Raw genomic sequence first — 144,179 nt, 5'->3', positions numbered from 1 at the left:
ATATTGACAACTGGTACACATTGTGTCTCTACCATACTTCTGGTATAAAAGAGACTGCCCATATTATCAATGTTCTTCTTAATTATGAAGAGAACAGGTCATAGTAAATCGACTGTAGTTGCTTGATATGTTAGATTAGCAGGGACATAGCAACTCCAATGATCTTATACTGGCCATGAATAATAATTATAACAATTATAAGACAAGATATTCTATTTACTACTCATTTATTATTATATTTTTATTTTTTATTGATTTCAGAGGGGAAGGGAGAGGGAAAGAGATAGAAACATCAATGATGAGAGAGAATCATTGATAGGCTGCCTCCTGCACATCCCCTACTGGGGATTGAGCCTGCAACCCAGGCATGTGCCCTTGACCAGAATCGAACCTGGGACCCTTCAGTCTGCAGGCCAAAGTTCTATCCACTGAGCCAAACCAGCAAGGGCTATTTACTACTCATTTAGATGAGTGCATTTTTCTAGTCTTTCATATTTAATATACTAATATCTTTAGTTTTTTATACTTACTTTTATGCCACTATAATAGAATCTGATATAATGCTTATGGATTTATGAAGATTCAAAATGAACTACTACCACAGCTATAAAACAGACATATCTGCTCTCACAAGAGTATACTTTTGGCACATATTAGATTTGTTATAAAGTTTTTAAACCATTTCCCCCTGCATATAATAAATTTTAAAAAGCAGTTTAGAAATTACTCATAGAAAAGTGAATTGCCTAGCAATCCCATGAGTTAAAATTATGTCCTTGTGAAATCATTTAAAATAAAACAGACTTCATTAAATGAGAAAAATAAATTCCTCTATGAACATAGCACCCAAACTCAACAATACAAATGACAAGTCGCTAGAGGCCTCAAATCATAGATTTCTAACCAAGGTTAATTTCTTTAATATTTTGAACACTGAGAAATTGTAGTCTGGAGGAAAGAATACGTAAAATCACTAAGTTATCAAAATATCGTGGGAAAATAACAGATTTAAGTTTTTACTATCCTGATAAAGCCCCCATGAGTTGGCAATAAATGACTAAGCTGAAGAAGAACACTTGGTGGATATGTTTGGAAATCTTGGGAGTATAGTGACTAAGTCCCTGCAGTCTTTTCCTTGAAGGCAGAGAGTAGCCATTCATCCAGAGATTTCAGAAAAAAAGAAAGAAATATTTTCTTATAAAGAAGCGATTTTCTTTATTGCTCTTTGAAGAGTATATAATGGATTCTAAATAATTTATTTCCAAAAAGAAGTGTGTCTTCAGAAAAATTCATATTAATCTAACTTTAATTTACTCCTAGTCAACAAATATCTATGAGACATTTGTAAGTTATAAAACTCTATGCTATAAATTCCAAAGGGATAGATAAAGAGGAGTTAGACATATTCTTGTTTGGGGGAGTAAATCTAGGAAGGGAAGCCTAATTACTTTAGAAACAAATTTAGAAACGAATCCTGTTCTTTAGCTACTACAGCAGGTATCTTCCCACTGCACCATGCTGTCTTTCATATTGCATTTGGATTATATTGGATGAGTTCTATTTCTCAAGCAAAATATAAGGGAAGAAGCTGAACGGTGTGCAGTTAGGAGAAATGCCATGCCTCAAGTAATTTGCATGAAACTAATTATCCAATTAACAAATAACTGAAACATTGTCCTTAGTTAAGTTTCAGCTACTTAGAGTCACATTGAATAAACTTGGGGTAGAGGAGAAAGCAAGCAAATTTCGAATTGCAAGGTCCCTGAGAGAAAACTTTCAACAATGGGGAGGAAGACTTCTGGAATACAGTCAACCTTAGTCACGGAGCCTAAATGTGGCAAAGTAGCTGTGATTTGGGTTTTCAAACAAATAACCTTTAAGTTATTTCTATGTCAAAGTGAGGAGACCCTCAGTTAAAAGGAATTTGGAGAAATGAAGAAAATTTTTTAAAAAATCAGTTAAATTTTCTTTTATAAATGTTTCAGTAATTTTCCAGACCTACTAAACTTAAAATTGAGAATCCACTTCTAATATTCATCATGTTATTTAATAAGTCAATGCTTTCACTAATAAAAACATATTTTCATTTCAAATTTTCTAATGAGCAAATCTCCAATACTAAGCTGCGGAAAGTAGAAATAGTTTATTACTACCTTTGAATTATGGTCTTTCTGATATAACAGCTAACCATTGCTGTAGTGTACTTTTTTGATTAAAGCAACTGTTTGTTCCTAGAGCAAGAAGCTTAAACTATTACAGACTTACTAACATACTGCATATGTCACTATGCAGAAATCTTGAAATCTTTTCAAATAGATTACAGACAAGAAAAGAAAATGTCTAATTTACAGTTGGAGAAACTGGCTTAATGCCCAAGATTTGCTCCCCAGCATACAAAGTACCATATGCCATTGTTCTTGGTAGCACTTATTTTTTTTCATGCATTATGTATTTAAATAATCACTAACTTTGTCAAGAAATTAAATTTTGGGGTTTGAATTCTTAATTTTAACAAATTGTGGAAAAGAGATTCAGGCAGATCTCTTTCTCCTCTCATTTTCAACCAAATACTCATATATTCTTTCTTGGAAATTTCATTTCTTTCTATGTTTTTCTCCCTCTTCCTTTTCAGATTTAATTATTTGTTTTTAGTTTGATATAACTTCAGAGGTATAGAAAATGTGAAAAAAATAATATACCACCCACGTCCAGCTGGTGTGGCTCAGTGGTTGAATGTCAAACTATGAACCAGGACTTCACAGTTCAATTCCCAGTCAGAGCACATACCCAGGTTTGGGCTCCATCTCCAGTAGGGCACATAGGAGGCAGCGGATAGACAATTCTCTCTCATAATTGATGTTTCTATTTCTCTCGACCTCTCTTTCCTCTATGAAATCAATAAGATCATATACTAACATTTAATGTTCCCCTATGATTTTCAGACCTATCTCCTCTTTCTCAGTACATCTTCCACTGTCTTTGTTTAAAACTTTGTAATTTTATAATACATTATGCTTTCTAACTGACCCCTGTCCTTCTTCAATATATTCTCATATAGCTGTCTCTGCCATAGAAAATGTAAGCAAAGAAACTGAAATCATTTAAAATAAAACAGACCACTTATACACCACTATGCTAGGAAATAGTTAGTGTTCTATAAATTTTGGTTGAAAAAAAGAACAGCATGTAAGTTTGAAAATCAAACTTCTGAACCAAAATCACCCTATTGTTTCTCACAGATTTATAGACATTCTTCAAACACTTTGGCTTAGCAAACAAAATGCAGGCTTACCATTCCAAAGTTACCATCCACTGTCTTTTAATATAACCTATTCTCCAGTGATGCAAAATTAGTGTTTATCAGTTAACCCCTCAATCAATTTTATAACAACACACTTTCATATGTGCCTTTTCACTTTTTTTCTGAGCCAGCTATAAACTTCCTTATATTTTAAAAATGCAGTTGAATTCTTGCTTGATCACCACACACCCCCTGTTGTCATGCAGATGTATTTTTTCTGTGCTCCAATAACATACATCATCAGAACACTTAGTTCACTCAACTGTGATTACGGTCCTAATTTTATGTCTCCTCTTAGGCATGAACCATTTATTATTTATATTTTCATCTGCAGTTTGTAACTTAGTACCTGTTATAGGTAGACAGCCCTATATAATAGCCGATATAATAAAGAGGGAGTATGCAAATTGACCGTCACTCCACCACAAAGATGGCTGTACCCACAGCAGAGGTGGTGTTTTTATAACACAAGATGGCTGCACCTACCGCAGAGGCTGAGTTCCCCTAACGAGCCTTAACAAGCATTCAGCAGGGACCTGTGGCTGCGCCCCTCACCCCACCCCCATAGCGCTTGACAGGGGACCTCGGGCTGCGCCTTCCACCCTGGTGCCAGGCTGGGGGACCTCTGGCCGTACCCCCCCAACGGCAGGGCTTGACGGGGACCTCAGGCTGTGCCCCCTGTCCTGGTGCCTGGCCAGGGGACCTGAGGCTGCACCCCCCACACCCAGCAGGGCTTGACAAGGGTAGGACTGGCTGGGTCTGGATAGCCCAATGCAGGGGGGTCAGCCAGGTCTGGGTCTCGTGTGATTTTGAGGTCCACGTTGGATGGGCAGGGACTTGACTCTGGGTCCTGTAGTGCGCCCCAGACTCTGACAGGAGGAAGATTTTCATATACATTTTACTAATTTTCTTTCATCTCTGACACTTCTATTATAGAGAAAGGGCAAATAGCAATATTAAAATTTTTCCTCTAATTAATCCCCTTTTTAATGTGCACACATTTTGTGCACCAGGCCACTAGTCAATATATATTTATTTAAAAAGTGGAAGCTGAAACCTACATATCTAATAACCTATCACACCTTATCTACTTTCTTTATTCCTGTTGACCCTTGTTATCCACAGGGTTTTGGTTCCAGGATGTTCAAGTCCTGAGTCCAGCATATAAAAGTGTATAATATTTGCATATAACTTATGTACATCCTCCTGTATACCTTTTTATTTTTATTTTTCAATTGAATTTATTGGGATGACATTGGTTAATAAAATTATACAGGTTTCAGGTATTCAATTCTACAACACATCATCTGTATATTGTATTGTGTGTTTACCACCCCAAGTCAAATCTCCTCCCATCACCATTTATCCCCTTTTTACCTTATATCTTCCACCACCCCTCTTTCCCTCTGGCAATCACATACTGTGGTCTGTGCCAGGAGTCTTTTTTTCTTTTGCTTTTGCTTAATCCCTTCTGCCTTCCACTATAATATCCAATACAATATAAATGCTATGTAAATTGTTATTATGCGGTATTGCTCAGGGAATAATGACAAGGAAAAAAAGTGTGTACATCTTTAGTTCAGATGAAACCATTATAAGCCTAACTACATAGTACATGTCAGCAACCACATGTGTTTTTGTAGATTGTTGAATCCACAGATATGGATGGTTGACTGTATAACCATCCTTAAAAACTCAGTTTTTGTCTTCTCCAGGAGAAATGGTCTAATTTCCCTTTTAGAGTACAATAATGTGTCTTCACTCTCATCATTTTTAATGTTTGTCATTATTAAAACATTTAAATCAGTGTGATTTGTAGTATAAATGACTATTTGTTTTTCTATCTTCTCAAGTGAACTATAAACCCAGTGACAATAAAATGTATGTCTTAGTTCTCACTAGTTATCCTATAATCAATATGTTAACAATAATTCCTTAAGGAAAAGCAGCATTACATTGAATAATTGTCAGAGCATTATTACAGAAACAAACCACTGGAGTCAATCAAGAAACTGAACTCTTTAGGGAAAGGGTTTTTATAGAGAATGAAAAAAAACCATTATATTATGTAACCAGCTAGGAATTGGCTGCTTTATAAAAAGTGCTATGCAGACATAACTTGATTGGACCTAATCTTCATTGTCAGACAATAAAGTATGTTCATTCTACACATACTTTTCCTTTTGAGAATTGTTAGTTAAGTACAAATTGTGAAAGATTATTAGTATTGCTTGTAAAATTTTTCTCACATTTTAATAATGATTCACCCTGTAAATTTCATTTACATTCATTACCTCATGTCCATACTTAATATTGTTTTGTAAAGCAGGTATGAAAGAAAACTGAAATTCAGCAGATTCAAGTTATTTTCCTAAGCTCTGTCATATCTTCAGTTACTACAGAAATGTGCAATTGTATAATTGTAGTAATATAGGCAGAGAGAAAAAAAGAAGTAGTGAATTGAGATCTGTTCTAAGCCTTTTCTTTTTTTAAATTTGTGTGGCAGCTGCTAGGAAAGCTTATCCTGATTTAGAAGCTAACTGTGTGTGAGTCTGAAGCATATTCCAAAATATTAGAAGGAAGTGAAGCAAGTTTCAAACATCAAAGAAGTTTCTATTTCTTGCCTATAAAAATAGCAAATATTTAAAAAATAGTTAATAAAAAGATGACATAGGTTCAGTAAGTGAATAAATTACAAAATGTAAAGGAACCTGTTATTTCCATCACCCTATTTTTTTCTTAATTTAGAAAAATAATGAAGTCATCAGATGCCCCATACTTTGTCTGTTTCAAAGATTGGGATTTGGTAAACTCTAACTTGAAAGCAGATTTCCTGGCTATGGACCCAAATTAGGATATAGTCAGTTGACTTAAAATAGGGTTCTCAGAGCAAGGGTAAAGAAAGGTAGTTCAGGTAACTATGATAAATGATTGCTCATGTGGGAGAGTCTCAAATATAATTTGGAGTAAAGGGTAATGGTAGTAAACTTAGCAATAAAGAGTAAACTGTAATGATTGTTGAGCCTTCCTTTAGTATTTTTGTCATGCCAGGTGCAATGCTGATTCAATTCTGTCCAGTCACTACCTTAGACATTCACTAAGTATTAATTGTTAAATTATATAAAACCTAGAAAAATATCATGTTCTTCTCATAATATATCCATTTTTCTATTCAATATTTTGAAACATTGACATCCTTTATAAATAAATGAGGCTATATTTTAAGTCACCAGCTCTAGTTATGAGGCATTTTATATATAAATACTATCTCTTGAATTTTCCATTCAACTCAGTATCATGAATTATATAATCTTTCATTTTCATTGTGATAACTATAGTTCAGGCCCTCAGCATTGCATTCCTGATCAATAGCAGTGACATTTTAAATAATCTTCCTGTTCTAAACTAACATATATCCCAAATGTCATGTTTTGATCAGACTTTTTATAACACTATGTTGATCATAAAATTTCCCTGCTAGGACAACTTTAATGATGCCATATTGAGAATGAAAAAAGTACCAAAAAGTACTTTATAAAGATTTTATTTTTACTATTTTTAATAGGTTATTAGGGTAGTAATAATTGGGTATACTTGTTGGCTTCTAAAAATGTCAGATATGATTTAGAATTTCAAGAAGGAAAAAAAGAAAAAGACTTGAAAAAGAAAAATAAGGAGGGGCCGAAAGAGAATAAAAGACAGAAAATTACTTAAGAGCTCCTCTTAATTCACACTATTTTATCCTAATTTTTCAAGTCCTCAGTCTGATTCCTGTTAGGGTATAAACACTGCACCAAAGAAAATGATTCTCCTAACTAATTATTTATCTCATTTACACCACATGTGCAAGTTGCAAAATCAACCTATATAATAAAAGCCTAATATGCAAATTGACCAAACTGTGGAACGACCAGTTGCTATGACATGCATTGACCATTAGGTGGCAGACACTCAACAGGCCAGCCAAGGTGAGTGCCAGCGGCAACATCCCCCCCATAACCCCCCCCCCCCGATTGCCCTGCCAGTCACCTTCCACAGAAGGAGGTGACCGGCAGCAGCGGTGGGGGCAAGGCTGGTGAGCGGGCAGCACCAGGCAGGCCAAGGCAGGTGCCAGTGGGGGCCCCCAAATTGCCCCGCCAGTTGCCCCACAGATGATTGGCCCTGATCGCTGTCCAGGCCTAGGGACCCCACCCATGCACGAATTTTGTGCATCGGGCCTCTAGTATATCATAGTTCAGTTAGACTTATGACTCCCACTATTTCTTCGCTTCACCATGCCAATCCATAGAAAATAGATTGCCAATTAGTTGATATAAACTTTAATATAAAAGTAATTTCACAAAAAACAAAGTACACCAAAGTTGAAATGGGTTTATTTCAGGAGATGTTCCAAATGATGGTTATTAATGCTCAAAAATTCCGTTTTATATAGTTTTGAAGAGATCAGAAATATCTCTATAGAATTCCTAACTAAAGTTTGGTTCACTTATTGAGCCAATAAAAACTTTCAGATCAACATATAGCCTGAAATGTACTATTTTATGAGACTGAATTATGAATGTGCATAAATTTGTTTAGAACATAAAAAAAAATCTTGGGATGGAATTTCAGCCACAGCAAAGATCTGAGTCATAGCAACCAATTTTAATTTTTGTACTGTTAATTTTTAAGCATTCCTGCAAGAGAACTAGAATGAATCACATTTCTAAAAATAATAGTTACATTTTTTTGTTGTCATTTTCTTCCAGTAACTCAAATTAAGTCTGGACTATTTGGATAATTTAGAGAATAAAATGAAAGAGTAATCTAATGACCAGTGAAGTTCAGTAAATGTCCTGATGCATCGCTTTGCTACCAGTAAGTAATAAATAGTAAGTTCATTTCCATTACAGTTAATTTTTAGTATGAATAAAACATTAATGTAATAATGTATTTCTATCTGAATAAGGAATGTTTTTCTGTTGCCCCAAAGTGTAAAGTGTTTTTAAATTACAGAGGTTATTTTTAAAGATCAACTTAAAAGTTTCAAGTTAAACTAAATATTTGAGGAGTAAATTATAACCTAATAAAAAGTTAATAAAACACAATGATAGTTCATTCCAAAAGGCCATGTAGAATCTTAAAAGTATATTAAGATTAGTTCCATTTGCTTTCAATATGGAACTAATTAATATGAAGTGACTGTATTTATTAATAAATAAATGAGTTTTTTCAAAATATGCTTAATTAAATTGAAGTGACATATTTTTTAAATAAAACTGTATTTTTCATATTGTTATTCTTAAGGCAGTTATACCTTTACCTGTCCAGTTCAATATTTTTAAAAAATTATACAGCTCATTAGATGAAGAAAATTAATTTTGTAATTACCTTCATAATTACAAAACAACTCCAAGCAGGAGTCTGTCACTAAATGTTTGTTTTGTGTCTTTTGAGGGTTTTTTGAGAGAAAAGGAAAGCTGAGGGACCTAAAGAATTCCCACAGAATTCCTGAACATAACGAATTCACATTTATCTTCTAACATCATCATGATGTCCATGTCCTTTTCTAAATATTCAGCATTGGTAAAATTGTATGATTACCCCTGCCCACATAATAAAATTCAACCTCCTTGCACAGCAATTTATGAATGGCCTCAGCTTACTCTTCCAGTCTAATCTTCAGCCTACTCTCCATTTATTGAACTCTTAAAAAAGAAACAAGACTGACGTGAAACAGTTGGCAAAACACATAACAATACAAAATATACTTACTAACAGCATTGTAAGGTAGTATCCAACAGTGACTACGCTAATACATAGTCAATAGGCTAGAATAATCAGAAGGTTCTTGGGAAAAATATTAAAGTTTTGAAAGTAAACTTGATAGAAATTGGTTTATGGGTGAAAGAACATTTCTGTGAGGACACATTTTAAAAGGTGCAGTTATTTGTAAAATATTAATATCAACCTGAATAAATAAATTGTATTAATATTTAAAAGTAACTGGAATTAGAATTTGATGAGTAGGGAGATACCGGATAATGGAAGACTATAAAATTAATTAGAAGAGTCTTGCTTGATTTCAGAAGTAGGAATAGGAACAAGAAATTATATGTAGTTATTTTCTGAAGTCTAATTGCAGTGTATAATTTGTTCCATCTTCATTTGAAATTATGTGTTGAATTTCTGAACTTCTTTGTTAAATATCTGGCAGAGTTAAAGCATTAACCGATTTGGGCGAAATAAAATTAATGGGTCACAAACACAGATGTCTTAAGGGAAGGAAGTATCAATCATTTCTTCAACAAATGTTTATTGAGCAACTTCCACATTCTGGGTGCTGTTCTCAGCAGTGTGAGATGTAAAACATGAAGTAGGGAGGAATAAGGCAAAGTGGAGAATTCCTGACTTGCTTAAATGACCTTAGTTTATTTATTTATTTTAATCAAGAAAGTCAAACAAGAAAATCTGGAAACTCTCCCTGTGACCTACACTGACTCTGACCTAAATAAATATCTGAGCTGAGTCTTTGTATCCCAGGCTGACCTGAGTTTTCCAGAGATTCTGAGGAAATCTCAGGCCACATAGAAAACACAGTCATTATCTGGGTTTGTTTCTTCCAGAGCACTCTCAGGATTAGAGGGCATCAGTATTGGCTGCTGGAAATCCAGCATGGGGGAAGGTTCAAAGCACAAACAGTTAATCCTTTTGCTATTTTATCTTCTCCCAAATCTTGCCCATCTGTCAGTTGCATAATGAAAATCAAAGCTAATTTACACCTTTGAAATTTCTTCAATGTCCACAGTTGTCTTTTCAAACAACTGTTGGGATCCTGCCTTAGCTATGGATACATTGAGTTTTTAAAAAGCGATCAGAGGAGTTCAGTTAGTTGTACTTTCTGTGGAAATAAGAGGCCAGTAAGATGAGAAGAGTATAAATAAAATAAAAAGGTTATGATAAAATTTCCCTTTTGTATGTGTTTGTTTATAAAATAGTTTTAAATAATCAAAGGCATCAAAACATAACTTATTATTAGAAAATATCAATTGTTATATTAGAAATCTACAAAAGTTATTTCACCCTAAATGGAGCAAAAACACATGATTATATTTTGTTTCATTATGATAAGGTGATGCTAGCTCCATGTGTAAGATCTGTTGTGACTGTTTTATCAGGAAAAGAATATCTAAAACTCCTAATCAAAATGCTACTATACATATATACAAATATTCATTGTGTAATAAGCTCGTGTGTAATATTATATGTGGGAAATATACATACATTGAGTCAACATTTTACCTAAATATGTCATGGATTTTTTTACAATAATAGTTAATTTACTAAATTTCAATACCATACCCCCAAATCCGATGATATTAAAGAGGTGTAGGGCAATATAATTTTCTGGTTAATGAATATTATATATATATATAAGATCGAATAATTAAGGATAAAAAATATACTAACAAAGAGTTCCCTACTTTTATTTTCTCATTTAAACAAACAGAATGACATATTGCTAGTTTGTAGCACATGTGGAAATAAAACCATTGTTCTTGTATCTTAGTGCATACAAGGTTTAGTATTTCTTAATTTGTTATACCAGGTAGGTTAAGTGACATGCTCAAGTTCTGATGATTGTTTCATATCATGGTAGCAATGGAATGAATCTTATCCACCTGCTATGAACCTCAACCTAATGCTTTTCTATTATACATGATGATTGATATTCAAGCTTATCATACTATCTTAATGTGTTAGGCATGTTCTAACATACTTAACATATTTTTCTTCATACTTGTCATAAATTATTTCACCATTAGGTGGAAAATATACTAAGGATCAGAAAACGAGTTATGGTAGCTGAATCTCTGTGTTTCCTTTGGCCAATAGAGTAATCAGTTGAGATGTATCTAAAAATAACATTTTATTAATTTGTTCTGTAACTAACTTCCAAAAGTTTGAATATTCTCTTTCAAAGATTAGAGAATTCCTTTTTATATCAACCATTTAAATTATGTATGTTTCATTATTATTCTAAAAATATCTTCTCTTATTTCATGGTAGTTCTATGTCATTTGTAAGTTCTCTAAAAATTTTCCCAATGCCCTTTTATTTTATATTTTTAATTATAATTATTTTTCCAGATAACATATTTGTTAGTTACTAATTTCTTGGGTTATTTTCTGAAAGTATCCTTTCATAATTCTAATTTGCATTGGCAATTTTTTCAATATCAATAAAATTAAAATCTGGAATTAAACTGTTCAGAGCATAGAAAGTCAGATGCTTTCCAAATCTGATAATTATAAAGTTAAAATTCTTCGATTTAAAAGTAGTAATAAATCTGCCCTGGGCCGGTGGCTCATTTGGTTGAAGCATCATCCTGTGCACCAAAGGTTGCCCGCCAGTTCCATTCCTGGTCAGGGCACATACCTAGGATGCAGGTTCAATTCCAGTGTGGGTATATACAGGAGGCAATCAATCAAGGTTTCTCTCTCTCTAAAAAAATTAAATGAAATCAAGAAAAACATATCCTCAGGTGAGGATTAAAATAATTAATAATAAAAGATAAAGAACAGTAATACATCTGAGTGCCAGTGAGAATATCATTATTGAACAGCATAGACATAATTAATAAAGCATGTGTGGTATATTTATAATTTACATGCCTATGCAAATTCACTTAGATTAAAGAGGAACATAGAGTTTGTGATTGTACCCCCAATACTAATTATGTGAACTTCTATATCACTTAAACTTTCTAGACCCTATTTGCTTCCCCACCCCCATCTGAATAAAAAATGGGCATCCCAACAGTGCCCCATCTCTAAAATATTTTCTTTGTGCAAATCCCTTGGAATTTATTATGTTTAAAAAGAGTCGCATGTAAATACATTTGCAAAGAGAGGGCTTATCAAGGTGAAATGTTCTTTGCCACAAGGTTCTATGAAGCTACTCACATTTCTAACAGAAAATTTAAAAGAAAATTAATAGAATAAACTAAATATTAACTAAAGTTTGCATCAAGCATGTCAAACTCGTGGCCCATGGGCTGCATGTGGCCCACAACAAATATTTTTATAGCCCAACCAATATAATGGTATGTAAGAAAACATTAATTTTATTATTGCCCTTGTTCTATTTTGTACTATACTTTTTGAAATAAACCTACGTTTCTATGAAAATTGAAGCTTGTGTTTTTTTTTTGTGACCCACAAAAACTTAAACCTTGTTTATTTGGCCCATGTTAGCCTTTGAGTTTGACATGCTTGGTTTACATCGTCTAACTCACATATCCTTAATTTATGCATTATCAAATGCTCAGGAATGTGAATACTAGAACAAACATTCAACAAATACGTAACAGTCACTCTCTTTGTATTTCCTATGAGATCCTATTGGGCACATTAATTATAAATTAATTCCCCAAATACAATACTTCTCATTAGTAACTACTGTAATATTTATAACTGTTTACTTTCTGATAGAATTTTTCTTAATAATTTAGTTTATCATGCTTCAATGATTTTTGTCATGCCAGAAAATCCAGTGAACAATTACTCTAAGTAACATCTTTAAATACAGATGACAAACACTTATAAATAGCTTCTAAATTCTGTTTACTTATTTAATATCAGATACAGTGACCTTCACACAATCTCACACACACACACACACACCACTGTGGCTTGTAAGACATAGAAATAACAATTAAAATATTAATCATGATATATAGAATTGACTTCAAAACATAGCTATTATTAGTCTCTTTACAGAAATAGAAAAATGTATATTTTTCTATTAATTGCAAAAACATTAAATTCTAATATGCTTACAGGGAGATAGGAATTTTGGAAGAGAATTATGATTAGTTATTAATTAAGCTGTAAATAAGGCTAAATTATGTAAAATATCCTATTTCATTTATCCAGCAAATAGTATATCCTATTCCCTAAAACTCATATAGCGTATATTTACTCTAGGCAACATATACTAATCTATACTTTATGTAATAAGGAACTTACTTAGTAAATTTTAAATACAGTAAGTCAGGAATATATTAGAGTAATAAACCAATAGTATCTCGAGTCCATTTATTCTTTAGTTTCACTAGTTCTGCAACCCATGGATTCTACCACATTTTCATTGTCTTTCACTATATGGATATCTTCCCTTCCTTCCTTAACTAGCTTAAATTTCATTGTCAGTCATTATAATTATTCCTTTGCATACACCATCAAATCTTTTGTCCTTTTCTTATCTTCATTCTGTAATAAATTCAAATGCATGCTGACTGCATTCTTTTAGACCCATGCAGCTGAATTTATGTAAAGTAACACTTCCCCAAATGCTCGGTGATATTCCTTTAAATTCATGCTTACTAGCCTCAAGCAAGACATCTATGCTTCACTAAAATTATCCTATACTAGAGGCCTGATGCACGAAATTCATGCAAGGGGCTCAGCCCTCACAATCCCAGCTGCCTCAGTCCTCACAGCCCCAGCTTCATCTGGAAGGTCATCCAGAAGGTCGTCTGGACAGTCGTTCTGCTGTTCAGTCTAATTAGCAAATTAGCTCTTTATTATATAGGATTCTCTTTGTCCAGTACTCCTAAATGACTATTTTGCACATTCCACAACTTCTCATTTCTAGCTGAACTTATTTGCTTAGCTGACCAAGTCATATAAGGTCTTCCACAGACTCCCACCATCAGAATGTGCAAACTGCCAATACCACTCTGCATTGCATAACTCCACAGGCCACAATTCACTTTTTATTTTATGAGGATGTTACTCATTAGAGAAACACACCACAAAATAAACTGCTGGAGTGGTGCAATTGACAGACTTGCATATCGGTTTCTGTGCTAATATACTCTGATCATTACTTATAATGTCTTTCTTTAAATCCAATCCCATCATGTCTTGCATACGCAAAAAAAAAAAAAAAAAAAAAAAAAAGGAGGGGGTTGAATCAATTTCTCTTTCTCCCTTATCAAGTTTGTACTCTCTACAGGATTGTCCATTTTCATGGGGAGATACTATTTTTGTAAAATATATATATATTTTTATTTCAGAGAGGAAGGGAGAGGGAGAGAGACAGAGAGATAGAAACATCAATGATGAGAGAGAATCATTGATCAGCTGCTTCCTGCACACCCCCTACTGGAGATGGAGCCCACATCCTGGGCATGTGCCCTTGAGAGGAATTGAACCTGGCACCCTTCAGTCCACAGGCCGACACTCTATCCACTGAGCCAAACCAGCAAGGTCATAAGATACTAATTTTTTATTTGTGTGGGAAAAGGAAAATAAACTTCTCATGATCCCCGCCTCCCCTGTCATGTACTACTCCATTTCTTTAATCCTCTTTGCAGAAAATTCCTTTAAAAATCCTCTGTACATGAATTTTCTAATTTTCTTGTAAAACTTTTTCTCACTAGAATTTTCCCCACTGCTCAATCCAAAACTGTTCTTTTTTTTTTTTAATATATTTTATTGATTTTTTACAGAGAGGAAGGGAGAGAGATAGAGAGTTAGAAACATCGACGAGAGAGAAACATCGACCAGCCGCCTCCTGCACATCTCCCACTGGGGATATGCCCGCAACCCAGGCACATGCCCTTGACCGGAATCGAACCTGGGACCCCTCAGTCCGCAGGCCGACGCTCCATCCACTGAGCCAAACCGGCTTCGGCCCAAAACTGTTCTTGTCAAAGCTACATGTTGCTGTATTTTTACCTTACCTATAACAATTTGACAAAGATAAATTCTTTTTCCTTCTTGAAATATATAAGTTGGATCCCAAATCACCACATTCTGTTAGTTTCCTACTGCCTCATCGATTGGTCCTCCTCTGGCCTTTCTCCTTTCCTGGCTTTTCTTCTTCCGTCTCATTTATGAAAGTTGAAGGACCAGGGCTCAGTTCTTGATTCCCTCCTCATTTCTATCCATATTCATTCATTTGATTATCTTTTTCAGGTTCTTGCCTTTAAATTCCACTTAGGAATATGTAAATGACTACCACATGTGTGCTGCCTGTGAAGGAGAAAAATCCCCTCTGCTACCCTTCTTTACTTCTTACAGGTGGATCAATAACACACAAGGCTAGATTAACAAGAGAAAAAAAAATACACAATTTAATACGTGTGCATGGGAGAATCATAAGTATCATAGTGTAAAATCCTCAGATCATAAAATGAGGCTCAATGAATGATCAAGTTAGCCACCCTTTTATGTTTTTTAGAAAAAGAAAGAATACATTTGTGAGAAATTGACAGGGCAAAGAAAGTTAGTGCTCATTGGAACGGAATCAAAGCAAAGTTTGGGTTTAGGTAGTAAGTTGGTAAGGGCTTTGCAAGGCTCTCTGCGCTCTGGATTTTATAACTCCTGTGATGCAGTTGTCTCTCAGCCCCAGGAGCAGAGAGGCCGCCTAGCACCTGGAGAGCTATTTCTTGCATATAGAGAGACAGACTCTAGTTACAGACAACAGTACCTCTCATTTCTGCTGCTTCTCAAGTGATTTTAATTCAAAACAATCAACATGCTATTTGGGATCTTGGGATGGCCTGCCCTGAACCCCGACAGTGCTTTCAGCTCAGAGTCTTCCACTGTATTTCAAACTCCATACTCAACTCCATACTCATTTTCCCACTTGAGAAATATAGTTAAATTTTTTATATCTGAATATGAGCCACGAATTATATATTCCTCATTTTATCACTCACAAAAATACAAATCCCTGATTCCCGATTAAAGCCACTGAAAGATATGCCAAACATGTTCTAATTTGGTAAAGATTATTTCAAATCTATAGCTATTATTATATTTAACATATGCTATTTCTACTACAAGGCATTTCAAATTTAAAATACCATAAACTCAAGCTCTAAAATGTGCTATTCCTTCAGTCTTTGCCACCTCAGGCAACTTGATCCTTCCAGATGCTCAAGACAATAACTTGGGAAACGTGCTTCATTCCTTTCCTTTTCTCAGAGCATGCTTATAATGTGTCAGTAAATCTTGCTAACTCTACCTTCAAATTATATTCAGAAACTAATTACTATTCATTCTTTCTACTCGGTTCTGTTCACTTCAACGTGCTCCAAGATGCTAATACCTGCCCCCCAAATTATTGCATTAGTATCTTAACTTGTCACTTTCTCCTACATTTTTTTAAAGCCCATAGCTGCAGTGATTATGTTACTCCTCAGCTTTAAAATCTTTCATTTTCTTTCTATATTACATAAAATAACACTACTTAAAAATAACTAACAGATTTATATAAGAATTGAGTGTTAGATAGAAAATTATACAGTGACATTCAGTTTATTTTAAAATGCTAACGTAAATCTTAACATGAGGCTAAAATGTAAAAAAAAACATAAAATCTAACTATAAATTATAGGTACAAAATACTATAAAGTGGTATCATACCAGCCCTAAATTAAAAACTCTTATTATTAACACTTAAAATGAGTAATAACAGTATAACTGACAGTTCCAATGATCAAGTTCCCAAGATACAATTCATCCTTATGATAATTCTGTATTCACTCAGGTTACCTTAAAACTAAGCTTTAGTACATTAAATTTTAAAGACTGAGACTTATTTACAAAAAAACAAATAAATTGATGCCAATGTAAAAAATGAAATATTAACACATGAAATTCTAAATTACATGTGAAGAAAACATATCCTATCTAATAAAAGAGAAACATGGTAATTAGCCGTACATCCGCTACCCTTCCCATTGGCTAATCAGGGCGATATGCAAATTAACTGCCAGCCAAGATGGCGGCCGGCAGCCAGGCAGCTAGAAGCGAACATGAGGCTTGCTTGCTTCAGTGACGGAGGAAGCCAACGTTACCCACCTGCTGCTGCCGGCCTCTGAGCTTGCAGTTTGAAACATTGTTACAAATATAGAAGCTAACCAAAAGCCCAGAAACCTGCTTTCAGCCAGCCGGGATCTAAGAGCTGGAGTTGAAACAGTGTTTCGATTATAGAACCCAAACAAACCAGATACCTGCTTTCAGCAGCCGAGGCCTAAGAGCTGGAGCCAGCCTCAGAGCTAAAGCTGGCCCAGAATAAAAAAGAAAAAGAAAAAAAGGAGGGGTTGGGAGCTTCAGTCACCCGCCAGCCTGAAAACAGCCCTCAGCCCCTCACCCAGACTGGCCAGGCACCCCAGTGGGGACTCCCACCCTGAAGGGTGTGTGACCAGCTGCAAACAGCCATCATCCCCTCATCCAGGCTGGCCAGGCACCCCAGTGGGGATCCCCACCCTGATCCAGGACACCCTTCAGGGCAAACCAGCCAGCCCCCACCCATGCACCAGGCCTCTATGCTATATAGTAAAAGGGTAATATGCCTCCCAGCACTGGGATCAGCGGAGCCGCGAGGCCTCCTGGCACCAGGATCAGCGTGACAGGGGGCAGCACCCAAAGCCCCGGATCGCCCTGCGGCTCTGTGTGTGACGGGGCGGGGCCACAACCTGCCTATCCGCCCTGCTCTGTTCGTGACGGGAAGGCGCCCCAACCCCCTGATCAGCCCTGCTCTGTGCCTGATATTGGGGAGCTCCCCAACCCCCTGATCGCTCTGTGGCTCTGTGTGTGACAGGGTGTGGCACCCCAACCCCCCCCCCCATGGGCCTTGCTATGTGTGTGACGGGGTAGAGCCATAACCTCCCCATCGGCCCTGCCCTGAGTGTGACAGGGGGGAGTGCCCCAACCCCCTGATCAGCCCTGCTTTGTGGGTGATAGAGGGCGGCGCCCCAACCCCCTCCCCACGGGCCCTGCTCTGTGTGTGACGGAGTAGAGCCATAACCGCCCCATCGGCCCTGCTCTGAGTGTGACAGGGTGTGGCGCCCCAACCCCTTTATCCGCCCTGCTCTGTGTGTGACAGGAGGTGGTGCTCCAACTCCCCTATTGGCCATACTCTGTGAGTGACGGGTGGAGCTCTTCAACCCCCTGATTGGCCCTGCTCTGTGCGTGACAGGGGGGAGCTCCCCAACCCCCTGATCGACCCTGCTCTGTGTGTGACAGGGGGCAGCGCCCCAACCCCCTGATTGGCCCTGCTCTGTGTATGACAGGGGGTGGCGCCGCAACCTCCCATCAACCCTGCCTTGAGTGTGACAGGGGGCAGTGCCCCAACCCCCCAATCAGCCCTACCCTGAGCATGACTGAGGGTGGCATCGCAACCTCCCTATCCGCCTTGCTCTGTGCATGACAGGGGGCAGCGCCCCAACTCCCCAATCAGCCCTGCTCTGAGCCCGACTATGGGCTGCACCTACGGATTGGGCCTGCCCTCTGCCACCCGGGAGCAGGCCTAAGCCAGCAGGTCATTATCTCCCAAGGGGTCCCAGACTGCGAGAGGGCACAGGCTGGGCTGAGGGACACCCCCCCCCCCCGAGTGCACAAATTTTTGTGCACCGGGCCTCTAGTCATATATAAAAAGGTATGATTCCATGCAAATCTGTTTATATGTGACATAGGATGGCCCCAAACAAAATATCTAAATAGAAATAACAAAGACATTTGAAAATATAAATTACATTTTTTACTAAGTATTTGGATGTTAAAATATATTTTAACAAAATTTAAATTATGTCAAACTGACAGCCATCATTCTATTTTATAGGAGCAGTTAAAAATGAAAAGTCCAATTAAAAATACTCACATTGTTTATATTAACATGGAATGAGGCATATTTATAATGTAAACTATGATATAAACTCAGTGGCTTCATAGAGTACGAATATAGCTATTTTAAAAGTAAAAGAACTTGCCAAAACCGGTTTGGCTCAGTGGATAGAGCGTCGGCCTGCGGACTGAAGGGTCCTGGGTTCGATTCCGGTCAGGGGCATGTACCTAGGTTGCGGGCATATCCCCAGTGGGAGATGTGCAGGAGGCAGCTGATCGATGTTTCTCTCTCATCAATGTTTCTAACTCTCTATCTCTCTCCCTTCCTCTCTGTAAAAAATCAATAAAATATATTTAAAAAAAAAAAGTAAAAGTACTTGGTTAATAAAATTAATGAATAAATGAATGAATAAACTAGAAAGGTGTATATCAAATTGTTATTTGCTGTTAGTATTTGGTGATGGAGAAAAATGTGATTTATAAAACATAATTTTCTCTTTCTTTCACTTATTCCTTGGCCTTATACTTTATATTTCTAATACTACTAATAAGAAAATACTAAAAAATATGTATTAAAAAAGCTAGACATTCTCAAAGATACTTTCTTCAGACATTCTGTGCTTTTATTCTTCATATCAATGAATTTCCTCTTTTTTGGACATGCATAGTTAAGAAATATAAAATTCTCCTTGAATACATTGTGTTTCACTTCTAGTCAAAATAATGTGCTTATACATGTCAAAGTTGTTTTTTTAATAATACAATGAAAATATATCTGTAAAAGAAATTAAATATGTAGAACCAATCCCAAGTTTACTATTAGAGCACAGTAAGAATACAATAGACATAAAAAAATATAAATTTATGTCATCTACCATGCCTTGGAGATTTGGGTGCTTCACATATTTTATGTGCTATGTGACTAAATGATAATAAATTATTCAAGATGAAAACAGATGGTTACAACTCAGAAGTAACTAAATTATATTTTGAAAACCATTAGATATCATTTATTATATTTTTATAAGGATTTAGAAAAATATCTCAAAACAGATTATCTAAGTCAGGGGTCCTCAAACTACAGCCCGCGGGCCACATGCAAAAACAAATATTGTATTTGTTCCTGTTTTGTTTTTTTACTTCAAAATAAGATATGTGCAGTGTGCATAGGAATTTGTTCATAGTTTTTTTTAAAACTATAGTCTGGCCCTCCAACGGTCTGAGGGACAGTGAACTGGCCCCCTGTTTAAAAAGTTTGAGGACCCTTGATCTAAGTTATTAAACTTAAATTTCTATAAGCAAGACTTTGGAATATTTATTCCTAATATATACATATAGAAAATGCTTTCATACAAACATAACTTTTTAAAACTTCTTATGCTACTAATTTATATATATATATATATATATATATATATATATATATATATATATATATATATAATTTCAGAGAGAAAGAGGGAAAGAGAGATAGAAACAGCAATGTTGAGAGAGAATTATTGATCGGCTGCCTCTTGCACACCCCACACTAGGGATGGAGCCAGCAACCCAGGCATGTGCCCTAACCAGGAATCAAACCTGTGACCTCCTGGTTCATAGGTCAATACTCAACTACTCAGCCACACCAGCTGGGCATGCTACTGATACTTTTTACCCTCAAGTTTACTTCTGATTATATCAGCCTGTGTCCAGGAGAGCACAGAATCAATTAATCCTTACATGTTTTCTCTAATTAAAAAAGTAATAAAAGTTACAGTAATTTTATTTTATATAAAACATATTTCAAATATATCTCCTGAAGTGGTTTTAAAGGTTTTTTTTTCCTTCTTATAAGGTTAAAACTTTATTTAAGAGGGACACAATTTTGAGAGGCACATAGGTCCATGATGCCATAGTTGTGTATAGATTCAACTACTCTATTTTTCCTTGGAGAAATTCCCTTTCTAAATGTATATCTAAATATCAAATATCTACTGCCTATCCTATCTCCTTGTTACCTCTAATAATCTGATGATGTCTCAAGGTTCCCAAGTTGAAAATGTGAAAATGCTCTCAACAGTGAAATCATACATTTTGATAAAAGTTTGTTAGAAGTAGATTTTGAGGGTTAGTTTTAAATATATAGAAAGTTAAAGATAACTGACAAAAAAGAACAGAAATAAGATAAGTAGCCTTAGTACATTCACATTTATTTCTATAGGTAAAATTATTAAAAATATTTAAAATCTCTTTTATGAAGCCTTTTTTGAAAAACCTGTATTTATCATAATATGATACTGTGGGTAGATACAGAGCAGAAATGGGCATAATCAAGAGAAGATTAAAGCACTATAAGTTTGTTCATAATTTTGTTTTCTTGTGTTCCTTCCTTTATATTCAGTACTACCTCCATAATCCTTCATACAGAATATATAAATGTTTAAGTAGACTCCTCAACTTAACACTTACATTACTTTGAATCATTCTCTCTTTTAGAAATTCAGGTTTGGTAATGCTTTTTCACTCTTTTAAATTCTTCAAAAATGCCTTCATGCATTAAGTATTTATTTGCAAGTCATGAAGCAGTATTCTGGGAAAGTTTAACAACTAGTAAGCTGAGGGAAAGAAAAAGTTTTGATTTAGTTTCTCTATTTTCAGTGTGTAATTATTCCCATAATGCAGTAGTTCTCAACCTTGGCTGCACATTCAAATCACCTGGGAATCTTTTTAAAATCCTGATTTCTGGGCCTCATCTTCCAGAAATTCTGTTTCTTTGTTATGGGGTTCTGCAACATTAGTAACAAAGAAACAGAATTTCCAGAGGATGAGGCCCAGAAATCAGGATTTTAAAAAGATTTCCAGGTGATTCTAATGTGCAGCCATGGTTGAGAACCACTGCCATATGTCTGATTTGAAGCTACCAACGGTGACATAACTGAACTCAGGCTATGGAGGAGATACTGTATGTATAGCTGCACATGAAGCCCAACCCAGCCTATCACTGATGGAAATGTGCAATGATGTTTGGTGTCTGTTCTACTGCCTATCCTATCTCATACTGCATTGCCACCCAAAGTTTAGAGAATCCATGACACTAAGGAGGCTTCTCATGTAATAATCCTTGTCATGTCTCCATTTATTTTTTTATGCAACTTCCTATGCCCACAGTTGCTTCTCTCAATAGCCATCACACCCCCACAGATACCCAGAAACATACAAAAACATATACACATATACACGAGCACATGCGTATAGGCACACAGACCATTCATTCATTCATCATTACATAAATATTTATTGAATCCCTTCTCAAAAGCATTTCCTGTTTTGTGTTGGACAGAGATATGCCTAACCAAAATTTCATATTGTAAAAATAAAAAAATACTATAAGCGTTTTTTAAGAAGTGGTCTAAAAGAGAGGAAGAATTTAATTACATTGAGAAGTCAAATGAATCATAAGAGGCAATTATATTTGTTAGCCAATCACTATTAGTACTGTAAATTATAAACCAAGTACAGAGTGATTAATATGAGACCTTGAAATTTTGATAATTTTATGTTATAATTACAAGTTCACAAGATTTTTTTTTCCTGCTACTGAAAATATGTTGACAATTTTACATCTTAGGCTATTTAAATGTATAAAGTTGGTTGACATAGTTAGTTAATAATTAATAAGTAAAAATCATATTTATAGCTATGACCCAATTATAAATCACTATGCAAAATGTTGAAAGATATAAATGTTTTTTTTCCTGACACTTCCGTTGACTGCTTGACATTACAAATGCACATTATTTTCTTCATTTATACAATAAATGAAGAATGTAACATTTGTCTTTTGAAATCAACACATGTAGGATAAAATAACAAATGAAAACACACAAAAATTTATTAAATTGGGGGGCAAGAATAATAACCAAATAGTGTTAAGAACTTTATAGATCAAATAAATTTGATGAAAAAAATTCTGGTAATTTTTCTGACAATACAGGTTAGTGCATTGTAGTAATATAATAAATAATCTACTCTTGCAATAGATATTGCCATTTGCTATGGTCAATAATACTTAGTAAGAACATAAGAGCTCTCTTACTTTTGGATGGCATGCAGTATATTTGTTGAATTCCTTTCGGACAACATTTGCAGAAGTTGATGGAGTTCTTGAAGTCATTTAGTGCCAGTTGATGCTTTACATTGCAGTACTGCAGAATAAATGTGCTATTCATTTTCTCTCATCCACTACTAAAGTGGTAATTCAATGTTTCCTATATTACATTCAAACTTTGGCATGGGATATAACTTCACATATTAGGTAATGCTGCTGGAGGCTTTACCACTTGATAAATTGAACACAAATATAGACAAACCTAGTTTACATGAGACATATGTTACTTTCATTCATCGGAGCTACAAATATCCCATTTTTTTTCCCACCAAGAGACAAACACTGCACTTTCCTGAAAGTACAGGAATGAAGAAAAGAGTCATCAGTCAGCTCTGTCCTCTTGATGGTGTCAAGCTATCTCAGGAAAAATGCATTATACCAAAAATTATGGTAAAAGAGGATATTCACTTTCAGGGAAATACAAAAATTTATAGACAGAGAACAGGGGAACTTAAGCTATTCTGTGAATCAGTAAACGTTTCACTAAATCATGCAGGTAAAGCACAGGCCCTAGGAATTTTACTCTGATGATGTGTAAAGGATATTAGAGAAAGAAGCTGAACATGGGAAAGGACCTGCTCAAAGGCAGCCATGTGGGTAGGAAAGGATTAAAAGTAAGCATGGCTCAAAAAAATTTCAAAAAATTGACCAGTGCTGCTCCTAGATAGGAAATGAGGAAAATATACATTGGAATAAAACCACTGTAAACAATGTAATAGAAGGCCTTAATAATAAGAATGACCTGCTAAGTTTAAGTGGAGGGAAGACGGATATTGTATTGAGATTTAGCAAAACTAGACTGAGAATAAAAGAATATGATAACAGCCCAGCCGGTGTGGCTCAGCAGTTGAGCATCGACCTATGAATCAGGAGGTCACAGTTCAATTCCCAGTCAGTGCATAAGCCCAGGTTGTGGCTCAGTCCTCAGTGAGGGGCGGGCAGGAGGCAGCCGAACAATGATTCTCTCTCATCGTTGATGTTTCTCTCTCTCCCTCTCCCTTCCTCTCTGAAATGACTAACAATATATTTAAAACATGTAAGAGATCAACCAAAGGACTTGTATGCATGCACATAAGCATAACCAATGGACATAGACACTGGGGCTGGGGGAGGAGTGAGTGCATGCGCTGGGGGTTGGGGATGACCTAGAAGAGGTCAATGGGGGACAAAGGAGACATATGTAATACTATATTACAATAAACAATTAAACAGTAAAGAATTAAAAAATAGTTACAAAAAAGAATATGAAAACAAAAAGAATATGGAAGGATCTATACATTTTCATTCTTACTATACTATGCCGTAGCCTTTGTACACAAAATTGTAGGATTGTACGTAATATTCTGATTTAAGCATTTAATAAGTATTGATGCAGTGATATCTATGAAGTGAAACTCTTCTTTTCTTCTTTGTACTAACCAAGGTGTTGGTTGGGTGACTTAAAACTATGTCAACACAAAGAGAAATATGGTCACAGATTAATTCTTCAGACATTATATATTTACAATATTATCTGATACTTATTGAAATATTGCAAATAAACACACTAATATTTTGTGTCAAATATCCATCACAACCTAACAATGTTAACCATTTTTATGGATTTAAACTGAGCTAAGTAATTGAAATAAGCCAGCTGTGCTTATATGTTTTATATATCATTTAGAAATTTCTGTATGTAAACTATGTACTGACTGAGAATTGTGAGGATTACATGACTTAATACATATGAAACAGTGTTTTGCACATTGTAAGCATTCAGTTAGCTTGTTAGAAGTGCATACTGGTTTGGCCTATAGAACTAAATTTTCCATTACTAAATATATAGTGAATATTTGGAACTGTAATATTGTGGTGGAATTGTTTCTTGAAAAATTATTATTGCTCATATTTTGGTGTTGTTTCAAGGTAGCCCTACCTTAATTCCCAAGGTAGCCCTATCTTAATTTAGACTCCCTCTGAAAACAAATTTAGGAATAATAACAGTGGGATGGATCATCCTCATATATTTATGGAAACTTTTTCTGAACGTGACCAAATGGTATTTTCCCCAGGTGAATGCTTGTGTAGTTATACTACTATAATAAAAATAAAGAGGTGACAATTTTGCTTTATTTTAATGTCTACAGAAAATAGAGCTTGAGAAGTGGGGGAAGTAATGAAACTGAAAGCAAGTAATGAACGGGCAAAGAAAACAGAAATCTGTTTAATAACTTTATCCAAAATTATTCAATTTTTCACATTTGTATAACTGCACAATCTAAATCTTACAAACAGGCCTCATTCAAGACTAGGAGAAGCAATGTAGGAGGAATAATGTTTCATAATGAGAAAGTTCCTATTAAGCAGAACCTATGCTGGTAATAACTTTCTGCTGAAAAACTTAGATCTTTTTTAAAAAATATATTTTATTGACTTTTTACAGAGAGGGCGGGAGAGGGATAGAGAGTTAGAAACATCAGTGAGAGAGAAACATCGATCAGCTGCCTCCTGCACACCTTCTACTGGGGATGTGCCCGCAACCAAGGTACATGCCCCTGACCAGAATTGAACCTGGGACTTTTTAGTCCGCAGGCCGACGCTCTATTAACTGAGCCAAACCAGTTAGGGCAAAAACTTAGATTTTATATTCAAATTCTTTTGGGAAGAACGCACTGCCTCCATTTGAAACAGGAATATCCTTAATATAATGACTGACAGTAATATATTTGAAATATGCTGCTTATTTATGCTGCACAGTCCTGAATCTGTTATGGTAGAACAGCTCAAAACCTTTATACCCAAATATTTATTGACTTGTAGAACCCTGAAGACATTCAGTATAGATAGTGCACTATTGTTTTCTTTTCTTTGCGGATTAACAGTGTGACTTATTAATTCTAGTATATATAGCAGTGACATGCAAATAAATTGTACATTTAACAGGAACTGTTGTGCCACAGAGAGCAAGCTGGAGTTCAAAATGGAGGACTGTATCCTCTGCTGGGTAGAAACAAAATGCTTCCTCTGGCCAGTCGCTGTTCACATGGACTGACCTGTCCAGTATCTAATTACCTCCCTGCCCTGATTGTCAGCTTTTCAGGGGAATGACAAGGGGCCAGAGCTTATCACATGTCAGTGAGCTGAAATCATCTGTCATGCATCCACCAGGAACCTAAAAGGAACAAGTTCTTCTAAATAAACTAAAGAAAGAATTCAGCCAGGGGTTCCAATCTGGGCATGAGTCATAATCCTGGTCCCCAGCCTTCAGAAGTGTTACTGGCTGTTTAGGATTGCACAGTACTTCGCTTTGCAAAAAATCACAACTTTCTTGATTAGAATCTAAAAGTACTTCATCCTTTCAATTGGGAAGAGATGACTGAAAGATGGAGAGTGATGGTGATCTAAACTCGGACTTCACACAACGGAATCCAGACTCAACGGTATGCAGTGCACTGCCTTGCCGGTCTCAGGAGTCTTCAGCTGTCCACAGGGATCAGGACCCACTTTAAAAAAAGCAGATTCCACAACACTCATCTCCACACACAGTGTTTAGTTGTGAATCACACTCAGTTGTCATACGACCATTCTCTCTGCCAAATCCTGACTTCTTATACCCACTGCAGGGCAACTCCACTGGGCTGACGTTATCATTGTTGATAAGCCCCTTCCAGGCTGGATCTCGGCCACCACTCTGTGAGCACCCGGGGTGTCCCTGGTGAAGACACCAGCGATTAAAAAGGGTGTTGTTGGCTCTTTCCAGAACCTCAGCTTCCATATCAAGTAAGAGAAGGGACATAACTAGCCCGAAGATCTCTTCTTTCACACAGGTCCTGTCCTCTCTGCAGTCAGTCAATACGTAAGGTCTCCTGTAATATGCATCCTTTAATTGGGGATCTTCAGGTCAGTATAGGTCTCACACACACAACACAGCCCCCTGCTCCTTTGCCAGTTTAACAAACCCAAAGACTCGCTCCAGGTGTGGTCGGTTGATGAGGAGGCCCATCCTGAGACCTTCCAGAAGTGGATCTCCAATTTTTGAACTTTGGGTCTGTGAATTTATCAAGAATTTCCTTTTGCACAAATACCCTTGTGCCATTTCAGCAAACATAGCCTCATGTGAGGAAGTTGGACAACAGCGCCCCCTTACGGCGCTCTTCAGGCCGCAGTCTGAGAAGATGATCCGTGGAGAGTTGCCTAAGAGTTCCAAGGTGACAGGTTTGATTGCTTTTGCTGACATCTCCATGATCTCCATGCCTGTGAGCACACTTCCGGTGAAGGAGACCTTGGCCACGTCCCAAGGTTGACACAAAACTGGCCCGTGGAGGCCCCTCCTTGCACCACGTTGAAGAAGCCAGAGGCACCCCAGTCTCACTGTGCATCTCAGCCAGTGATAGCACAGAGGCAGGTGTGAAAGGGGACAGTTTAAAGACCATGGCTTTTGCATAAGCTAAAGCTGAGGCCAACTTCTAAGAGGCGATCAGAAACGGGTAGTTCCAGGGCTCTCCTCTGGTGAAACCGAAGGACCCACCTGGGAGCTGGATGTGCTGGCTGGCCAAGCCTGCCTAGTGCTCCAGGCACTGCCAGGAGGGGCCAATGTCCACGCCGTCTGGAAGATGGACTCGCCCTTGTTGATGGTCCCCACGTTGGTGATTTCATTCTTCCCTTACGATCCTGGAAGCCTCCAAACGGATTCCACCACACCCCAAGCCAAATTTTTTACTCCATGTTTTGCAGGCAGCATTTGCATCTTGAACAGCCTAATTTACCTCCTTTTACCCTGAGCATGTGAAAGTAGTTATCACCTGGCCGGTGGCCGGCTCCAATGCGACCTCAGTGCCAGAGGCATCTGCCAGCTGCACGGGGACCCCACAGCTATGAAACAAGGAAGGTGTCAGTGCTGCTGCTGGTGCTCCTGAGCAGCGACTGGAGCAGCCTGAGATTGCAGAACAGCCCTGGGGGAGGGGGGTGGGGGGGCTTGGGCAAGGCAAGGCCAGGCCAGTCTGCGCAACATGCAGTCGCTATGTTCTTTTTAAAGAAAACAGTAACCATGTTATCAACAATGATAGTCATAACAGAAGATAACAATAGCTGTTATAATTGTTATGGGCTGAATTGTGACTTTTCATTGGCTGAGCTCCTGCAGTCTCCCACTGGCTGAGCTGTTGCTGGGTGAGGAGGGATAGTTTTCTCCTCTGGATGAGGTTGTAAAGTAGGATCACTTCCTGTTGGAGGTACAGGTACAGCTCTTCTTGTTTGGGTCAGTAGTGTGCACTGGGTGAGGGTTTGCTCTTCCAGCTTCAATTGGATTGCAAGGACAGCTTCCTTGAAAATGATGCCACAGTGCTAGGTAAGCGCTAAAGAAATATCACTTCGTATAGTTATTTATAGAAATGGCACTTGAATAGTAAAAGCTTCCAGTCACTTGGAACTTATATAAGCATCTATACTAATAATAGCCTAGGTGGCGTCAGCCCTCACGTTGTCACAAGATGGCCATCACAAGATGGGCGCATGCACAGCAGAGGCTGAGCCTGGCAGCCGCTCGGGGTCCCGTGGCTCTGCACAAGCACAGAGGAGGCTGGCCCCAGCGTCTATGCTGCCTCACATGGAGGTGGCGGGTCCCGGTGGAGGAGGCGGGTCGCGGCAGGGGAGGGCAGTTGTGGACGATCAGTCCAGGAGGGGAGGGTGGCTGGTGATCAGGCCAGCAGGGGAGGGCAGTTGGGGACAATCAGGCTAGCAGGGGAGGGCAGTTGTGAGCGATCAGGCTGGCAGGGGAGCAGTTAGGCATCAATCAGGCAGACAGGCAGGCGACCAGTTAGGAGCAAGCAGTCCCAGATTGTGAGAGGGATGTCCGACTGCTGGTTTAGGCTCGAATCCCGCAGGACAGCCTAGAGCAATTGGGGCCGGTGCCAGCAGTAGGTGTGAGCAGGGCCAGTCTTGTTAGTGGGTGTGAGTGGGAGCTGCTGCCCTGATTGCCCCTTAGGAGCAGGGGAAGGTGGAGAAGCACTCAGGGGCGATCGGGCGGCAGCCACTGCTTGCACCCGCTGATGGCGCGAAGCAATTGGGACTGGTGCCAGGCTCTGGCAGTGGGTGCAAGTGGGGCCAGCGCCAGCAGCAGGTGTGAGCACCAGCCAAGACCACAGTGCACAGGAGCAAAGAATTTTCAGTAACTACCAGAGGCTCACCCCGATAACAGTGACTGGCACCCCACCTTGGTCTGGCACCCCTGCTCACTTGCTCCGCCATCCTGCCGCAGCTGATGCCCGCCATGTTCCATGCTCTGCTGCCTGCTGCCAACACCCGCCATGGTCTGTGCGCACCCCCTGGTGGTCAGCACACATCATAGCAACTGGTTCAGTTCTGCCATTTGGTCTATTTGCATATTAGCCTTTTATTATATAGGATATGATCTTTTAAATTTTAAAATCAATGACATTTTAACTATAATTTAATCCTTTTTGTATTTTTAGAGATATTCTATTTTGGAAATTGATATGTTTTTATTTTTTCCCTAAATATTTTATTATATTTAGTGTAGAAAACATTGTTATGATTTTGTTTTTGAATAATTTAGGGATTAGTTTCTTTTCATTTAACTGATTGTTTATTAACATTAGACAATATATTATTTGATTAAGGTTATTTAAAAACTGTTTCATTAGATATACAAAGAGAATATCATTGAACTCCTATTCAGCCTTCCATTCTTAAAATTCCTATATCTATAAATATTTTTAAGAAGTTTAGTTCAACTTATTATAAAAGCACACTCATGATAAAATGCAAATAGTACATTACAATCAAAAGTAAAGAATAAAAGCTTCCTTTCTTTATCTGATTTCCATTTCCACTCCAGAATAATGGTATGAAACTATAGCTCAAATATTGAATCTGCCAGCAGTCAGTTCTCATGAGATCTGATTATTTCACTCACTAGCTTACAGGGACATGTTTCTCAAAAACATATTTCTTGTAGAAATATCACAGTGACACCTGACATACTTGACCCCTGATACTCTTAAGTCTATCAGGTTGATATTAAATATATCTTATTTTAAAATTTTTGCTAAAATGTGAGCATTACCTATTGAATGATCTTTTTGAAGTGATTTTAAACTATACTCAATATTATATTAATTTTATGTTAGACACTAGGTGATGAAAACATTTAGCTTTTGCCCAATTTAGTTTAGAAGCTTGACACATCTCTAAATAAGTCAGGCCATCATAACGTAAAAGACTGCTAAGAATGGCACAAATAAGTAGACAGACAGACAGATTGATAGATAGATAAAACCAGGATAGAAAAATGAAGGGAATAAAGGCTGAAACATATTTGTACACTTGGACTGTGATAAACATGACTGCCCAAACAGAGGAGTGAATTTTTTAGCTGGGAGAAATCTGGAAAGTTTCCACTTAAGTTATGATACTTGAGCGACAGTTGACCTGTCATTGATGTATGTTGTTGCTTCCCCATTTTCACCCAGGGGTACCCTGATTAAGAATTATAATTATTTATCTCTTTACATTCATGTTCCATGAGATTAGCTTTCATCATAATATAAAGATCAAAAGTCAAAGACACATATTGAAAGCCCTTGGGGCATCATTATTTTAATGTATTTAATCAACCTAAAAGGCTAATGTAATCTTGAATGGGTGATTTGTGTGTTTTTTTAGTTAATCCTCATCCAAGGATATTTTTCCATTGATTTTTAGGGAGAGTGGGAGAGAGAGGGAAAGACACAGAGAAACGTAGATTTGAGAGAAACACATCGATTGGTTGCCTCCTGCTGGTGCCCCCACCAGGGTGCCCTTGACAGGAATTGAACCTGGGACTCATTAGTCTGCAGGCCTACACTCTGTCCAATGACCCAAATTGGCCAGGGTGAATTTACCAGAACCTGGAAAATTTTCTTTTCTCTGTTTCTCCCCACCATTTTCTTGAACTTAGATTAGGACCCTCTCATTGCTGATTAAACATCCTGATATTAGAAGAAACTTTCTGTCCTTTAGAAAGAACTCATCACTGGATTTCATAAGTGTCTTCAGAAATATAGTTTCTCTGCTATCAACAAACAAATCACACAAATAAAACAAAAAACAGAATTCACATTCTACTTTTCCTGAGCCTGAGAACTTCTAATATTAGCAGGGCCCTTTGCACAGTTGAGGTCCCAAAACGTATTTCTGTCTGTAGTTCAGTCTTATACTCGATCTACAGACAAAACTCAAAATTGTATTTTTGTTATGGCTACTATCAAATTAATTGAACACTTACAAATAAAATCTAACTTATTTTGGTAATTCAAATTGATAAATTCTGTCAGTATTTAATTATTTCTTATTAATAATTTACAACCCATGAAAAAATAAACTGATTTTATACAAGTGCAGCAGATTTAAAACTGTCACTGACTTCCACAGACATATAAAGCATTATAAAGTCCCTGAAGACAAAAGTGGAATCATTTACTTTCAGATACTACTTAACTCAGATTAAAAAATAAAGAATGACAGGAAAAATAAGCATTTTATATGTCAGTATTTCAAATATATACTTAATTCAAAAGAGCAGGTATCAGCATATTTGTGTTGATCTAACATTTTATAAGAATAAGTAATTTACTGAAATACATTAGGTAGAAAAGATAAGAGAAATAAAAGAAGAATCATTGTTTAACTTACACTTCTTATACTGTTGCCTTTGTGATACTTAAACTTATGACTAAATATATTGAGTTCTAAGTACATCTTATTAAAATACATTTACAAATATGCTGTCTCATTTCTTTAACTCCAAAATTTGCATTGGTTATGTAGAACTGTCTTTATCCTTGACCTAAATTAAAAATAATTAAAAATAATGTTGGGAAAGATAAATTATAAAGAAAGAAGGGATAGCTTTGACACTAATGATGTTTCTGTGGATATTTCAAGGGCATAGATCAGAAATGTTTTGCATTAGAAATAGAATAAAACCAGCTCCAAGAAATAAGAACAAAGCTATTTTCACTGTCTCTTACATGTTTATATATTTCAGTATCAAATTAAATTGGAAAATCACCCTGAGAGCAGTCTTAGTGAATAGTAGCATGAAGAGATAATATTATTTAACAATTCTGAGAAAATGAATATTATAAAAACATATGGCTTTTTACTTTCACTATTCCATCCATTTTACATTAAGTAAAACAAGCTCAAATTATATAACTCGCATGCAATGATTTAATCTGTTATTAGTTAGGCCTGGATTTTATAAAACATTGTTGTAATATTAAATGGAAAGACATTTTTTACTCTAAATGCATTTCTCTTGCTTAACACTGCCTATATTTTATTCTTTTGTGTTTTAACAGTAGTATTGATGAAGTAAGAATTATTATTGTGTTTAAAATTATGGCCCTAACCAGTTTGGCTCAGTGGATAGAGCGTCAGCCTGCAGACTCAAGGGTCCCAGGTTCAATTCCAGTCAAGGACATGTACCTTGGTTGCGGGCACATCCCCAGTAGGGAGTGTGCAGGAGGCAGCTGATCGACGTTTTTCTCTAATCGATGTTTCTAACTCTCTATCCCTCTCCCCTCCTCTCTGTAGAAAGTCAATAAAGTATACTTTTAAAAAATTATGTAAGATTACATACAGTTAAATACTGTTTAGTGCATGATTGAAAGAGATTTGGGGATTAACTTGTAGATCTCATTGGCTTGTTTGTGTATCCACTTTTTACTGTGCTGTGTAATTGAAATATTTTTGTTTTTCCTTGCAATATTCAGAGGTACAGGGTAAACACAGGACAAAAAAAAAAATGCAGTAAAAAATACAGGTAGCTAGTACTGATTATAAAATGTTCTTATCTTCTTTTATGCTGCTACTTCAGTCAAACTCATTATTTCATGATTCCCCTGAACATTCCTTCTAACTTCCCTCCTTTAGGTCATGTCATTTTTGTCATTACAATGTTCTTCTTGAAAGACCTTGTCTCTATTTATCGAACTCTTCTCCTACTGAATAGGTCATGTCAAATGCCACTGTTCATGACCTTCTTAAAGAATTTAAAATTTTATAACTTTTTCCCTATATTTCCACACTTTACTACCATGTAATTTTTAGTGTTCAAGTAGGCCAACTAAATATTACCTCTTGCTGTAACCGGTTTGGCTCAGTGGATAGAGTGTCAGACTGCGGACTGAAAGGTCCCAGGTTCGATTCCGGTCAAGGGCATGTACCTTGGTTGTGGGCACATATCCAGTAGGGAGTGTGCAGGAGGCAGCTGATCGATGTTTCTCTCTCATCAATGTTTCTAACTCTCTACCTCTCTCCCTTCCTCTCTGTAAAAAAAATCAATAGAATATATTTTAAAAAATAAATAAATATTACCTCTTATCTTGTGCCCTTTTCCCACCAGGTTGTTTCTCTATAGTCACTAGGAAGAAGAGAATTTTGAATCAGTCTTTATGGCCTAAAATGTCTCCATGCTCTTTAAATAGTCACTTCATAATACACAGAGAAAAGGAAAACCACAAATATGAAACTCCCTACAGATCTACAAATTCACCTGCATGTACAGTCATTTTTTTCACCACCCTCATCTGATGATTCAGTTACCATGGATATAATGAGACCTCAGTTCTTGTCTTCTTAAAGGAAATATTTCAGTCAAGAGACAAAGTGTAGCAAAGTAAGTAAAAATTTATTGGCTACAAAGAAAATATACTTAGGACAGTGAAATGAGGAAGGGTATAAAAGTGGTAACAGGAGAGCCTAGGCCCATGGTCGGCAAACCACGGCTCGCGAGCCACATGCGGCTCTTTGGCCCCTTCGGTGTGGCTCTTCCACAAAATACCACCTGCGGGCACGCACTACAGTGCGATTGAAACTTTGTAGCCCATGCGCAGAAGTTGGCATTTTGTGGGAGAGCCACACTCAAGGGGCCAAAGAGCCGCATGTGGCTCGCGAGCCGTGGTTTGCCGACCATGGGCCTAGGCTGAGCTGCTTTGGCTTACCGAGAAGTCAGAGAAAGGGGGGCCTGGGAGACAGGGCGTTGGCCTGGGACAAGCTGCTGCCCCTTGCTCCCCTGGTTGCGAATCTTATAGGGTCACTTAAGTCTTAGAGGGAAGAAGGTGGGAAGGGATTGGCAAGGGAGTGCTCCCATGGGGAGAGTGTGCCTTGGGGGTTCATCCTGGGTGGATTTATCTCTCTTGCAGGTGGAAGTCTCAGGGGAGGTCTTAGCGGGTATTCAATAGAATATTCATTAGTATACTCAATAGAATATTCATCAGCTTTCCAGGTGTCTCTTTAAGTGTCGTGCTCTCCACTGATTGATTGGTGCCAAGGCAGGGGGGTTCTCAGTTAGTATAGCTGGTGCTGAGGCAGCCATGGCAACCACAGCACTTGTCTGGTTTTGCTGCTCTTCTGGGCCTGGAGCTGAAATACAATTGAGGCCTAGATGTTATCTTCGGGGAGGAAAAGGTCAGGAGGTCTAAACCGCATGACGAGGGCTATGAAAACACAGGATCCAAACTGCATGACCAGCGATATGCCAGGGAGGATAGGTTACCCTGGCGGTGAGGCTCTTGCTTTGCCAGGTTTGCCCTTGCTAGGCATCTGGGGCTTTTTGCCCTCATGAGTTTCTGTACCTGGCACATCGTCTTTGCTCTGCTCATGTCTGTCCAACTACCTGTAATACTTCTATTTTCTCTTTATAAATTTTTAATCAGCTTTATTAAAGAACCATTTAGCCTTTTTTATACCACTACATTCTTCTAAAATTCCTCTTCTATACACACAAGCAATATTTAATTATTCATTAATAACTTTTTTTTAACATTCTAGACATCTTAGAAAATATGAATTAAGCACTAAAGGAAAAGTAAAAAATATAGAGATAACTAAATATTCTGAGTATCTGTGGACTTAGCTTTCCAGTCCATTTTCTATACAAACATACAGACATTTTTATTAAACTGTTAATATGCCATAAAAACATTCCACGCATTGATTAAAAACAAAACAAGACATCAGACCCAAAATAAAGTTGCTTATGCTAAGACCCTTGTCACCAAACCAAGAAACTATGTCATTAACCACTGTTTTACTCAGGGTTATCCGGGGGCACATAACCAATAAATATATTGATAGATCAATAGATGATAGCTCTGGCTCGTTTGCTCAGTGGTTGGAGCTTTGGCCTGTGGACCCAAGGGTGGAGGGTTTGCTTCCCAGTCAAGGGAACATACCTCCATTGTAGGTTCTCCAGCCCCAGTGGGCCATGTGAGGGAGCCAACCAATCGATGTGTCTCTTTCACATCCTTGGTATTTCTCTCTCTCCTTCCCTTTCACTCCCTCAATGAAAAAAATATCCTCAGGTGAGGATTAAAAAAAAATGTGATAGATATAGGGATAGATGTAGAGATCCTTGTCAATACATTGAGATCTATTATGAGATTCAAGAAGCAGAAGTCTTTACTCTTAAGATTTACAACTGATTGCATGAATCCCACACATATTACGGAAGGCAATCTGCTTTATTTAAAGCCTGCTGGTTATAAATGTTAATTACATCTAAAAAATACCTTCACTGCAACATGTAGGCTGATGTTTAACAAATCAGTGGATCACCAGAGTCTTGTCAAGATAACACATAAAATTAATCATCATGGCCACTAATAGATTTTGTCTTCTACCTTTATAAATATATTTTTCATTGGTTCTGATTATTTTTCTCTTTAATATTCTTATCAATGTGTTCCTAACTCTTCCTCTCCTTTTTCCCCTAATTGTTATCTCTAGAAAAATATTGAACTTACATTGAAGTATCATCATACAACTGTATAAACTGTTTTTTTAACTATAACTAGTTTTTAAAACTTTATATATATATATATATATATATATATATATATATATATATATATATAACTGACTATTAGAAAGATCTATGTGAAAGTCTTACAAACCCTCATGAAATAAATAGTTCTAATTTATATATTATCCATATATTATTAAGCAGTATCCTACTGTTTTTCCTGGTTCTAGTAACTCAAAAGATAAATTTGAAAATGTAATTTTCAAATCCTCCTTTAAGTTATTAATCAATTGGAGACTAGAGACTCTACTACTTGTCCTCATCTGACTTTCAGTTATGTCTGCAGACCTTCCATCACTGAGTCTCATTCCCAGAATTCACTGTGTAATTTTGGATATTGCTCTTTTACCCAAATTATTTGGTATGTTACTCATTCAAAACAATATAATTGAGCAAATACTAAGTCATTTTGCGGTTCCCCTACCATTTTGCCAATTAATGGGGTTAGTCATGCAGTATAACATATTACCAGTTCTAATATATAAACCAAGACAAAATAGAAGTTAGTAAATGCTGAAATCTATAATATTTAGATATCTTTAGAGATGTTTTTTATAATGTTAAATAATAGGAAGTATTCAATAGTGAAGAAGCTATGATTAAAGTCTGTTCTTTTTTTTTTTTTTATTGATTTTAGAGAGGAAGGAAGAGGGAGAGAGAATTAGAAACATCAATGATGAGAGAGAATCATTGATCGGCTGCCTCCTGCACACCCCCCACTTGGGATGGAGCCCGCAACCCAGGCATGTGCCCTTGACCAGAATCAAACCTGGGACCCTTCAGTCCGCAGGCCGATGCTCTATCCATTGAGCAAAACTGGCTAGGGCAAAGTCTGTTCTTTTTTTTTTTTTTTTTTTTTGGAATAAAATATTAGCCTGAGAAATGCTGGTCTGAGATTTAGTGGGAAATAGCAAAATGTTTAGCTTACATGTCACACAAATTAATGGCTTTATATCTCTTTTGGAACATGAAATAAAATTATATTTTTAGTTCATCCACATGGAATCCCACCCACTGAGTTAATTAGAATTAACCAATTTTCAAAGAAAGGAGGACACAAATCAGAAGAGTAGAATACATTTTAAAAGTTGTTTTGTCAGAAAATCTTCACTCTGTATGTTAAATTAAGATGTTCAAATCAAATAGCCGAGTAAAGGAATTTTAGTGTAAAGAAGTACAAAAGGAGAAAAAATAGTTATATACCAATATTTATAAAGATCTTCTTAAAATGTAGACCTGTAAAATATGAGATTATCAGATGTTAACAAGGTAAATGCTTTTGTTATTTTAATGAACGTAAGGGTGCATACATCTTTGCACATAATATTTTGCTCAAATTCTCATTAAGAAATTATGTCTCCAGATATATCTTGACTATTGATTTTTATATTTACATACTGAGAATTTTTGCCAATTTTTTAAATGTTGAAGTTAATTTAAATATTTTAATTTAATAATAACCCACTAATGGGGATGAAAGGAAAAGGCTCTTGCAAAATTAAACTAAATTGGTGTTTTAACAGAATTTAAGTCATAGCAAATAAACCCAAATATTTTATTAGATAAAATTATATTAAATTTTAGCCATGAAGCCATTAACATGTACCTGTAAATATGTATGTTTTTGTGGCCACTGAGTTTGTTTATTATTACAGCCTACTTCTAGTTGGAAAATATAAAAAATTAAACCACTCCTAAATTTGAATAATTAGTTAAATAATTTATACTTAGGAAGTTACTGCATTTCAAATTCAAGCTTACTGGCAAAGAGTTACATTATTAATATTTTTTCCTCTTTGTTAAAAACCTACTCTCATCTTAGATTCAAAGCTATCCAGTGACTAATTTAAATTGGTTGAAACATTTATATGATGCATATTTCTAATTAAGCTTCACCTACTTCAATATATAAATACAATGAAATAGCTGTGGAGTATATACCCAGTCTGTAATTGACTAGTGCAGAGTACAATCTTATGGTTTTCTTATGGAAAAAAAAGTTATAAATAATTTTACACTACTACAAATAAATGGTATAATATAATCATTGGGAATTGCTTGCTGCAGAAGGATTATTATTTCTTTAAAAAGATGATTTTAATGAACATAAGGGTGCATATATCTTTGCACATGCATGATTTTGAGTTTTTTGGGTATATACCCAAGATTGCTGGGTTGTATGGTAGCTCTATTCTTAATTTTTTGAGGACTTACCAGACTGCTTTCCATAGTGGTTGTACCAGTCTATAGTCCCACTGGCAGTGAGTGAGGGTTCCCTTTTTTTCCACAACCTTTCTAACATTTATTATTGCTTGTCTTGTCGATAAAGGCTACTCTAACAGGTGTGAGATGGTATCTCATTGTAGTTTTGACTTGCACTTCCCTACACAGTGCAATATACAGATCTTGTAACATAGAAGCCTACATCTGAAACCTATATGATATTGTTGACCAATGTCACCCCAATAAATTTAATGTCTTTCTTCTCCAAGATAGATGCAATAGGAAAGAGAATGAACAATGTAGGTGGATTTTGAAATTTATTTATTTATTTTCAGTTGAGCTAGCTTGATGAATTTTCAGTGATACTGTACAGTAAATGAGAATACTGGACAATAAATGAGAAATCCTTTGCAAACCATCCTGTTCTTCTCCTGGAAAAGATAGCAAGTGCATGTTATTGATCGTTATCTTCCTACAGATTGTTAGGACAGCTTCAGAGGGACTTCATTTTCTCTTGAGAAAAATTTATTTTACCTGACACGTAGACCTCTCTTTGGATTGAGATAGTGAATAATCTAACTATGAAATTTATTAAAGCGTTAAATTTATAGGAGCTAGCCTGAATGTTGGGGATTCTTTTAAAATCTTCTGGTGTCTTTTTTCTTTACAAGTACAATAAAATGTTAATATTTTCTACCAGAGAGAAAAAAAAATATAAAGAGGTTCTCGTTAGGCTTGGTACAGAAAAGCCAAAAGTGCTTTCTCTTAGTAATTAAGCAACAAAAAATGTTCTTTGACCATCATGCTATATACTTAGAAGCCTGTGGGCCAAGCATAGGCGTAAATCTTCTAGGCCTAGAAATACCTTTTATGCTTTTTCAATTGTGAATTCTCTACCTGTTCTCCTTTTGTTTCTTCTTGTCTCCTTCCAAAAAAATCACTTCATCAGTCATCTACCCACCAGCCAGTCCTCATTATCTGTAGTTTCTTATTTCTACCCTTTCCATTACTTTTGCTCAAATAATGTCCTGTTCTCATTGACACTATTTTTTTTAATCAAGTACACCTGAAGTTATATTTATATTTTTATTCAAACTTGTTGTTTCCTTTAATTGTTTGACTTCTTAAAAGATGATCACAGACTCTATTTTTCCCATATTCTCACATCCATTCTAATAAAAATGTCTTGCAATTTGCTTCTGAACCATTACTTTACTATGCTAATAAAACTGCACTTTCTTGGTTTACAAGCATCTCATAAATACCTTTTCCTTTACTACACAGTATTTAATAGTGAGAAATATTACATATATTTCAACTTATATATGTTTTCTTTTGGGCATCATTAAAAATGACATTCTAGATTATTCTCAGTCCTCCCTGCTTTCTTCCTCCCCCATTTTTCCTCTCATTCCCCCCCCCATTTTCCCCTTTGATCTTTCCCTTTTCCTTATAAATAATCTCTCCTTCTAAAATCACATTATTTTTAGGTCTTGTCATCTTTACAAGGATAATGCTCATGTATACATGTCCAGAGCTGAAATATTTCCTCATCTCCAGTCCCATAAATACCTGTTAGACATTTGATTTAGATATTCTGCCATCATCATAAAATTTAAAATTTGAATTTATCATGTCCTCATTACATGATGAGTCCTTCATCTTGTCTTTCCTCCTTTCCTCTTGTTCCTGCTCACTCTTTTCTCATTTCTTCCCTTTGCTCTTTATTACTATTCATTATTCCTTTTTCATATCTTTCTTTTTTTCATTTTCTCTTGCTATTCTTCCTATTTATCCCATTTTTCTATGCTTTCCTACTAGCTCTTAATGACATCACATTTATTCCTATTGTCCATTGTCACAGTTATTATTTCTCCTCATTTTGGAATATAAGAAATAGAGATTTAAAGAGGTTATTTGCCCATATTTACTCCAAAATCATAATTTTCTTCATGTGCTATGATTGTTGAAAAACCTCAGTGGCTTTTCCATGATCATAAAATCCAAACCTATTCTGCTATCGAATATTTTCTATTCAATGTCTACATAATTTTCTCCTCAATATTTTTTGGGGGGGGATTGTTATCATGAGACCTCATTACCTATTTATGGCCTTCAAAGGAATTTTCCTTTTACCCAAATCAAAATTTAACAAACAGAAAGCCACAACAATATCATAAGTACAAACAACAATAAACTTCCACAGTTGCTCATTGTTGTACCTTTCTATAATGAATTGGTACTTCTACTTATTCAAACCCTCTCTTCTCTTTACCAGCAAACCTGCCCCATCACCCGTGCAGCAATATTCAAAGCACTGTCATGGAGATTATTTTTACTTTATATAGGTTAGCAGTTGGAGGGATGTGATATTCCTTTGTAGATGGCCTGTAAACTGTTGGTTATGTAGCTCTGTGAGAGTGATCAATATTTGGGGGTCATCAGATGGTGTGAATTTTGAAAGGCTTGATGGTATATGTTATTGCTTAATTAAAGACTATAATATAATATATTTATTACTATTTCCTTAGCTAGGACTTTGTGTTTCTGTCACTAAGGTCATGAAATAGTCTCATATATTATTGCATTGTATATAATATATGCTATTGTTAATATATTTTCATTTCTTTTCAAAGATTTATAATCACCTATTCACCCCTCCCCTCAACGCTTCCTTAACCCATAGCAACTATAGATCTTTTTACTGTATCCATAGTTTTATCTTTTTAAGAATGTCATATAATTGATTTCATATAATATGTAGCTTTTTCAGATGGCTTCTTTCACTTAATAATATGCATTTAAGCTTCCTCCATATTTTTCATGACTTGATACTTTATTTCTTTTTAGCACTGCATAATAGTCCATTGTCTGGATGTACCACAATTTATTTATCCATTTACCTACTTAAGGACATTTTGGTTTATTCCAACTTTTGGCAATTGTGAAAAAACTGATATTGATATCCATGTACAGGTTTTTGAACTGATGTAAGCTTGTAATTTTGTGAGTAATTACCAAGAATTTACCTAATGAATCATGTAGTAAGTGTATGTTCAATTTCCTACGGAATTTCCAAATTGTCTTTCAAACATAACAGTTGCAAAATACTAAAATGATGGAATTGACAAAGAAATGATATTTTATTGCCCAATATTTAAGAGTTATTCAAAACTGAAAAAAGTATGTGTTCCTAGATTTAAAAAAATATATAAATCTGTGTATCTGTATATATGTATGTGTGTATGCCTTTCTGCTATGAAGTATAAATAAATATGTAACTTTTTGTAGACATGTAATAATTGAAACTTCACCATATGAACCATAAAGTAAAATGAAATATAACATGTACCAGAGTTAAAAGATAGATTAAAATGAATGATTGAAGTCTCTCATAAATATCAATAAAAACTAGTAGAAAGAAAATAATTAAATATATTCAATGTAGTGAAGACAAAATATCATACTCATATTATTTACCATAAAACAACGTTGCTATTTGTTATTTTAAGGTGTCATTGACTAAAATTTCACATATACTAAATATATAAAAGTATATTAGAATGCATTCAATACAATATTTAAAATGTATATACTATGTGTATAGTGTAAGTATGCATATATTTGTAATTTTGGAATAATAGTATAAAGACATGCACATGTCTTTCTAGCTTGAGATTTTTTTGATACCCCAAATAGATGGAGAAAAACAACTTGAAATATATCAGACAGGCATACTAGAAAGAAATATTTAAATTTATCTTTGTTTTTTATTGTTAGATGCACTTAAAAATATTAGTATTTAACATATCTTATTCTTTGACCCTTTAGCATCCTATAAATAATTCACAATTCAATTTTTAATGATATTTTCATATAATTTAGTGTTTTTCTTATTAATTATAAAGTATATTATAAATATAGTAACACAAAATATAGAAACATTCCATATTAAATATGCACACTGAATGTTTGATATTCAAATTTCAGAAAGACTAAACTATTTTAAAAAAGGTTAGAATGTTAGAAATATACTAATTTGCTAACATGACTGCATTTGTTCTAGTTCTAGTGGATGAGGCCTTTTTTTTACCTAATGGTAATTACAGAATAATCTACTGTTTTTCATATCAAAGTATTTTCCATTGTCTTCTCCCTCAGGAATATTTATATGTTTAACTGTTTTGCCAGCTATCTCTATAGAAATCTTTTAATCTTACCTCTCAATAATAGCTTATATTTGCATCATCCAACTTCCTCATTTCCTTGTATGAATAAACAAGCTTAGCATTCTTAGTTCAATTTTGGAATTTGTTTATCTTAGCAAAGAAAAAATCAATCACTAAGCAACTCCTTGGAGTCACCTATGGTTTTACAGGTAAACATTATTAACTAAGAAATGATTCCACAAGTGAACCAACAGACAGGGGGAGTCCTTGACCTATTAAACATAGCTATGGGATTCCTCAGATAATGTATTCCAGCAGTAGCAGCCCCAGGTAAATTCAAGAGACTAATTTGGTTCCTCTTCAAATTGTGTTCAATCAATGACTCAGTCCATTTGGAAAATCAATATCCACAACTATCATCTTTGAAGAACCACATTATTCAGCAAAACCTAATTATCATAAATACTTGCTCTATTATAACAGCTCTCCACCACCGTGTTAAAATTTTGAAATAAGATTGTCCTGACATTTTTAGTGAGTGAATCTGCAACAGCAACAGGAAATTAGCTTTCTGTACTATAATATGCTATTACTTTTTTTTTTTTTTTTTGGTATTGTGATGCTTTTTCTAGTTTAGAGTTGACTGTTCAAAATTAATCTGGAGCTGTAATAATCATCAACTCTGCTAACTTTCTGAATTCATTTTAAAAATAAGAACTGAAAATACCCTCACTGGTCTCAAAAATACTCAGAGATACAACTATAAATTTAAAAGTAATTTAAAGCAAAATTACATATATAGCTATTTATAAGATCAATACAACTCTAAATGGGATAAGCCTGCATCAAAGACCTAAATAAACTAGAAAACAGAACTTACATGAACTAAAACAAAATTAATTACAATGGTAAATATCCTCCACATATATTTTCAGTGGTGAGCACTTCAACAGACTTCCTTATATTGCTGTCTCAAGTTAACTATGCCCAGGATAGTCAAAGAAGCTGTAGGTTCTCTGAAGCACATAGGAGTTACTGTTTGACAATGACTTTGCTTCAATATACTCAGTGTGGTGTAGCGATTGATTCGGAATTAAGGAAACTGGCTGCCAGGGCTCTGGAGATTGCAGTGATATAGCGCCCATGACTGGAGAGTTTAATATATTTTACATAGAAAACACAACTAACAAATGAGATAGTAGCTGAAGAAAGATAAGGGATCAAAAGAGGATTTGTATTATTGCTGTTGTTTGTTTTTATTGTGAATAATATTTATATATTATTACCTCTAATTATTTTTCAGAAATTTTCTCAAAATTGAACCTATTGGTTCTTTCTTTGTTTTCCAGCTGAATAAGTTGAAATATTTCACATTTGTCAATTTTGGCAAATATGGATAAAACATTTAAGAAAAGAGAAACGGGAAATATTTCTGGTCTAACATTGACTCTCCCCATCACCTTTTACATCTGTGTTAAATATGAGTGTATTTATTTTATTTTTTAAATATTTAAAAAAATATTGGGGTGACATTATTTAGTAAGATTATATAAGTTTCAAGTGTACATTTCCATGATACATGGTCTACATATTGTCTTATGTGCCCACCACTGAAAGTCACGTTGAGTCGGGTGGTTTTTCCTGAACAGGATGCAAGGGTGATTTCTTTCCCGGGTTCTTGTCCAGATGGATTCGAAGAATACAGCTCCGGATAAAAGGTGGTAGATGAAAAGGGTGGAAATTTATTTGAAACAGTACAGACTCCCATGTAGGGAGGTGGTCCAAGGGTAACCCCCTAAGCTCCTTTTCTAAGGTTTATAAGGCTGCAGCTGTCTCTTCATACTGCCTTCCAATTGGTAGAATATGAGCCTCAAAGCTCAAAATCCACGAGGTGCCCCCCTCTTCCTCTCCCCCTTCAGTGGTAGAATTCTCTATCTCTTGTGAAAAATCTGTTTTCCTCTTTCTCCCATTTGTGGGCATTTCTCTATGGTCTTTGAAAGTTTGTTTCCTTTTCCTCCCCATACCCTGTGGTTTTTCCCTATCTTCTGTGAATGGATGTCTTCTACTCCCCTTATCCTGTGGCACCTTTTTTTTTTCTTCTCTGTAAATGTATGCTTTTGGCAGCTCCAAGCCCTCACCTATGCAGTCCTCCCCCATGGGCCCTCTTTATTCCTAAATCTCCCTAAACCTGCCTATTTTATCCCTAAAACTCCTTTCAAAGTCATCTTCCATCACCACATATTTGACCCCCTTGGCCCTTTACTACTCCCTTACTCCACTTCCCGCTGGTAACCATCGTAATGTCTGTGTCTATGAGTTTCAATTCTGTATCCCAGGTCTGAGTGCTGCCATATTGTCAAATAGTTTCCAACTTGGTAAAAACTAAAGTGAAGAAAATTCTTTGTGACTTGTCATGTATATCAGAATCAGAAAATATTCTACAGGTTCCCAGAGGTTGACATTGGGGTGAAGGTGCTGTTGTTGGGAGAGGGGGGAAAGGGGATAAAATGGGAGGTAGATGTACTACTAACAACAATAACAATATATTTAAAAAATGAAAAAAAAATCTTCTCAAAATCAAACTCAATTCAGAAATAAACTTTGGTAAATGAGAACTGATGATTAAAGAAAGAAAGAAACAAGATCTGGGGCAATCGGAGAGGCTGGAATGGCTGAGGACCTGAGATCTGTAAATTGAATTTCTTTGGGAATTGTTATTTATATTAATACAAAGGTGAAACAGCCACCCTCTTTGCTTTAGTCCAGTGGTTCTCAACCTTCTGGCCCTTTAAATACAGTTCCTCATGTTGTGACCCAACCACAAAATTATTTTCATTACTACTTCATAACTGTAATGTTGCTACTGTTATGAATCGTAATGTAAATATCTGATATGCAGGTTGGTCTTTGGCGACCCCTGTGAAAGTGTCGTTCGACCGCCAAAGGGGTCGCAACCCACAGGTTGAGAGCTGCTGCTTTAGTCAGAGGTAAACCCTCCAAATATTTAACTGTGACTTCTCTGTACAGGCATGTATGTGAGTATGGATACATGAGTATATGATTAACTCACCTACTGAACAGCTATATTTTGTAAGAAGCCTAAAATCTCAAAATTTAAGAAAAATATCTCCTCATTCTAAGACCTATAATAAATGACAAATTCTTTCTAAAAAAAAAAATAGACTGATTCTTAAGATATTTTGACATGAAGAAAATAAGTAATGTATGTTTTCACCTATAGCATTATATCAATAAGTCTTTTAAACATTAAGAACAGTTTATATTTAATTTTGGTGCTTGTGTCTAATTGTTTATTTTATTAAATTTATTGAGGTGACATTGGTTAATAAAATTATACAGGTTTCAACTGTACAATTCTATAGTACATCATTTGCATATTACATTGTGTGCTCACCAGTTAAAGTCAAATCTCCTCGGTTACAATATATTCAATACCATTTATCCTTTATTACTTCCACCTACGGTACCCCCTTTCCCTCTGGTAACCCTTGATTTCCCTTCTATGTGGAGTATAAAATTGCAAGTAACACATGAACAAACAAGACAAAAACATAAACAAAAATTCATAAACTTAAACAACGATGTGATCACTTGTCCTTATTTTTACATTTCTTTTTTTTTAATATATTTTATTGATTTTTTTTTTTTTTTTTACAGAGAGGAAGGGAGAGAGATAGAGAGTTAGAAACATCGATGAGAGAGAAACATCGATCAGCTACCTCCTGCACACCCCCTACTGGGGATGTGACCGCAACCAAGGTACATGCCCTTGACCACAATCAAACCTGGGACCCTTCAGTCCGCAGGCCGACGTTCTATCCACTGAGCCAAACCAGTTACAGCTTTACATTTCTTTTTGAATTATCATTTGTGATATTTGCTTTGAGCATGTTTGGTTGCTATGACTTTCTCATGTCTCATATACCAACTTCAACTAGCCTGGGCCTAGTTATTCATAGTTATCTTCTGATTAGTAATATATATATATGCATATGTATATGTATCTGTATATGGATTATCTATCTATATCTATAGCTATATATGGATATCAATGTATGTATTTGTGTGATTATCTATCTAATTTTATATACTTTATTTTACATACATCATTGACAAAGTATTATCTTTATAGAATTCAAATCACACTTGGGGCATTCCTTAAGAAATCATTTGTTGATAGAAACATTCAAATCGAGGAGATAGAAATAACTGAACATAATATAATATGACTATATTGCCATTATGCAGATCGTTCCAGAACACATAATAATGCTTTATTTGTAACATGCTGTAATTGGCACTTATGCATTCCTTTCTCTGAGAGCCCATTAGAAATGCAATTATGCCAAACCATGATGATATATTTCAGCACATGGAATTAAACCTCTGCCTTTGGCAACAGTCCCATGAGGTAAACACAAGCTCTCTGAGCAAAAAAAAAAAAATTAACAAAGAAAAAAGAAAAAGCTTATTTTAATGTTGCTGTGTGTAGTATTTGCTTCGCACCTTAGGATCTGTTAAAACAAAAGAGAGAGAGAGAGCGCGCCCTGATACTCCTCCCTAGAAAGTGATTAGTCAGTGACTGATAAGATCATATTAGCAGCAAGGACAGGCCTGTGATATTAACCGGCTTGTGATCTTATCTGCTGCAGATACTTATTTTGCCATCACTGGAAAGCAAGCAGTGAACAATAACATCAGCTCATACTAGGAAGAGGTTGTATACTCTTCAGTTATGCTCAGCATTCTCCTTTGTGTTGTTTTAGGCTCAGAGACAATCCTGATGCCATGCATTTTGAAACACTTCATAATACTAGCTGATTCATGTATTTAATAAGGGCTCATAAAGCCACCACCAAAATTATTACAAATGTGAAAAATTGGTATTTGAAAAAATATTTAGTGACTTTGGCTTCTATAATCAGATGTTGATGAAAGTCAACCACATGTTTGTGAATGTACTCTGTAACTTATATGTGCACCTTTTTAAGTCTGTACCACAGCAATTCCTGAAACGAAATATGCTCAGACATTTGTAAAGTGGTTTAATTTAGTTTGAGGAAAGGACAGAGGCTATTATCTTCATGTCATAGGAGGATACTGAGAATTGGAAAGGCTGAAGATTTCTGCAGGGTCATATAGCTAAATTAGAACCCAGGTATTTAGTATCACATGAAAAATAAATTCCAACTAAACAAAGTATAAACAGCTTACACTGGAAATCCACAATTTGTGCATTTTCATGTTATGTGATAATATAACATAAGGAGGAAATTGGGAACATCGAGTTTGAGAAAAATAAACAACGTTAGTATGTAAAAACTACAAAAGATGTCTGGTGAGAAGATTCTTAGTGATATGAAAGATGATTTAATATGTTTTATGATGAATACAGACATTTTTAACCACCACCAAGAAAAGATCCTGAAGTAAGGGCCATAATGCTTTAGGTTAGATGTACAGAAGTCCTTTGTGTCTGTGGATTAGATCTCATTCTAGCAGGTGTTCAAGAGGAAGTGAAATGTGCTTCCAGGAATCTTTAATGCATTTCTCTCTGGTTGGTGTGGGTTGCATTATTAAAAACACGGAATCACAAGCGTAAAAAATGGATTTCAAAAGTGCCTGTTGGCCTGCTGCAAAACAGGTTGTAAACAAACCTTGTATTGATAGGAAATGAAAAGTAAATTTAGATATTTGGACTGTTCTTTTCATAGCCAATTTATAATGAATTTATACATATGATACAGAAATTAATATTGAAAAGCAATGTAATTACTTTTGATTAAAACAATGAATAAGTTTAAGTGTAGATTTCAAACAATTCTGGTCTGCTATATATAATTCTTTCTCAAGATTACCCCTCTTTTTCTTCTTACATAGAAACAAACTATTTGCATTAATTTTAATGGTTCAACTGCTTGATTTTTTCCCTGCATGAAATTGCATGCTTCAGTACCTAATACCTGCTGATATAATAATTCATATAATCTCAAGAGGTGTCAAGAAGAAACTTAAAGTAGAAGATAAAAAATATGAGCTAAAATTAATGATGATCCCCTACCACTTCCTGGTGAATAGGAAAGCAAGGTCATCCATTTCAACACCAAGGGTCTGCCGTTTCTCTGGGTCTTCTCTGCCACCTGCTGTGGGGGTGTGATACAAGCTCCTTTGGCAAGGCTGGGCAGCACTGAGTACAATAATACTAAGCCCATCCATTAAGAAGTAACAAGGCTATACTATGAAATAAAATAGTACATTGTTGTATTGTATTACGCAATGTTACCCACAGATACTGAAATAATTCACACCACATTCAAAAATGTACCATTCATAGAAAAGAAAACTTGTATTTATTAGGGAAATGCATGTACCAGACAAGACTTACTATCTCACATGAAGAACAAGATTTTAGCATATTTTTAAATATTCCAGGATTTAACAAAATACATTGCTTTTATTTCTCCTCACTGAACCTTTTCCCACTGTAATTACCCACCTAAAAATGAATGCAGATGTGTAGAGTGAGTTTTTTAAAAACTAATTTCAGAACAAGCAGTTTCTTTGAATCTCATAAGAACAGTTCTGCCTACATGTGTTAGATGCTTCTTATTATTTATGGAGATATGTCAAAGACTGCCAAGTAATCTCTTGAATCAGTTGTTCCATTCTGTTCCCCTAGGGGAAGGTGCGTAGGAAACAGGATCAATCCTCACTTTGTGAATACTACTGCTTCTTTTTTGAGTAATTTTATCAAAAAGTAGAAGATGGAGTATCACTGTTAAAATTATATAAATTGTGACCATATTTGAAAAATAAAAGGCATGTACATGTTGACACATTGTTCCCTGTACTTATTACGAGAATATTTGAATTTTTGAAGGAACAGGTTGTCAAATTTGTGAGCACTAAAATCACTTGAAAAATTGAAAATCATGAAAAATCATTATTTAAACACTGGAGAAATACTTCAACTGATCAAGAATTTGGGCATTATGCCATGATGACATATGGATGGAAGTGTCACCCCCTAAATGACACGTATATGTCAAGTGTGAATTCTGATGTCAGAATTTAAGAAAAGAATAATTCACTGGTGTCCTGTTATGAAATGACAAGTATAAGGGGTCCAAACATGCCATAGACTATTGTCAACCTATCAAATTGACTTTGAAGTATTAAGTGGTCCTTGAGACTATGCAAATGAAAGTATATTCATTTCTCTTTGAATAGTTGACTTAGCAGATAACATGAAATCATATATTAAAAAAATCCATACCTCTCTTTTTATTTTAAATCTCTAGAAACCCCTATTTTGACAGATTCCTCATTCTCAATTAATTTGTAAGTTGAGTAGTTAGTAGATATTCCAAAATGTCACTGGTAAAATCTTTAGACAAAATATGTCTACCTGCCAGCTTTCTCATTAAGTGGACTCAGGATGATATTAAACATGTTATTTTTTCACTTTTGATCTAAGCACAATTCAACTGGCAACATTATTGCAACTCACATTTTCTTTATCACATGCAAATGTATTCATCGTGCATTTTTGCGAAGTGAAAAAGAAAAAAAGAATAGAATGACATATAATTGTCAGTATAATAAAATGAATCTCCTTAGCCAATTACTATTTTCTTTTGTTTCACATTTCAAATATAAATTTATTTGGCACCTTGTGTCCAAGCATATATATCTCACTACTGAATCATGACAAGGTCCACAATTGAACTGGCTCACACCCCATCATAAATTCTTATCAAGTCAGTTTCTATGTGTTCATTTTTTTATGTCTGTAATTTGCTGAAAGCTCATGGGCCTTGCACATTTCCAAATCTGGTAGAAGGCAATTAAACCTAGTTTTGAGCCCAACTATAAGAATTACTTTTAAATCGTGACATCAGCCCTCACTTGCACCATGGGATCTATTCATATAGCTCCACAAATTCAACATGCTCATCAGCCAGATGGAGTTAGATTGTACCAGCTTCCAGCACCTTATTTCACTGTCCAGTGTTAGTGCAGCCCTTGATCACATCTGTTTTGAAAAACAGTATTGTGACAATACTGGTATATGCGCTAAGAAACCTGTTAATTGTTCATATCTCTATAAGCATTTCTTTGTTTTGATTTTTTCAGTTGTTCTTAAGTACATAATTCAATTTCAAATATCATTTTCTTAATTTTTTCTTTTAATTTTTGAAATTTCTCAATTATAGTTGACATTCAATATTATATTAGTTTCAGGTGTACAGCACAGTAGTTTGACATTATATATATATACTAGAGGCCCGGTGCACAAAAATTTGTGCAGTTATGAGGGTCCCTCAGCCCAGGCTATGCGCTCTTGCAGTGTGGGATTCCTCGGGGGATGTCCACCTGCTGGCTTAGGCCTGCTCCCCAGGGGATTGGGCTGGAAGTCAGATATCAACTGGCAGCCCAGGAGCCCTCGGGAGATGTCCACTTGCCAGCGGGGAGAAGGCCTAAGCTGCAGTCAGACATCTTCAGCGCTGCTGAGGAGGCAGGAGAGGCTCCTGCTACCACTGCTGTGCTGGCAGCCATCAGCCTGGCTTGTGGCTGAGCAGAGCTCCCTCTGTGGGAGCACACTGACCACCAGGGGGCATCTTCTGCATTGAGCATCTGCCCCCTGTTGGTCAGTGTGTGTCATAGTGACCAGTCATTCCCAGTCTTTCTGCTGTTAGGGTCAATTTGCATATTACCCTTTATTACATAGGATAATGTCAAGTTTTTTTTTAATTTTCACCCAAGGATATTTGTCCATTGCATTTTAGAGAGAGTAAAAGAGAAAGGGAAAAAGGGAGAAGGAGAGAAATATAAATGTGAGAGAAACATATATATATATATATATATATATATATATATATATATATATGTTATATATATACAACTTATGAAGTGATCTTATGTCTTGCACCCACCTAACACTATATATAGTTATCACAATATTACTGTCTATATTCTCTATGCTGTACTTTTACACCCCTGTGACTATTTTTTGAATGCTAATTTGTACTTCTTAATTCCTTAATGTTAATATCAGGTAATATTTATTTTATCATGTTAAGTGATTAGCCTACCAGGCTATTATTTTTAAGGAAAATGGAAGTTGACATTATTATATGTTAGTTCAATATCAATGAAAGCTTCATTTTTGATTCATCATTGTAGTTGATTTTATTCAATTTTGTATAATTATAACTGATGTAATATAGCAAAATAATAGAGCATCAGATACATTCAGGTTGTCTGCCCAGGGTTGGCATGGTTTATCTGAAGTCATCAAGAACTGCGACTCTTTCATCTTGTTTTGTGGTACTCAACTTGTAACTTCTTTTTTTTTTTTTTTAAATTTTCACCCAAGGATATTTGTCCATTGCATTTTAGAGAGAGTAAAAGAGAAAGGGAAAGAGGGAGAGGGAGAGAAATATCAATGTGAGAGAAACACATCCATTGGTTCCCTCCTTCCCCCTCCCCTGCCCCCACACCAGGGCCTGGAAGTGGGAGGAGCCTGCAACCAAACTTAGGTACATGACCTTGACTGGAATCAAACCCAGGATCCTTGGTCCGGTCTGCAGGCCAATGCTCTATTCACTGAGCCAACCGGCTAGGGCATAAATTATTATTATTATTATTATTATTATTATTATTATATTTTTACTGTTACATGTTTGTCCTCAATCATGCTGTTGGGCCTGAATTTGTACTCTAATATTCAAATTGTTATGTATGTTTTTTAATATATTTTTATTGATTTCAGAGAGGAAGGGAGAGGGAAAGAGATAGAAATATCAGTAATGAGAATCATTGATAGGCTGCCTCTTGCAGGCCCCCCACTGGGGACTGAGGCTGCCAACTGGACATGTGCCCTGACCAAGAATCCATGCTCATCCACTGAGCCACACCAGCTGGATTTGTTATGTTTTCTATCTGTGATTATTTTCCTGGTATTCTTTTGTATTTTGTATATTTAAACTTTTCACTTTCTTATTACAGGTTTTGTTGGCAAATAAAGTCCTATTTACTTGATTGTGTTTTACATGGTGGTTTGCTTTTAAATTCTGGAATGCACTTTTTAGTACTATACGTGTTTCATTGTATAATTCATTACTAGAAAAAGTAGTCCTAAAATTAGCTTCAGTACTAATACTGTAATGTTTGGCTTGGAAAAGGGTATAGTACAAAATATATATTTCACTTTTTAACTCTGTCATAAATTTAATATTGTTTGATAATAATAGGATATATTGGGTGTATAGATATTTAGGGCATATTTGACTGTCATACACATCTGTGAAATGTCTTTCTAACCAACTCAATTTTTTTACTTATGTCTTATTTTGCTCATGTTTACTTGAGCTGATGTTTATTACTATTAACTCTGTTTTGAGCAAGGATTATTTTCTTTTTTTGAGGCCTTAGGACAAATCTGTATTTCTACAATACTGTATTTTTGCAGACTCTTTTCCCTTCTAATTTGTCAAGCTTATACATTCACTATTAGAATTTTTTCTGAGAAATTTTTTTCTTAACATTTTTTATATATTATATAATATTTTAATTACCTATGTAATTTGTAAAAGAAATCTATGAACATGAGTTTCATCTAATGTCTGACAAAAAATTTGAGTGTAAATTCTTCTCTGTGCTGTCTTATTGATAATATGTTGGATTTACAAAACAGGCACCTTGTATTATATAGCTTAAAAATACCAGGACAGCCCCTGCCCCCTTCCGGGTGTGACCAGAAGGTCATAGTTTGATTCCCAGTCAGGACACATGCCAGGGTTGTGGGCTCAGTCCCCAGTAGGGGTGTATGCAGGAGGCAGATGATCAATGATTCTCTATCATCATTGTTTCTCTCTCTTTCTCTCCCTTCCTCTTTGGAATTAATAACAATATATTTTAAAAAATACCAGGACAGATATCTAATGATTAGTAAAATTTGAACTTATCATGGACACAAAAACATACGTCCAGATCACTGCTAGTACTAAAAACTGCTAGTTTCCAGCTACTTAGTTTATGATGACTTCTTTTTTTGTGTGGCTGTTTTTAACTTTATTTCATTCTAATTAGGAAAAAACAACTGTAAGAGAATTCACTGACCTTAGAAAACCATGATACTTGTCAAACCATGTAGGTTTTAGGAGCACAATTATTATCTGGTTATAGATTTCAACATTTATTTTATGAAATCTAGAAAAATAGTATCAAATCATGTTGTGCTAATTTCATTATAATAACTTCAGAGTTGATACCTGCACTACAAGTTATTTTTTCTCAAAATTAGTCAGTAAATTAATCTTTGGCTATGAAGGTTACAGAAGTTCATTTATAGGTTCTCTGCCCATCTCCCAAATACTCAATGATGGAAACCAAATTATTATTTTCTGCATTTATACTTAACTGTTTTAAAACTCACCATGTAATTAAGTGAACAATAGGCATTTTAAAAGTTGGGTTTGGACTTGTGTCATTTCTCTTCAAAGATCTAAATGTTTTCAGAAATTTAACATGTCAGTGTTCCCTGCCTTGAAACTCAATGATAAAATTTCCAGCAAATTGAGCACTCAAGAATATAATATTTTACTTTGGTCATCACAGTTTCACAATGTATTAAACTTTTGGATTCCATTTCACTAGGGACTGATCACAAATAGTATCAGCCAAATATATTTTTGTAAATCTCAGCTTATGATTTATGTTTTAAAATTTTAAATATATGTATTTATAGACAAGCTACAATTTAATATCTCCAGCTTCTATTTGGCACTCTAATCTTGGCAGTATGGTAGAAAAAGAAAATAGAGATAGCACTTTTGTTTATAGTGAGACAATTTGATTTTGGATTTTAAAATATATGTTTGTTAATATTCAATTAATAAGGAATATATAGCATTTAGGGAGACTCTTTTTATGCCATGCTTTTGACATTGGTTCAACAATTACACCTTGGATAAGAGTTTAATGATAGTTTGGATTTTATGAGTGTTTATGAATACTTAAGCCTTAACAAAATATAACTAGTTATGTGTTTTATATTTACATATTTCTTCTTAATTTTAAGATAAGAATATTTTAAAAGCATACTTTTCAGATTATTTTCTCTGACAAATCAATTATTTTATCCACTAATGAAATTTTTACATAAAGAAAAATAATATTTTGAAAAGTAACTGATCTCTTAAAATCATATGATATGAATATTAAAAATGCAGAAAGCATGAAGAGTAGGTAAAATAAGTACTAGAAGCACTTTTCAAATTAAAGTTCAATAGTTGATATTCTGAATAAGACAAGAGTATTAAGATATAAATGATTAATATAAATATAATTAAACTTCATTTATATAACAGTTTTATAAATTTAAAAGAAATAAAATATGAATAAAAGATAAAATATGTTTCAATATTGCATACTAGTGGCCTGGTGCACGGATTTGTGCAAATTGAATGGAAATTAATTAGAAGAAAGATTCATGTGGTAATTAAATTACTGCAAAAAATTGCATGTCAAATAGTATATATATTATAAAATTAACATACATGTGCGATTGGTGCCAGCAAGAGCTTATATGCATTGTGCATGCATGAGTCAACGTTTATTTTTAAACTAGAGGCCCAGTGCACAGATTCGTGCACATTGAAAGAAAATTAATTAGAAGAAATATTTTAGAGGCCTGGGAGGGACCAAAGGAGATTGGCTTCAGGGGATGTCTGGCCTGTCTTGCCCTTATCAGGGCCAATCAGAGCTGGGGAAGGACCACAGGGGGGCTCCAGGGTGTGTCAGGCCCATCTTGCCCAGTCCTGATGGGCTGGACCCCAGCAGCCTGCTAACCTACCAGTCAGAGTGTCTGCCCTCTGTTGGTCAGTGTGCGTCATAGCAACTGGCCAAATGGTTGAATGAACAGTCAGACACTTAGCATATTAGGCTTTTATTATATAGGATTGCCAGTGAGTGTCATATGCACCAGCTAGTCCACCGGTCTGACAGTTGGAGGGATGGATTGTCTGTCACTTAGCCTTTTATATATATACTAGAGGCCCGGTGCACAAAAATTTGTGCACTTGGGGGAGAGGGGGGTCCCTCAGCCCAGCCTGTGCCATCTCGCAGTCTGGAACCCCTCAGGGGATGACCACCTGCTGGCTTAGGCCCGCTCCCCAGGGGATAGGGCCTAAGATGGCAATCAGACATCCCTCTGGCAGCCCGGCAGCCCTCGGGGGATGTCCACTTGCCAGCGGGGAGCAGGCCTCAACTGGAGTCGGACATCCTTAGCGCTACTGAGGAGGCGAGAGAGGCTCCCACCACTACCGCTGTACTGGCAGCCTGGCCAGCCTGGGTGAGGGGCTGATGGCTGTTTGCATCTGGTCGCACCCCCTTCAGGGTGGGGGGGTCCCCACTGGGGTGCCTGGCCAGTCTGGGTGAGGGGCTGAGGGCCGTTTTCAGGCTGTCAGGTGACTGAAGCTCCCAACCTCTCCTTTTTTTCTTTTTTTTTTAATTCTGGGATTTATTTACCTTCTATAGCTATCACTGGAGCTGAGAGCCAGCTTTAGCTCTGAGGCTCTGCTCGAGCTCTGAGACCTCGGCTGCTGAAAGCAGGTCTCTGGGTTTGTTTGGATTCTATAATTGAAACTCTGTTTCAGCTCCAGCTCTGAGGGCCGGCTGGCTGAAAGCAGGTTTCTGGGGATTGTTTAGCTTCTATAATTGCAACATTGTTTCTTAGACTTCAGCTCAGAGCCCAGCAGTGGCAGGCGGGGAACCTTGGCTTTCTCCTTCACTGGAGCAAGCAAGCCTCTTGTTCGCTTCAGCTGCCTGGCTGCCGGCCACCATCTTGGTTGGCAGTTAATTTGCATATCTTGCTGATTAGCCAATGGGAAGGGTAGCAAAGTTACGGTTAATTACCATGTTTCTCTATTATTAGATAGGATAGATAAGTGATTAAATTAAATTCTGACAGAATTTGGGTAAATTGTGTGTTGGCTAAATATGAAGTTATGAACTAGATCTAAAGACTAGTGCTTCAATCAGGAAATTAAAATATCTAGGGCTGATGAATAATGTTTGCAATATAAATTATATGAAATGCTGAAACAGAAATTAGAAAGTTATGGAAATCAATGAATATGAAGCAACCTTGAAATACTTCTATATTACTACTTAATGTGATTTCCTTAGTGATATCTCATGTAATTCTCATATTAGGTAATAGGTGAGTTAAGAAGAGAAATACTGATATCATGACAAAGAAGAGACTTCTGAGAGCAAGTTGAGACTTTTATTTTTATTTAAAATCAGTTGAATTAAACCACACTATTCTGTAGTTTTCTAGGTACTAAATATTTAAAATAAAAATATTGTTCCTCATGTTCAGGAACATCAGAGGAGAGATTCTGACAACATAGACTGAGCAGACAAAAAGAAAAATTTCTAAATAGTTAAACTTCTTGAATTTTTACAAGAGTTACTTTCAAAGGGTTAAACAAGCCATAATCCCATAGATACTAGAGATAATTGACAGTAATGATATCTAATTATAGCCTATCCACCACTAAATTCTAGTGTGACAGTGAAAGGCAATAGTTTCTCCCTATAGTCTAATCAAAATATTAAAAGTAGCATGCTTGAATAATTTTTTAGACAGGGAACAGAGATATAAATTATTATATTTCTTAATTCACTTCCTGATTAGAGCATATGTAAATTATATGTTGAAAGAGAGTGGCCATGATTCTGAAGGATCAGGCCTAGAAATAATAGACAAGGTTATTCATCTAGACTCTTTTCAAGTAAAAGTAGAATATGGCATGGAAAAGCTTCTAAAAGTACATTGGGCTATAATCCAGGATTCCCCCAAGAAAAATGTGTATCAGGTTGTTGTATTATATCAATGTTACATATGGAAAGTTCTTAGAAAGGGCCTACTACATAGTAAATACTGAATAAATATTACTTATTATTAATAATAATATTCATTATTAAATACCCAGGCTGTATCGTGTGTTTTTTTCACTCCAATATTTTATTTTGCAGTGCGACACAGAGGAGCTCATTTAAAATGTTACATAACATCAGGACATCTTCTTCAGCAACTTCAAACAGCTTTCTAATACTGTAAGTATTATAAAATAATACAAAATTATACATCTAAAATTCCAATTTTCTAACAGCATTGTTGCAGAATAACTGACACATAATAAATCACATATATTTAGAGTGTAAACCTTAAGTTTTGACATAAGTACACACCTGTAAAGCCAGCACTACAAAAAGACAGTGAACGTTCTCATTTCCCCCCGAAGTCTCTGGATGCCCCTTTGAATTTCTTCCCTTTATTCCTGTTCCTATGTGTGCTTCCATCTGCAGTCATACACCGATTTGCTTTTTTGTATTTATTTATATTATTTTGCACTTAGTACATTTTGTGTAGATGGAATTATATAGTACCCATTATGAGGGATATGGTTTCTTTCACTCAATATTTTATTTTGAGATTTCCATACATTTTGTAGCATATATTCATTTTTATTTTTGAATAATATTCTAATATATGGATGTATGAATTTGTTTATTCATTGAATTATTGATGAACATTTGGATTGTTTTCAGACTGGGTTATTACAAATAACGCATCTGTGAATATTCATGCAAAATTATTAATATGTGCCTACATATCTATTAGTTATATACTGAAGAATAGAATTGCTAGATTATATGGTAGGTAAGTGCATTATTAATTTTTAAATAAATTGCCAAACTATTTTTCTAAGTGATTGTTTCAGTGAGACAGAATTCTAGTTTGTTTGTGTCCTCACCAACCTTTATTATACATAGGCTCTAAAGTTTTAGCCATTCTAAGTGATATATAGTAGTATGTCATTAAGTTTGCTTTTTAAAAATGATCAGTGTTATTTGACCATATTTCATGTACTTTTTAGTGAAGTGTGTTTAAATCTCCTACCCAGTCTAAAATGTCTTTTTGGTGTTCTTATTTTTTGAGTTTAAAGTTTTTTACATATTCTAGATACAAGTTATTTACCAAATATATGATTTGCAAATATTTTTCCTATACTATGGATTGTTCTTCGTTTTCCTAGTAGTGTCACTGAGAAGCAGATTATTAATTTTGATGAAGTCCAATATATCCATTTTTTATGGACATGTTTTTGCTGTTATATCTAAGAAATCTTTGTCTAATTCATGGTAAAAGCTTTTCTCCTATGTTTTGTTATAGAACTCTTATAGTTTTAGTATTTGCATTTAGATATCTTGTTCATTTTTATTTAATTTTTATATGTGATTAGTCATTGCCATTATAAAAAAATACAATTGATTTTTGTATAAAGATATATCACTCATTTATTAGCTTTAGTGTTCAATTCAGTTATTAATTTCTGTAGGTTTAATAGGTTCCACTGAATAGATTATCCTCTCTATAAAGATAAAAAAAAATCAGAATAAAAAACTTTTTTCTTTTCAATCTGTATGCCTTTTGTTTGTTTTTCTAATCTCTGTATTTTTTTTGAGATAGTCATATATTTTTTAAATTTTTATAAATAGATATATTGAGTTTACAAGTGTAAAATTAAGCTGGAGAAACCATACTTGCCAATAGTGTGTTATTATGTTTTGCATTGATAGATTCAAATTGCTAAAATCATGTTTTAAATGTTTGTAGTACTTTGCTACATAATTTTTATTTCCCTGTAGTGTCATAGTCTGTTTTTGGTACCATGATGTTTCTGGACTTATAGAATGAGTTAAGATATATTCTATCCTGTTCAAAAACCAGGAAGAGTTTGTGTAGAATTGATATTATTTCTATCTTTAAACGTTTAGTTGAGTTTACCGGTGAGGTCATCTTGGATTTTAGGCTTCCTTATGGATAAATTTTAGATTTCCTTATGGAAAATTTTTCAAGTTACTTATGATACATTGTACTCACTGGGCCATTGACGGCCCCAGATTTGTAAGTCTCAAGAGATTTTTCAGCTTAGTGGTCTTCAGAGGGTAATTCCCAGCTCAAAAAATGTTGAAGCATGGGAATCCTTTCCTAGGGACCAGAGACGTCAAAATAAAGAATCTTAGTAGCAATTACGGTACCTAATTATGGTAAGACATAGCCAAACATGGCTGGGAGAGCATGTGAAAAGTACAGAGAGAAGAGCAAGACCACGAGGGTCGGGAAAATACACAAGAAAAGTTTTTTCTTATAATTTCATCTTATACCAGTTCCTGTTATCCCTCCAACTTTCCAGAATGCACGTGGAGGGAATGTTATCATGGAGTCCAAAGACATCAGCTACAGTCATGTTCAGTTATTTGAGAAGATGGGTGCATAATACAGAATAAGGCTGAAGAACACTGAAGGGAAAACAAGCATTGAATGATATCTAGTGACTAGTTGATATTACCATGAAAACTTCTAACATTTGTTAGAAGATTAAAATGTCTTCAATTCTGTTAAGTATAAAAGCAGGATCCAAAATGAATAGATATTTTGCTATGATGTCAGAAGTAGTATGCTACAAGTAGCCTCCTGGTGAGAGAGTACTCCAAATTGTTTATATTTACAGGTCATGGATTCAGTCTATTGAAATATTGGCCAGGCTGACACCAATCATATTTTCTTTTTATGTTGTGTTTTGTCTCTTTTCTTCTATGGAGAACATAAATTTCTACTATTTTCCTTGATTCACAATACTCGTGTTTGGGTCTTAGTTGTATTATGCGTTTGATGATAGAAATATAATAGAGAAGGGAAATTTGTTTCTATTTTTTTAAAATATTTGGATATTGAGCCTGGCTGGTGTGGCTCAGTGGCTGAGCGTTCACCTATCAGCCAGGAAGTCATGGTTTGATTCCCTGTCAGGGTACATGCCCAGGTTGCAGCTCGATCTCCAGTGTGGGGCCTGCAGGAAGCAGCCTGTGATATTTCTATCTCTCTCTTCCTCTCTGAAATCAATAAAAACATATTTTAAAATTATATTTGGATATTGAGGTTAATGTCAAAGAACTTTTACAGTATGAACGTAGTTTATAGAAAGACAGATAAAAAAGGGAGAGACAGAGAGAGATGAATGTGTACACAAATGTATTGTTTATTTTAATATGTTACCTTTGTGCATCACAGAAACTGGGTCTAATAATTCTCGTTGTCTTTCCAGGCATGCTTCTCCCTTAGAAAAGCACTGTTAAGGAGAAAGGATAATACCAATAAAAATATCTGACATTTGTGGAGTGTTTATTAATTATCAGACTGTTTTCTAAGAATGAAATATGTACTCTCTCATTATGTAGCTCTTATGCTATTTAATGTTACAATAGCTCAACAGAAATGTGTTCTTACTCTTTTTCATTTAACACAAGAAAACTGATACACAGTGAAATTAAATAAGTTGTTGAGATCACAAGCTGATCAATTATGGGTCCAATATTCCAATCTATTTGCTTTGGCCTTGAGCCTGCACTAAGTGATATTCTGTAAGTGCATTTCTCTGTGCTTATAACTTGCAAAATATTGTTATAAATTCTATCTGCTCTAAGATTATATGAAGAAATTAGAATATGTATTCTTCTCTTGACAAGTAACTAGAAATATAACATTAAAGTATCTATATGTTACATTATGGTTGAGTGAACAATTTCTTATTGCCCTTATTATCTCTTTTATACACTCAAATACTTAAGCCTTTCAAATAATAATACAAATGATTATATACAATGACTGCAAAAATGTATTGTTAAATGGGAAGGGAAAATCTTACATAACCTAAATAAGTTTTATTACACAGTAACAATCCTCTATGTGTATTCCATATATTACTTCATTAGTATGGAGAAGGGTATGAAGTAAACTATACAGGCTACACGAGGGGAGTGGGGGAAGATGGGATAGGAAAATGGAAACAGATATTAGAATATTTTTTATTAAATACTTTTGTGGTTTATATGTCATGAATATATAAAAAAGATGCAGCTTTAAATAAAGGTAATTTAAGGTTACAAGGGGGTAACTTTATAAAAATGAAAGATGTAAATAATCAAGGGGAGATAGTTATCATAATTATTTTTGCAATAAACTTTAATGACGTTATACAAATCTTATCTGTATAGATTTGTAAAGAGATCAAGTGAATATTTGCATTGGTGCAATACCTTTAGTTTTTCTAAACTATAAAATCAATATTCACACATTTTATAAAGTGGTTCTAGATATAAGTATGTATTACTCATTTTCCAATATGTAATTTGTGATGACCAAAAAAATATTCTAATATCTGTTTCCATTTACTTAGCCCAGCCCCTGCTCCCCCCATGTAGCCTATATGGCTCACTCCATACTTTCTCCATACTAATGAAGTAATATATGAAATACACATAAAGGATTTTTACTGTGTAATAAAACTTATTTATGTTAGGTAAGTTTTCCCATTCCAATTTAACAATACATTTTGCAGTCATTGTACATAATCACTTTTTATGATTATAATTAATTATTTTATTGCCTTAATACTTATTTACTGTGTGTATGATCACAACTTATACAGAAACTCAAATGTTGTGGGCATTCATTTTGATACTATAAGCAAATCTATAGTATATATTACTAATCATAAAGGTTTTAAACTGTAATTTTTATTTGATCTAGTAGATTCTCAAGACTGAACTTGTTATGTTTTAATTGCATGAGTATTTAAATTTTAATAGACATTGACTGGTTTCCAACAAGGTTGAAAATACTTCACATTTCTATCACTCAGTTCCTACAACTTCAGCATTAAGTGTTATCATCTCCCTTTCCACTTTATTTTATATATCAGTAGTTAGAGTCATGGTTTTTAATATCTCTGAAATAAAAATGCAACTTACAGTCAATGGCATATTAAATATTATTTGTAAGCATTTTTCTTAATAGTATATATTGTAATGTTTTATCTTAGATTCCATGACATAAAGCAAGTTTAAAATAGTTACTTTAGTAGGTATAAAATTAAATTTTTAAAATTTATCTTAGTTGTTGAAAGTATATTACAAATATTCCCCCCTTTTCCCCATTTACCCCCGCCACTCCAACACCTGCCCCTGACTAGGCATACCACACTGTTGTATGTATCCATGGGTTATGCATATATGCATATGAATTCTTTGGTTAATCTCTTACCACCTTCCCTCCTGCCTTCCCTCTGAGATTCCTCAGTCTGTTCCATGCTTTCATGTCCCTGGATCTATTTTGTTCATAAGATTTCACATATTAGTGAGATCATGTGATACTTGTCTTTCTCTGACTGCCTTATTTTGCTTAGCATAATTACTCTCCAGGTCCCTCCATGTTGTCTCAAAGGGTAAGAGATCCTTTTATTTACAGCTGCGTAATATTCCAATGTATATATATTTTTTTAAATCTGTGTGATGTAAAGACTGTTTAATAGTTTAATTCACAATTTAAGTTTCCTTTTTTATAACACAAAAAATAAGCATCTCATCAACAATGTCATCTTTTAATTCAGTTAATTAAACAATATTCCATTATGTCGTACTGCCTACCCAGTAATCACAATATATGGGATCAGGGGGAAAAAAAGTGGAAATAAAAATGGCTCCTCTCACCATCATTCTTAATAATCCACATGCATAATAATAAATTTTTCAGTCCCTCCTGAAAAAGGGGATTAAATATCCTAGCTCATGAAGAGTGAGGAAAAGTTTAATTTCTCAAAATAATGCATTTAAATAGCAGAATTGATATTTAAACTTGCATTAGTCTGATTACAACTTCAAAATTCTTAACTACCAATGCATTCTACCTCTTGGCCTAAAATAATTATGTAATAGTACTGTGAAAATTAAGAAAATGTTATTAATTATATTAATGAATTGTTCTCACTATAGAAAACAAAATGTGGTAAAATATATTTTTTAAAAGAATAGAAACTCTTTTTTAGAATCATAAATCTCAAGAGAAAAACTCAGGTTTATGCATGACAGTTTTTAAAATATATGTTGTATTGATTTCTGAGAGGGAGGGAGAGGGAGAGAGAGATAGAAGTATAATTGATGAGAGAGAATCATTGATCAGCTGCCTCCTTCACACCCCACACTGGGATCGAGCTCACAACCCAGGCATGTGCCCTGACCAGGAATTGAACAAGGCCTCCTGGTTGAGAGGTTGACACTCAACCACTGAGCCAGTGGGCCAGGTTCTCCAAGACAATTTTTAAGATAGAAAAGTAATAATGTGGGCAGTTCACTACCAGATATTAAAACTCTAATAACACAGTCTATATGATGGGTATAATAATAGGCCTAGGAATTAATAAAATAGAATATTGAGTTTAGAATAGATCATAATATGTGGGTTTGGAAAAGATTATTTAGTAAGAGGAAGTGATATTTTTAATGTTGGAGAAAAATTAATTTCATTGTGTTAGCATACTACTTGTCAAAATTAATCTCAGATGTATTAAAAGCAGTGACTTTCCTATATTATTAGCCAGCCTCAGGATGCATTTTATCAAATGATATTTTATTTGAAACCACTATAACCTAAAAATTAAATTGTTGCTGTGGTTAAAAATATAGAATATACCATAGAACATATTTTGAAAGCCCTGAGTATAAGAGTGAAATGCGAAAAGGAAGGGGGGTGCAAAATATGATTTTAGGGTCTTAAAAGATAACTTACATTGCATAAGTGATTACAACTAATCGATTCACCATTTTTAAGAACTATTGAAAAAAAACATATATATCAATGATTGTCTCTGTAATCCCACACTGATAAATACAGATTTATATATTTTCAATGAAATAGCTAAGGAATCTCTTTTTATTCTGACTTAACTTTAGGTTTAGACAATAATAAAACTAAAGTTGGACAAGCAAGGCCATGATATTTTACAGTGCTGTATTTACCCTGTCTATATATATGTTTGGCTGTTTTTAATCAAAAGCAACTTCATAGATGAAGTTTTGCATTGTGAAATTAAATTATCAATTCACTTGATGGTTATTCTAAATAAATAAACATTTTTGAGGAGAGTAACAATGCGCATTGGGTTAGGGTATTGTTCTTCAAGTTGATGTTTCAAGAGTACATGTTACCTGTTATATACTTGGGTAATTATAAACTTCTATTTAATGTAGATATATGTTGTAAGTAAACATGAATATGCCACATTCATCCACTGCTCGTGTATAGATGCAGACAAAATATAAAAAGTGGAAACGGTTTTATTATAATAGACAATAATTGCCTTATAATAATGTCAACTTCTCAATCAACAAAATATCGTGTTGGATAGACCTCTTCTGTTTGTTTCTTTGTTTGGATAGTATGAGAATAGCACTTTCTTAAATTTTAGGGCTTAAAATATTCCAGCCTAATTATTTTTATAGCATCGGCATATTTTTCATCCCTCCCTCCCCAGCTTCCTTTCTACCTAACCTACCTACCTACCTACTTTTCTTCCTTCTGAGAACTGACTGGTTATGCTTTCCATATCTGTTCTTTAATTTTTTTCCTTATAAAACAAATTAATAAGAGTACTTCTTTAGCATGTCTAAGGGAAGCACATTCTTATTACGAAGCAGACCCTCGTTTTCATGACTGGGGGAAAAAATCTCATACTTCACCAAGCAGGCAGTGGTATTTAGGTTTTATTTCTTTCTTCTTTGTTTTTATTTTATTTATTTATTTTTGAAAATATTTTTATTGATTTAGGAGAGGAAGGGAGAGGGAGAGAGAGCTAGAAACATCAATGATGAGAGAGTATCATTGATTGGCTGCCTCCTACACCTGCAGGATCGACCCTGCAACCTGGGCATGTGCCCTGACCAGGAATCGAACCATGACCTCATGGTTCATAGGTGGGGGCTCAACCACTGAACCACACTGGCCGGGCTCTTCTTTGTGTTTATTAGTTACCTCCAGTTATTCGGAAGAACAGGTACTCTTCTCAGAGCACCTGCATGTAATTGTAGGATATTGCTTGTCCTGTAGAAAGACATAAACAGCTGAATTAAAATAAACTGTACTGATTCATGAAAGAAAAAAAGAGAACTTTTTCATTTGCAGAATGATTTACAGTATTCAGGGAAAAACAACTACAAAATTAAATAGAAACTCTGAAACTAAATAACTGAGGTATTTTGGTTTTGCCAGGATTTTATTTTTAACTCCTTCTTCCTATGACTCCATCATGTTAACACTCTGACATAAAAGCATTATAATCTGAAAGTCAATACACTGAAAAGTATCTATTAAAACCTCACCTTAGAGAAAAAAATACTGTAGCTGACTGAGCTTTCAGTCTTCTTGTTTATTAGTGGAAAGATTTCCCACACAGCCTTGGCTGTTATTCAAAGTCTACATTTAAATGCATAAAATGCAGTAAGATCAAGGCACTGTGTCTTTTAGGAGTGGTTTACTTAGAAAACAAAATTTTAAGTTAAAGCAAACCTGTCAGTATATTTATTCAACCTGCAGTCTATATAAAGTTTTAACCAGTTATTTGTGAAAGGTTATGAAATGTAGCCATGCAGAAGGATAGGGAAAGCATACATATTTTAAATTCTCAAATAACTGCTTTTACTCTTTACGAAGTGTTTTATGGAATAGAACCTATAACTAGAAAGTTGCAAAGACAACTGCAAAAATGTCTTTTCTCCCACATTTTTTATTTAATGTGCTCTTTGACTATGTAACTATAGGGTGAGGAAAGATAATAAAACAGAAAATGTAGTCTGGGCTCAAACTTGTTGCATTTTTATGTGTGTGTCTGTGTTTTTTGTTTGTTTTGTTTTGGGGGTTTTATTTTGGTTTTGGTTTTTGAAAACTTAAGGCAGTTTCATAATAACAAAGCATGTATTTGCAATTTGAGACATGGAATCTGGAGTTATACCTGACTCCCTGTATTGTATCTTATTCTTATTCTTGGAACTAAGAATATTGACAATCTGAAAATGTCAAATTGTATAACCTGTATTCACAATAGAAGATATTATAAAATATCTAAAATACAACATTTGCATATTATGAAATACCAGCAGGGTAAAAAGGACAGTAAATGTGAGACTGCCTATGAGCATTTAAACACTGGCAAGTCATGCCCCAGCCGGTTTGGCTCAGTGGAAAGAACACTGGCCTGTGGACTAAAGGGTCCCAGGTTTGATTCTGATCAAAGCATCTACTTTGGTTGCAGGTGAGATCCCCAGCGCTTGTGTGTGAAGGCAACCAACCGATGTCTCTCTCTCACATCAATGTTTCTGTCTCATTTCTCCCTTCCACCCTCTCTAAAAATCAATGGGAAAATATCCTCAGGTGAGGATTAACAGAAAAATAAATAAATAAATAAATAAATAAATAAATAAATAAATAAATAAATAAATAAATAAATCGAGTATTGTCTTTATCGTCTGTGATACTTTGCGGGTGGGCTCCTGTGCCATCAAGCAAAAGGTGTGAGGAGCTGGCACTCTCTCAATTCAGTGTAATAGTATGATTAGAAGAATCGAGCGCACTGTGTTAGTAATGGATGTCTTACAGATATCAAGGAAACTTAGTGCAATGGATGAGAATGGAATGGAATGAATTCTTAAAATTGATACAACTGAAAGCAAATTAGTGAACATTAATTAAGTATTTCTTAGTTATAGTTACTATATGTTTGCCTTTTCCATGATGACTATAGTCTGCATGCTGCAAAATTAACTATTGTTTTATGAATTAGCTTAACCTATGGTAGTTAGCCATTAAATAATTGTTAATTTTTCTCTGGACATCATATCTATAAAACCCATCTATGTCTTGTATATGATATTTGCAGGTTTAGTTCTCTCTATTCTTATTGTTATTCTTATTTTCAATTTTGCTTTATTTTAACTTAACTTTTTTTGTAAAGTATATATTTTCTTTTACTCCACTAGTGTGTGTCACAATACAAATAATGTGTGTGAAATCAATTTTTAAAATTTATTTAATTTAAGTTTAGCTCTTAATAAGTACTTTTTAATTTAATCCATTTACTTTGGTTTACTTATTATAATTAGATGTATTTATTTATTAAGTTCCTTTTTCCTAAAATCAATTCAACATTTATAGAAATCTTACTGTTGATCACTGTGCTATCATTATATAAATTCAGAAAAATACTTATTGGAAATTATAACTTCAGTGAACACATATCCCTGATTTTGATTTAAGATATTGATATATTTATCATCATATGACGAAATATCTAGCCATTATATTGAGGGGCTGGTTTCAAATAGACACAACAAATTCCAGGCAGGTCTTTGGGTTCTCTTTGATGATTTTCTAGAAATTGAAAAAAAATTGATTGGGGAGTACATTGGCAAGAAAATAAGGTGACTTTACATATTACTTGTTGGCAATAGTTTTGAGGTACTCTCTAGGCAGAAAAAAAATTTAATATATAATACTTAAAATTTTTAAATTTAATCTTGGGAGCTGTGAAAGCATTCATTCCTATTAGGCTCAAATCTCATTAACTTGTAGCATAGATAAAATTTACATGTATATATGTTTATGTAAGAAAATGCACACGTTTGTTATGAATGATTATGTATTTATACATATTTTAGATTTTAGATTACAAGAATAGATAAAGTTACAAGAAATTTTGAAAAGTTTCTATATTTGTCCATCACTGCTTTTTTGTTCAATAGTTACCAGCTTTGTACCTCATTCTTCTTTAGTTTCCTTATCTGTGAATGGGGAAAATATTACTCATTCCATACACTTGATATAAGTCTTACATTAAGCTGTATATGCAAATTCTTAAATAGTGCCTAATATAAAACAGAATACTTTAGAAATTTTAACTATTATGATATGAGGAGGATAATTATAACTATTATTTTTTTAATATATTTTATTGATTTTTTAAGAGAGGAAGAGAGAGAGATAGAGAGTTAGAAACATCAATGAGAGAGAAACATCGATCAGCTGCCTCCTGCACATCCCCCACTGGGGAAGTGCCCACAACCCAGGTACATGCCCTTGACCGGAATCGAACCCGGGACCTTTCAGTCCACAGGCCGACGCTCTATCCACTGAGCCAAACTGGTTTCGGCTATAACTATTATTTTAAACTTGTGTTTTGAACACGTGAGAAAAATATTATAAGGAACTTAACGCAGGCTTTCCATTTTTAGATGTAGAAAATACTAAGGCTTAAAGAGACTAAGCAAGTTACCCACTCTCACAAAAAATTTAGAGGCAAATATTAACTTAGAACTAAGGCAAGGTGTTTAAATTAAACCTTGACCTGCTCTACTACACTTTCTAACTACAGCACTAAGGAGTTCAACCTTTATTAAGGTTGCCTCTTTTTTTGTAAAGGTAACAAAAAGGTGCAAAAAAATCAACAGCCTAGAAAATTATACTTTTACTTTTAATACAGATTAATATAAATATAATGTATAATATTACATTTATTTTGAATAATCTTGACCTTGAAAATGGGTAAATATATGTAATACATATTTAAAATAATACTTTGTGTGTATTTTTTGAGAGATTTTCTTTGCAAATCTGTACACTTTTCATATATATTGTTTACTTTTTTCAACCTTCATTTTGGGATAAATCACTATTATCTTCCCACAAAGCACTTAGTTATTTCTTTGCTACATAATTTTAAAATTGTGTAATTAAAATTAACTCAGGAAAATTATTTTATATTAGTTTTTTTCTATTATATAATTAAAATCATGCACTTAATGTTTCTCTTAATTTGCTGCTCTATGTCACAGAATATATATCCTATTACAAAACTAATTATATAATTTAGAAGGAAAATGACATGCTGATAAATTAAAAAGGGATAAAATAAGTATTTTTTAAAAATCTCTCTCATCATTCCACTGATCAAGCTTAATTTCCCCTTACCTTACCTACATCCATCTATTTAAAGGAGTCAAGGAGTTTAGAGGATTTATGATGTATCTTGTCATATGTACTCCATAAATAACCAAAGCATTTACAGAAGATTCCACAAGTACAGGTTAGATACTTGGTTCAATAAAAGTCTTGTTTTATCTTATATCAATTCAGGAACTAGGAAGAATTCCTAGATTACATGGAAGAGGTCTAGATTCGATCCATTGCATTCCCTGTGTAATGTGACTACAAGAATGGAGAGATTATTTAATATTACTAATTGTTAGATACACAGATGCTTACTGGCATTACTATTAAAACTATGCAAGGCAAATCATAGGATTAATGGTAAAAATTGCTATCAGTCTTTATTTCAGAAAAATAGTTGCTGGTAATTTTTATTTTGGCTTTTTAAATCAAACTTAATATCCTCATAGTATTTTGTTAACCTAATTCTATTCAGTCTAAAAGTGATGAAAGCTTGTCATGAAACTAAAGTATCATTCTATTAATGGGCTTATTTTTCACAGACATTTCATAAAAATGCAAGTTTAATTTTCCATTCAAAAGAAATTTTAATTGGTTCCTTGCCATTCTCTAAACATTTATGGAATTGTATTCCATTTTAGTACAAAAGAAATTTCATTATAGATAAGTTCACAAAAATCCTATCTTAATTTAGAAATAATTAAGTATAGCTTCTTTATAGAAAAAGAAACATACTAAATTCCTTACAATGTAGAGGGAACTCTCTAAACACTGGGCCTGCTGCCTCTCCGTGTAAAGAATGCCTGCTATTTCATGTCCTCACATCAAAAATTGCTGCAATGAAATACTATCCTAATATATACAAACCCTGGGTTGTAACGACCAGTAATGGCGGAGGCTCAACCAACCAGAAATCAGTCCTGTAGTCAGCTGGGTTGCCATGGCAACCCAGTGCTTCCTGCTTCCACTGCAGGTGCAGTGCCCCAGCACTGACTGCTGAGGGGGCTGCTAATCAGGGCCAGAGAGAGGCCTGAAGAGAGAAGCAGGGACTGATCCGTTGCCTCTGTGGCAGCTTTTGATCATCACTTGCCTCTCTCTTTCTCTCCCAGTCTGGCCAGTAGCCGCATCTCCATTTCTCCATTTCTCTCCAGGCTGATCAGCCCCGCCTTTCTGATCAGGCCCCGTTTATAGGCCCAGAGACACTGACTGGCTTAGAAACCGACCAATCAGAACCAAATTTGCTGGCAGAGGAGGGCTGTTGGAAGTGAGATCAGGCCGGCAGGGGAGGGCAGTTGGGGGCAACCAAGCCGGCAAGGGGAGGGCAGTTGGGGCCGAGATCAGGCCAGCAGGTGAGGGCAGTTGGGGACGAGATCAGGCTGGCAGGGGAAGGCAGTTGGGAGCAACCAGGCTGGCAGGGGAGGACAGTTAGGGGTGATCAGGCAGGAAGGTAGAGGGGTTAGGGGCAATCGGGCAGGCAGGCACGTGAGCAGTTAGGAGCCAGCAGTCCCAGATTGTGAGAGGGATGTCTCACTGCCGGTTTAGGCCCGATCCCTGTGGGATCGGGCCTAAATCAACAGTCGGACATTTCCCAAGGGGTCCCCAATTGGAGAGGGTACAGGCTGGGCTGAGGGAACCCCACTCCATGCATGAATTTCATGCACCAGGACACTAGTATAGAATATTATCTGGAACTTTAGTTTTCAGATACATAGATACTTTAAACATTGAGGGTCTATTTCCTAATTCCTGTAAGAAGTGGTATGTATTAAAAGAAACTTTTGCACTAGCCAGTTTGGCTCAGTGGATAGAGCATCAGCCCACAGACTGAAGGGTCCCAGATTTGATTCTGGTCAAGGTCACATACCTTGGTTGAGGACTAGATCCCAGTTCTGGTCTGGGCTTGTGTGGGAGGCAACCAATCCATGTGTCTCTCTCACATTGATGTTTCTCTCTCTGTCTCTCCCCATCCCTTACACGCTCTCAAAAAAAAAAAAAATCAATGGAAAAATATCCTTGGGTGAGGATTAACAAAAAATAGAGGAAACTTTCTTTAAATTGGAAAAATTATACAAGCAAACAGTATAAGTGAACAAAAGCATACATTGAGTAGTCTTTCCTTCTCATTTTTCCCCTCAGATGATCCTTCACAGAGGTGGATTTTTCTTCGGAAAGCTGTTGATTTTTACTGGGCAAATAGATAGCATGGTTAGTGCAAGAGGAAAATATGAGAAGGTTAGAGAGGAAGACAGGTAATCCCACATTATACCATCTGCTGTAACTGTGTCCTCCACTCTCCCGCTGGATGACAGGAGATGTATTGACAGATCCCCTAACAGTGAAGGCTTCAAGGTGCAGAATAGTTTACTTAATTTAAATCTCCATACACAGGATAATTTGTAAAGCAAGATAATGAGGTGGTTAGGAGCATATATTTGACATAAGACTGAAATATGTTCTAATTCAGGTTTTGCCACATTGTAGATGTAAGAGCTTGGCAATTTGCTTAATCTCTCAAACCTGAATCTTCAATTCAAAATTTTTTATGAAAATCAAGTTTTCATGAAAATCAAATAAATTATGTATAAAAATACATAATGCATAATGCTCCTCATATACTCAGCATATAAAAATATTGTTTCTCTGCTGAAATAATGACTTGATATGATTATAACTTGGAATTATAGTAGTAAATACACACACTATATTATCATAAAGCAGACATAAATATGAGTGAAGGATATAAGCTTGTTATAGAAATGTTTTGCCCATTTCTTATTCTAAGGGTTTTTATTCAAACACGTTTTATATTTTCAATAGTTTGGGGATGCATATTCAGAGAGAAGATGTTTCCATATCACCTTGTGGGTACTAAGTATATACCAGGGATAAGAATGAGAAGATATGATCACTAATGATGTAACTCAATCATTACTCTGAAACCTGCAATTGTAAGTTACACTTATTATGAACTCTGGGTTTTTTTAAAAAAGCCACATCACTGTTAATTTTGCAGTAACTTGAATTTCAGAATTGTCGTTTTGGGATCATTTTGACTGACTTTTGGGCTTCAGGGGCATAAAGCCAAGTGGACACTGGGCAGTGGACGCAGAAAGAGATTTCACTGCTACAGACACATAGGTCAGGGCTGGGGGAGCTCCTGCTCTGGGCTCAGTCCGGAACCGGGATTCCTCTGAGTCACACAGGGTCACCTTTGAAAATGGCTTCTTCACTCTGCAGCCTGTTCACATTTTGACTAGGCCTTGCACATCCTTGCACACCTTGTCCTGGTTCTCCATGGGAAGCCTCTCACACTCCTTCCGACAAAGGTGTCACATATTTAAACTCAATATAGCAACTCTTACTATGCATGTAGCTTTATGACAGAATACCTGCATGCTTCCGGAGGTACTCTCAATCATATTGGTTCAGTCAACAACTTATTTATTTTTTTCTTTTCAAAATAAGTAGTAATGTGTTATTGTTTGCAGCATAGAGAATGTATAATTGGCAAGCTGGCAGCATAAATAATATATAACTTATATTTTCCTATTAAATATTTGATTTTGCCACAGCTTAAGTGTGCCCCTTTATCCTACTGTTCTTTTTTTTTTTCTTTTTTTTTAAAAATATATTTTATTGATTTTTTACAGAGAGGAAGGGAGAGAGAGATAGAGAGTTAGAAACATCGATGAGAGAGAAACATCGATCAGCTGCCTCCTGCACATCTCCTCCTGGGGATATGCCCGCAACCCAGGTACATGCCCTTGACCGGAATCGAACCTGGGACCTTTCAGTCCGCAGGCCGATGCTCTATCCACTGAGCCAAACCGGTTTTGGCTATCCTACTGTTCTTATTCATTTAGCATTCTTTGTTCTTTTGTGTCCATATCCTATATCCTTTTCATTAAATGTATTTCTGAAGCTTTCTGCTAACTTAAAAAATAATATGAAAGTTTCTATCTTTTAATATCATCATCCCATTTAAATTTTTTAATGACCACTAACCTCTATTATGTTTTTACATATCTTGTTTAGCAAGGTTTCTTGTAACCTTTGCTCTCTTTTACTTTTCAAAATTGACTAAAATTTTATATTTTCCGTTACTAATATGGGGGAATTATATACTATTTGTATTCTTCAAGCAATTAATGTTAACTTTCAAATAACATTTAAATATCTCTCTCTTACAAAACTGAGAATAACTAACATTCAAAACTCCCACCAAACCAAAAAAAAACCATATAATCATTATCCAAGTTTAATGATCCCACTCCAATCAGTGGTGCTCATGTTTCTTAAAGGGTTCTTGTTCTTAAGTTTTCTTCCTGGCTGATCTTCCTTGATGTTGAAACATTACCTGAAAATCTCTGCATACTCTCATGAGGAAATAATCCACGTTATTTTTTCTTTCTACTTTATTTCTGCTTCTCCTCAGGTCAGTTATTTCAGTCACATTATTTTCCTGTCCTCTAGTGTTTTTTCAAATGACTGACGATTTTAAACTAGTCATTTAGACATAAATGAAGTCTTGGCTTTCTGAATTGCAGTCAAAATATTTCTATCCAGGTTTGAAAGTCTGTTTCACACCTATTTTGTCTGTGTATGATTTAGCTGTGTGGTTTTGTGGGTAACTGGGCGGGGCTTGGGGTGGTATTTAAACAGAGCTCCTAGTTGGATTGTCCATAAAGAAAATAGCCATGAGCCCATTGAACAAAAAGTAAGAAAAATTTAATCTAGCTTTGAGTGCTGTAGTACATTTATTTTTAAATGATCTCCCTTCCTTTGTGTGTTTTCTACAATATGTACTGATCAGGTTCAAAGCAGCCTTCTCCTGTTTCTCTCTTGTGCCAACACACATAGTAAGAAGAGGTATAGGAGCATCTCCACTTTACTTACATGGCTCTCCGTGGGGGCTACACCGGGTGACAGACTGACAGGGGGAATGTTTAGAAGGAATCCTGGGCCTACACCTTCCACATTCATTCCATTAATCACTCTAGCATTGACCCCTGCCTTTCTGCTACTTCCAGACTTGCCTTCTACGGGTGTCATATTATCTGAGGACCCTTTGGGAAGAAAAGCCCCAAGGGCTGCACTCAAACTCCCATGTGCTGCTGGAGTTTGCAACATTCCCGCTCAGTCCTTTATAGATGTCCGCCACTTGAGAGATAGGCTGCTGACAATCTGCTTTTCTGCTTCCATTGCCTTTATGGGTTCTCACGCTTTCCTTTTTTCAGCTAAACTGAGTTTTGCGAGGGAATGAAGATAAACGCTTATGTTTAGTGTACAGTTTTGAAGCAAAGGTTTGAGTTGCTCTCATGGAGGGGGTTTGAGCTCCCATTGAATTCCATCTATGTTGTTGTTAAGTAGCAAGACTGTTTGGATTATATGTCTTGAGGAAAAGAAGCTTTGCACAAAGAGCGTGCGCTGGCAAAATACCCAGGTATTTGGTTATTTTCATATTTTAATGAATAGTTTAATTTTTAAAGAACATTCAGCTTTTTAGAATTTATAGGAATTAAATGGTTCTTTATTCTCTTATAATAGACTTTATCTCTATTTAGTCGAATCAGTTGTGCTCAGAAAGTGAATAGCTGGACTTACCTCATGTCTATTAACTTTTAAAGAAATAATAACAAGAAGGAGCTACCTATTTTAGAAAGAAAGCATTTTCCAAAATTTCTTTTCTTTGCCATTTATTTTATGTCTTATGGTCTTTGTGAGAGTTCTTTAATTTGCTTACTTAAATAGCAATACCCTGATTAATACTTAAGGATCTTGTTACTTTTTCAAGTATTTATCTTTCAATGCTTGATTTCTCTTCTCTGTGTATCTCAGGGAAGGAGAAATAAAGTCAAATGGCTAAGAACTCCTGTTCAGAATTTCAGAATTTTTAGCTTCTCAGTTATTCCGACTTAATTTTTCTTAGGTAATAAACCTGCTTATCTTCTGTCCACTGGATTGCAAGGAATAAAGGTTGAATCACAGGGAATTTTGTATGAATTGAATGTTTGTGTGCCTCCAAAATGCATGTGTTGAAGCCCTCATTACCAATATGATGGTACTTGGAGGTGAGCCCTTTGGGAGGTAATTAACTATAGATGAGGGCATGAGGGTGAGATCATCTTGATGGGATTATTGCCCTTATAAGAAGCCCTAAGTACCCACACATACCTAGGAAGGCCATGTGAGTTCAGCAAGAAGGCAGTTGTCTACAAGCCAGGAAGCACAATACCCATGCTAGCACACTTCTCTCAGACTTCTAGCCTCCATAATCATGAGAAAATGCATGTCTGCTGTTTAAGCCACACAGTCTATGGTATTTTGTTGTGGCAGCCCAGACTGACTAAGACAAATGGGCATACTCACCCTCTGCCTTGATTCCTATAATCAATTCTTATTACGAGGACCCAGTAACACAACCAGTAAGATAGTTCACCAGGCTTGAAGCACGGTGCGCTGAGATGCTACCATTTCTAGGCTTTTAACAGAAAAACACATGTTTATTTTTTTGGTTTCTTTCTTTGTTTAATTATGGTGACTCTTGAGTCAAAATACCCTCTATATTTCCACCCAGTGATATAAAAGCCACTTTTATCATGCAAATTTAAGATCTCAGAACAACTGTGATTATAAACACTGCATTATTTTTTAAAATTGTTTGTCTCCTGTACTTATTATATAGAACTTATATAACATAGTATGCCTTCCAATGAAAGAAAGAAAAGAAAGAGGAAGGAGGAAGGGAAGGAAGGAAAATAAAACCATGGTATAATTTCTTTACTGGCTTCATCTTATGTCTCCCGACTTACTAATTTTTTTCACATATATTATAACTTTACATAAAAATATTCTAGAAATGTAAGCACATACAGTGTGCAAAATCATAAAAACAATACATATGTATGATGCGCAAATTGCTGGCCCCAAAGGAATCTAATTAGTAGACTATTTTGAGTATCAAAATCATATTGGCTGCTTTCACATTAGACATTTCTGTAGCATTTATTAAAGAATGTTGGTATCCCATAGACTGATTCAAGTGAGTGAATCAAGTAGATTTCTAGTCTATTTCTTTTATATTTGACTATATAAATATAGCAATAGGAACCCATTACCAGGCTTCTTAATAATAATTAAATATAAACTTTACAAAAACTAGCAAATTGATGTATGGTTACTTGTTTATGGGCTGCATTTAAGATTCTGGGGTGCAATCTATATCAAAGCATAGAAACAGACATAAATATTGATTCTGTGATGAAAATTCTCAGGAGATAGTTTTTAGAAAGCCACAGATTAATACTATGTCTATATAGCCATATCATTGAGCATTTATTGATCTTTGGCTAAATAAGCATACAAATAATGATACATGGGTTTTTCACTGTTACCAGTGGACCTAAATTACATATTTGAGGTCTAGAATCTTAAATATTCATAATCATGCAAATAAATAGCTATACACTTTTTCAGAAAGAAGTCACTGTTGCTCCCTACAAATTCATTGGTGTCTTTGTAAAATCTCAGTGGCTTGAAAAGAAAACATGAAAATATAATTGCATGATAAAAATATAGGTAATGGCAAAGAGAAAACATGAGGGAGGTATCATTTTCAGTGGTTTACAATGGGTGAAATCAGAGGTATGAATAGACCAGGTTTCTTTTTATCTAGGTTATTTGCAAAAATAAGAAATCTAGAGAGTCATGGACAGTAAAATATAAAAAAAAAAAATACATAGGAATGTTACTCCTTCTATCATGATTTTGGCTGCTACTAAAGGTAGTAATTTTATTACCGGAAAAGTATGAACAATTAGAGGAAATATATTAAATGAACAAATAAACTAATCTTCATGAGAAGGCTTTTTTATGGCATTCAATTTAACTTACATTAAATAAAAGAAATGTGTATTGAATGTGCAGGTTTTTAAATGGTGATAGTGATATCATAAAGACATCCAGCACTTGTGGAGTATGTCTGCTCTTTCTTCTCTTTAGCCTATTCTCCCTACCAATTACCCAACATACAATATGTCAAATTTCCACAAATTCTATGTGCTAGATACCACCATAAGTGGATGGTCTGTTTTTCCAAGCCTTCCTTTCTCTTTTCTAGCTATGCAGGTGAGATTTTAGGCAATGTGTGTGAAGTGTCAAAGATTACATATGATGAATTAAGAGCAATATGCATCAAATAGTAATCTATTTCTAAAATTTCTGATACTTCTACTTTGGTACAATGCTCAGTCCCTTTTCATCCAATTAAAAATGAATTATATCTAAAATGCTTGATATTAATCCATATGGTTGATATATGAAAGCTGAGAATTAGAAAATATATAACATTTTATGACAAAAGAATCTTCTTGGCTTACATTAAAAAAATTAGCTAACCTATAAATCAGGAATTGGATGTGCATGAGTATGTCCCTTCATTATCAATATACAAATTAATAATAAAAAAGAAAAATTATTAGTTTTATAAAAGTATTCTATGTCTGTCCATTTCGTTATGCTTATAATCTTATACACTATTGTTCTTGCTGAATGTATTTTACTATTTGGCCATGGTGCACTAACAGAAATCCTTGCAGTAAGTAAAATCCTTTCATAAAAGCTTTCTACTTTTCTGGAGTCAGACTGTCTGGTTCTTAGTATCCAATTCATGACCCATGGAGACAGTCAACAACAAAAAAATTATATTAAGAGTGACAATTCACCACAAAACACATCATGACAAACAATGGCAAAACTAATGATATCATATTCAAAGACATTTAATGAGAAGCAGACATTGTAGCCATTGTGTGTCATCCGACTATTCCACCATACCTCAGACTTTTCACAAATGTTCACTTAGAGTGCCTGGCAAAGACAGAATACAGATGTGAACATTATGGAAAGCTTATGCTGTTTTGGACTAAAGTATAGGACTGTCTTTGAAACTTGCTGACAAGAAAATTCATATGGAATAAGGAGAAAAGCAATAAAAACTAATTTAGGACATATAGTTTGGAATATAAAGAGGAGGCCTTTTAATTTAGTGCGGCCTTAGTGGAAAAACCAAACCATCCCCAATTTAATACATCTTCTTCATGAAAACCATAGGAAAGCCAAGTCATTGTTTTTAAAGATCATTACTTTAAATTCTAAGGAAGAAAGAGAGTGGGTTGCCAAATTAGAAATTCCAAATATAGAGAAGAGATAAAACAGGAACATCTGAACACATCAAAGGATAAAATGTCTACTGGCTGCAATTTTCCTACTTAGTACAGCAGACAATAGAGTTCTATGAACTTCTTTCTGGAAGAAGTTGTGGCAGACAGAATATATCACCTTAATTCCTGCATAAATCTTTGTAACAGATATGCCTTCTAAGAAAACATACTCCTGTGGTCTGATCTATTGTGTAAACATTATTTTACCTTCTGGATATATTTAAACACCTGTAATAAAAGCTATACTTTCACCACATTACAATAACACTATCTGAAGAACAAAAGTTGACTGCAATTATTTCAATAAATACCTTAATCCTATCTAATAAAAGAGAAACATGGGAATTGGCGTATGACCGCTACCCTTCCCATTGGCTAATCAGGGCGATATGCAAATTAACTGTCAGCCAAGATGGCGGCCGGTAGCCAGGCAGCTTGAAACTAACATGAGGCTTGCTTGCTTCAGTGACAGAGGAAACCAACGTTCCCCACCTGACTTGCCGGCCTCTCAGCTGCAACTCTAAGCAACTATGTTGCAAATATCGAAGATAAACAAAACCTCAGAAACCTGCTTTACTCAGCTGGGCTTCAGCCAGCCGGACCGCAACTTTGTATCAAATACAGACGGTAAACAAAGGCCAGAAACCTGTTTTCAGCAGCCGAGGCCTCAGAGCTAAAGCTGGCCCAGAATAAAAAAAAAAAAGAAAAAAAGGAGCGGTTGGGAGCTTCAGTCACCTGTCAGCCTGAAAACAGCCCTCAGCCCCTCAGCCAGACTGGCCAGGCACCCCAGTGGGGACTCCCACCCTGAAGGGTGTGTGACCAGCTGCAAACAGCCATCATCCCCTCACCCAGGCTGGCCAGGCACCCCAGTGGGGACCCCCACCCTGATCCAGGACACCCTTCAGGGCAAACCAGCTGGCCCCCACCCGTGCACCAGGCCTCTACCCTATATAGTAAAAGGGTAATATGCCTCCAGGCACCGGCACCGGGATCAGCGGAAGCGCGAGGCCTCCCGGCACTGGGATCAGCATGACAGGGGGCAGCACCCAAAGCCCCTGATCACCCTGCGGCTCTGTGTGTGACAGGGTGCAGCGCCCAACCTCCTGATTGGCCCTGATCTGTGGGTGATAGAAGGCGGTGCCCCAACCCCCCCCCCCCCATAGGCCCTGCCCTGAGTGTGAGAGTGGCAGCGCCCTAACCCCCTGATCAGCCCTGCTCTGTGTGTGACAAGGGGCGGTGCCCCAACCCCCCTAATGGGCCCTGCTCTGTGAGTGACAGTGGGGAGCTCCTCAACCCCCTGATCGGCCCTGCTCTATGTGTGACAGGGTACGGAGCCCAACCCCCCTGATGGGCCTTGCTCTGTGCATGACAGGGGGCAGCGCCCCAACTCCCTGATCCGCCCTGCTCTGTGTGTGACAGGGAGTGGTGCCGCAACCCCCCAATCAGCCGTACCCTGAGTGTGACTAGGGGTGGCATCGCAACCTCCAGATCCACCCTGCTCTGTGCATGACAGGGGGCGGCGTCCCAACTCCCCAATCGGCCCTGCTCTGAGCCCGACCAGGGGCTGCACCTAGGGATTGGGCCTGCCCTCTGCCACCTGGGAGCAGGCCTAAGCCTGCTCGTTATCTCCCGAGGGGTCCCAGACTGCAAGAGGGCACAGGCCAGGCTGAGGGACCCTCCTCCCCCCCCCCCCCCCGAGTGCACAAATTTTTGTGCACTGGGCCTCTAGTAATAAAATAAAAACATATAAAAGATATTCAAAGATGTATTTTCTGTAGAAAGAAGATACAATATTTTACACTAAAGTGATATTTAAGATCATTTTAGAAAATAGTCTAATTTATTAGGTTATTGTTTTACGAAGAAAATCAGATTTACACAAAGAAGGAAAGATCATAGAATAAATGAAAGTAAAATCATTTTTTAAGTTTTCATATATGTATTTTATAACATTGATCAGTGGAACAGAAATGAGATCATAAGTAGACAACACAAATATAGACCACTGATCTTTGACAAAGGAGCACAGCAATTAAAAAAGGCAGAATATTATTTCCAACAGATGCTACCAGAGAGGAATTGGATATTAATATTCAAAATACAGAATAAATATATATGCAAACCTTAACCACTTTCATAAAAATATCTCAAAATTATTCCTAGAACTAAGTTTAAAATGCAAAAATAAGTTAAATTTGGTAGAAAACAGGAAAAAGAAAGATGACCATGAGTTTGGCAATGAGCTACTAGATACAATGCTGAAAGTGCAATCTATATGGAAGAGATATTGATAAATATAATTTCATTAAAATTACAAAGTTATGCTCTGTAAAAGACATTGTTATTATAATCAAAAGCCAGGCCCCAGATTGGGAGAATATGTATTCCAAAAACATTTTTGATAAAAGGTTTTTGATCAAAATATGGAAATAACCTTTAAAATTCAACAATAAAAAAAGAAGCAATTGAGGTAAAAAAATTACAAAACAGGTAAAGAGCATTTCAGAGACCTCACCAAAGAATATATAGTTACAAAATAAACATATGATAAGATGCTCCACATCATATCTTATTACAAAATTGTGAATTAAAACAACAATGACATACCACTACACAACTATTACAATGTTCTTTTCAGGTTGTTATATTTAAACTATACATTATACTTAATTATAATATTTTCTTTATCTCATTTTTATTTAGCATTATTTCAGTTACTTTATTTTATTGACACAAAACTCATTTTTGTTAAAACTTTTTGTCCAAACTTACTTGTTGTTCAAGTGAAGATAAAATCATTATATGAAAAGAAATGTTTGTAATATTTCATATGAGAAAGTATATCCCCTCCATATATATTGGGAATGATGTTATCCTTATTAAATTACATATTAAAATATTTCTTAGATTCTTAAATTTGAATTATTTGTGTAAATGAGATCACAGAGCCCATCATTTACATTCTAAATTAAACTTTACTGAGAAGAATGTTCTATTGACAACCATTGTTTCTGTTATATATAAACTAGAGGCCCGGTGCATGACTTCATGCACCAGTGGGGTCCCTCGGCCTGGCTTGCAGTATTGGGCCAAAACCGGCTCTCCGACATCCCCCGAGGGGTCCCAGATTGCAAGAGGGTGCAGGTCAGGCTGAGGGACCCCACCAGTGCACAATCAGGGCTGGGGAGGGATGCGAGAGGTTGGCCAGCCAGGGAGGGACCGCAGAAGGGCTCCAGGGCGTTTCTGGCCCACCTCTCTCAGTTCCGATCTGCCGGACCCCAGCAGCAAGCTAACCTACTGGTTGGAGTGTCTGCCCCCTGGTGGTCAGTGCATGTCATAGCGACTGGTTGACTGTTTGCCCCCTGGCGGTCAGTGCACATCATAGCGAGCAGTTGAGCGGCCTTAGCATATCATTAGCATATTATGCTTTGATTGGTTGAATGAACGATGGGACAACCTGACACTTAGCATATTGGGCTTTTATTATATAGGATAGTATTTTGTTACGAAATGTATTAAATGAGTTTTGTTTGTATTAAATGAATACTTATTTGCAAGTATTCATTGTCTTGAGTCACTCCAAATTCATACCAAAAACCACTAAACTGTATATGTAAATATTAGCCCATTCAATTTCTAGCCATTTGAAATGAACTTTTCAAAGACATTATTTAACTAAAATTTAGTTAAATAAAAATGTTCTCCTCTGCTCTTATGACTACAAAGCTACCTCAGTACTTTGCGAACACAGGGCTCAGTTCTAAGAGAGGACTCGGAGATCACATGGCCTGTGTAGCGATGTTTGTGTGTGTGTGTGTGTCAGGAGGAGGCTAAATAAAAGAGGACACTTCAAGGGTGACAGTTTTGAAAACAATTATTTGGGTTTGGAATGATTGATGATTTGAGGAATTCAACATATAATTTATATAGTTCAATTAAGATGGTTAAATGAGTTTTATTTTTACATTAGAATGAAAGAATTATAAATTAACAGTACTTTTACATTCTGGGTAGGGCTGCAAAAATCCATCAACAGAAGATGCCATGAGAGAAGGATTTTGAAAGCTATGCCTTTTCAAAGGCGGGGAGTAATATTCTCTTATTCAGGGGCTTCATGGATGTGGAGCCTAGGTGGCCCCATGACACGGGTGTGTCTGCAGAAGACAGTGGATTCCTATTCATCCCACAGACTCTGTGAAGTGAGGTATTCAGCCATAGTTCTATTTTGGATGTGCAGCCAGGCACAATCAGAGACGATTCTGAGGCTTGAGGAAAGAGTTGAACAGGAAAATGCATTTTTAGTTCCATCGGTGCTGTTGTCTTCTTGCCAATGCTGATTATAGGAAATTACATAGTTTGAGTCTTCAAAAAACATGAACTTCAAAAGATCAGTAAGAGTAAGACATTCACAGTGAAAGCATAGAGTTAATATTTATAAGGTAGATGAAAGAATTTTCTGTAGTGAAAGTATAACTTAGTTACCTAAAAGTTAATCAATATATTTTAATTTTTTTAAAAATAGAAAGAGATCCCAGACGTCTAGTTTCCTCTGAAAACTAGAGAATTTCTTAGTGAAAAATTTTCCACAAAGATGAAGTTGGCTGTCTTTGTGCCTACCACCTCACATACCAGAAACCTAATGCTCGTGATTTCAGTTTTGCTGATTTTCCTATATATGCAATCTGGTTAAACTGCCATTATGTTTGACATTGTCTAGAAAATTCCTAAAATGGTCTTCCCATGACTTTATCGTACATTGTACCAAACTAATACACTTGCTCATTTACTAAGTCTCCTAAGTACTGGCGTTCTCACTTATTTCCATTAATTTGAGTGCTAAAGACTTCAACAGGTTTAAGAGGCATAACACACACTTATCTGTGCACATGGGCAACGATGTTATAAAGTTTATCAGCAGAGTTTTATGAACATCTCTATTAAATCACTCAGTGAATATCATTGTTATATATGAGCATGAAAATTAGTTTAATATATATTAAACTCACTTTCTTTGACAGTTACTGATAAAAACTGTTATAAAGGGCATGTAATAGATGCCTTCTCTAATTCATATTATTACATAGGGAGAAAGAATTATGATTAAAAAGAAACACTAATTGATATCAACTATAAATCTCTTCTGTGATGTTTGGCATAATAATTTTCCCATAAGAAAATATTGCGCATGTCAAGGAACTGCTGTGAGAATATACAATATACATATTTTTGAAATATGTATTGATGAAGTGCACAGGACACTGCATGGGATGTAAATAAGAGTTTAATAAACAGTTGCTGTAACTAAAAGCACTGCACATTTATCTGTAAGTTGTCTTTTGTTGATACGAAAACTCATCTAATGAAATCAGTTTCCAATAGAGAATATCTCAAGGAAACTGTTATTAAAATCAAGTTATCATATTAATATCTTTAGAAACACTGGAATAGCCACCTTGGTCGAAAAAATGCCATGAATTATTTACACAGTATAGATAAAATAGAACTCAAATGTGAAAACGGGACAAGAGGCTGAGACTTTCATTTTTCCTTACTTATTTTTCCAATTGCACCAAACATATCTGCTAGAAAGGAAAAAGGTTAAGTTGCATTCTAGATTCAAGTTACTGGTATACACATGCCTGGAGTTATAGAAATATTAAATCTTATTAGCTAACCGCGTTTTTCAAACGAATAAAAAGAGATGAATAATGTAAAATCGTTTTCTTATATAAGATGGGAAGAAGCAGATACATTGTATCCATAGAAAGATGTGTATTTACGGCCTTCATGCTCTGCTGTAGCCGCACAGTTGTTAAGCTATTAGCTTGCACTCTCACTTGAAAGATAACAGCTGGCAGATCTGGCCGACTTGAAGCTGCCAATCATGTAGAGAGCTGCATTTGTCTTGATTAAATAAGCACCAGTTATTAAACTAGGCCTTGACATTAAGGAGAGCCTGTGGCTGTGTGTAGACGGCTGGTGAGGTCTGTCTGCCCCAGAATGACACATCGGTCCTGATGTCTCTGTTCCAGTGAGAGGCCAGTGAGAGGGTTCTGGACATCATTAGCCTGCCTCCCCTCAGTAGCAGCACTCTAAAAGCCACTTTCAGCCTGAAAATGAAAATATCACTTAGATACTAAAATAATTCCTTATAATCAAAAGGCAACATCATGTCAAATTTAACTAAAAACAATATTTTAAGTTCCAAGTAACATTATTACTATATTTTTGGCCAAAGGAATTCGAATGACCGACGAAAGTTTGCATTTGTCACATGTACATACCAGAGAGAAGATATAAATATCCTTACACATGTGAACCATTCATTTAAAAGGCTGTCTGGTTAGAATGCTGTGATGGTGCTAAAGCTAGAAATTGAATATATCCAATTCCATGAGGAAGAATAATAATTTGTTCAAAATACACATTTTCTGCAATCATTTGTCTAGTTGTTTGCCACCAAAATAGGATAATCTATGCCAATTGAAAAATTTCCACTTGTCCAAATTAATTTATATGTTTGTCTATTGGGTGTTATATTTTATAAGATAGATTTCTAAGTGGTGTGGTGTTTCAAAATCTTAATGTATTCTTCATTTCTTGCTATTGCTTAGTAGTACTGATTTGAATCATAACATTCTATGGAAAATATATCATAAATTGTGATGGGACTGTGGTTATTCATATGGACTTTCCACAGTCATTCTAAGCAGTATAGAGAGCTATGTGTCTGTCTTATCCAAGATCACTAGGGAAGGCAATGTAGAAAGGAAAAAGAAAGTTAAAATTTTACTTTTCTGTGATTCTTTAGTCTCGTGTCTTAGTTAAAAGTGAGGTAGACATTATATGCACTTTTTTTTATTATTCAAAGTATTCTCAATGAGAGAGAAATAGAGAGACAATGGGGCATACCAATGCAGCAGTTTTGATGAACACTAATTGGTGAATTTAACTAATGTCTTGGTGCCACATTGCTCACTGTCTTGAGATATGTGAAACTAAATTTTTCATAAGGTTGAATTATACTATTATAATATACTAGAGGCCCGACGCACGAAGATTCGTGCAAGAATAAGCCTTCCTTACTCTGGCTGCCGACACCACCTTCGCTCTGGCCCAGATCTGCCTTTCCGCCTTTGTGCGCTGCCCAGAGGCCCAGAGTGGCCAGGGCTGGGCAGGGTAGAACACCTGCATCATCGCCATGGCGATGACGCAAGCATCTCAGCACGGCCGCTGCCAGTTTTGTCGTGTCAATTTGCATATTCCCTCCTTATTGGATGTGGGTGCCACCATCTTTGTTGCAAAGTGATGGTCAATTTGCATATTCTGTCTTTATTAGATAGGATGCTTTCCCTGTGCAGCTTTCTGATCCTCTGCAAGCTTGGGTTATTCTATTATGTAGATATGAGCAATATGTAATGTAAAGGGTGTTATCAATGTTTACATAGGGACGTTTCCAAAAATCTTGTTGACTTTTTAAGTTAATACATAGATAAAATTCAGATAATTAAATTCAAAGGAAGCTTTTGCCAGAAAAATTCAAATTAGTTAAGACTTTGCTTCAAAATTAACTCAGTAATTGACATAACTTTTTTATTTCATATTCAAACACAAATCAGAATCTAGATCCTTAAATAATAACATATGTACTAATATACTTAGTATCTTACACTTCCAACTTCCTGTCTTTCAATATAAATTTTGTCAAGTTTCAACTACAGTTTCATAAAGTTGTGACACCTAAATCTAAAGCATTAAAGCTTTGGGAACTTTATGAATTTACTTTATATTTGCTCATACTTTTAAAACATGTATCAAAAGAGGGTCATGTATAATATGGCCATGTTTTTAAAACTATGAGTTGGATATTAAAGACTAGTTTAAGTTTTATATTCAAATAGATTTCAAACAGTATTTATTTGAATAAATAAAATTGTAAATTTTTAAAATTTTACATGTTTTAAACAAAAAGCTTCTAATATATATTTAGTAATACAGTTGGGAAATGTGGTAAGTTATAAATTTTATAAAATACAATACTTCAAATTATAAAGGGAACATTTACTAGTATATGCAATGATATATTTTATGCTTATTAATTATACAACCTTGATATTCTCTGCAATGGAAATTGATTATCATTTAAGTATATTTATATTTCAATATAATTATAAAGAAAAATAAATTTGCATAACATAACTATGCAAATACTATTAACAGGCATTAAGTATACATATCAAGAATTATGAAAAGCATATACTCTTGAGACACAATATCATCCAAATCATTAAATTCAAAAAATAATTAAACTACAATTGAAAACATTATTTATCATACTTAACATATCAGGTAAATTTGAGAAAAGAACAAAATACTTCAACAAATTTTATGCAGAAGATTTAAAAAGATTTTTACAATACTTCAATACATGTCTACAGTGTAGAAATTTTAAAGGCAAAACCAAAGGCAATTCAATGAACATAATATTCCTTTATATGTTTTTGGTATATTTATTTAACTAGGTTTTAAAAATATGCATTTTTTATTATTCCAATTTTTACATTTACAAATAATCTCTTGGTGAAAATACACTTTCGGCACATGAATGGTATCCTTGATTCAAAATATATGTATATTTGAAATTAGAATAGATAGTGCAAGTTGCTTTCCAGGGAGGTTGTATCAATTTATACTCCCATTAACAATATAGAATAACCCCTGAATTACTACCCCTTAAAGTCCCTAAGGTGATGTTTAGTGTTTCGTGTTAATTTTAGTTAATTCTGTCTAAAACTAACTTTTAAAAATAATGATTTCTCATTTTCTTGTTTTTGTAATGTTATTTTTAAGCATAAGATTGGCAGTTTATTGACAGATTTTGATCTCATTATTTAGAGTATCTAACTTTTGTCATGTTTGAAAAACATTTTTACTAGACTCATAGAAGTGGTAAGAACATATTTGACTTTTTGTTTTATAAAAACTTGTTTTATTAGAAATACTCTTTGGATGCAGAAGATTCTTAAAGTAATAATATAGTGGAAGGAGGGAAATAGTACCTATATAATTTTTAAAATTTGTTAATGTTTTCATGTTGAAACAAATAATTTTTAATCCAAAAATAAACCTGACTTTATTCATTCAAAATAAAGTGTTTTCTTATTCTAATTGACTTCTAAATTAAATATACACATAAATATATGATCAGTGTGTCTCCCCTACTGACAGGTATTAAAGTTAGACTCAGTATTTTGGGATTAGTAAAAAAAAAAAAAAAAAAAAAAAAAAAAAGCTGAGTTAAGTTTCTACATTCCTGCTCTGATTCTTGGACACAAACCTATAGAATTAATTCAGAGAAGAGGAATTTCAGGATCAAATAATATGTGTATTTGAGAGTTTTGAAAATTATTTCAAAATTTCCTTTCTAATTATTTTACCAATTTATGTGTGAATTATTTAAGGAAAAATAAAATATTTTATATTTTGAATGTCTATCAAATACTTATTCAAGTTTACCATGAATGCATCTTAAGAATGTCTTCAAGTAGGTTGATGTTCACTTTGAATCTATTTTTTGAAATATATATATATACTAGAGGCCCGGTGCACAAAAATTTGTGCACTCGGGAGTGAGAGGGGGGTCCCTCAGCCCGGCCTGTGCCCTCTCGCAGTCTGGGACCCCTCGAGAGATAACAACCTGCTGGCTTGGGCCTGCTCCCGGGTGGCAGAGGGCAGGCCCAATCCCTAGGTGCAGCCCCTGGTTGGGCTCAGAGCAGGGCCGATTGGGGAGTTGGGGCGCCGCCCCCTGTCATGCACAGAGCAGGGTGGATAGGGAGGTTGCAATGCCACCCTCAGTTACGCTCAGGGTAGGGCCGATTGGGAGGTTGGGGCACCGCCCCCTGTCACACTCAAGTCAGGGTTGATGGGGAGGTTGCGGTGCCACCCCCTGTCATGCAGAGAGCAGGGCCCATCAGGGGGGTTGGGGAGCTCCCCCCTGTCATGCACAGAGCAGGGCCCATCAGGGGGTTGAGGAGCTCCCCCCTGTCACTCACAGAGTAGGGCTGATAGGGGAGTTGGGGCACCACCCCCTGTCACACACAGAGCAGGGCGGATCAGGGGGTTGGGGCGCTGCCCTCTATCACCCACAGAGCAGGGCCGATCCGGGGGTTGAGGCGCCACCACTCTCACACTCAGGGCAGGGCTGATGAGGAGGTTATGGCTCTACCCCGTCACACACAGAGCAGGGCCCGTGGTGGTGGGCAGGGGGGGGGGGGTTGGGGCGCCGCACCCTGTCACACACAGAGCCGCAGGGCGATCAGGGGGTTCGGGAGCTCCCCCCTGTCATGCATAGAGCAGTGCTGATCAGAAGGTTGGGGCGCCTTCCCCTGTCACAAACAGAGCAGGGCCGATAGGGAAGTTGTGGCCCCACCCCCTGTCACACACAGAGCCGCAGGGAGATCAGGGGGTGGGGGTTTGGGTGCTGCCCCCTGTCACGCTGATCCCGGTGCTGGGAGGCATATTACCCTTTTACTATATAGGCTAGAGGCCTGGTGCATGGGTGGGGCTGGCTGGTTTGCCCTGAAGGGTGTCCTGGACCAGGGTGGGGGTCCCCACTGGGGTGCCTGGGCAGCCTGGATGAGGGGCTGATGGCTGTTTGCAGCTGGTCACACACCCTTCAGGGTGGGGGTCCCCACTGGGGTGCCTGGTCAGTCTGGGTGAGGGGCTGAGGGCTGTTTTCAGGCTCGCAGGTGACTGAACCTCCCAACTGCTCCTTTTTTTCTTTTTCTTTTTTATTCTGGGCCAGCTTTAGCTCTGGCTCCAGCTCTGAGGCCTCTGCTGAGTTCTATAATCGAGACACTGTATCAACTCCAGCTCTGAGATCCCAGCTCACTGAAAACTGGTTTCTGGGTTTTTGTTTATCTTCTATATTCGTTACAATGTTTCAGACTGCCAGCTCAGAGGCCTGCAGCGGCAGGCGGGGAATGTTGGAGTCCTCCGTCACTGAAGTAAGCAAGCCTCATGTTAGTTTCAAGCTGCCTGGCTGCCGGCCGCCATCTTGGCTGACAGTTAATTTGCATATCTCGCTGATTAGCCAATGGGAAGGGTAGTGGTCGTACGCCAATTACCATGTTTCTCTTTTATTAGATAGGATATGCTGCTTTTGAAATACAACTGCTGTGCATATGAAGTTAGTGGATATATTACTTTTTGTCTTAACAGTTTATACATTTTTTTTTTATTTTGTAACAGAAATTTATACCATCTTAGTTTTTTAAGTATAATATAATTCTTTTGAAGAATTAAAAGAATCTTCTCACTATCCATATTTCATAGTTCTCATTTATCTTTTCTAAATGCATTGGCTAGTCAAGTCAGAATAATATCACTTAGTTGTCTGGTAGGCTAAATTCTTGATCTAATTGTAGTGTGGATAATGCTTAATGCTTGTGTTTGCTCATTTAAAAAATGGCTTTGGGGTGAAAAGAATAACTTTTTTCTTTTACTACTGAGAATATATTCATGTATTTCGAATTTATTGAAGATTTGTATGTGTGTGCGCATATGGGTGTGTTGACTTGATCTAGGATTCTTACCACCAGACCAAGAATGTATCTAATTATATATTCCAAATGGCACCTTTTGTAGGCTCCCCATCTGTTCCAGTTCTAAAGACCCTGTAATCAATTAGCCTTCTCCACAATTCTCTGCTGATCAAAACACTCTGTTATCTAGTCTGTCCCTATGGCCTAGTTATGGTAATTTCACCCACCATTTATTCTACTGGGCTCTGTGAAGGTTAAGTGCTACCAACTGGCTCCTACCACTCAGAATGCTCGTTATTCCATTGAAACCGGGGAGTCCAATTCCATTGCAACATCTCCTAAAATCCTCTCTTGCCTAGAAGGAACAAGAAATAAACCCAGAGATTTCCAGACATGATGTTCCATTTCCTTAATGCATTTCTTAGTTTCTTCATGTTTCCATGCTGAGGAAACATATTTCACATCCTACTGTGAAATACAGTTGAATAGGGGATTCCTGAGCATAAATTGGACCCTCATTAAATCCATCTTCAATTAACCAGCCTAGAGACTATAAATGTCACTCACAATTTCTTAAGTCAACACATTAAATCCCATATCATTAAGACAAGACCTTGCTTCCTCTTTGTTAGTCTAATCGTCTTACCATCACTCTCCTACATGGTCCTCATTCTCTTGCTGTCACAAATCGGTAAGGTTCTGCAACCCTCTCAAAACACAGAGGCCTTCTCTCTGGGCTGGGCTGATACTTAATTTTTACAGTAGCTGAGAGATTGATAGATACTAAAGGCAACTGACATCCCTTTATGACACAACTGCTCCAGTTAAAGTCATTCAAATGTATTTATGCAGGGGAAAACTCAAATGGGAGACAGGACATGTCTGGGATAATTGAGGATTCTCTGCCCCATCTGGATCCATGCCAGTGTCTCAATCCCATTCTTTAAAGACCCAGTACACCTGGAATATTTGATCATCTCAATTCCTAAAGCTCATTACTAGAGTCTATGTCTAAACTACTTCTGGTATAAATCACCGAATCATTGGATATTGAATAGGAAACGATGGAATACTCAAATAGGTATGAAGGGAATATTTACAAGGATTTGGCATTGTTTAAGGGGATTGAAAATAGTAGCTAAGGCAACCCAGGGCTACCAAGAAGCACCTTTGTACCTAAAGTACCAGGGAGACTTGTGGAAGTGAGCTTTCTGACAAAAGCTGCAATCTCCGGTAGATTAAAGTTTCTGTTAGGCGAAGGGCTGCCATGTGAAATGCCCAACCTTTCTCTCCTTCCATTAGAGGCCCTGCTATTTCTTCTCATTAGCCAAGCCTTATCACAGAAGGCAAAGGTGTTCTGTGGATAAAAAACAAAAATATCAGCCGCCCAGGAAAACCAAGAGGTGAGGAAGAGGGATGGGGGAAGGGAGAATATGCAGCTCAGGGATACTCAGCCTGGCTCCAGCGCCTCCTGCATCTTCTTTGGGATCCAGAGAAGCTCTTGCCTTTGACTGGCCTAGCAACCTTCCTGTTGTTGCCAACATGGGATTTAGGGGTTTTCAGTTTATGGTATGCCACTCATGTTTTGTTAAAATGATAATGGCTCTTCCATATTTGAATTATATGTATAGGTTTTGTTCTGTGTCTTAACTCATTATTTTTCCTGCATGCTCCATGATCTATCTTCACTACTTTTGTCAGCCACAATATTTTTTATTGGGGGAGGGTCTGCATTTCAGCTGTTTCTGAAATGTTTCTCTTGTTAATATGAAATAGAGAGAAATGCTGATTTTATACCACTGTATTTAGGCCGGAAGTACTCCCACCCTATTTGATATGAAGACTATATTATAGTACATCGAGTGTGTTCCTTCAGTTAACCATGGGCCAAATTAAACTATTAGTAAATCAAAAGAAGCTCAATAAGAATTCATACAAACTGGCAACAAGAAATGCTTTCAGATGTTATAAATTTGAATTTCATTATCTACTCACAGGCTAGTTGCCCACAACAAACTGTGTATGTTCTTCAGCAACCTCAATATATAGGGTGTCCTCAAAAATGTATATACACACTTTGAATAATTATAAAGGCAGTGTTTATTAAAATAGATTTCATTTTCAAAATTGAGCTATCAGCTGTTAAAGTGTATATACATTTTTGGAAGATACCCTGTATATGAGCTGAAATCCTCTGGTATGTTTTAATATGGTATAAAATTTAGTGAGTTTTCAATTTAGAATTCAGGTCTGAATTAGGTGTGAAAATATTTATTTTGAATTAAAATTAATTAGTTATTTAGAATTAAAATTACAAGATTCTTTAATAGTCCAAATTTTAACATTAGAATTATGTTATATAGCAATTATTTTAAAAATGTCAATGCTATGGATAGGATTCACTTAAACTTCTCTAAATTTAATTTTAAATAGCCTTGCAGGTGGAAGTCTATTATCCACTAAGGAAGCATTTACAGTCTTCAAAATCATCAGGTTTAACTTCTCTGTTGGCTGAGTTCTCAAGACTAGCACAGTTTTATTCAGAATAATGATTGCTTTCTTGACTGTTACCATGATGGGCACAGAGAGCCCATTTAATAGTCATTATGCCAATGACTCTGTAAACCAAAGAATATTAATACATAGCCCTTGTCCTTATATTATACTGAATGATATCTACATCCTCTTATTCAAGTGATTAAATAGCTTGAATGTATTTTTGTATTTGACTCTTAAAATGTGTAAATATATTCTTATTAAATATGCATATAAAAACTAATTATTGCTACTTATGATTTTATATGATGATGAGATCACAATTTCTGAAGTCATTCTAATTCTAGTACTTATCTGTTTTGTGTTTTATTTTCCTATGCCAAATCCTAGAAGAGGAACTTGTCATTTCATTAGCTTATGATATTTTTCATAGTAACAAATAAAAGGCATATAAAATTGTCCTATATACAAATAAAGTTTGCTCTTCAAACTGCAGTATATAGATCATTTATCATGTTTGATAATCAATTCCTAGATTGCTATCAACCATTTAATTTACTTTTATGGACTCATACAGTATAAATTAACTTTATGTTCACAATGGGAGATACACCCTGTATTTGTAGTAAGATTTATTCTACTGAAGTAAATAGCATGTATTTTTTTTTTTTTATTGTTGACACTATTACAGATGTCCCCCATTCCCTCCCCCGCTTGCTCACCTCCACCCAGTTTCCACCCCCTCTTCCCCTGTCCTTCACCTCACTGTTGTCTGTGTCCATGGACTATGCAGATGCATTCTTTGGCAAATCTCTTCACCTTCTTGTATCCAGTCCACCTCATCCTCCACCCCGCCCCCCGACATTTGTCAGTCTGTTCCATGGATCTACAATCTCTGATCATATTTTGTTCATGAGTTTCTTTTTATTTTGTTCACTGGGTACTACATATTAGTGAGATCATATAGTATTTGTCTTTCTCTGGCTGGCTGATTCCGCAAATATTTTAAAAAATATTTTTATTAATTTCAGAGTGGGAGGGAGAGGGAGAGAGAGATAGAAGCATCAATGATCGGCTGCCCCCTGCATGCCCCACACTGAAGATCCAGCCTGCAACCTGGGCATGTGCCCTGACCTGGAATGGAACTGTGATCTCCTGGTTCATAGGATGATGCTCAACTACTGAGTCCATGCCAACCAGGCCCACATGTATTTTTAAAGGTTGTCTCCTGGTATTAGTAAAATATGCTCTTAGATTCTTTAACTGGAAGCTGCGTTAGTTGTTCTTATTACAATCAGCCATCTATTCAGATGTTCAAACTCTTTATCACACTAAAAGTATGCTATATTTTAGGTTGATGAATATTTCAGTGATAAAGATATTTTTGTCAATGTCATTGAAAAGATGAATTACTCTAGCCTACTTAGACCCTGGCAATAATTAGAGAGCTCAGGCAAAATCACATATTCTTAAAACTTTCAGATAGAAATGTGTATACATTTACCTTAAAATTATAGCATATTTAGGATGATTATCCTCTCTCAGTTATGAGATATCTGACCCACAAGTCTTATTCTTATTTACCTTTTCATTAATATGTCTATTTTTTTTATTAAGAAGGTCACATTCGCTTCTAATTATTAATGATTTCTATCTTCTCTATGATCTCCTTAATAAATAATTATTAAAAATAGAAAATCAATGGCTATCTACATGAGGGTAGACTCTTAAATATCCAAAATGAGTTGATGAAATGGAAATGGGTCCTGACTAGGCATTGCATTCACGGCTCAGCTGGGCAATTTCTACTTTTTGATGTGCTCTCAGCTGGAAAATATTTGCTTTTTATTGATCTAAGATTTTCTAACCATCTCTTTTAATCATGCAGTAAACCAGATTATAGAATAGTCAACATTATTCACAATTTTCAAATCAAAAGAAAAATAACTAAATAAAAAATTAAATACTTTAGATAATGATATATAAACTACCCATTTAGAGCACAATGGGTTGTCATTATATCTATATGTGAAAAAGAAAAATACTGTTGACCATTAAACAGCGCGGTTTTGATCGCCAAGGGATCACTTATACAGATTTTTTAAAATATATTTTTATTGATTTCAGAGAAGAAGGGAGAGGGAGAGAGAGATTTAAACATCAGTGTTGAGAGATGATTGGCTGCTTCCTCATGTCTCACAATGGAGACTGCAACCCGGGCATGTGCCCTGATTGGGAATCGAACCATGACCTCCTTGTTCATAGGTCGATACCTAACCACTGAGCCATGCTACTCAGGCTCTCAACAAATACTATAGTGCATTTTCTCTTCCTTCTGATTTTTTTTAACATTTCCTTTTCTCTAGCTTATTTATTATACAAATACAGTATATAATACATATAACATACAAAAACATGTTAATCAATTATTTATGTTTTCTGTAAGGCTTCTGGTCAATAGTAGGCTATTAGTAGTTAAGTTTTGAGGGATTCAAAAGTTATATGCAGATTTTCGACTGCATGGGGGCCAGTGCCTCTAACTCCTGCATTGTTCAAGGGTCAACTCCATACCATGATATATTCACTCAACAAAGAAAGTTAAGGCTACTCTGTGGTAGACAATGAATGGCATCAATCATAGAATGACATCCAGCATTATAGAAATAATTCAGAAAAAAAAGGCTAGCTTTGAATTGTGGAATACAACATAATGACTACTATAATAGATTAAGCTAACTACCATTAGAAAAGACATGGCTTTCTTTTAAACTCACAATAATGGAGAAGAGGGAAATGCCTAAAATATTCATATTGGGTGAGTCTTAAATATTATATAATGCCAGGCAAGTGTGGCTCTGTAGTTGATCGTCAACCCAGGAACCAAGAGGTTGCCAGTTTGATTCCTGGAATGTTGGCTCAATCCTGGGGGCAGGGGGGCGGGGTGGTGGTGGTGAAGTGGGGGGGGGGGCATGCAGGAGGCAGCCACTCAAAGATTCTCTCTCATCATTGATGTTTCTATCCCTTGCTCCCTTTCCCTTCCTCTCTCTCTAAAAACCAATAGAAAACATACTTTAAAAAATATTATATAAATAATTTGGATACATCTTATGCTATATCAAAATTCTGTTGCATAAAATTATATTTACTTGAACTGTAGTTACTATGTAAAAATCAAAGTAGCCTATCTGGTAAGAAGCATCTTTTTATCTGTAGGGATATTTAATACAGAGAGTATATTTTATCATTTGACATAAAAAGTTTTGATAACAGCTATCATTCATTAAGTGGTTACTTGATGCCAGGCAGTGTGAAAATGCTTGCATGATATGTTAATTAGTCAGAATAGGCTAGCTACCATAAAAATATGGAAGATGATAACTGATTTAATATCATCAATGTTATGGCTCATTCATATTATAATGTAGTGATTTGGGGAGGGAAGATTACTGAGAAAAGGTTTCTGCTTCACATATTTATTCAGAGATCCTAGTTCCTTCTACTTTGTGTTATTTGTGACATCTTTAAATTTAACTTTTAAGTTTTCTGTTGATGGGAAGAGAAGGTGGAGAAATAATACCCTTCCTAAATATCTGAGCCCAGGAATAATATACCTAACTTCTACACATGTTCTGTGGCAAGAATTAATCACGTTACTCAATCTAATGCAAAGAATGAAATTAAAACTTAGTCATATGTAATATCTTAATCAATAAAAAAATTTAAAAAAATTAATAAAAAAAGAATAAAAAAAAATCTTTAGAACATGAAAGATAATCACTTTACCCCCAAAGAGGCTGTTACTTAGTACAGAGAGATCTCATTAAGCACCAAAACCCACATTATATATTCATCATGAAAATAAATAAATATTCAATATATAAAAAAAAACTTAGTCAATAAGACAGAGCATTTTTAGTGAATAGCTATCCAATATCTGCAGCACATGAGTGCCATCATGTAGTAAAACCTTATATTTCTATAGTCAATGTTATGCATTAGGTAGTAGATTTTACCCCCAAAACTTGGGGGAAAAAAGCCAAAGGCTACAATGATTATAAACCTACTAGAGGCCCGGTGCACAAAAATTTGTGCACTCGGGGGAATGGGGGGGGGGGCGCCTCAGCCCGGCCTGTGCCCTCTCGCAGTCTGGGACCCCTCAGGGGATGACCACCTGCTGGCTTAGGCCCGCTCCCCAGGGGATTGGGCCTAAGATGGCAATCAGACATCCCTCTGGCAGCCCGGCAGCCCTCAGGGGATGTCCACTTGCCAGCGGGGAGCAGGCCTAAACTGCAGTCGGACATCCTTAGCACTGCTGAGGAGGCAGGAGAGGCTCCCACCACCACCGCTGTACTGGCAGCCATCAGCCTGGCTTGTGGCTGAGCAGAGCTCCCCCTGTGAGAGCGCCCTGACCACCAGAGGGCAGCTTCTGCATTGAGCATCTGCCCCCTGGTGGTCAGTGTGTGTCATAGTGACCAGTCATTCCCAGTCTTTCTGCTGTTAGGGTCAGTTTGCATATTACCCTTTTATTATGTAGGATAGAGGCCTGGTGCACGGGTGGGGGCTGGCCGTTTTGCCCTGAAATGTGTCCCGGATCAGGGTGGGGGTCCTGCTTGGGTGCCTGGCCAGCCTGGATGATGGGATGATGGCTGTTTGCAGCTGGTCACACCCCCTTCAGGGTGGGGGTCCCGCTTGGGTGCCTGGCCAGCCTGGATGAGGGGATGATGGCTATTTGCAGCTGGTCACACCCCCTTCAGGGTGGGGGTCCCCACTGGGGTGCCTGGCCAGTCTGGGTGAGGGGCTGAGGGCTGTTTTCAGGCTGGTGGGTGACTGAAGCTCCCAGCCTCTCCTTTTTTCTTTTTCTTTTTTATTCTGGGATTAATTTACCTTCTATAGCTGTCACTGGAGCTGAGAGCAGGCTCCAGCTCTGAGGCCATTCCTGGCTGAAAGCAGGTACCTGGGTTTGTTTAGATTCTATAATTGAAACTCGGTTGCCATCACTGGCTGCTCTAAGCTCTGAGACTGCGCTGGCTGAAAGCAGGTTTCTGGGGTTTATTTAGGTTCTATAATTGCAACATTGTTTCATCTGGAGCTCAGAGCTGAGCTGCGGCAGGCGGGGAATGTTGACTTCCTCCATCACTGGAGTAAGGAAGCCTCATGTTCATGTTCGCTTCAGCTTCCTGGCTGCCGGCCGCCATCTTGGCTGGCAGTTAATTTGCATATCTTGCTGATTAGCCAATGGGAAGGGTAGCGAAGTTATGGTTAATTACTATGTTTCTCTATTATTAGATAGGATGGTAAAATTGTTCTTTGCAAACACATAAAATCATGGCATGACTATAAATGAAACCACAGTGAAGTTATTAAAGGATTGTACCCACATATAAAAGTAAAAATGTAATTTGTTATTTAAATATTGCTGACACATTCTCTTTCTACTTGGCATTCTCATGCATAAGTATGTTTTACAGCAACAAGAGCATCATTGCCAATTGTAAAGGCTATTTTTATGTGTCACTTGGCTAGGCAGTGAATGATGTGCACAGGTATTTGGTCAAACATAATTCTTCTTTACATTGAGAGAGTTTGGGGATGAGATTAACATTTAAATTGGTGAACATTCGGTAAAGCAGAATGTTTAAGGCTAGAATAGAACAAAAAGCCCACTTTCCCAGGTTTTGCTCATGTCATTCTTGTGCCTAGACAGCCTCTTCACTACACACACACACACACACACACACACGTGTGCTCACGGGCACACAGCATGTACAGAGCATTGCTTTCCCTAACTAAAACTGGGGTTGCAGGCACAGCAACTTAAAAGCAATAATAATATGTAAAATGTTTATACTACTGTCCTGGCCAATATCTCTCACATTGATATTTCTCTTTCTCTCACTTCCTCCCTCTGTAAAAATCAAATAAAAATGCTTATACTATAGATAAAAATGACTCTGCTACTGATTTCATAACTTTAGTTAAGTCACATAACTCTTCTGGATTTGTATTTTCTCACACATAATATGGGATATATGAGCACTAAAAATAGATGAGTAGAGGGAGCAGGTGATCTGCTAATAGAATATTGTTTAAATCCCCAGCCCAGCAGGCTGTTCGATTCATGTAACCCATTCATAAACAATATTAGCCTCATGAAGTTGATACATTAGTATATTTCAACATGAATACATTTTATGCCAGCCATTTAAGGAATTAGGAATCTGTAATCTAACTTCCCATTGGTTCTACAGGAAATTTGGAACTTTCTTATACATAATGCTACTGAGTTGACAGATGTGACATCCTCTAACACCTTTTGAATAAGGTTTATTATAAAAGCTTGGAAATATTTCAATGCCATTTGTAAAAATAACACTAATGAAAATACATAAACAGAAAACATATATATGTGTGTATTACATATCTATAATAATAAAAGCATAGTATGCTAATTAGACCAGACAGCCAAACGACCTTCTGGACATCATTCCAGACGTCCTTCCAGATGAAACCACCACAACAGGTGGCAGTTAGGGGTGATGAGGCAGGCAGGTGAGTTGTTAGGGGCGATCAGGCAGGCAGAGTGGTTAAGAGCGATCAGGCAGGCAGGCAGGGGGAGCGGTTAGGAGCCAGCGGTCGGTCCCAGATTGCGAGAGGGTCCAGATTGAGAGAGGGTGCAGGCCGGGCTGAGGATCCCCCTCCCCCCAGTGCATGAATTTCATGCACCAGGCCTCTAGTAATATTACCCAACATTAATATTTTAATGTTGTGCAAATTTTAGTTCATTTGACTGTGTGCAAATTTTAGTTCATTTGACTTGTTATTTAAGAACATAATCTCTATATAAATTATAATTTTCTAACCTTAATATTACATTACATTAATATAACAAATTAATGAACTTTGTTTTGAAATTCTGAAAAAAATTCTAAATTACTGCTTCATCTTTTGCTTCAATTGTGTTAACAATTCATGGAATGTTTGGGACAAGTGAAAATCAATTTCTTCTTCTTACCTAAGAGTAAACGCTATTCACACCATGATATTCAGTACTTCCAGTCAATCTTAAATGTATGTAAAGAAAAGCACTTACAACACATTGATCAATTGATGGAAAGAGTTAAAATAGGAGAAAGATTGCTGATATCCTATCAGCTAGAAGGAAGCAAAAATTTTTGGCTCCAGTTTCCCTCTAGATACTCTTAGTACGTAGGAAAGCAATACATTCATATTTTGATTTAAAGTCTTTATAAAGCATATTTTAGGGGTCTCAATAAATAAATAAAATAATTTAGATATTTTTAAGGATGATATGATAATTAATAAATATTCTAAAGATAAACGGTGGATATTCCAAACCTATTTCAAATAAGCATGGTGAATATAAATAAAAATTTTCTTTTTCTTAAAAAGAAAGGAATCAGACATGGATACTGAGAATTCTGAGAAAATGGCAATATGCCCCCTTCCCTGTTGCCATAACTGGTATTCATTTTGTGGGTCAGCCACTTTGCTTGGAAACAGTATGGCCAAAGGAAGGAAAAATGCCTCTCAGATTTCAGCTCTGAGGAGAGTTCAGATTGCCGGAACTAGACTAGCATTTCTGAACTTCCTGGGATGCCAAGCCCTGAGGCTTCCTTGGGGAGCTCTGCCCCACTCCCCATTCCACAATCCCTGAGCTGCTGGAGTCAGGAGCCCCCCAAGTGTGCAGCCCAAATCAAGCCTCAGCTCAGCCTCCAGAGATCCTTGTTCTTTAACCCAGCAGGAGACCCCGCTGCATTTCCAGAGCATCCTGAAGAAGTTAAACCTTCTACAAACAAGCAGGAGGCCCCGGCTCAGCAATCAAAAGCCCCTGAGGAGGGGCTCCAACCCAGGAGGAGGCTTCAGCGCAGCTTCCACAAACTCCGGAGGCAGTTGAATATTCTCCACCCTGACAAGAAGCCTCAGCTCAGGCCACAGTGTCCTCTGAGATGTTGAAACCTTTGTCAGTCCCGGAAGAAGTTCCAGAGCAGCACCCACCCCCACCCCTGAAAATGCTGCATCATCTTCATCCTCTTTAATCTGGCAGAAGAGCTCAGCTCCGCCTCAGGTGCCTCCTGCCAGTGAAGAACCTTCTCCAGTCCGGCAGAAGTCTTCCTCTCAGCCTCAAAAATTCTCTATGGATGTTGTAGTTCAACCTTCATTATTACAGCGTGAGGTGACAGTCTCACCTACAGGTTTGGGTGAAGCTCAGCATCCAGTGTTGCCAAATATCAATGTTAAAGATGTGGATCTGGAGGAGAGGGGGCGGGGTTATGACTCTAGAGTTCCCCCAAAAGATGGAACTATCTGTGACTAAACAGAGGTCTTAGCTCATCCACCAAAGCCCACTGAACAGGTCAAATACTAAACCCAGCGGGAATTCACTTCACAGCCCCTGAGAAGATAAAATCATCTCCATCCCTTCAGAAGACACCAGCTCAGCCTCCAGAGCCAGCGAAGGAGGTTGTAATATAACTTCCCCTCCATCATGATGTGACCGCTTCAGCTCAAGAACAAATTCAACATTTGGACCAGGGGCTCACCATAACTCTAGAACCTACTCTGGAGGGTGGACATCCTACAGCCTGCAGCGGACTACAGCTCCTCCAAAGCGCCCTGAGGTAACACTTCCACATCCAGAGCCTGTTCATGCTCACGACCCAAGCATGACTGTAGTCATAGTGCAACCTTTGGACCTGGAACTCACCATAACTCCAGAACCTGCTGTGGGGATTGAATATGCTACAAGCCTCTAGCATACTAGAGATCTTCCAAAGCACCCCAAGTTAATATTTCCACAACCAGAGCCAGTTCAGGCTCAGCAGCTGACCTTGACTTAAGTCACAGTCCAACCTTATTACACGGAGCCGTCCACAACTCCATTATCAACCATAAAGGCTTACAACCCTACAGCCCTGCAACAGGCTGCAGCTCCTCCAAAGCATCCTGATGTAACATGTCCCCATCCAGAACTCACCAGAGCTTTACCACCTCGTAGGAATGCTGCGTATCCTACAGCCTCGCAGCACACTATTGCTTTCCCATGGCTCCCTGAGGTGACACTTTCACATCCAGGGCCTGTGCTGGCTCAGCAGCCAACCATGACCAAAGTCACACTTCAACCTCTGGACCTGGAAGTTACCATCACTCAGTTACCAGCGTCCTATGAGACAGTTCCTCTGAGGACTGAACAGAGTGCCACCAGGAACATATGTGAGCTCTGTACCTGCAATAATGAGATGCTGTCATGTATTGGTCCAGGCCCAAAGCAGAGGTTTCACAGAGTGCCTGTGTCAGAGCCCAACACCTGCAGTGGCACCTTATTAACCAACTTAAATTTCCAAGGAAGCTGTATTCCTTACATTGATAAAGATGTATGGAACTCACACCTTTGAGCTGAGAAGCTAATTCTCAGTGGAAATTATTTTAGGCAATTGCATAAGGATTCATTTACAGGCCTGCTATTCCTCCAGTATTTGTGGGCATCACAGGCATTTTAATTTCCTAATACAGATGGACAACTGTCTCTAGGGAATGCAGAAGGATGTTCATAATGGTATTACAAGGCCGCAAGAACACCAGCACTGAGCTGACTATTGGGCCAGAGAGGGCATCCTCAGACAAAAGTGGTGGCAGCTTGTCAGCCTTCCTGAGTGAGCAGGCCTCTTGATGAAGTTTCTAAGCCAGAGTGGGAAACCGATCATTGGGAAAATGGGAACTGTTTCAATGAGAGGACGGAAGCCCAGGCTGAACAGAAGGAGCAGGAGTCATGTGAACTCACAAAAGAAGTTTCCGGAAATGGCTGTAATAACAAACACATCCTGGCAGTACCTCTGACTGTAGCAGTAATGATTTTGATGATAATTTCTGTCTCATTGAGATTTATTGTCATTGAACATCATCGAAGGAAGGTTAGAGGATGAACCTAAGGGGCTTTTTTCTATTTCTCTGGCATAAGAGATGCTTACCGGAACGTGAAATGTAGGAGGGCATTTTCAGGAGAAGGCGGCCACTTTGGCTTAGGGATATGTATGGACTTCTGAATGCCAAATGCAAACACAAACAAACAAAACATGGCACAGGAGCTACACAAGGATTTGTTGGTTGAGGATGAGCTTTGTGACAAAAATGAAGCGTGGTGAAGTCTCAACCACCAGGATTGCTGCTAGACTCAGCTGCTGAAATGCCAAGTGAAGAAAGTGAGATTTTCAACAAAGATAAAGGGTTAATGATTGGGGGCAAGTTAGAGTACTTATCAGAATCCCATTTTCCATAAGAACTGGATTAATTTCTATATTTACAATCAAATGTCATAGTTCTTGAACACAGGATCAAGAATATTAAAAATAACCTAGTTGAGCCCTAGCTGGTTTGGCTCAGTGGATAGAGCGTCGGCCTGCGGACTGGAAGGTCCCGGGTTCGGTTCCAATCAAGGGCATGTACCTTGGTTGCAGGCACATCCCCAGTGGGAGGTGTGCAGGAGGCAGCTAATCAATGTTTCTCTCTCATTGATGTTTCTAACTCTCTCTCTCTCTCCAATCCTCTCTGTAAAAAAATCAATGAAATATATTTTTTAAAAAATAAAAATAAATAAAAATAACCTAGTCGAGAGCATGAATTGTATGTGCATGTGTGTGTCTGTGTGTGAGTGTGGTGGAGTAGGTATGATTATTACCACATCTGATCATACTCCTTAACTTTCCAGACTCCCACCCCTGTCTTTCACTCTATAGCTTTAAGAGACACTGGGTGGGGGAAGAAAACAGCAAGCGGGTGGCAGAAACATAAAACACTGAAATAATATTGAGGTAAATAATGCAAGATCAACCCCTTGTCTCACTAAAGTTAGGGAACAAAGCTTAAAAGAAAAAATATAGTTTTAAAGTGTCCATATTGAAATGTTGACACAAAGCTCAATATTTGAACCTCTGACACAAAGTACAATATTTGTAGCTAAAACATTTATGTGAATAGTATAAAAGTCAATAGTATAATAGTATAAAAGTATAGGTTTATACAGTGGGATCGTAGAGCTGTGGTTGAGAACAGGGCCTCTGAAAAGGCTGTTTGGGGTCAAATTCTGGTTCTGATTGAAGACTAAGGGTTAAACGTTTCTCTGTGTCCGTTTCCTTAAGTATAACTTGAGAACACGGCAGAATTTATATCACAGGGTTGCTATGCAGATTTATACAAGTCTGTTTATATAAGTTGCTAGAAGACAGCATGACAAATAATAAGCATTTAGCTCTGGCCAGTGTGGCTCAGTTGATTGAGCGTCCCCCCATGCACTGAAAGGTCAAAGGTTTTATTTTCAGCAACTGATCAATGTTTCTCTCTCTCTCTCCCCCCTCCCTCCCTGCCTGCTTCCTTCCCTTCCTCCTTCACCTCCTCTCTTAATCCCTCCCTCCTCCCTCTAAAAAAATCAATAAAAAAACATTTTTAAAAAATAGTAAGAATTTAAGAAACACAAGCCGTATTACAGAACAGCTCATCAATCACTCACTATACTAGATGATACCTTCAATAAGAGGAGTAAAAAAGTAAAGATAATCAATGGCTTATTTTACTTACTATAGGAGTGAAAAAATAATAATTCATTGGAAGGCGAGGGAAAAATTCACATGCGTTGAAGAGTTATAATTTTTTTAAATATTTTAAAATTGAGATAATATTGTAGGGGGGAAAGCACATTGATTTTATGTACAAATATCTTATCCAGAAAAGTTTATGATTAATGTTGATTAATTTATTTACTAGAGAATCAAATAAAAGGTAATGGAAAATTTTTGAGCCCCCTACTATTAAGTCAGAAACCGTGCCCTCGAATGTTTCAATAAAATTAAAAGTGGAAACAAAGTTTCTTGTAGAGATTTTCTTTAAATTCTCAACTTTCTAATTAATCTGAGGTCAAAAGTCTCTACTATTTGGTTCTGAGAGTGACTACAAACAAGGTTATTTTTGAATTTTAAGGATCAAAAAAGCTAAGATATAGGAAGATATAGGAAGTTATCTGCTTTTCTCTTTTATAAGTTTTGTTTCATCTAATTTTTTCCCCATCCTTTTCAAACATCCCACCCAGCATTTCTAAAATTTCCCAAGGGAAATAATCTGGACTTAAATGAAAGGCATACAACAATTCTCATATCTAGTAAGTTTTGGAGAGCACAGTAGAGACGGTATCATGATACCATAAAATGCCTTGGGATAAAGAAAATGGAAAAATAATTTCATATTTCCTTTTTGAGCATTAACATTATAGATTAAAAAAAAACACAGAATTCCATGAAAGTTGCCATCATATATCATGAATTTATCTACAATTTACCCTTAACTTCATTATTTTTGAAGTGCCAATAAAATACAGCAACACACTTGCTTTTTCTTTAGAAGAAAGTAATTTCCCTTCATAAATTTTCATTTGAAAGTGACCTATGTTGTTTCCAGGATGAATTGCCCATCTGAATGTAAACACACATTTGGACCTCATGCAATCATTATATCCTAAACAGTATTCCTAGAAAGGTAAAAGGAACAATATCTCACAGTGTCAATATATTGCTTTTCTCATGTTCCTTTATGAGCTAGAGCTGTTATGCACAGTAATATCTGAGGCCTACTACTGCAGACTTAAAATTCAATGGCCACCAATCCTGAGGATGAGGAATCAATTTCATTATTCTTTTTAATTCCCCAGTACGTTCCGAACAACAATTCCCATCTTACATATACTGTTGCAAACCAAGTTGTTCAGTCAAGCTGCACAATGAAATCCCTTTGCTTTCTTCCTCATCTATCAATGCCGGCATTAATTTATTCATTGCATTTATACTTTTTGGAACTCTAATTTGTCTACACCTTTTTGTTACTCTTGTGCTAAAAATGAACAGAGGATTCTCAGCACATATTTATGGAGCATTTTAAAATAACGTATTTTGATTTATAACTAAAACCGTAGAAAGTATATTTTAAAATGAAAAGATAAAGCAGTCTTTTCAATAATTTAGACTATTTGAATGAATGGTAATATTGAACTTGAGGCTAAAATTGTTTCTTAGTATGGCTGATAAAAATGGACCCCAAAACTGCTTCTTTCCCAAATTCACAATATTGTTGTAAGGATTAAAATTATATGTAGAAAGCACTTTGGAAATCATAAAACACTCTACACAAGGAAGGCATAGCCATTACTATTAATAACCCTGTCATCCACTTTAAGAGCATCCAATGAATATAGGAGAAAAGCAAGTGCTAAAATTAAATGCAATGAATATGCATCTATCCCCCAGAATAAGCAATAATGTACTCGGAAGCCTATCCCTGTAGTAGGGAGAAACTTTTCTTTCTCTGCTGAAAGAAAGAGGAGACACTTCCTCCTGCACCCCACTGCCACCACAGCAGTTAGCACCATTTATCTGTTCAATCACTTCCTTCCCATTTGACTTTTTTCCGTAAGACATTATTTTAGATAAATTATTGAAGGTAAGATGCCTGAGATACAGCCGAGGTTATCAAGTTGCTGAAATACATGAAAAATTGATAAACCCTAGCCACATATAGCACAATACAAACTGTTGTTGTTGTTTATTTTTCACTTAGTTTTGTTTTCTTGGAGAAAGAGAAGCTTGAGCTAAACCTGAAAAAAAGGGGGGTATCTTTTTTGTAAGGGAGGTGCTGCAGGTAAAGAGCATTTAGATGAAGGAAATTGGCTAGAGGTAGGAATTTGTAGGCCCTGTTCAAGAATTAGTGAAGTCTGTTCTTTCTGGAGCAAAGGAAGCCTGAAAAGCAACCTATCGAGTATGCCTTCTGTCCAAGAAAACAGCCCAGAGGCCCAGCTGTGTCATGCTCGGGTGTTCCGCTTAGACTATTCTTTTCTTCCTAACACCCACCGAAAGTGGGTTACAAAATGTTGCACAGTAGGCATGTCCTCAATTTCATATAAATTCCTTCCCTCAAAAAAAAAAAAAAAAGAGAATTATAGGGATATCTAATCTACCACTTGAAATATTTTATGCGAGTTTATAATATAGTGTAATTTGATTTATTACTAAGGAAAGGGAAATATTGGAAGGCAAATAAATCTTTGAAAAGGTATAAAACTACCTTAGCCTAAAGAAAAAAAAAAGGTAAACCTACCTTCATAGAAAATTCTGAATATGTATTCTAGATATTTTGACACACCCAGTTTCACCCTGATGAAGGCTTGGTTTCACATTTACAGAAGCAAAAGATTTTAATGACAATTATACTAATACCTATGGATATCTGTATTTAAAGAAATTATTCTAAAGAAAGTGCTTATGCAGTATTAATTTCCTGTAAATTCTTCCAAGTAGTGCCATTTGTCTTTCTCTATTTTACTATTTGGTTTTCTGACATATTTTTGTTGGGGTGAGTTATTATTGTAAACATTTCAAAAAAGATTTTAGTCATTGAAATATCAGTTTTGTTTCTGTAAAATATATTACAGTCTATCATTGAGGCTATTACAGCCTTTTGATATTGTATGTTGGAGTAACTTTGGACACGATATTTCTACTCTCACTGTCAGTTTTCTTCTTGGATGAAAAGTATATATATATATATATATATATATATATATATATATATATATATATTTTGTACATATATTTTCTTTTTGCTGTATTTAATATTTAAATTTTTTAAAAGATATCTAAAGCAGCTTAGTATGTTTTTAAAATTAATGCCATGTCAAATATATAAAATATGTAAATAAGAAAAAATTAAAAATCAAATTAAGTTTAAATTATGGCATCAATATTGATTAATTCATATTTTTTTAGAATACCTCATAATTTTTTCCAGCCTGTTTAAATTTTGTATGGAACGTTGGGCCCACAACAGAGTTTATTGGCTAAAATAGTTTAGTCATCTATTAAAATAAATCTTAGCATACATTTTTGGTAAGAATTATATAAACTCCTGATTACATTGTAGCTTCTAGAAGGTTTGCAAATTCATCGGGAAGTCCACATTTAAATTGAGGCTGAATATATATATACAAAACAACATATAATCTGTATGGAGTTTATAGATTATGTCAGACTGGTAATTTACAGGTCAAAATACTCATTTATAACTTTATTGTCCAAACTCCTTTTATTATGAAATTTCTTTCATCTTGTGCTATTTCTTTATTAATAGCAATACTTTCTTTTTGAAACTTCCTGGAAGAATAGATTTCATTTAAAGAAAAAGAAAAAAAGTTAGAACTCATATTTCCCTGGAGTCTACCATATCACTTTTCCTCTCACAGAGGAAACTCAATTCACAGAGTTTCTCATTAGGGAAAAAAAAAAAAAATTCTCCGAGATTTCCCTGTAGAGAAAGACCCTGCCTTAGGGAAAAGCCCCCAGTCACTGTGAAAGCCACAAGGATGTTCTCTCTGGAAATTTAAATCAAATTTCAGGGGGCAAAAATGGAAAGGCATAGTCTATTTGACACAGAAATTCATAAAGAAAGGGAAAGACTTATGCTTTTAAGAGATTTTCAAATTTATATGTTCATTTCTAGCACTTTTGAGAACTTATTTTTAAGGAGAAATACAGCAATAATGAATTTTAATTGTTCTTTTTAGAGATTGTGGCTAAATACATAAAGAAAATATATTACGAGATTATTCTTTCAACCTGAATAAGTTGAAAATCAATCAAATCATTAAATTGGTGAATTCAGTTTGATTAGATTTAATGCATTATGGAATGTGTATTTTATTTTTATTATTACTATTTTTTATTGCTTAAAGTATTACAAAGAGTATTACATATGTCTCCTTTTTTTTCCCCCCGCCCTTGACAATCCCTTGGCCGCCCCTACCCCCCAGTGTCTTATGTCCATTGGTTATGCTTATATGCATGCATACAAGTCCTTCGGTTGATCTCTTTCCCACCCCCCTCCTGGCCTCCCACCCTCCCCGGCCTATATATAATATTTTTATTGATTTCAAAGAGTATGGGAGAGGGAGAGAGAAACATTAATGATGAGAGAGAATCATTGATCGGCTGCCTCCTTCACACCCCTTACTGGGGTTCGAGTCCTCAACCTGGGCATGTGCCCTTGACAGGAACTGAACCTGAGACCCTTCAGTCCGCAGGTCAATATTTTATCCACTGAGCCAAACCAGTTAGGGCTGGAATATGTATTTTAAAGGTAATATTTATTTTTCTTTTAAATTTTATTGGTATAATACATAAACATAAATAATATTTATAATACTCGTGGATAGTAGTGTCTTGATCTGGATAATGAATTGTTAAGAAAGAAACCTAGGCTAATTAGAAGAAATTATTTCCTACTCCTTGCTTAAAATGATGTAGACATTTAAATTATAATATATTTCTAGTAGGCTATGTAAATTCCTACGGGTATATTAGCTTCCAATTAGACTTAAGTGAGCTTAAGCCTTATTTGAAATGTTAAGAAAACCAGAGGTGTTCTTCAGGATGGTAATTTCATTATCCGATTCCACAAATGGGGAAATAAGGATTTCTGACAAGCTTTTTGAAGGGTGGCGAAGAGATTTGGGATTAGCATTAGGAACAAAATCTGTATTTATCAAACCTGAAGTTGCTCCAACCTGAAGGGATAGCTTCAGAATACACATTAAAATCGAGTATGAAAGTACCTTTTTCATTGGAATGTGAAAATAAACACCTTTTAAAATTTAAAAAGCAGACAACTACCACAAATTTTGGAAACATCCAGAAATAACATAACATTTTTGTCCACATAAACTTTTGTGTCCTTATATGGCAAGATAGCAGAAAAATCCATCAGACTTTCCTCTAGCTTGTTGTTTAGAGGGGTGTGAGGGGGCAGGGTACGTGTGGCTGGCATGGCCAAAGTTTGTTGGAATGCTAACCTGCTCTTACTGTGCACAGTACCTAAGTGTGGGTTTTAGGATGATGCCATAAGCAATCTGTGAATGACAGAAATATATTCCCCAAATTCCCTACCAGAAACGTCTACTCAACTCTCCCTTAATACCCAAAATGCGAACAGCTAATACAGTGGTATCAGACACTAGGGGGAGTATGATGAAAAGGTACTAGAGTGATTAACAAATGTGAGATTATTACCATCTGCAATTGATTTATCTGTAAGGTATTTTCACAGGTATTGGTTTAATGCCACCATTCTGAGTAAATAATTGCCACGAATATTTTGCAAGACAACACTCACGAATGGTTGACCAAGTTTTTATGCTGCTGGGTTTTTGCCTTTGTAATTTGGTTCCCTTTCAGTATAGAATATATCTATCTAATGACAAATTGAAACTCCATTTGAAGATTCTTCCTACAATTTGATATTTCAAATGACAATTGCATGATTTCAAACTGAATCTTCATACCAGCATTTGAGTACTCACCGTCTAATTTTTCAGCTCCCGCAGTGTGGCACTGAACAAGTGTGAAGGGTGCCGTGGAACAAAGTGGTGAGTGCTAGGGTCAGCTGTGGTGTCATGAATGAGGTCTTTCTTTTGTAACCTATACTTTAAAAACTTGTAGTTCACTAAAATCATCAAAAGCTTTTTTGTTTCTTTGCCATTCTATTTTTAAAATACTTTGACTAAAACTTTCTACTTGTCTTTGAATAAATACAAACAAAATTAATACATTCATTTATTTAAAATATCAATCTTATTGGAATACAAAGGGTGATTTCTAAGAAATTCTTTGAAAATTCAAATATTTCTAAAAATATTTCTAAAATTATGTTGATTACGAGAAATAGAGAGAAATAGTATGCTCTAGACTAAAGTATGAGTTTTCCAACAAACTGCTTCTCAAATTTTGTCATTCAGTTACTATAATACACACAAACGCATACACAATTTATATACATGACAGTTGGTAGCATATCATAGCTTTGAGAGGAACGGTTATAAATTACATATGCACTACAAATAATGCCAATTATATACCGCCTCTGTGATGGTTAATCTTATGTGTGAACTTGGGAAGTGTTTTTGAATGAGATTAACATTTAAGTAGGTGAATTTTTAGATAAAGTGGATTCTCTGTAATGTTGGGTGGGCCTCAGGTGATCAATTGAAGGCCTGAATAGAACGGAAAGACCAGCATATATGGACTCAGTCTCTGAATCTTGTGAGCCAATTTCTTATAATAATAAATTTATCTCTCTATCTGTCTGTCTGTCTTCATCTCCTACTGGTTTTCTTTCTCTGGAGAACCCTAATGCACACCATAGGCTTCTAGTTTTGCAGAAATATGTCTTTTATCAAAAACAATTCTCCCCCTAACATTTTATCTGTATTAGCAGAGGCAACAAAACTTTCAGCCCTCTGTTAACCTTTTAAGTAAATTTATAATAGCTTCAGAATATATCCTTTTGACCAACTAAACTCAGATTTAGTTTGGATAATAACTGATGGCAATGCACAAAGTCAAGAGGGTGAAGATTTACTGCACACATGAGGCTCTCTGAAGAGAGTAGGGCAGAACCCTAACCAGGTTCCAGAATCGCTTGAGCCAAGGGAGTGGTGGAGTGGCTCTGATGATTATTGTGGTGGAGGCAGAGCTGGGGGATGGGGGGACTGGCTGAGCACTGACTGGGATGTGCATTGTGATGGTCTGATGCCAAGGGAAAGGTGTGGTGGCTTTCTTACCCCTTTGCCCAAGTGTGGAGAAAGAAAGGAGGTGGGAAGGATGAAACTCGAAAGCTGTCAGTGAACAGACATTAAAAATGGAATAAAACTCTGTCTTACAACTCGAATCCTCAAGTTGGATAAAGTGAGGACTAATAATTGAAATGAACTTATTCTGGGTTTAAAAGATCCAATGTGGCTGATATAAAACTGGCATAATTAACTCTATCATTTTTTCTTCTGCTAAGAAAACCAACACATTAAAGCTAACCTCTTACCTGCACTTACCTACCTGCACAAGAAAATGTGGAATTAAAATGAGTAACATTAAGTTTGAAGGAAAGGTTTCTAGATTTAAATGTCAAGTTATATCTCACTGAATAATGTGTAAATACCCATCCTGATTCTAAGTGCGTTTTGTCGTCATTTTAAGCACAATATTAAAAGGTAGCTGCTGCTTTGGCAGATTCATTTATCCTCACCATCCGTCATATAGCCAGTGATGTCACTACAGCTCTCAGAATGGATGGCAAGTATACACAAACATTTTGTAGAAACTTTACATTCGTCATAGACTTCCTTAAGATGAGAAGCCTGGAAATTTCTTGTTATTAAACATGAACTTCCTTTTCATTTCTTTTTAGAGCTCATTGTTTCTGAAATGATTTATTGAGCAATAAAAAATGTGTCGCTTATCAAATAAGTGAAAAAAATAGTAGATTTACACCATACAATAATTGACTAAATGCTGTGGTAGGTGCATTTAAGTTTCCACTGATGACAGACTGCTACGCCTCTATATTCTGTATATATTTCATGAACTTTAAACCTGTAATACCTCACTTTTCCCTCTGAGCCCTAATAGTTTGGTGGCTCTGCAGCAGGGTACATAGTACAAGGGGCTGGGATCCAAGGGACAATAGCAGGAAATATTCCCCCATCATCATTCAAGATAGGTAAGGGGTTAGTATCTAGAATTCATTTAAACACAGTTTTTAGTAAACACTCAGTCCACTGTTCTTGAAGGTGGCATTAGTTCTCTTGATCTGAAAACATTTGGAGATGGTCTATTATTATACATCCTCCAGATGGAAATACCAGTTAACATGAAACCATACACATATGCTTCTTTGCATAATAAAAAGATGATAGTGGAAACTGAAAGAAGTGAGATTTACCAAATCCACTCTGGCTGTTTTAAATGCCACTATTAATAAAAATAATTCATGAACATTGAGAAACATTTGGTTAGTACTAAGCTGCATGGCATGCCAGGATAACAATGAAAACAGAGACTGTGCCAAGAAGAAGAGGAAGGTCATTGCATCAATGGGAAAGTGGTTTTGTTATCATAGTGACCAGTGACTACTTTTCCCAACAGAATATAAACAGTAAACACCAGAGCCTGTATTTGGACTCAGACATTTTGATGCCAAAGCTTAATTTCCTCACCACTACATTATAATGTGGCTTGAAGATAGCTAATGTTAAACTAAGCAAAGCACTGTGACTTTGGGAAGGAACTGAAAAATGGTAGTAAGGAGTGTCAAGACAGGACGCTGAGGTAGAAGCAGATGCCTAGTAGTGGGTCATTTCTGTAAAGGAATGCCAGATACAGCAACATATTTATTGTCCTTACTTTTTAGGTTTAGAGACCATATTTCTGAGTGTTAGTCCATTTCATTTATCAGTCATTTAATTAATTTAGTTAATACACTCAGTACTGGCTTCATGTCAAATTTTCTAAAGGCAAGGGTAATTAAGGAAGCAGACATGGTGGCATAGATTCTATGGTATAGAGAAGAAGATGAGTGTTCATTAAGCACTACTATTGTCTCAAATGTTTTTGATAAATACCCCTTATTTGATAAAATACCAGTAAAAAACTGTTCAGCATTCGTGAGAGAGATTTTTACATAGCAGGGAACTGAAAGAAGAGCAGAGACATCAAGGGGAAAATGATCAGAAATGATAGTGGATGTCTGTTGTATTCTAACCTCCAGACAGTGAGCATTTACCAAAAAACTAATTGGGAACATGACTTAATAGTAGCTGAATTTTTTTAAATCCTCACTTGAGGATATTTTTTTCATTTTTTTCTTTTTAGAGAGAGTGGAGGTAAGGGAGGATAGGGAGAGGAAAAGAGGGAGAGAGAGAGAGAGAGAGAGAGAGAGAGAGAGAGAGGAGAGGAGAGGAGAGGAGAGGAGAGGAGAGGAGAGGAGAGGAGAGGAGAGGAGAGGAGAGGAGAGGAGAGGAGAGGAGAGGAGAGGAGAGGAGAGGAGAGGAGAGGAGAGGAGAGGAGAGGAGAGGAGAGGAGAGGAGAGGAGAGGAGAGGAGAGGAGAGGAGAGGAGAGGAGAGGAGAGGAGAGGAGAGGAGAGGAGAGGAGAGGAGAGGAGAGGAGAGGAGAGGAGAGGAGAGGAGAGGAGAGGAGAGGAGAGGAGAGGAGAGGAGAGGAGAGAGATGAAAGAAATACAGTGATTGGTAGCCTCCCCCACATGCCCAGACCGGGTGGAAATAAATCTGCAACTCAGGTATGTGCACTTGACCTGGAAATATTCCATATCTAACTCAAGGGCTGCTAGATTGTTAACCTATAATCCATGACAGTGTGCTACTTAAACGGAAGTATGAATGAATGTTATTATGTTAAAATGTGTTAAACCATAAAGACAGCAGGAAAGCAAGAGTTAAAAGTAGGAGGAGGAAATAATTTAATAAGTCAATCAAAACCTGGGTTTAAAATAAGTTCCTTTTATACCTTTTGTTCCATCAAACAAAAGCGGCTGTTTAGGTCTCTAAAGTGAATTCGATCCATTTGCATTTCTCTGCTTCTTAATACATTAAAATTTACTGTGCAAAGAATAAGCTTCTTTTTAAATCTGTAGATCACAGGTGTTCAAGAGATTTTGCCAGTTCCTCCACCTTCTTTGAATAAAGTTTCTCTAGATTTAAAATATGAAAATGAAATCAGCAGCTTTGCCCAACTCCTAGACTTATAAGATAAATGTAACTACATAATTTTTGAAGGCAAGAATTCCTATGAATTAAATAGCTATCACCTTGCTTTATATTTGTTTCATAGCTAATGAAATGCCATAGTTGTGAAAAACTTTCCTGTTGGTCAGGCAGTTGAGAACTGTGTTTATCATTATTAGCTAACCACAGCACAGAAAAATGAGTTTTTGTGCATATTTGTTGTCCCCTTCAATTTTGAACCTAAATAAATATTGCTTATGTAATTATCTAAGTATCTCCATAAATATATGACTTTTCCCAAAGCTGATTGCAAGGCCTTCTAGAACAAAGCACAAGTCCAAACACACTGTAAATACACAACAACATTCTATTTTATTTTGAGGTTATATTTGATAAATAATTAAACAAAATAATTTACATAGGTAAAGCCTGTAGTTGAGTAAAGCAATAAGTAAGTAGTGCTATGAATATTGCCTATATAATAGTTTTCAACCAATTTAGATTTAAAGAATACATCTGAATTTACTGTATTCATTCTTATAAAAATGTTCATAAATATATAAATATATCTTTATTTGGAAATGTGTATAGATTGATTTCAGGGTAAAACCTTATTTTCTTTTTTATCTTGTGTCACCACTAAAATGATCAAGATTTTTACACTAAATTAGTGATCTAGTAAATGGTAATACTTACAACTGTTTTGTAATCAGAATCATATTTTGCAACCTTAGATTTCTTTTTTAGTCATAATTAATGCACTATAAAATGAAACCTACACCCTTAAAACCACATGGTGCACCTTTCTGTGTTAGACCACAGTGCCAGTTATTGATAATAAAATATGTAATTTTTTTTCTTACTTGATTTTTTCTAATTTGAAAAGGCCTTGCTTATTAAACCGGAGAGGAAAGAAGTTAAATGTTCAGTGATGTGCTTCTACAGGTTGTTAATACTAATATATTTTTAATAGTTTCTCTATATAATTATATTATAATTAATAGTAAACATATATTGAGTTATCAATACATACCAGACACGTGGCAGGTCAATTTACATGTTTACTCTCATATATAATTATGCTGACCCACTGAAGTTGATACAATTAGTATTCCCATTTTACTGGTGTGGGAAATAGAAAGGAGAAAAAAGATATTGAAAGGAAGAAGTGCAGAAATGGAGATGGACACACAGAGAGAGAAAACTAGTAATCCCAAAACTTTTCTAGACAGAGAACTTTCCCCCCTGGCATCAGTACAAGTTCTGAAAATCCACTGAAGAAACGAAGGTCAGTTTTTCCAGTAAAGTGACAGCACAGCTTCTATTATCTGATCTGGTCACTAAAAATAAGCAAGGATTCTGGTCTTTATTTTTAAAGAGTTACAATGCAATTTAAACTTCTCAACTAACGCATGGCCTGATTTTACTGGTGTTTTCAAAGTTCAGTAGAACTTCAGCACTGAAAATTATTATGCAAGATTCCCATGGAAGTGATAAAACTGACTGTATTTTAAGAGGTGGATAAAAATGTCTTCAGGAACTGGAGACATTTCTGATGTGAAGAGAATGAATAAAAAATATTACAGTCCCCACTCATATTTCTGGTTTGAATAACTGATTAATATTTCTTTTACTCTAAAGAGGAGGTGGAGAGAAGGAGAAAAGGAGCGATAGTGAAATTTTTTATTTACTTGCCAGGCTCTGTGATGTGTGTGTGTGTGTGTGTGTGTGTGTGTGTGTGTGTGCGTGTGTGTGTGTTTATTTTATCATTATAAAAATTCCAGAGGTGGATACAATTATGATTTCCAACCACATGTGAAAACTGATTTAGACAAGTTGTAACATATGTAGAAAGGCACAGAGCTAGTAGATGATTTACCTATATTTCAGATAAGATAGTAACTGGCAGGCTCTATACCTGTAACAAAAACAAAACAGGTTAACTAACTTTGACCCTGTAGAGGTGGTAGTGCCACAGGGACTAACAAGTAGGATTTTAACTGGGTGGTCAATTTGTTCTGAGCTGTAAAGTATCAATTGAAATATAAATGTGTAAATTATGCAAAATACTAGTATTTTCCTCATTAAAAACACAGATAAAGATGACACGCATACATCAAAAGTTGGAAATTCTTAATCTATGGGTTATATCTGCTCTTCATATTAAGTATCATTTTGAAATTGAGAAGTTTTGTTCCACAATATGTGTTTTTAAAATTAATTTAACTGCTATGTTTTCTTGAAAGAATTTTTCTTAAAATCTATTACTCTAATGCTTAAAAAGCAAAATAGATGAGGCAACCCTGGGCTTGTATTCCTGTGCAGAAATAAATGAAAGGTCCTCCCTGTCCCTCTGGGTGAAGCATAGACTCTAGCTTTTATCACAGTTTCTCCCTTAACTATCGTGTCCTCACTTTAAACCCAAGCTTGTATTTCCTGTGCCCATACCGACTTCACTCATAAACTCATGGCATCTCTAGACATTTGACTTCTATTCTGAGCCTGTAGACTAGAATCAGAAAATGAAAATCTGAAACTCAAAGAAACTAAGTTAATCTAAAACAAGATTTTTATTTATTTATTTATTTATTTATTTATTTATTTATTTATTTATTTATTTTTAGGAATGGGGAGTAATTAAATCTGTTCATTTTACTTTTATTTCAATTTTAAAAAAAGTCCACTTAAATGTTTATAAATTCAAAACATAAATGTGCCAAATGAGACTTTAAAGACTCTAGGTACAGATTTCTGGTGGAAAATATGTTTAAGCAAATAAGTTAGTCAAGAAAATCCTATCTAATAAAAGACAAAAGGGTAATTAACTGTACCTCCGCTACACTTCCCATTGGCTAATCAGTGAGATATGCAAATTAACTGCCAACAAAGATGGCAGCCGGAAGCCACACAGCTGAAGCAAGCAGGAGTTTTGCTTGCTCCAGTGATGGAGGAAGCCAAGGTTCCCCGCCTTCCATGATCCGGCTCTAAGCTCCGAAAGCAACAGCTCCGAAAGCAACAAAGTTTCACTTATAGAAGCTAAACAAACCCCAGATACCTTCTTTCAGCCAGCTGCGGCCTCAGAGCTGGAGCGAGCAGGACGGCAACAAAGTTTCAATTATAGAAGGTAAATAAGTCCCAGAATTAAAAAAAAAAGAAAAAAAGGAGAGGCTGGGAGCTTCAGTCGCCGGCCAGCCTGAAAACGGCCTTCAGCCCCTCACCCAGACTGGCCAGGCACCCCAGTGGGGACTCCCACCCTGAAGGGGGTGTGGCCAGCCTGAAAACAGCCATCAGCCCATCATCCAGGCTGGCCAGGCACCCCAGTGGGGACCCCCACCCTGAAGGGGGTGTGACCAGCTGCAAACAGCCATCAGCCCCTCACCCAGGCTGGCCAGGCACCCCAGTGGGGACCCCCACCCTGATCTGGGACACCCTTTAGGGAAAACCAGCTGGCCCCCACCCGTGCACCAGGCCTCTATCCTATATAGTAAAAGGGTAATATGCAAACTGACCCTAACAGCAGAAGGACTGGGAATGACTGGTCACTATGACACACACTGACCACCAGGGGGCAGACGCTCAATGCAGGAGCTGCCCCCTGGTGGTCAGTGCGCTCCCACATGGGGGAGCTCTGCTCAGCCACAAGCCAGGCTGATGGCTGCCAGTACAGCGGTGGTGGTGGGAGCCTCTCCTGCTTCCTCAGCAGCGCTAAGGATGTCTGACTGCAGCTTAGGCCTGCTCACCGCTGACAAGTGGACATCCCCCGAGGGGTGCTGGGCTGCCAGAGGGATGTCTGATTGCCAGCTTAGGCTCAATCCCCCAGGGAGCAGGCCTAAGCCAGCAGGTGGTCATCACCCATGGAGTCCCAGACTACGAGAGGGCACAGGCCAGGCTGAGGGATCCCCTCCCCCAGAGTGCACAAATTTTTGTGCACCGAGCCTCTAGTATTTATATAATTAGTGAGAAATAAAATAATAAATGTTTCTTTTTTGGGACAGAAGTAACCCGGGATGAAACAGATAATGTTTACAGTAGCTATTTTCCTTTGGACACTGATGACTATTGATATTAAAGATTTTTCTTTGTTTTCTTAATTTCTACACCATGGATTTGTATTACAGTATAATCACGGAGTGTATTATTTCTAAAAAGTAAAGGATGCTTTTGTATATAACGTATCTTGTAAATATCCTTTATAAGATTCTCATATCCTTTGTAAAAGTTAGTGTCCATGGTATGTTGACTTTATTCACAAAAAAAGAAAACCTCAGAATCCCTAGACATCCACCCAGCTGTTTCTAGCTTCTGTTTTATTTACACTGATTTATCTAGCATGGCATATAATTAGTTCTTTGGGTTATCAAATAAAGACTGACTATATTTGATTATGATTCAAAAGACATTGTTTATATTGTCATTATGAAGGTGGGTTCGGGCCAAGGTGCATTTCAACTCCCTTTCACTGAGAAAATCATATAGAAAAATTGGTATGTAATTTTCCCCAAATCACTATAAATTATTTGCTGTTTGTTTAATGAAAATTTTATTAAAATAATTTATATTTAAAATGCATATGGTATATGCTGTATAGTTTCATCTACTTGTAATATTACACACGGTATATATTTGTGGAAGAGCAAAAGAAAGGGACATTGTGGGAGGTACAGATGACAGATTTATTTTCCTCTAGGACCAAGGTTTTAATAAATAGCATCACTTTAGACAGTATAATGTTTCACAAAATCTAAGATGAAATGCCTGTTTATTGTTCTCTGCCACAGTATTCTAGACTATTTGCCAAACCTTCAATGGCTCCTTTGGTTTTTAATATTTTTCCTTTCAGTCTCTGACAAAATACCCCCCAATTTCAAAGTAACTGAAGTTTGTTTTATTTTAGAAACGGGCCGAGGCACATATGAAAACATGATTTGCACACACGTTTAGGAAAAAAATTCAACTACATTTAGCCCAGAATTCTAATTTCAGTAGAATATTTTATGCAAATTATGAAGATGAGACCAAAATTTGCTTTATAATTTTCCACACAGTGTTTCACTAAAAAGTCACAAGATAGTGTAAGAGTCATAAAAGTATTTAATTTATATCTCAACACCTGCCTTTTTTTTTTGGGGGGGGGGGGGCAATGGGGTCTACCCAGCACACATGCTAAGCATTCCCTAATTGCTCATGCCAACTACATGGTGACAGAAGTGCTGACATTAATTGCTTTAACCTAACTCAGCTATTCTAAAAGTCAGATGAAGACTAGATAAAAGTATGTGAAGACTCTATGGAAGCAGTAAACTGCAAACTATTGTAATAAATTAGTTAAAATGTGCCAGTAACTTAAAACAATGGGCTGTTAGAATTTTGAAGTATGATTATTCTTGTGCATTTTGGAATGAGACAAGTTCACAAATTTTTTATTGGACAATTTGTGGATTTTTACCCTCAATATTATTCCTGCTTATGAGAGAAACAATACTAGTTTTTAACTGAAAAATAATGTGCTTTATAAATTACATGAAAAACTAATATAAATTCAATTCCTTGGCATGATGAATATAAGGGTAGGATATGCCTCCTTTCTCAAATTCTGCCATTGCTGCTTGTGTTCTTTTTTAATATTTAATTCCTCCAAAGACATCCATATGGTGAACAAGCTAAGGGAGCTAAGATCCTCCACAGGCGCTGCTTCCTCACACATCCCAATCAATCCCTACGTGGAATGTTTTCTAAAAGAACGATGTTAAGATTTTAGCTCATCAGTTACTTCCACACATTAGGGTACATCTAAGACTGATTATATCAAAAATTGTTTTTTTGTAATAGGAAGTATCTGCTGCCGAAGTGCAATGACACTCTGTCTGGATTTAGGCAAAATTCATGAATAGTCCAGAAGCAGGGACACTCGTAGATAGGATCACCTTTATGATGAAATGCTGACTGGAGATGGTAATGTTGCATGTGAAAAGCAGGAAATGGTGGGCACACCTTCCATTTGGTCAGAATTATTTACAAGCATCAGGAAAAAGCTGCTTCTAGGGGATGCGAAGTTCTGTCTAGGACAGATCCCAGATTCATTATTCTGCATTTTGCACAATGGACGCCCTGGATGTAACTTTATGTTAACCTTCATGTAAACCAGTTTCTCTGACATGCAGGGCATGTGTGCCCCAATTCATGTGCTAAAAGGCCAAAGAAAGTTCCCATATACAAGCTGACAGTTAGGGAAGTGACTGTGGGCTAGTTTGCAAGTATATGGTTATTTACACAAAAGTAACGAAACTAGCTCTCCTTGACGTGTTACATCTGTAGTGCAAATAAGAGAGTGCCCTCGAGACCGGACATTTTTTTCTTTTTGCTTTTTAAAGTCCAGTTTCTATAGCCTCATGCCCACAGAAAATTGCAAGAAAAAATATCCACAGCATCATCCACGGTGGCTAAGACATGGAAACAACCAAAATGCCCTTCAATAGATGAATGCATAAAGATGTGATATCCATTTTGCATCAATGGAAACTACTCGGCCATAAGAAAAGATGAAATACTGCCATTTGCAGCAACGTGAATGGATCTTGAGAATATTATGCTACGCAAAATAAGACAGAAAAAGTTAAGAACCATAGGATTTTATTCACATATGGGATATAAAACTGAAAGCAGCAAATGAACAAACAGGAAAAACCAACATAAACTCACAGACACAGACAACTGTATGGTGGTTACCAGAGGGAAGGGAGTTGGAGGAGGTAATAAAGGGTAAAGGGGGTCAAATATATGACTGCAGATGATGTGTCATAGGAGTGTACACTTGAAACCTATGTGATTTTATTATCACCTAATAAATTTAATAAAAAAGCATCTAGAGTCAAGCTTGACTGACAATTTGTAACAATTAACATCACGAACAATAGACAGATTTCTTACTCCTACTCACTAAGCAAAGCATTCGAAGTTATTGGAACTGTTTGAAAGAGAGTGAGGACTGAAGAACCTGCAGGTGTTACACACAGGAGCAGGGAGCACTGCAGTCATCATACCGCTCTAATTCCAACCTAAGCAATCTCCCAACAGTTGCAGGGGAAGGTAGTGGTGACTGACTTTAAAGAGAAAGGTTCTTAAATATAGCCTTGAGTCACAAACCGTTGCAAAGATTAGTAGGCAGTTTTTGACCTCATAGGTAAACCTTTACGGGTGAGTCTGAAATTAGGCTTCTGTTTAGCTGTTTCTTGGAGCCCTTCAAACCTGTGTGGCTGAGATTTGCAACAAGGTAGCATTGCCATTTGCAGAAGAAAAAGTTATGCCAGCTGGTTTGGAATTGGTAAGGGATCTATTTGAAACAGAAGCAAGGCCAGGAAATGACTGAGAGGGAAAAAACATACAATCTGCTTTAGGAGACATGCTTTTCATGTCACATAAATGGGATTTGCTTTTCCCAGAGTTGTCTTTTTGAATTCCTTCTTGAAATAGCAGCAATACTGAATTCTGATGAAACAACACCTGTTTCAACCCCAGGGCAGGCTTTTGGGCAGTAATCCTTTTGGATACCGATGCATTCAAATCTGCTAAATAATTAGTGAGTTGATTTTCATTCCTATGGGCAATGCTAACTGTTCTCTGATTTGAATTGTATTATAAGATAACTCTAACTCTAGAAATATAGTTTCTAACAAATGGGATTCACATTTAAAAATACAATTTTCTTTTAAAGCATTTTTAAAGTAATATTTAATTTTATACTTTTTGTGTAATTAAAACTTTACAAATCCACATATAATGTAGCAATCCCATTATATGCTGCACAGTGTTAGCTTAATCATGGCAAATATAAAAATACAATCTAGGTATCTTCTCAAATCTAGCAATGCATATTTTGTATAGTTTGAACCTTTCTCTCTCCATCCCTTCTCCTCCCTCCCTCATTCCCCCTCTCCATCTTTTTCCTTCTCCCCCTCCCTTCCTCACTGTGCCTTCTGTTTCCCTCTGTCTCTCTCTACCCCTGAGATTGCACTGCATCTGTGTGTTCAGATACCCATATATATCAAGTAATACTATTGATTTTCTCTTCTCTTCTCAACAGAGCTACTGTATCCATACAACCTAATAAAAATTTGGTTAAGGAAAGAATATAAGACAATATTAGCACATAACAAGAGGTCAAGGTATACCAACATAGGAACACAAGCAACGAAGTCTATGCTACAGTCAGCTAGAGAAGGTTCCAAAAGGCCGAACAAAATTCTGAGCTACTAGTAAAATTATCTTTAAAGACATTTTAGCTCAAAGTAAAATACCAAATGCTTTTGTTTTAACGTCCAATATCGCTTTTCCTCTGAATCTTTTAATCTTTCAAATATTTTTCTTTAAGTAGAGGACAAAAATGTAATAATGAAACAGAGGAAATGCAAAAATATAGTCTATTTTTATATCATACTAGAGGCCCGGTGCATGAATTTGTGCATGGGTGGGGTCCAGCTGCCCACCCGATGGGGGCCAATTGACACTGGCCTGGTAGGGGGGGAGGGACCATGGGAGGTTGGCCGGCCAGCCCTGCCCCCAATCAGGGTGCGGGAAGCAATCAGGGGTCCGGGCTGACCGGGGGCATGGGCTGTGGGAGGTTGGGGGCCAATCAGGGCCCGAATGGGCCAGTTGGCCATTGCAGTGCACATCATAGTAACAGGTTTTTCTGGTCGTTTCAGTCATCCTGGTTGTTCTGTCATTCTGGTCGCTTGGCATATATATATATATATATATATATATATATATATATATATATATATATATGTTTGTTTATCTCAAAGAGACATCTCACAATTTTTGACTTATGATGGCTAAAAAATAAAGTTACCCTAAATCTTAGGTATTGTTTGATAGAAGAAAGGCATAAATATATTGTTAAATCCACATCATTTTTTTCATCAAAATATATTCCAAGCTTATGTCATAAATTTTTAAAATATCAAAAGTAAACATTGTGTTTATATAATAATAATAAAAGAAAAAGAGATGTTTGATAGGGCACTTGGAGAGAAAGGAAGTTATCTACTGGAAACAAAATTAGTCTGTAGATAAAAACATCTGGGAACAAGTTTGTCATAATAGTTTTTGATGACAACTATTTGAAATTTATGAATCAAAACAATGCAGATTAATCTTTTGTCTCATAAAATTTTAATAAGCATTACTTTCACTGGTAGTTTAATAAAACTTACACCAAAAGTAAAAATATTGTTCTGGAAACATTTCAGCCATTTTACACAAAGTTATAATTTAATTAATCCATAGGGATGGAGAAATAAATCCTGTCTGTTATAATTTTTTAACTTTATTAATATAAGCATGCAAAAGAACTAAATAAATATATTAAAATGTTAAAGTCATTTACTCATTTTGTATTTGTGTGTTATATTCCCAAATTGTTAATTAGAGTATAATCAGGGTTTATGGATGTTTAGAAATAGGCCAAGATGAGATGAACAAAATCCTAATAGGAATTATAAACACTAAGGCAGTGTTTACCTATGGGATCTAGTTTAATGTGGGCAAAGAATTTTGTTAAGTACAAGAAAAAATAAACAATTTTCATAGATATCTAAAATTCAGGATAATAACTACAATATGTAGTTTAATGATAGATTCATCAAAAACTTCAAAGTAATTGTAATTTAATAATGGGTCCAACTTAATATAACTTCTGGTAGTTATAAAAATATAAACTTCATCTTTTATTTGTTCCTATTGTGGGATATTTTAAAATATTCAATTTTAAATCATTCAAAATGAATACAAAATTGTTGCATGGTTATGGAGTATAAATAATCCTATTCTGTTAGTTTGTTTCATTTAGAAAACTTATGTAAATCAGGTGTGCAGTAATCACCTTGAATTTACATGCTTAAAAACTCAATATTCTCAATACATTAAATAATTTAAAGATTAAAAATAAGCAAACATTTTCTAAGAGAGAAATAATCATAGTGTTATCTATGTTTTCATAAATCTATATAAATAGTAAGAATCAAATGTATGTAATTAATTGTGTGATTGAGATTATAAATTACAGAAATAATGTCTTTAAAAATTAATAACTTTTGATGGCTTTATTATGACTGATATTATAGAGTATATTTACTAGCAACAATCAACTTTTCCATAAGCATTGTAGCTATTGACATTTGTATCTATTTTTACCATTGTTAAATAAAGAATAGCAATCAATGGCCAGTGTGTTAGGAATTAATCCTTATTTTCTTGTTAAAGAAAAATATTAATCTAATCCATCAAATTAATTTTTACTCATTTCCATATATATATTTTAACTTATTTAACTTTCATTGGAAACTATGACTTAATATGTGCAAATGATTACAATAAAAACAAATACAATTTCAAAATCTGAATAAAAATAGTTGGCAGTTACATAAAATCTCTAAGAACCACATCACATGTGGATATGTACATATTTAATAATATAACTAATTCTATCTATATCTTCCCCAAAAGTTCTTACCACAGAAACATATTTTTAAAATGTATAGTCTATATTCAATAACCCAAAGGTGAGATATTTATTAGACTCTTCTATATTTTGTAAAAAAGAGAGTCAGGAGCCCTATACTTTCTCCCTCTGGTGTGACTCATCAGTAAAAATTGTTTTATTTAGTCCTTTATAAGAACCTTGATTAAATGGCCAACTGATTTGTAAAATGATGCTCACTTCTGTAGCTATTAGGGAAATGCAAATCAAAATTGCAATAATGAGATACCACCCTTACCTGTTAAAATGGCCTATTCTAATAACTTCATATATATTTTGTGTTTATGTATAGTCATATGATATATTATACATAATATTCTGAGTATTATATATTATTTGTGCCATTTCATTTTCTCAACATAACTGTTTGAAATGTGTCCATTTATTTATTTATTTAAATTTTGTATTGATTAAGTTATTACATATGTATCCTTATCCTCACATTCCCCCCAATCCCCCTACTCATGCCCTCATCCTCCTGTTGTCTGTGTCCATTGGTTAGGCCTATATGCTTGCATATAAGTCCTTTGGTTGATCTCTCCCCTTTACCCGCACCCTCCCCTGCCTTCCCTCTGAGGTTTGATGGTCTGATCGATGCTTCTCTGTCTCTGGATCTGTTTTTGTTCATCAGTTTATGTTGTTCATTATATTCCATAAATGAGTGAGATCATGTGATATTTATCTTTCTCTGACTGGCTTATTTCACTTAGCATAATGCTCTCCAGTTCCATCCATGCTGTTGCAAATGGTAAGAACTCCTTTTTAACCGCAGCATAGTATTCCATTGTGTAGATGCACCACAGTTTTTTAATCCACTCACCTGGTGATGGGCACTTAGGCTGTTTCCAAATCTTAGCTATAGTGAATTGTGCTGCTATGAACATAGGGGTGCATATATCCTTTCTGATTGGTGTTTCTAGTTTCTTGGGATATATTCCTAGAAGTGGGATCACTGGGTCAAATGGGAGTTCCATTTTTAGTTTTTTGAGGAAACTCCATACTGTTCTCCACAGTGGCTGCACCAGTCTGCATTTCCATCAGCAGCGCACGAGGGTTCCTTTTTCTCCACATCTTCTCCAGCACTTGTCATTTGTTGATTTGTTGATGACAGTAATTCTGACAGGTGTGAGATGGTACCGCATTGTTGTTTTGATTTGCATCTGCCAGATGATTAGTGACTTTGAACATGTTTTCATATGTCTTTTGGCCTTTCTTCTGTCTTCTTTCGAAAAGTATCTATTAGGTCCATTGCCCATCTTTTGATTGGGTTGTTTGTCTTCCTTTTGTTAAGTTGTATGAGTTTCCTGTAAGAATAAAGTAGGTGGGATCTCAATACCAGATATCAAGCTGTATTACAAAGCCACTGTTCTCAAAACTGCCTGGTACTGGCACAAGAACAGACATATAGATCAATGGAATAGAATAGAGAACCCAGAAATCAACCTAAACCACTATGCTCAATTAATATTCGACAAAGGAGACATGAACATACAATGGAGTCAAGACAGCCTCTTCAGTAAATAGTGTTGGGAAAATTGGACAGACACATGCAAGAAAATGAAACTAGACCACCAACTTACAGCAAACACAAAAATAAACTCAAAATGGATAAAGGACTTAAACATAGGACAGGAAACCATAAGAATACTAGAGGAATCCACAGGCAGCAAAATCTCAGACATATGCCGAAGCAATTTCTTCACTGATACTGCTCCTAGGGCAATGGAAACTAAAGAGAAAATAATCAAATGGGACTACATCAAAATAAAAAGCTTTTGCTCAGCAAAGGAAACCATCAAAAAAAAACAACAAGAAAACCCACTGCATGGGAGAACATATTTGCAAATGTTATCACCAATGAGGGTTTAATCTCCATTTATTTATGTTAGCAGTGTATCTTACTACTGAGCAGGTTTAATGTCCTTTTTCTGAATATTAAATAAATGCCACAATTTAAAATATTTAGATATTATATTGTACTTCATAAGAACCAATTGTACACTCTAGGAGTAAAAATTGGCTATAATAAAATTCCGAACATATTTTTATTTTAAAGTATTTAGGATAGGGAGGATTTAATAGTGCATACACCATATTCTCTCTCAAGTGCACTCTTGCAGTATATCAAGTTTCTAATTGTTAAGGGAGGCTAAATAAGAAATAAGCTAACAGTTTTAAATGGGTATAAAATTCCATGTAGATATCAAGTTTAAATATGAATCTTTGATGTGTGTCTTCTTTTGATTTTTGTAATTAACTTTTAGCTTTTGAAGTTATTTGGCATTTAAATCCACAGAGTATAAAATTATGCATTAAGTTAAAGATAGACCCATATTTAGCACAAACAAGGTCAGAAGATCAGCAGGATTAGAGACAAATGTTAATTTCAAATGTATAAACTCAGCTTTATTGGCGCTTTTAAACCAAACAGCACATTTGTTCCTAATCAAAGGCTTTAATCATCAGAGACTATAAGATGTTTTTTAATTCTGCCTCTCATATGGGACAGAGAAACATTTCTTGTCACAGAGTTTGCGCAAAAATCTCCAGATGAATCAAAAATAGAAACATAGACACACTATGGAGGTTTTTTGTTTTGTTTAGTTTTTCATATTTTATTATTGATTTCAGAGAGAAAGGGAGAGAGAGAGAAACATCAAAGATGAGGGAAAACCATTGGTTGGCTGCCTCCTGCATGCCTCCCACTGGGGACCAAACCCACAACCCAGGCATGTGCCCTTGACCAGAATCAAATCTGAAACCCTTCAGTCCACAGGCCGGCACTCTATCCAATGAGCCAAACTGGTCAAGGCCACTATGGAGTTTTGATGAAAACTTTACCTTTTTTTCAAGTGAGTAGCATTAGGAACTGAGAAAAAGAAGTTAGACCAATAGTTTTGAATCTATTCTTTTTCTGCAGTAAGAGAAAGAAGACGATTCCAGTGTGAAAGATCCTTTCTGTTCATTCAGTGGTAATAAGGTGTCTTGATGTGTATTCAAAGTGAGCAACACATTGCACAAATAGGTATGGAATGAGACAACCTGAGGCCCTAGCCCCAGGTGAGTTTTCTATGGTGATCTTTCTGGTAACATTTTCTAATAAGCTTTCATAGCTTGAGAAGTATTGAAAGGACATTTCTCCATTATCAATCCATTTGACTAGCTTCATTATTGAATTTTATTATCATACCTTTTACCTATCTAATTATCAGACAACTGGTTAAATTTGCAGTTGAAATACTGGAAGTCATTTTACTTTCACCATATTACTTAGGTCAAAGTCTTTAGATGTTCTTTATTTTGACTGATATTATAGAGTCATATGTCAAAATATTGGAGAGTAAAAATGCAAGTCAGAAACCATTTTACATGCATTATCTTATTTAACCATCTAAATATCCATATAAAATGTGTTATTTTTTTTTTTGCTATAAGAAAGGATATTTGTTCAAGGTAAGACAGCTTCAAAAGGTAGACAATTGGTGCTCTTGATTGTCAATGCCCTGAATTTTTGTAAGTGTGATCATTAATGCTCCATCATACTCTTCCTGAATGCTTCACCTTCTGACTTGCCTGGCATCTCACTTCCTTTCCTATAAATTTCGTAATTTTTCAAAAATACTTTCAGAAACACCTTGAGCCAAGTAGTGTTCCCCAGTGAGCCAATACTTTTATCATAAAAAAAAATTCATTTTAAAATTATCTTTTAGGAACAAATATAATTATAATGGATTTCAATAGGGCTGATATCTTGATTGAGATTGAGAAACTTCAGAATGGCACTTCAAAGAAAGCCTCAAGAAACATGCTTCACTTAGCAGCTACATTTCCAATTTCCTTCTCAAGTATTTACATTTATGAATCTTGCAGAAAACAATAACCTGCTCACATTTTCAGTGAGTTTTTTTATTCATTAGTTACAATCAGTGAACAATGTTTTATGGTTTCATAAGCCACTTCCATTTTTTTTAATAAATGGAAAACTGTACAAATGAGCAAAGAGATAAATATAAATTACACCAGAAGAAGTAATATATTAAAGAATAATCATGGATCAATAACACAAGGAATGCTCAAGGCTGCCCAGTGAGTTTAGCTGAATATGTTAGTAAATAATGAACATATAATCACTTTTATGTGCTTAATAAGAGAAACGCATTCTGGAAAGTAAGATTATGCTTTGAGTTTTCTACTGTTAGCTTTGTAGAAAAGTCATGTTTGGGGGAACCTTTCTTGTTTTTAACACCAAAAATGTATATATTTTTAATCTTAAAATTTGATTGGTTTAGAATTTTTCTTATTTGATATATATGCTATTTGTTCTCTAATTAAAAATTTCAGTGCTCCATAAGACTGTCTTTTTACTGAGACAATATTCTTTCGACATGAGAGAAATTTATTTATTGTTAAATTGTTTAGAATACACTTATTCATTCTAAATTACAAATATTGACTAATATTTTTAACATTTTTTCCAGAAATTAAATATTTACTACATTTAAATATAGACCACCAAACTAATTATATGTATTCATGACAAAACTATAACTTCTAGAATTTAATTTTTAAAGTTAAAAATCATTAATTGAGAACATATATTTTTGTCACTGATATAAGCAATAAAGCCTAGACTATAAATTACAAATATGTGAAATTCAATACAAGTAATATTAAGAATATGCCACATTCAATACAAAATGAAATAGTAATAATAATCTATCACTTTCATTTTATGCATTACGTGATAAACATTTTCTTATGTATATGAATAAATATATGTAATAGTTCCACTCTTTGTCTTTTAAGATCTAATTTTAAAAGGCCTAAAAATATACATATTAGATTAAATATCATGTATTTTAGTACTTCTTCCATTTACTAAATGAGATAATTTTCTACAATTTACTTGCCTTATTACATAAATCACAAACCCCTACTTAAGTGCATCCTCCCCAAAGCAGGAGAAATCCACTATTAAAATAAAATTATAGTGTTTAGCATCTATTACTGCAATATACAGTGACTGTGCTAAAGTGAAGCAGTTTTATTTCAGTTTTTATATTATAAGGTTTTGAGTGTGTTTTCTCTCAATGTAATTTGTTGTTGATGCCTAGCCGCCAAAGGCCACTGAGAACCAACTCACCTAACATCAAACATTGTGAAGCTTCATTAAACGTGGCTGTAGTCAAGGGGAATGCACGTCAGAGGAAGAATGATAAAAAGTCAAGAAATGATTCTGATACATTTTCACCTATGGAGGGCAATTCTAAGGATGGTTTAAGGAGGCAGCGTCCAGTTCTGGAATGAATGCTGCCAGAAAACAAACAACTTCGAAGTTGAGATCATGACATTTTGGGTTGGGGAAGGATCAAAGCTCGCAACACATTTGTCACTGGTAAAGAAGCAGTTATGTCACATTGGAAAAAGAATATGATTATTGTTGTGGTTGAAGAGTGCCCTTCTCTTTCTTTTCTTTAACCACAATCATAGAGTGGCCGGCCTGTACATTTCTTATGGTCTCTGAAGACTGTTTACGTTCATTCGGGAATATTAAGGCCTCAGTTGCCAGCTGCTAAGGCCATTGCTTCACTTTATTAGCACAGAATCAGAAGAAAAACATTCCAACTCTGATATTTCTTATTATAGACATGTTCTAAATGACCCTAATAAGCAGTTGAAATTAGTCAAACCAATGAAATTTTATTTGGTATATGGATGTACAAAGAGCCCTCACTTTGCATGGTAATTCAAGTCTATAAAAATATCCATATAAGCTGAAACAGTACAAAGTGATCTTAATGATAAACAGGGAAATTAAAATTCTTCCGCAACTTTTAAAAATTAATTAAAATGTTAAAAACTCTTTTACTGTCAGTTATACATATATAGAGAAATGAAAAAAAATGATGAAACTAATATTTGTTTAGTGAACTCTAATTTAAAACATTAGAAACATTAAGAATTAAAATTTAAGTTATTAAGCCAGGCCAGTGTTGCTCAGTGGTTGAGCATCCACCTGTGAATCAGGGCACATGTTCAGGTTGAGGGCTTGATCCCCAGTGTGGGGGGTGCAGGAGGCAGCTGATCATTGATATTTCTATCCCTCTCTCCCTCTCTCTTCCTCTCTGAAATCAATGAAAAATATTTTTTAATTTAACTTATTAAAATTAATTTCATATTTTGGTAAAATTATTAAGAGTAGTTTCAACAGTGCATTTATTTTTTTCTTCTCGGCATATAACATAGAGTGGGAATCTTTTATCTGCCGTGGCAAATTGTCATACTTCTACAATGATATCAGTTTCCAACATTTTATCCTCTGGGTTTCCATGCTATGAAGTAACTCCAAGAGGTCGTATTCATTATTTTAATCACAATTAGTTTCCTCAACAAGGTTATGTTCACTAAGATCCTAAGGCTGCACATCTAGTGCATCAACTGCAGCCCTATCACATTCTCAGGCGTCGTGATCTCTTCTCTAATTCTGTTCACATTCCATTTGAATTTCACCTCCAGTGTTATCAATTTTTGTTTCTTTACCACATGTTTATTTTTAGTGACCCATTCTCTTTTTGGATTTTCCATATCTATAAATGACAAGGCAAAAAGGCAACACGACTACAGTATACATTTCACTATCTGTGTATGAACTAATAGCTGTGTGGTGACCAATCACCAATAGACTGAAATAACTGGTGTGGTCAGTCTCTGGTGTCAATGTATACCTGTCAGCAAATAGTGATATGTGTACTGAAGTGCTTATAGCAAAGTTTGTACTTTATGCAATTACTGTTAGTTAATAGAGCATGGTGACTAAAATTTGAACTATATAGTTGAGATGCTGTTTTGTTTAACTAAACTATGGTAACTGAAATGCAGGCATAAGAGCAACATGAAAAATAAAGAATATCTATCTATACTAGATATTTCTAACCATCTAGCATTTGGTACATTTTCCAATTATTTAAAAAATAATCTATACTCAGTAATTCCATATAATTATGAGTATTTTATCAAGATGGGAAAAACATTGAAAAATACCTTCTTGTGCACTACTATGAAAGATTGTATTTGCTAAAAATTAAATAAAATAAATATTAAAAGCTATGTTATCCCACATAATAAGGCCTTATGATGTCTCTAGGGTGGATTATTTTAATGGCCTGATGTCTGTATAAATAAATCCACATTTCTTCTACTTTTTCTATTTTACCATTATAGCTGCCATCTTTCTCTCTAGATTCATACCTTTTCTATTAGTTTCTTTAGGCTGAAGTAATAAATTATCAAAAACTGGGAAGTTCAAAACAACATAAACCTAGTCTCTCACAGTTCCAGAGGCCAAAATCAAGCTTTCAGTTGGGCTGTTCTCCCTCTGAGACTCTGGACAGAAACATCCCTTGTCTCTTCCTAGCTACCGGTGGTGACCCTTAATCCTTTCAGCTAGATCTCCCCCAGTCTTTGCCTCTGTCATCACATGGCATCCTTCCTGTGTCTCTGTCCCTTCTTCTCTTCCAATAAGATATTAATCATGCCTAGCCAATGGTTGAGCATCAGCCTATGAACCAGGGGCTCACAGTTCAATTCAGTCAGGGCACATGCCAGTGTGGGGTGTGCAAGGAGGCAGCCTATCAATGATTCTTTCTCATCATTGATGTTTCTATCTCTCTCTCTCCCTCTCCCTTCCTCTCTGAAAGCAATAAAAATATATTTCTAAATAACTGTTTTAAAAAAGATAGTAATCATATTGGATTAGGGCCCACATTCAGTATGACCTCATCTTAACTTGGTTTATCAGCAAAGGCCCTGTATCAAAATAAGATCATATTCACAGGCACGGGGCGGTTGAGGGCTCAACATATTTTTTGGAGGACACAGTTCAACCCATCACATCCCACATGATCACAAAGTACCTGGCAGCAATTCTGTTTATCCCATCCAGACACAACAGCTACCAGGAGAAAAGACCAACACTTCCTGTGTGTATTTTCTCTCAAACCAAAGAAACATTTCCAAAAATCCTCCAAAATAATGTTTCTTTACCTCATCTGCTGGAATGTTCTGTATAGTTTTGTCTGTTTGTGACTCTTAATGGAAATATAACTTGATGACTGAATGTGTATCCAGTCTCCTTTAAAACTCATGGCTATGCATACTAAAGAGCATCAAACTCAAGGGGAGAAGGTCATGGGAACCTCTGATTTGTAGCCAAGTTGGAAAGAAGTTGTGGATAACATGCGGACCTACAGTGCATTTGCTATTAACATCTAAAGTGGGGAAAGTCTTATGGACTGAACCCTTCATCTATGATATCTGATAACCATGTCCAGGTAGATAGTGTCAGCTGGTGTCATAAAGATGGCTCGGTGTGGGGAAAACCTCCACATAGTTGATGAGCAGAAGTATCAGAAGTGTAGTATTTGCCGAAACCGGTTTGGCTCAGTGGATAGAGCGTTGGCCTGTGGACTGAAAGGTCCCAGGTTCGATTCCGGTCAAGGGCATGTACCTGGGTTGAGGGCACATCCCCAGTAGGAGATGTGCAGGAGGCAGCTGATCGATGTTCCTCTCTCATCAATGTTTCTAACTCTCTAGCTCTCTCCCTTCCTCTCTGTAAAAAATCAATAAAATATATTTAGGAAAAAAAAAAAAAAGAAATGTAGTTTTCTGTGTGAATAGTGAAGGAGAAACACAGGAAAGAAAGACATAATAAGAAGAACTGGGTTTTTCCCTCTATAGGAGGTAGAATACTGAAATTTTTTCAAAATACCCACATATTTTGTCAATTTATGAAAGACTCCCCTTTTATCCCCACCCAAGCTAATTCTCAATAGGGTTATAGATAACTTCAAGGGACTTTTCTGTAAAGAACATACTTCTCAGCATTTTCTTAAAGGCTCATCCCAAGTATTTCCTTCCTTCAACCTTCAGAGATTATTTTGGTTAGCATTGATCTCTCTTGGAGGACATCAGACTTACTTTATTTATTATACTTATAGTAGACTAGAAGCCCAGTGCACGAAATTTGAGCAGGGGGGTGGGCATCCTTCAGCCTGGCACACACCCTCTCACAGTCTGGGACTGCTGGCTCCTAACTGCTCGCCTGCCTGCCTGCCTGCCTGATCACCCCTAACCACCTCTGCCTTGGCCCCTGCACCCAGATCCCCGGATTCCCTCCTCCCGTAAGCCACAGGCAGTCAGGACCCGGGCTTCCCTCCCTCTGGGCAACTGCCGGCACCCAGGACTCTGAGCGGTGCCACCCAGGGCAGTCACAGGCACCCAGGACCCCAGGTGGTGCTGTCCAGTTCCCAGCTTTGTCAGGAAGGACATCTGAAGTGAAAGGACGTCTGAAAGACGTCCGGTCTATCCGGTCTAATTAGCATATTACCCTTTTATTAGTATAGATACTGGCCTGTGATAAACGACATAACTCGTGTATAATTTTTTGTATGACAATATGACTAGATACACCTCATCTTGAATGAGGGAATAAGGAATCTGTTTTGAACACAGGGTCTTAGAAGACACTAGAGTTATAACAGGTAGAGAGCCTGCATAGGGAAAACTTCAGAAAAAGGAAAATAGGTTGGGAAATTCCGAAGCACTGTTACCAGGTGCTCGATATGCACACTTTGGTTAAGACCCTTTTAGAAGAGGAAACTATAAATCTGTTGTCAAATAACACATGCCTTTAGAATTTTTAGTTTCCAGTTGAGTAGCCTAGATTTATTTATCTAGCCATTTCCCACCTCATCTTCAACCACCTTTTCAGCATTCTGTTTTCTTTTAAGTTACTAGTGATGTTTCCTTTTTCTCAAGCCATAGACTTCCTTTTATCAGGCACTGCAATGAAAGCTGACTAAATAGCTTGAAAGAGTTACTATTGTTTGGAAAGTGTTCCAGAGACTTTCTTAGTGTATTGATATCCTCTGAGAATTAACATAATTTAGCATCAGACTCTCGATATAAACAGCAGGAAATGAAATAGGAAGCTACAAAGACTAATACTATGAGTTCTAGAATATATTCAGACTTTGATTTACTATTAAATCCCATTCTTTCTACTGTTATTAACATTGTGTATATCCATTACATGTGTTTGATACAGAAAGAAACTTTCTGTTCATGAATTTAAATTACATCTCATTGAAAACCCATAGAATTACAAAGGAAAGTGCTGTAAGCTCAGGTCTTTCTAACTGGCCCACAAATAGCACTGTCTTCTTTAATATTCACTCCACAGAAGGTATGGAAATGTAATTATTCCCCAGAGTTCACTATAGTTCAGGCATCCAGATGATATGCTATAAAATGGGCCATATTGGCTCTTTGCTGCAAATCTTTTTTCCTTGTGATAGAGTTGGTCAAGAGTGCTTCCAGATTTATTATTTTTCAAATCCAGATATTGTATAGAAAGTATGAATATAAAAGTACATAATGTTACCTATCAGAATTTTAAAATATTTTAAAAGCCACCACCTTCTCATTAATATAGAAATAGGTAAAATGCAAAATGTGCTTTAGGTAGCTAATGATTTATTCTACATTTAGCATTATTCAAAGAATTTGCATAGGATGCACAGAATGTTGTGGAAATTAAATCAATTTTATAGACCATATAATTATTATTAGCATGCTATAATATAAAACATTTCAGGACTCCATTGATTCTGCTCATTTTCAGTTCTCACAAATATTATAGCCCTTTATGAAAGAAACTAAATCATTCAAGAAGGCTCTAGTACTAACATTGAAAATATTTGCTGTCCAATAACAACCATTCAGAAAAGGGTTGGGAGAGTTCTAAAGAAGAAAGTTCTAAAGGAGGTGGCATTTACATTTAGCATTAAGTGAGGGGATTCCTGACAATGGCTGATGCCTTGGCCATCATGCTAAGTGTAACAGAGAGCAACATCCCCAGGTAGAAGAAAGACTGAATGAATATTGTTAAAGCAAATTCGCCTCTAGGGAAACCTACCACAAACTGTAATTACTATGTGGAATAATTTCTGTTCAGATATCTAGGTGTAACATTACAGAAAGGAGGCTTCTACTTGAATACTTTTTTTTTTAACCTAAAAAAGTTTAATTGAATTAAATCACAGTGAAAAATACAGTATATAAAACTAGTGAAGTCTATGCATATTGTACTCAGAAAACTAGCAGTGATATTCAGTGTAATTCTCACATTAGTACCCAAATTTCCATTACCAAAATTCTGGACCAAACTTTGTCAAGTATAATTTCATGAACTGCATCCTTTCTAGTCCTTTAGAGTGTTATCCTTTCCTCATTCCTTCAATCCTTAATTATCTTCTGATTTTCTTTTTAAAATAATTAAATCAAGCAAATAAAAATAATTAAAAATATGCTAAATAAAAACATTTCTCTGCAAAATAATTCATATTTATTTTTATAAAATTGGAAAATTCATAAGAGCAAAGAATAAAAGAAAAAGAAAAAAAGAATGCATTTATATATTCTACTATAGAGAGATAAACATTATAAGTAGGTGTTGAATGTCATAAATTGTTTTAAAAGTTTCTTTGTGAGTCATTTCTTTAACCCTCATTAGTCCACAAATTTCATTCATTGTATTTTCTGAGACATTTTGTCTCTCTGCATTTCCCTAGCTCTAGCTACTGCTGTTTTTAGTAGGTAATAAGCAAATCTGGGCAATTAATTCTAGGACATAAGGCAGCAGCTGTTCTTCAGGTACACTCTAAAAAATGCCCACTGTCGTTGCTTTTTGCCTCAACATTCTCAATCTGTGTACTAAATCCTTTATACTGCTTCTCTTCTCAGTTTAAGTGGCAGCTTAATGAGTTCATATTCAGCTTCACCTTTTGGCAGGAAAAGAATAAATTGAGCCTGAATATAGCCTGAAAAAAACCTCCTAACCACACAGAAGTCATTGATTTTATGTTACTTCATATGTCACATAACACATTATCAAACATCCCTGCTGGCTGCAGCAGCCCATGACTCTGACATTCAACTATTTCATATCTGCTCTGTGAAAAATTCATGAACCCTTTGCAGTACATTTGCATATCAATGCTTTTACCATTGCTATCCCCAAAGAATAATGTATCAATACAGAAAACTCTATGTAGGCCTATCATTTTTGTGTCAGAAAAAAAAAAGTGGTTTGTTTGTTTCCTATTTTAAATCCAATTATTTATGTCACGTTTAACTAATTTAACTGAGATTTCGGAGAGGATTAGAGTAAGTTAGACATTGGCTGCACTTAGATAACTACTTGTGGCTAGGAAATCAGCAGTGTTAAACAGCTAAGTTTGGGAAGAGGGATCTATTTTTCTTACTTTTAGTGTGACGTAATTTGAAAGGTTGAACAATAATTGAGTGATGTCATCTTTTCATGATGATATGAATTCTATAGCATTATTTTTATTATTAACTTTAGACCATAACTGATGTCTTCAACTTTAAAAAATAGTACAGTAGGCTTATTAGTACATAGGCTACTGAGTCATTAGAGTACACATCATTCATATTCTGTGGAACTCTAATGAATAGTTTGTGTATAGACCCAGTGTGTTTGAAGCAAATAAAGAAATCTGCATACTTAAAATCATAATGAAAAATTTAAATCCAAGATATCTAACTGAATAAATATCATCCATTCCAACAGCTAATGGAACTTCTAGATGAAATAGAGGGGAGAAAAATTAAAGTAGCCATTGAAAACAAGGGCGATTAATCCAGCAGATGAGAATGATAAAAATTATTTAGAAGCTATGATGTTGAGGGAATGAAGATAGAGCTCAAGGAAAGTGGGGAATACGAAATTCAATACAGAGGAAGGGGAATAGCTCAAATATCAAAACCAATGGTGAGTGGGAGAAAACCAGCAATGGGAGACCACTCAGGCAATTAAATAATGGAGTGATGTTATCTGCCTAACTTACATACCCAAAGAAATGGAATAGTATCTTCACCTCTGAAGGATTATTGTTAACATCTTACCCAATTGTATGATTGAATTAAAAAAACAAAATATGGCCTTTTCAAACATAAAATTTACCACTAAGAAACCCTGATGTTACTTAACCTCTAAATCTATTTACTCAATAAAATTTTAGTAAAGATAAAATAGAAACTTGTATGTAGAACTTTCAATTTACCTGCATGAAATGCTCACATCATGGTGTGGCCAATTAGAATGATGACAGTTATTGGGTAAACATCTCCTAATCCAATTATTCAGTACCAAACTCACATCCTTCTCCCAAAGCCCATCCCTCATGCGAACTTCAGTATCTCATTGCTATTCATTTACTATTCATGAAAATTCATTAAATGTTCATTTAATATTTATTAACTGTGGAGCTAGGTTCTGGATGCAGAAAACAGATATGGACACTACCCTAAAGTGTGTTACAGTCCAGAGAGAGAGAGATTATTAAAGTAAGCATAAACATAAATAGAGTTATAAATTAGGGTAAATATTAACAATAAATAAAAGGAGATATTTGGATACGAGAAATTTACATTGGGTGAACTGGAAAGCTATTTCTGAAAAAGCAACATCTATGCTGACATGAAAATGATGACAAAGTGACCCTGAAGAGAGAAGGTGGGATTGGGAGCTTTCTAGACAGAGGCCAGCATTTTAGAAGTCCTGGAGAGATAAAGATATAATTAAGTGAAGCTCAAGCTCATATCCCTGGACTTCGTGTGAATGAGATGAGGATGGAGATGAAGTTCAAGAAGCCGTGGAATGCAGGGTTTTATCCTAAGTATAAAGATAAATGACTGCCGAAACCGGTTTGGCTCAGTGGATAGAGCGTCGGCCTGCGGACTGGAAGGTCCCGGGTTCGATTCCGGTCAAGGGCATGTACCTTGGTTGCGGGCACATCCCCAGTGGGAGATGTGCTGGAGGCAGCTGATCGATGTTTCTCTCTCATCGATGTTTCTAACTCTCTATCTCTCTCCCTTCCTGTCTGTAAAAAATCAATAAAATGTATTTTTTACAAAAAAAGATAAATGACTGTATGAGTTCATGTTGAGCAGTATCATGAAACTACTAAAGTTGAAATAAAAAAAAAAAAACCCTCCAACTGTTATGTGAAGAACTGATTGGACTATATATAATTGGTCTACATGTAGAGAAATGTGCTAGAATTGCAACATCATCTTATACTTGTCTATTTAAATAGTCACAAATAGTTACAACTCACCTGAGAATTCCTGGAATTACTGTCACTGTCATGGAACTTACTGTCACTGTCATGGAAATCTCAGTCAAAGGACGTCACAGTATTTTATCTGGTATATTAAAAATAAAAGAAATAAGGCAACATCACCAGGACATGTAGCCACCACTGGGCAGACTTAGAATGGACTTAAGTGCCAGGACCTCTGGAAATAAAAAAAAAAAAAATAGCTTTGCAAGATCATTCTGTCATTTCATTAACCTCATGCTGAAGCTATTACTTATTTTATGAGAAATTTTTATTCTGACATCTTGTATTTGGGAAAAACTTTCTGCATTTCTACTTTATGCATGAGTTTATGAAAGTAGTCCAGGGTCCCACAGAGTCAGAGTATAGCTCCAGTTATGTCCAACTTGAAAGTCAATTTTTCTTGAAAAGCCATATTATTCTTTTTTACTACTGTTAAACAGGCACATAATAACCTGTGCTTAACAATATGTGAACTGAGTATATGGCATTTAGGAAACATTGCATGTTGAAGATATTTTGACTCTAAAATTTAATTTAGAACCATAGTTCCACAGAGAAAAATAGTTTTCCAAGTTATCCTATAAATGTGCAAATCCTTTTCTCAGATCTTCCAGCTGTTATTGTTGGGTTGGAGATGTTTCATAGAGTTTTATGCTGTTTAGCATGTTTTGGGTCCCTTTGTCTTCCTGGGTCATCTCCTGTAAATATCCTTCTTCAATTGCAGTAAAGAGAATTAAAGAGAAGTGCGATCAGCCACCTTGTTAGAAATAATACAGTCCAAAGCAATTAGCGATTTTTTGCTGCTGAAGCAAACTACTGAATTATGTGATTAGACTAAATATAATTTGTCTACATGTAGAAAAATGAGCTATAATTGCAACATATCTTATACTTGTGTATTTAAATTATTTCATTTCTATTGACTAATTTATGTATCTGTTATCGCACAGCTACCTGATCTTGGTTTGTGTGCTGATTATTAATGCCAGGCAGAGCTAGGAAGCTGCAAATTGCATTTCTGAGGCTACTTTGCCAAATGGCTTTTATTTGTAAGGAAAACACTATTGAAAAGGAACAAACTATTTATAGAAACAAAAAATGATGGATAATCTCAAAGAATTATGCTAAATGAAATATGTCAGACTCAAAGGTTGCATACTGCAAAATTTCATTTATGACATTCTGGAAAAATGCAGAACAATGGGAATTGAGAACAGATTTGTGATTGCTGGGGTCTTGGATCAGGGGTAGAGTTGAATTTCAAAGGAGCAGCACCAAAGGGATTTTAGATGGGAGGGGACCAGCCTCTAGGGAGAATGTGGACTTTATTAATGAGTGTGGTTCCAGAGGAACAGAATTTTAAAGATGAGTTCTCTGAATTGAATCTGGGGTGCTGAGAATTAGCTCTCTAATATGATTAGATTTAAATATGCTAATAAATCTATTTCACTGATATGATAGTTCAGAAAGTGAACTATTCAAAGAGATACTCAAAATTAGATATTCTTAGTATACCACTTAGAAGAGGCAAGAAGCTAAGGGACTCTGTACATGACACAAATGCTTTTATTTGTTGATTGACTGATTGATTAAGGTGTTACATATGTGTCCTTATCCCCCCAGGGTCCTCCACCCCACTTCCATTCATGCCCTCACCCCCCTGGTGTCTATGTCCATTGGTTATGCTTATATCATGCATACAAGAGGGTGGGGGAAGGGGGAGAGATCAACAAATGCTTTTAGAAACTAAGAATATAATGAGGGGTTAGTTGCTTCTCAGGTCACTGGACAAAGTGGGAAAAGACAAGGATGAGCTCAGAAATTCAGATCTACACCTCCAGCCCCTCATAAATGATCTAAGAGCTCCCAGGTGAGCCCAAAAGGAGAGCCTTATATTTGCACTCACAGGACTAAAATTGCTAAAAAAATAAAATAAAATGTTGAACTTCATCTTGTGATTGGCTGAATTACAATGCATGTTGCATTCTCAGGCTCGCTGGGTATCAACTGTTAAAGTAAGAGCATTGATTGGGAAAAAATAGGATCTTGAAATTGTGATGGAGATATTTGGAAAGATTCTGGTAAAGGTGGAGACATTGAGCTCCTAAATTCTGATGAGTCTTACTTGCCAACAGAAAAGGCCTCCCCACTCCCAGCACATCTCCTCAACCCCAAAGTTATCAGCCTCTCTGCCTTCAGTGGTATAATCCTTTTTACCTCCATCTAATGGGAATTAGCTCTGTATTGACTGAGAAATCTCAGGTAATTGCCTCCCTTGAGGCAGCTTCGATGCAGGATAAAGCTGATTCTTCTTGGGACCCATCCCCACCACCCTTCTATTATGACAGACCTGTAACTAGACTCAAGTCCGAACAGGCCCCTAAAAGGCAAGTGCAAACTGTGGTCCATAAGGGGGTGCACTATACTACTTGAGTTTTAAAATTTATGCAAACAGAAATCCAGAGAACATGTGTGTAAATGTAGATTATGGGTGGGAGGTAATGATGGGAGGAACATAAAGTTAGTAAAGTCCGAATGTATTGATAAATGGGCTCACTAAGCAGAGATTTTGCATTTAATGCTGCAACTTGGGGAGCTCAAAAAGGCCCCAACAGTTTGTTTGGTTGAAACTTGGATCAAAAGATGGCTCACCTTGAGTAAACTAGAATACTTGACCTTCCTTGGATTAATGAGGAGAAAGGGGTCCAAAGACTTAGGGAGACTGGAATGTTGGAGTTGATTATTTGTTTAAGACCCACTCACACCACTGGGAGAGTCCAGAAGACATACCTATCACCAGGTTTTTGAGCCATAAATTTGTGAGGGGAACTCCAGCAACCTTGACGAGATCCTTGATTATTCTCGATAGGCCTAGTGTTACAGTTTGAATTGCAGTCACTCAGTTGGAAAACTTAAATGCCATGGGAGTAATTGAATCCCAGGGTGGCATGAGCCAAGTTAAGATTGAGTGGCAAGGTTGGTTCGGTTGCTCTAGTTTGACAGCATAGTCAAAGCAGCAATTAAAATAGTCTGACTTGTATAGGCCCTATGGCATTGGGGAGTTAATTATGGTGTTCCTAGAGTGAAACAGATAGAATGCCAAAGTTCTTACTTGCTCATTATAAGCAGAAAAATTCTAGGTCAAGTGAATAAAAGGTTAACTCAAATCATACAAGCAGTCATAGCATCCTAATCAATTCCCAGACTTGAGGGAATTTATAAACCCAGTACCGCTGAAAGTGCACTACAAAAAATGTAGACTGTTAATCTTTCCCCAACCTTTTCCAAGAGGACCTATGGACTTTTCCTAGGGTAACCGTACATTGAAGAAACAAAATAATTGAAAATTTCATGGACTACTTGACACTGGCTCTCAACTAGCATTAACTCCAGGAGACCCACAATGTCACTGTGGCCCTTCAGGAACAGTAGGGACCTATGACTGTCAGGTGATCAATGGCGTTTCAGCTCAGGTCCATCTCAAAGTGTGTCCAGTGTGTCCCTGAACCCATCCTTTGGTTATTTCTCCAGGGCCAGAGTGAATACTTGGAACAGAAATACTTAGCAGCTCTCAGAATCCCCATCCTGCTACCCTGACCTGTGGAGTGAGGGGCTATTATTGTGAGAAAGGTCAAGTGGAAACCAATAGAACTGCCTCTACCTAGGAAAATAGTAAACCAAGAGCAGTACTTCATTCCTGGAAGAACTGCAGAGATTAGTGTCACCATCAAGGATGTGAAAAAATCCCACCACATACCCTTTAATTCTCCTATTTGGCATGTACAGAAGACAGATTTTTATCAGTGCATAAAAATTGCTATGGAAAAAAAAATAACCCAAACTCTGAATGCATGATTTAGCTTACATTACCATTTTTCTGCTAAATTGGTAAAAAAAAAAAAAAAAAAAAAAAAAAAAAAAAAAAAAAAAAAAAAAATTCCCTTAAGCCTGGCTGGTGTGACTCAGGGGCTGAGTGTAGACCCATGCACCAGGAGGCCACTGGTTGGATTCCCAGTCAGGGTACAAGCTAGGGTTGCAGGCTCCATCCCCAGTAGGGGCCTGCAGGAGGCAGCTGATGGGTGTTTATCTCTCAAAGATATTTCTATCTCTCTCACTCTCCCGTCCTCCCTCTAAAATCAACAAATATATATTTTTCAAATCCCCCTTAATATTTAGAGATTGGCTTATTATAATGTGTATTTATATGTTAAGATAGAATAAAATGTCTAATCTTTTTGAGTATTCATAGTGAACTGAATCAAAATAAAAGGTTTACATAGAATGTTAATATATTGGGTTAAAAATTGAGATGGGGCAGGGAAACACGAATGAGCATGTAAGTAAATTACTTGGGTAGATAAGAAACAAATACATAGAGAGAGGTGGAAACACATTGTTAAGACATTGCTTGAGGCAAAATAGGTAAAAATCACAAAGCAGAGACATGATGCACAGAAAGGGAAGCAAAATTGCAGAGGAGTAGCAAAAGCAAAGACTTAATAGTTATTTGGAGTGGGACATGTTGACAGCATGCCAAAAGAATTAGGATCTAATCAGTCTAGAGGCCCAAACACTGCGTGGAAGGGGCAGAATCAGATAAATGGAGTCTATAAAAATAGTCAAGGGAACAAACTGATTTTGAAGGGAATATTATGTTCCTGCCAAAATCCCTTGACTCAAAAACGGAAAGACAGATGATCCCTCTTGTTACATGACAGTTGGGTCATAATCTCTGTTTTATGCGCAGATAAGAATGACACCATTTTTCAGTCAACCCACAGAAGAGCTAGGACACCATCTATCCATCAACGGAAAGGTTGACCCTTTACTAAAAAAAAAATCTTGAAACAGTAATTGTGGACTATTGCTTCAGAAATACATATGTTATATTAAAAGTAAATAAATATATATATATATATATATATATACACACATTTGTTTTAAAAATATTAAAAATATTAATGAAACAATCCTTCAGAACGTAATTTATATATGTGAATTTAGAAACATTTTTAAGCATTTTAATTAATGATGTGACTTCTTAAATTTTCAAATACAGTAAAAGCTCTTAACTGACTTCCATTGAAATGACTCACCTGATGAACTAACACTTACTCACTCAAGACAGCTGCCTGAGGTCCATGGCTCACCTATTCTTAAATAAGTCAGTGCATTCCTGCTCCTACCCATTCATTTGATGCTAGTCTTTCTAAGTCATGTTTATATGCCACAGTAGGACCTAATACTGTAATAGTACAATATTGAATAATTGTATTATAATAAACTTCCATTATGTTGATGATGAAGTGAGAT

General features: G+C 36.0%; 1 pseudogene; it reads right to left on the bottom strand.

Annotated features, from left to right (window-relative positions):
- Positions 1-26,467: 26,467 nt before the first annotated feature.
- LOC118657953 lies at positions 26,468-85,666 on the bottom strand (annotated as a pseudogene).
- Between the last annotated feature and the right edge of the window lie 58,513 nt (positions 85,667-144,179).

This window comes from Myotis myotis, unplaced genomic scaffold (genome assembly GCF_014108235.1).
Source record: "Myotis myotis isolate mMyoMyo1 unplaced genomic scaffold, mMyoMyo1.p scaffold_m19_p_6, whole genome shotgun sequence".
NCBI classification, from domain to species: domain Eukaryota; kingdom Metazoa; phylum Chordata; class Mammalia; order Chiroptera; family Vespertilionidae; genus Myotis; species Myotis myotis.
The sequence above is the reverse complement of the archived record's forward strand: the minus strand, read 5'-3'. Positions and strand labels throughout refer to the sequence as shown.